Here is a 144,179-nt window from a genome sequence, read left to right as displayed (position 1 = left end):
TCCTGAAAGAGCTTTGTCTCACTGGGTGGTGGCTCAACGTCCTGGGCAACATCAGAGCCTCCTGGGGAAGGGCACTCGTCACGGTAATCAGCTTCCACATCTGAAACATAATTCAGCTCCAAATCAAAACTTAATTTTAACTGACTGCTACTGCTTGCCTCATAGGGAAATTTTGCATGTATAGTAACTAAGTACTGGTCTATGAAGGACTCAATGAAGTGGGAATGGCTGCCTAAGCTGCCAACTCCATAATCTAAATATCTGTTTGGCATACAAAAGCAGTTTCGTCAGAATAATAATTTAATGCAACCCAGTCTCATAAAACAAATCTCTCGTCATTCTTTCTAGCACTATTATTTAGCTCTTTACTTTAGCCTCCAAGAATTGCTAACATCGTCAGCAATTGATGTTTGCAATTTGTTAATGGAAAAGGTTACCAGCTAGCCATTCCTCATGACTATAGGTAGAATTTTGGAAACCTCGTTTAACCTGAATCAAGCAAACAGCTTTGGTGTTGGTGTAACATGAGTACAAGTCCCAATTTGATAACCGAAGATATGTTAGAGGTGCCTTTAAGGTAGCCATGTTATTAAAGAGCTTTCAATAAAATGTGTACGCTAGTTTAATATTAATTCTACAACTGAACCATAGAACCAACTTGCCACTGTCCAAATGGGCCCCAGCTGGTGGCAGGATGCTCACTGCCCGAGTCCCGGATGCTTGTTTCTTGCGGAGCGTTTGCTCTTCAAGTAGGTTATGCACTGAAACATAATAGTTAGCTTAAGCAAACAACACTCCTCGACAAATGGATTCTCAAAAAAAAAAAAAATTACTATCATTCCCACATGTGAAGACCATTTACAAACTATCCCAAACCATGAAACCACTTTAGACCAATCTAGCAAGATACTGTTAACATACTTGTGAACAGCTTCTCATCAATGCAGTCTTGCAGTGATTTAATTATTCCATGCAGCTGTTCGTTCTCTTCACACTTCTCCTTATATCGCTGGCGCCAGTGCCTTGCGTCTTGCTTATCGAACACAAGCTCGGCCTCTGCCACAACGCATTCGTCATTGTCGCTGCTAGATGTAGGCGCCTGGAAAACAAAAAAAAAAAACTTAACACAAGTTATGAAATATTTTTGCCGGGTGCACTTACACCAGGACAGCTGGATACTTCCTCATTTTTCCTTTTGGAATTTGAGGCTGCTGCTTCAAGATGCGGTCATATGCTTGGCTCTTTGCAGCCACCTGCTGATCTTTTTTATTCTTTTGTTCCTGAAATGCAGTGAATCCCTATTAAATCTCTTTGCTATCTAAATTGCGTTTTAGACATACCCGCTTTGCCTTGTGCAGCAGGGTCGCATGATCGCTGTCACTGGCGTCCACCTCATACTCTGATACCGAAATCTTTGTCTTCCGAACACGTTTTGACTGCTGTTTTTTTGCAGTCCTTCTTCAGTCTGCGAGAAATCGATACGGATCAGTTAATGTTCGACTTTAGGTGTGCGTAGATAGAGAAACGATTTTAAGAAAAGAAGTCTACTAACCTGCCAACATCAAAACTTGTGCCGGATAGTGGCCGGAGTTCTCGTTCTCCGGCCCACGCCAATAGGCCAAGTACAACGAACTTCGGGTCGAAGTCCGTGTCATCTACTGGTTTGAACTCTTTGATATCAACGGCGGGGACACGGTGAACTTTCCCGTCAAGATCGTTCAAAAAATGCACCAGGGCATACATTTTTAGAGCGGCAAGCACAATTAGGCCCGAGATGGATAACAACAAAAAGAAATACGTTCGTGACATCCGCTTGGCTTGGACTGGCTGCGCTTTCAAATATTCGGCCAGTTTAAACAGTTTAGATCAAAGTAGCCAATGCATGACATTGTTACGCAGAAATCTGGGCGAGTTGGTGAACGTTCATGATGTAAAAAATAGCGCGAAAAACACAAGGACAGAAATGGCGACGCAGGCAAGCGCTAACTCGCAACTAAAGTTTATTGCTGATTACACGCAATATATACATGGCACACGGGAAAACGCAAAACAAGACAGGTTCCCTCGGGAACTAGTCATGGGTAAAAAACCAACGCAGCCACATGTGTCACTCATCAAGGGAAAAACCCGGGAAAAAAACATTTGTCATCAATGCTGCATGGTGGAAGCTAAAAACTCATGCTCACAATCTGCCAAGTTTACCGACGGCTGGCTGATACACAGATCGGGACAGATACGTATGTGGTAGGCCTCGACCATTTTGCGGACCAGCTGGTCAGGGTGTTTGAAAAGTATGCATGCGCTTTCAAAGATAGGTTTGCAACTAATCGCTAGTGTTTTACCTTTACCCGGACAATCCTCACACACACGGCTATGCTCTGAGAGATCCTATCCTATCCTTAACATTGGTGCTAAGTTCACTAAGCCTGTTATTTAGACAACGGCCGGCCTAGCCAATATACGAACATGAGCAAAGCAGCGAGTTTGAATAAACATTATTAGTGCAGTCCAGATACTTGCTCTGATGATTTTTCTTGCAATTCATCACCATCAGCCGGACTATACCCCCTGTAGGGTGAAGGCCTCTCCCATGCTCCTCCACTTGACCCGATCCTCTGCTTGCTCCATTCTTGCAATTAGGAACAAGTTTTGCACTTCTTCCAGTTCATTTACACGTGAGCACAAGGTACTTGATCTGATAGGGGCCGAAAACAAACCAACACCAGCTCTTTTTGCTATTCTTTTCAAATTATGGGACAGAAAATAGACATAGGATATAACTGTCACATTCCTTTCGGCGTTGCTATGGTTGACTCTGTTGCCAACATTTAGTTCCTTTACCATCTCTTCTGCAATTGAAGAACCTTCAGTGGGTATCCTGCTTGAACTAGCCTATCCACTTGACCGGAAAAGCTACAGGTAACTCTCTGGGTGCAGGATTATTTTCATAGCTTTGCTTAAGCATGACGCCACTATGCCCCCTTTTACAATTTTCAAGTGGGCTGAGCTGTATGGATCAATGGTATTTTGCGTCTGGGCTAAAACGACCAGCAACAATGGGCAAAAGTAAAATGCAATGTCAGGTCCAGAAACTTCATGTGGTCGTTAACTGGCGCTTCGTGTGTTACTTCAAGTGGTGTTATAAAGTCAGAAAAAATACAGAACAAAGGTCATTCACATTAGTTAAACCTGCAGAGTCATATTCTACAAAAACAAGGTAATAATCAATAAACAATAGCATTCGTTAAACATATGTACCTATAAGGCGTTTCTCGAGTGTCCTGTAAATCACTGCAAGAAAGAAGTCGCTGAGGAATGTGTTTATATTTGTCTCATTCTCTCCTGTAGACCACGTGCCATTGCGCTGCACCACTGAAGATGTCTGATCAGCTAGCCCTCTAGTTCATGTTACGTAGGTACCCGCACGAGGTTCGGTAAATCATATCGATCATGTTCGTAATTTCATTCCTTTACAGCTTTAGCACATATGGTATTTTTACACAGTTTCGGTAAACAGTGCATCACGATACCAAATACTTCTACTGTAAATTTTCCAGCTGATGCCAGGAGTCGGCAGTCTTTGTTAAGCGCCAAGGTGAGACAATTGCATTATACGTGCAAGAGGTCCGGAGCAACCTTCCGCATCCCGGGAGTCAATAGGTTCGCTGAGCTTTCACTTTCGGCTAGTCATTTCACGTGACTTAATGTGCAGACAATGTGTTTCTATAATATTATAAGTGTTAACAGCTTGGAAAATGTGTTAATAAGCATTAAATAAATGTCTCAAATGTTTCCTGAGAGATATTATTGGCACTGCATATTTCCACATTCCAACAAATTGACCGTGTGATCACACTGCATGTTAAGCTTTGTTGGTTTATATTGGTTACCGTCCCAGAGACCCAGGTATAACGACGCGCATAAAAGAAGAACCATTTTGTACTGAAATTGCAGCGCATTGTGGCTATGAATTTAACGAGTGCTAGCTACATTTCTATTGCGAAATGAGCTTGGATGTTTCCCCGTTTATTTCAGGCTTACCGCATATTTGTGTCAAGACACTCCAACCTTTCTGAGAGAGAGAGAGAGAGAGAGAGAGAGAGAAAGAGAGAGAAGGCAGAGAGGTTAACCAGGAAAGCTTCCGGTTTGCTACCCTGCACTGGGGAAGGGGAATGAGGAGTTTAAAGGAGAAAGATAGAAGAGAATGATAGGAAAGGTAAGGCGGCGAGGAGCACAGTCACAGTTTCGCAATCAAGTTTGTGTCTCATAAAACACATAAGTGCTTTGAAGGCTTTGCCGTTAGACGCCTTCTGTGGCCATGGGCCGAGGATTTTCTCCTCTGTGAAAGGACGGCTGTCAAGATGGTCCAGAGCCGAACGCAGCGCATATCTGTCGCTTGAAAAAGCAGGGAACTCGCAAAGGAGATGCTGTGTGGTCTCTTCGCAGCCGCATCTTTCACAGTTAGGGCTATCCGCCATTCTCATCACATAAGCGTATTTTTTGGTGAATGCAACACCGAGCCACACACGGCACATCAGTGTTGTTTCGCGCCGCCCTTTGTTAGGGGAAACACGAGAGAGGAAATGCAGAGAATGAAAGACGTGACTGTCTGCTAGAATTTTGCTGCCAAGGTCGTAGACTAAATCACATGATGCCGTGGCGAAATGGTGCTCATTTATGCCCAATGCAATGCTGTCTGTGTGGAATAATACACATGACGACTTGCAATGTATTTGCTTGAAATCTGCGTTTAAAATAAATACAGGGTACTCTCTGAGGAAGCCGCGAGTGTATTGTGAGTATTTTAATATATGTCAATTTTTTTACGTATCATTCGTGATACTTTGTATATGTGCATGTCATTCTAATTTCTCTACCTATGGATTGTTTCTTTCCGTCTGTAATATTTTTGTCACTTTTTGTAATGTACACGTCCACTGATGTATCCTACGTTTTGTTTGTCTTGCAGGTTGCTTTTAGGCACCAAACGATGACAGAATTGTATCGTTTTTGTATGAAGCAAAATAAATGTTTCTTTCTCAAAACACCTGGCGTTTTTCTGCAATACTACAGTTTGGCCAAGGCTTTGACGCAACTACGTTGACGATCAATCAGCAGCAGTTGTACCCTAAATTTATATTTCATTGCTGAATATGAATACAAAAACAATTCCACACAATACAGGACACAAATAATGCGCCAACAGAAGATCGGCAGCGCTTGCTTTCATTCAAATTGCGCGCCATAGCGCAGCGCATCTCGGCATTGAAACCGCACGCCTTAAACCGCAAGCGGATGTGCGTCAACCACCGACCGCTTCGTGCACTACAGTAAATTAGGCCGCTGAGCCCAACGCAAGTGTCCGCTTTTTACCAAATCATTTCTCTATGAGAGAGGCGCGAACCAATTGGTGCCTTTGCGAACGGAACGTAGGGTGCATTTGCCTGAATACGAAGCATTTGTCAGAACTCAGTTTGGTAGAGTTTTCTTGCCGTTGCTCGCGAAATTCTTGCAAGGGCGCCGCTCACTGCGTCCAAAAGCAGACGAAAGCGTTTACAAACGTTTTTTGCAACAAAGGTCAGCTAGCTGCTCCAGCCGACATCGGTTCGCTTGCGACACTTTCATGCGTGCGCGCTAAAAAGATAGCAAAGCAAGTAAAGAACTTCTGGATAGCGCGAGTAAACAATCCTTTCTTTGTGTTCTGGACACGTCCGTGTGTATTGAAATTGAAGAATAAAAAGGACGAGATTCAAACGACTTACAGCTGTTTAGACATCAGCTACGGAGTCCGTGTTACAGTACAACGCGCGTTATTGTCTGCAGAAACACAAAAAGTACTCAGAATGCGTAAGGAGTCCAACTCAATCTGGTGCCGGCACGGAGCTACGTTTTGTGAGCTGTACTGGTAAGCGGAGGTTCTAGGCTGCATGGGAAAATATCGAGCATCGAACTTGTCATCAAGTAGTCTGGGACTGCCCGTGACGAACTCTAGCGTGCCCTTTGTGTCAACACGTCGTGGGATCAACCAGTCTTTGATAGCACTGGCATGGTGACATAATCTACCGAGGATAGAAAAGCGGTGTTCTCGGAGTGCATCTTCAGTGGACTTCAGAGCAGCAGAGCCTGAAAGATGTTTACCTGTCTGCTGTTCTTTGTGTAGGTATGTTACCGCAAAGGTTCTCGTAGTATTAGGTCAGACGACCGGTTTTTATTGCTGCTTTCATGCCCACATAATTCCGTTTCTTGCTCCGCACGTGTGATGTGTTGCTTTCGTCGGTTCCTGCTGAGCGGAGACGTGGAACCCAACCCATGTCCTCCTAAGGTTTAGCGTGCTCATGCATCTAGAGAAACTGCGAGCACGGGTAACGTATTGAAATGTGCTCAGGCAGGCGCTCACGTAGCTGATACTCCTGACAATGGTAGAATTGCTTGGAATGCTTTCCGAAATGCTACAGTGGCAGAAACAGTTGGCGCGCGACGTTGCAGATATAACAATCTCTAGAGTTCCGTTTACACGGTCGTTTCTGAAGTCCTGGATCTCGTGTTACACAGCTTAATTCCTCACCCCCGGACCAATGTGATGAACTACATTCTCAGATTGACTCTTTAAAGGTGAACTCCGGTGGTTTTTCCATCATTCTGTGTTTTTGGTTGAATTAAAATCCTCGGCACGTCCTGACTCGAACATAAAAAACCGTTTTTCGAAATTCCAATTAGAAGTATTTTTAAAAAGAAAGAACAGCAAATCGAAACCGAAACTGCTTTCACGGCCAGAAATGACGTCCCAGGTGACGAAATGGTGACGTCACACTCAGTATTAGAGAAACACTCGTACGTGCGTTGGATGGTGAAAATAAAGCATGGAAATCATGAAGCATTGCATAAAATGTCTGAGGTAGTTCAATATAATCCTCAAAATTTCATACTCATGCGGGAAGTGGACAGTAACGCCGGTATACTGTTTGTGACGTCAGGAACTCAGTGTTGCCGGCAGAAGTAGTCTCAATTTAAGCCATGAAAACGGCATATTTTAAAGTCATGCTGCGCTCGAACGGATTATCGTACGGCGCCCAAATTTTGTAGAGTGCGTCAGGACGGAAAGGAGAATCTACAGTAAAATTTTTATTAGAATATTCGAATGTCAAAAAAAAACCCGGAGTTGCCCTTTAAATAATGCCGTAGCACCGCTGATAGAAAAAAAATGATGACCTGGTAAACCAATGTTGGGCTAATAAAATCATCCTTCGTGGCCTCCCTGAAAAATCAAATGCATTTTTCTGTAGAATCAAACGACTCTAAAGATCTAGGATTATTCCGACGAAATCACGCTACTAAAAATGTTGATCAGGTAGATTGCTGTTAAAATTTTCTCGGTCCGTAAAAAGACCATCGGGGGCATCACAGCCATTTCGTGACAGTGGTTCTGCTGTAAAGCTGAGTTTCGACCGAGTTTGGAGCCCTTCTTCGAATTTAATTGAAAAAGACCGGAGCTTCTCACTTGACCCACTGGCTCGCCGCCTGCCACCTCGTCACCACTGTCATCGCCGTCTGCCGTCGCATGCCTGGCCAAGTGCGCACATGAAAAATTATCTGTTCTGAACATTAACTTTGGAATTATTACACATCAATATCTTCATTTCCCGTCTCGAACCGTTTCTTACTCCCTTGATGTAGTGGGCAGTGGAACTGCAAAGAGCAATTACAGAAATATAAAGCTCGAGCACTCAGCCCAGCGGAGTGGGAGGCAGAGCTGGCCCACACGGGTCTCTTTGAGTAGCACAGCCTGCTCACTAGGGCCCGGGAGACAGCCCAGGATAATGGTATCCTGGACTGAGCAAACCACCCACGCTATTCCATTAAACAATTAAAGTTTACTGTCTCTCTCTCTATCTCTCTGGGCATAATGCGAACGTTTTTTATTTACATGATACTGCAGACCTCTTTGTGGCTGGACGATGGCATTCATGATTTCCAATTTACCCCCCCCCCCCCCCTCGGCTAGGTGGTGTTGCTGGCGAACTGACAAAATGACAGAAGGGTAAGTGTTTCACTTCTGTTTTGACTTGCACTCACTCACATTTCTGCCTGCCTCTTCAGAACTTGAATCCATTTGTTGAAAACCGTTTCTAGACAATCCGTCCATTGTCACTGGTGCTATTTACCATCCTGCTGGTTCTTCTGTCAAATTATTGCAAACACTTAACGATAACTGTTAAGGGTGTGAAACAATTAAGCGTTAAACACACAAAATTTCAGCTTGTGCAAGCTAATTATGATGGGTATGTTGACACTGCAGGCATCCACTGTCTAACACTTTCCTTCTCTACTCGGGAAGCAAGTGTTTGCAATGGGTCGATAATCTTTTCCTTGTTCTTTGACCTTAAACAAATATCCGGCGAAGCTAAAAGAGGTAATTTGCTTTTAGACTTCATTTTTGTGGATCTAGTCTTTGTGAAAAGAATTACGAAAACAACTTTGTCCATGGCATAACTAATCGGAAGGCAATTGTACCACATTCGATATTTTTGTTTCTGCCCAGTCAGAAAAACCTACTGGGAATTTTCTGTTCTTACGATGAAAATTCTGAGCGGCTTTCGACAGGAAACCTGTTGTGACAGAAGAACGTTCTGTACCAACTTTAAAGTTCACCAAAGAAAAGTACTACGAAACTACCGACAACACAAAACTACTACAGAAAATTGAAGAAAAGCATTACAGAACTAAAAACGTTGATCTGACTTTTACGACAGGACTCCAGAATATTTTGCCGCTTTTTTGACACAGTTCTGCAGCTTTTTCCACTGGGTTTCATATTACGCTTTCATTACACTCCTTGCATTTAGTTACGTTGATGACGTTGCTACTACTAACAGTCTTTCTGATGCTTTCGAAGACTTTCTCACGCTTAGCCATTAAAGATACATCAACCTTTTAGTCTCCTATTTTGGACGTCGTTAGAAACTTCATACAGCAGTTTGTTGTATCTTACAAAAAAAAAAAGCGACTAATTCAAAGACACTTTGGATGCCTTGTGACATTTTTCGTACATCATGCCGTGTTCAACGCCTGATGCGCTAAAGACGTCACGATGATTCTTCAAGCATTGTGAAATTCAAGAGTGCAAAGTTATTGTGATGTGAACTAACTTAGAGAAAGATCGTTTTTTCAACTTCCCTTTCGATGATCTCAAACAAATCCCAGAAGATTTTCGCAGTTTCGCCAAAACAGTCAACATATTCATCTTTCATCGCAAGTGATCAAGACACTAATGACGCGGCAAGAAATAGCTAAAGCATTCAATGCTTATTTTAAATTTGTATTTCTGTCTGACATCGACGTAGTTCTGATCCAGCAATCTCTATTGCCGACATCGCAATTAGTGAAATATACTAATACTGAAGCTGTACACAGAAAACATCGACTGGACCTGATAGTATATTTTTTCTTCATTATTCATTATGGATTCCTCGATATCTCACTATCATCCTTTTAAGTGACTAACCTCTGGCGTTGTGCCACTGTCCTGGAAGCTAGAGAATGTGCTTCCATTGTTCACATCCGCTAACAAGCGGTTCTACCAAATAACAGACTTAATGACGTGTTCATATTAAATGTTGGAACACATAATCCACAAATATATAAAAGAATATCTGAAATTTCAGCAAAATAATTTCACTAATTGAACTTTCGCACGACCGGTCCTGCACCCTTCGTATTGCTGCCCAGGCGGATGCCATATTTGTGGATTTTTCTAAAGTTTTTGTACTAAAAAGCCATTTTAAAAACTCCTCACTTGGTTAGTTGAATTGCTACTGGTTTTCGCGCCGGTCACAGTTCTTCCTGTTGTCCTGTCAGCGTTTTATCTGACGTTCCTCAGGTTTCCGTGCTTGGCTCAACTCACCTGCCATATCACGTCCCAAATACGCCGACATGCGGACGACTTTGTTTCTTTCACATAATTAATACAGCTCAAAATCATTTCCAATTCAACGCCTTTTTATAGCTCTTGCGTGTGGTATATTGCATGACAAACGTAAACAAATTCTAGCAAAACTGTAGTGATGTCTCTTACTAACAGCACGTCCACTTCGCCTTTTAATTATGCTTTCGATGGTTGACCACTACCCAGTACTTTCGAATACAAGTATCTAGGCGTTATATTTACCACTACCCTGTCCTGGACAAAACATTATAATTTTATTTGCAATAAAGCACTAAACATGCTTGGTTATTTGATAAGAACATTACCTAACGCTCCGAAAGAAAGCTCTAAGAATGTACACGTTAATTCGTTAGGTACTTGAATACGCGTCTACAGTCTGGATCCCTCGTAAAAATTGTAATCTTTACATAATCGAGATCATTCAAAGAAAAGCAACTAGGCTTATATATTGTTACGTGGTGGCATGACAAGCGATGGAACGCGGCGACACAACAGAAACAGAATGACTCGATGACATGACGATGAAATATGCTTTAATGGCCAGCGGGCCTGGCGCGAGCGCTCCGCCCCGCGCCACTGCCCGCTTTGTCATCTTCGTAGCACTACCCGGGGCCACCGAGCGATCATCCCGATCGATTGCTAGAAATACAATGCATGACGTGACGATGAACACAGACACAGGATTAGGACATTAAACGCTGGACACCACACTGAATGCGAAGATGGGCAGAATGCTTGCACCGGAGCATCAAGTCCAATCTTCACCGTTTTCCGAAGGCCAAGGCTCATGGACACGCCGAACGGCTTGGGCGGGGGTTCTGTCTTCGCTCGAGTGGTCGTAAGGTCGCTTCTTCTTGGGGCCGGTAGGGTCGGTAGGGTCGGCTTTGGGCTCTTCCTGGTCGTCGTGTGTTGTGGTCAGGGCTGGGGACGAGGCTGGGGACAGCGGCTGGTCGGGTCTGAGCAAAAAAGGGCTGGGGCAGAGCTGGGCGGCGATCTCCACTGGCTTTCGGTAGATGGACCCGGCGTACGGTTGGCTTCGACGGTGCAAGGCGAGGGTGGGGATGAACCGCACCTCCAACCAAGTGTTACGTGGTGGCATGACAAGCGATGGAACACGTCAACACAACAGAAACAGAACGACTTGATGACACGACGATGAAATATGCTTTAATGGCCAGCGGGCCTGGCGCGAGCGCTCCGCCCCTCGCCACTGCCCGCTTCGGCATCTTCGTAGCAATATTGTCATTATGATCGCCACTTTTAACCTTGTAGCGCGTCCACTTTGAATCTAACCACACTATGCGTGCGCCGTCACGTGGATTAACTGAATTAATTTCATTGCATCGTTAATTTACTTTATCATGTCACACCTAACGCGTACGTTATCCCCGATATTCCCTAATGAACCTGGAGCCATCGTAGCCTTAATTTAAAGCCATAATTAGCTGGTATTGATAATTTCAAACAGAGATTTTTTTTCCCGGAAAAATGTGCAACTGGGACTTAATAGTTGCCATAACGCGGTATCATCTATTGAGCACAATTTTAAACGCTATCGGTGCCAGATTTTTTACATAAATTTTGTAGTATTCATTGTGCATTGCTTCATTTTCCTTTTCATTTCACAGGGGTTATACCTATGATATGCGCTATGTGTGTAAACATATTAGATTGTTTATTGTTGTTGCGCATCGTAGTTTTAATATACATTTATTAAACCCCACTGCTGCTGTCGCCCCAGCAGGGGCTGCAGTTTCTGTAAAAAAAGGAAGAAAATGTCCGCAAAAAATAGCACCCTATTTTGATATCAACTGTCACCAATTGCTGACAAATCGCTCCCTAATATCCAACCAGTCGTCAACTGAACACCAATTACTGATTAGTATTTATAACGATCAACGGTAGCGATTAACATTTTTCACTTATCGCTAAGCAGCACTCATTTGGCCAATCAGCATCATATCACCAAATGAAATGTTTTGCGTTTTCGGGACATGTCTTTTTGGTGCCCTCGTACATTTTTACATGATTTCATTTCAGGTCAAGACGGCTTCAAGCAGCCATCGGCGAGATCAGTGAGTGCTGATCTAGGTGATCGCGCTATAAAAACAGTCAGCACACAAGCTAAACCAATCAGTTCTCACGTTAGCCGTCGTGTCGGCGTGGCTAGCTTCATTTCCGCTCCTCTCCAATAAGAATACAAGTATCTTAGTCCTTCTTTATGAAATACAGAGCGCAGGTTGGAAGGTGGCTATAACATAGCAGCGAGCACCTGCTATATACCGTCACAGAAACTCCATGCACACAATGAACGCATTTGCTTAGTACAGATTTAGTTTTAGAAAATTAGCGGCTCCCAAGCTCAGAGAAGCATTGCACATAAGAGTGCAGCCGTTATGTGAGTGTATGCCATATAGCCCGAATCCAGCCGCTCGATGTAACATGACTGCAGCCTACAGTGCTGCTCTGACGCCTAGAATTTCTTGTAATGCACGCACTTTCGACCAAGACAAGGAATGACCGACAGACCCCAGAGGAAGAAGAGAAAGCTGGTGACGGTGGACGCTGTCAGGTTCAAGCAAGTACCAGCCAAGTCTCCGGCAGTTATGCGTCCACGAAGCATGGGACCGCCGCAAATGCACCCACCTGCTACGCGACCCCCGGCTATGCGTGGACCTGCTGCACATCCGCTTGTGGGCCCCCCGACCATGCGCCCACCCATCTTGAGCCCACCGATTGTGCGTTCACCGACTCAGTGTTCACCAATTATGCGACCACCGGCTATGCGTCCTCTTGGCGTGCGGTCTCCACCCATGCCTCGACCGTCTCTGCACCTGGTACAGCTTGCACCTGTGCAGACACAGAGCCGACCTCCGACGGTCCCTCCTCAAGAGAAGTCCACTCTTGCGCCCAAAAAGCCCAGCGGACCGTAAGCACGCAGATTGAGTAGAGCTCATTTTAACCCCTGATGCCTTATTCGAGTGCACTAGCGTCTATCGCCAACGCACTTGCAGCCATGGAAAGCATCGCAAATAGTGCGCATATTAGTTACGATTAGTCCGTGCACATCATCTTTGGTTCTATTGCAACTTTGGGGGTTCAATATAACAGACGACAAATGTATACTTATTTAATCGAGTTGTCCCTGGCTGCTGAATTACTGCTACCCCATCTCGTGATATCGAAAGACAACGGCGCGCAAGCCGAGTACAGAGGTCCGGGCACCGTGCATCTGCCAGGCGCCAACAACGTCGGTTATCGTGAGTTTCCACCGCGTTTTCAGATTTCTACTCACAAAGAGGTAACAAGCAGACGACTCGTTGCACGCAGCGGAGAATCGGCAGGCCTGCAACAGTTTACTGGGGCTTCGTGGATCTCCAGAACATTGTGTTTATTATATTTTACCACACTGTACACATAAAAAGTCGACAGCTATACTGCTTGAAGTGGTTAATAGCCGGAAAATGCATCCTTTAGAGAAGTGAACACGCCTTCAGCACGGGTCAAGCTTCAAATTTGTGAGGCAGCACGGTTTAAGAAATTGTTTTTCTTTATGCGACCATGCTCTTAGAGACTGCGATCATATTTTTTATCAAAGTATTTCCGTTTTGAGACTGCGACAACCGAGGAATTAGTGCTGCTACTGCTGCGAGTGCTGCTCTGGCGTACCAGGAAAGCTCAACCGCAGTGTGGTTAATGGTGTTTGCATTCAAGAATGAAGGTGAACTTAACGTTCAAGGGTGACAGAAGTAAATACGAATAAGGCGACGCCTCCGTGCAGCTGTGTTCGAATTTTGTGCAGGCATGCTTCTACAGTCTTTGTCAAAAATTAGATGTCAAGAGGTTTGCTTGAGAGCCACACCCTGTTGCTCGTAATACATTTCCAATGTTTTAGGTCGCATGAAAGTAAGACCAGGACGAGGATAAATTTTCATTTGCTTTGTAGAAAGTCTTCTGCACACCAGGCGGCTTCACCCACGCAGGCACCGACCGAAGACCCGTGAGTGGGTGAAGTAGGTGCACCGTACATTCACCGTGAGTAGGTGCATCGTGCATAGTAGCCGGCAGGCCTAACACTGGGGTGTAGTGTCTTACAAACCTAGACATACATAATCGCGACATTTCTCGAGTGGCGTGTTGCCTCTGCCGAGGGGCCTTTAAGGTCCGAACACTAGGCATCAGCTCAACCACCCGGCAGTCCGAAGTGAGCCTGCAAATTCCTAACATTGCTTGTTGTAGCTTTTTTGTATTGTTTTCTCTACAGGTCTGAAATCTGGATGGCTTGTCTCGTGTGGTCGACGGTCGCTTCACTGGCGTCGTTCCTTTTCATCTATCTTCACATCCTCCACAGTAAGTGCGCACATGCTTGGAAAAATGTTACCTTAAAATTACGTTGGATGCACTGTCGTCAAGAGCTGTTGCAAAGCTGACAGAACTGGTGGGAAAGTCCGCTTTCTGTTATCTTACATAGCTACCTTTGGCTGAAGGCTGACGGCATTAATACTGCAACGCATGAATCATTATAAGCTTCGTACTTTTTTATTCTTCACCACCTTAATGTATTCCAAATGTTAGCTCTCATCTCTTACCCATACCCGCATTTCTCCTCGAAATAACTTGCCTTAATGCTCATCCTATTTGCTCACGGAGTATCCGGGTTCGAACCCGACCTCGGCGGCTGCGTTTCGATGGAGGCGAAACGAAGTGGTGTCCGTGTGCTGTGCGATGTCAGTGCACGTTAAAGATCCCCAGGTGGTCGGAATTACTCCGTAGCCCTCCATTACGGCTCCTCTTTCCACTTTCACTCCCACCTTCCTCCCTTCCCTTACGGCGCGGTTGAGGTGTTCACAGAAAACAAGTGAGACAGTTACCGCGCCTTTCCCTTCCTATAAATCAATCAATCAATCAATCGTATTTACTCAAGCTATGGCGACTTTTCCTGGAACGTTGACAAGTGCATTCACCATCCCTTTTTGTCTCGTGTTGGTTTAATTTTCTTCTGTAAAGATCTCCGCTTCACAATTTTGTCTGCCTTCGGTACAAGCAGAAAAGTTAGTCAGCAATGCCTATCTTGGATTTCAGCTTATTGGTGTTTGGACAGTTTTTTCAGCACCGTATATTTATGTTCTTTGCATTATTATTCAATTACTTTCTTTTGGTTGCGGTTTAACATATCATGGAGTGTGTGTGAGTTGTAGGCTGCTACGGGTCCCACATCAAGTAGGCTGGACTAGTTTGTACCGTTCGGGTATGAAAACCCCGTGCACGAAATGAATGTAGTGCTGACAAATGTAAAAGAGGTTTATGGGCAAAACGTTTACAGTATAATTAGTATATACGGATTACACTGTTATTATTTATCACACAAATATATTTATTGTGCACAGAATGTGACGAACAGTACCGTGTACTTATAAGTAATGGTCATAGGATGTACTTTGGTTTCGAAGTAAATCTGCAAAGGACAATATATGTTAGCTTTTCAGCCCCGCAACCATGGTACAGTGGTTACGGATCTCGATTGCTGTGACCAAGTGTGCGGCCTGGAATCATGTGCACGACGGCCGTTTTTCAATGAAGGGGAGCAGTATGGCGCCCGTGTGCTGTGCGGTGTACGTTAAAAAAGCCCCTGGTGGTCGAAATTGCTGAAAGCCTCAACTACGGCGTCTCTCATAGCCTGAGTCGCATTGGGACGTTGAACCACACAGCAAAATCATATATTTTGATGTTCAAAACTGCTATCACAGCGCCAAATTCGTTAGCGCAATTGGTACAAACACTCCAGCTTCAGGAAAATTTTTGTTGCGTGTATAGAGTTTGTAATATAAAGCAAGGGATGCTGAGTTGATGTAGGTGATTATTCATTCTCGAAACCAATTTCCTTGAAAATCAGCAACATGACCATATTCATGACCGTGCCTGGGAGACTAAGGCAGTTTCTAATGTTATCCAAAATCCAGCGTCGGCGTTGTTAACGAAAAATCACGACCATGGAGCTGGCAGGCGGCAGCTGATATAGCGTACCCCAAACTGGACGTAGGTTTGCCTGACATTACGTTTGTCGTACCCGCACCCTATTCTTAAAAGCGGAGCCTAATTGTCCCCATAATTCTTTAAATGTAGGATATTAGAGGTTACCGACAGTTATGAACAGTTTTTCGCCGTTTTTAGGTACCAGAAATAAAGCCTCCGTCATAAATATACAGCCCACCGCAAAGGGATGCTGTGCAGTTCATTTCATTTCATTTATTTTACCCTCAAGGCCCGAGGGCATTTAAGAGGGGAGTGGTAGAATACAATAGATATATATACAGTGCAGTAGATACGCAGTTATGTACAGGGTGTTACAATTCTAATCATACAATATTAGCTAACGCGGAACAAAAACGCTGATGATCAATGATGGAAGCAGTAGTTCCGGTAAGGTTGCGGAATTCAGTGGTGGCGTGCCCGTCTCTCATGCGCGCTTGGTGCGAGAATATGGAGGGTGGAGGATAAAGGGTCTCTTGCTCTAGGGCGAAGAAGGAAGACGTAGTCGCGCTGGTTTTGCGGTAATGACTGCGGCGTTCGCATTATTCGTTTCTGGCGTCTTCGCGGGAGCGCTTCTATCAATCCAATGCGCCGAGTCACGAAGTGTACAGTCGTCAGCAAAAGTGGTATACTCTACGCGCTGCAATAAAACTGCCGGCAGATGTTTCCGGCAAGGAAGTAGTTATCTTTGAAATATCCATAAGATACCCTCCTTGATATACTTGACATTTTGTCCAAGCAATTTTGTATGACACATATGCAGACAAAACGCAATCGTTGCTGTCCGCGTGGATATGTGGAGTATACCACTTTTTCTCAGGGGTGTACATTCCAGTAGACTGTATACTTTCGCCACGCTCTCCGAAATGTGGGCGTGCGGTGCGAGCGGCAGCATTGTCACGGGCTCTGGAAGATAAAACGTGGCGGCTGCTTACCGCGCTATCGCCGGCTATGCGGGAGGAAAGTTCTCTGGCTCAGAACGTTTTATGCACGCTCCACCATGAAAAATCAAACAAGGTGCCAAGCCCGCTCTGTCCCTTTGAGCAAATCATGTTTTGCGGACAATTATTATCAGGCTACTTTTTTGTCACTGATGATTGCTGCAGGATTTTTCACAATCTTTTCGTCTTACGATGAAAGTCTGACTGCCCCTTTAGCAATCAATGCTAGCGCCGCTCGGCGACTATAAGACGCGACCCCCCACCAAGAAAAAACGGCTTGGCGTTAATGCAATAGTAATGGTCGCGTTAGTCCACTAAAGAAGTTAATATGTGTGCGGTAACAAAACACATCATGTTGGACTACGTTAATCCAAGAGCGTAATTGAGGGTGATTGCATTAAATTAAAGGTGTATTTCTTTGCAAACGTGAATTACCGGTTTCACGGTTGGCTGGGCCATTACGGTTTCTTAAGTTGCTTAAGAGCAGAATCTGGTTTATAGTTATAGTTATGTATTAAGTGTGGATTACGATGTATTGGGAAGGGGTAAATTTAATTTCGGTGTATTAAACTTAGACTGTGATAGATAAAGAATGGATTAAAATGGATTACGTTACATTAGTGTAGATTAGGCTAGATTGGGGTTTACGAATCAAAATCACACATTTCCTTCTGCGAAACACAAACCTGCTTGCTAGACGCCGGCTACAGCGCAGAGCGACAATGGAAGCCTGTCTATAATCAGACCTGCGTAAAACGAACGTTTGGCCAATTTTCTGGTTCCTTGATACTGGTTTGCGCAGATTTTGATTTCGTGAAAGAAACGGCATGACGTTTCTTACGATACTGTTCAATATGCGAATGCAACACGTTGAATACCTAAATTTGTTCTATCAAGTTAGCGCAGTAATTGTTGCGTTATTTTTATAGTCAAGCAAGGCAGTCAGCAGAAGAGGTTTTCAAGGATCGTGAATGAAGTTAGAAAAAGTAAATTTGGCATTCTTTAAACTATTCACTAAATGCGAAGTAGAATCATTGAGTAAATTTATTCCAACATAATCCACCCTCAGTCTACCTAAAAGCTCATAATTGACCCCATCACAACGCAATTCACTTCTATGCACCACTGTCCATTAGAATGCTCCGTAACCCAGCTCAATCCCCTCTATCGCAACCTAATCCAACGTAATACACAGTTCCTCTAGAATACCCTCAAATTCACCGTACACTAAAATAAGCCACCCTAATTCAACATATTTCACTCTCAATCTACTTAACCTACTCTTAATTTACTGTTATCTGCTATTACGAAGACAGTGTTATATCGGGACCTTTAGAGTTATTAGTTAGATATGCTGCCCCTAGACCATTCGGGCAGGTTTTTATGGCTTGGTTATGGTTAAAGAGCGGATTTATATATATGGCGATGATAGCAACTTAAGCAACAAGATGGACTATGGTAAATTATTTATTTCGCTCATTATACTAGATTTCTCCACGTTAACCCGCCTTTTTTTTTTTCGCCGCCTTAGCCTCCCATTCTTTGTGTTTATGACGTTACCGGCCTAAACAAGTAAATTTATTTTTTCCATTTCAGCTAATCTGCCGACCTTCCCACGTAAGGAATGCAGTTCGCACGAGGACGCTTACCATGTGCAATTCATAACGTCTGTTGAAAGAGCAGCTAAAATACAAACTTTGCCGGAGTTCCCGGGTTCGATCCCGACCGCGGCGGCTGCGTTTCGATGGAGGCGAAATGAAGTGGCGTCCGTGTGCTGTGCGATGTCAGCGCACGTTAAGGTGGTCGAAATTACTCCGTAGCCCTCCACTACGGCTCCCCTTTCTCTCTTTCCACTTTCACTCCCACCTTCCTTCCTTCTCTTAAGACGCGGTTCAGGTGTCCACAGTGCAAGTGTGACAGATACAGCGCCTTTCCCTTCCTGTGAACCAATTATTATTATTATTATTATTATTATTATTATTATTATTATTATTATTATTATTATTATTATTATTATTATTATATAAGAGGGAAATAAAGCAGGCAGGCAGAAGCACCTGGAGAGCTCCGGGCTCATGTGGCGAGGTGGCACGTACGCACAGCGTTGTTGCTTGACGCCCATTTCAAATGGACCGACGCCGCCATGATCAGCTCACGTCTCAGCGGGCTAAGCAGTCCAAGGCGGGAGAATGCGTGCTACTTTTGCACCAAAGAAAGAAAGGTCTGCTGGCCAAAAATGGGCACTCACACGGCGCCAAACTAACGCCGCTTTGTAAGTTTGTCTTCTTCAACGACACTTACAGTAAACATGTCGGGGCTGATAGTCTGTTATTTTTGTTCTTAGAGGGGGAAGGGTGGCTCCGTGTAATGAACAGCACTCGCTGGATTCCTTACTTTAGCGGGCACAGCTCTTGCACTGATGTTCACCATATGAAATTATTTGATATTACATTTCAGGTAGGTTAACAGTGTGTTCCTTTTCTGCTTGCGGCCGAGGGCACACTAGCCATGCAGGGGTGCCCGAAAACTTAACCTTCGTGTTGCTTCAGCGAGCAATGGTTTCAGGCACAGTAGTGGGCACGTGAAGGTAAAATGAGAGCTTCGTATTGCTTTGCCGTATCATTTGGGGATTTAATAACTGTTCATCAAGAGCACGTTCCAGAACCACGAAAAGCGAAAAAAAGAAAGCAGAATGGGAACTACAGCTTATTAGCTATATGCATACGTGGCGCTCATGTTTGTTCAATATGATATTCATTTAAAATCAAAGTGAATGAGAAACCTGGTCATGTAATTGCAGGGTCCAGGTCCATTTACTCGTTCTACGCTATATAATGTGTTACACTTAATAATAATACGCAAAATCAAAATATCGTGTTTAAGGTGCCGTGAACATTCTACTTCATCGCAGTGAATTACTTTTTGCCTCGGTAAATTACACTAAATTTTTCGAATGAACGATTAAATAAAATCTGATGGCAGCTGTTGCTCAACCGAAAAAAATGCTTACGTCATAGTTACCTGTGTCCCTCACGTCATTCTATCCCTGCAGAGGCCAACATAACGCCTGCTGCTCGACTCGCTCTGCATGCCGAACCATCTCACACGCAGATATGTAAGTGGAAATATATATTTTCTTCCTTTCAGTTCTACAGCCTTGAAACAGATTTGTTTGTCCAGTTTTACTACCAGTGAAAGAAAAAAACAGCAGTGACCTTGAGCCACTCACAAAGTTCATAAGAGGAGTTCTTTTTTCAAACCCAGCAAAGTGATGTAGCGCTCATTCTCAAAGTAATGTCCTTATACTTACCTGTTCCGATTGACCTGTAGCTTCGTGAAAATGACCCGTCAGTAGTCCTCAAACCTTCGCTGATATAGCTGACCGAGACCATGCGATCGCGTGAAACACGTCGCCGGTGTTGCCCACAGCGCTATATCCACCAATGCAGCGCTCTCGCATGCTGGCATAGTGATGTAATGCTATCTGACTTTATCATCTGCATCCGAAGAGTCTCATTACCATCTGTTACTGCGAAGCGAAAATATAACGCTGCGCAAGGACCATCTTTTCTGCGGTGGAATTTGCCTTTACAAATGACTCCCTCCTATTTGCAGCCAACTAATTGGTTGATCTATGCATGTGATAAGGGCCAGTCTACCTAGCAGCTGTTCAGTCAAGATCACCACTTGCACTTTCAGTGCGACGAGCTGAAACTAAGAGTTATCACCAAGCTGACGTTTCTACTTTAAACGCTGCAACATTTTCATCTCAGACTTGAAGCGGAAGAAACTTCTTATATTTGCCGCCTCAACGTGGAAACTTTATATGCAGAGTACAAGGAAGATAAGCTTTTTTCCAAACTTCCGCGAAACTCCCGCTATCCTCTTGATCGCTTCTCCCTTGCTATAGTTCACCACAGATTGGAATTCTTTTTTCTTCTTTCGTATTTATAATCAAGGCACCGAGGGTCAGTGTGAATGAAAGTACATGTTTCAGATATAATAACGAACAGTGGGGCTGGCGTGAAATGTCAGTATTTATTTTTAACATAAAGAACTTTTTACAGTCCAGTTTACAGATCTTTAAAACTCCCCATAACAAGAAAGCGTTCGAAAACTCCACAATTAGTTACTTAAGTGGTGGGCATATATTTTGACTTGGAGCCGGCATTATAACCTGTTTGTCTCTGAGCTTTTTTAAGAACTGAACTGTGTGTTCCACCAATTTAGTAACGCAACTCATATCCATGGACAAAAGTGCATCTAAAGAGGAGGGAAGCGAATAAAATCTGATTTAAGACCTTAATAACCACTCCATAATGATCGAGGCGCCAATTCAGCTCGCGGAGGTTGTACTCGCGGATGTGTATAGAGCAAATTTTATTTGCAACCAATCTTCGCACCCTAGTAGACTCCCTCGCTCCCTCCCTCCCTCACCTCCCCCCCCCCCCCTTCCATAAATAAATGAATAGGTTGCCGCTTCAAAAAGACACCTGTTCATCATAGCTCCCGATGTACAGTGACGAGTCTTCGTAGCGATAATACAGTGACGCCAGGCCATGTGTTCACACCAACACGGCAAATGAGTCCCCATTCTTGCTGGGGAAATCACTCCCTGCTGCACTGCAGTCCGATAAAGTGGCAACTGGATGGAGTGTGCGTATCACACAGTTCTCCGAAATAACATTGCCAAAGCTTCTTAACAGCTCGTGGCTTCCTGCGAGAAGCGACGCTACATTTAAGTTTTTTAGAAACAATCAAAAAGCTTCTTTTCGGCGACATTTGCAATACTTTATCAAGATTCTGGTTTTTCTCTCTGCCCTCCATCCTGCAAAATAAATATGTTTTGCAATGCACAGTCTTTCTCATCGTTGCAGTCCTTCATGAAGTGTGCGGAAGGCAAAAACATCGTTCTAGAATAGTAGTGCCAGCACCACCTTCACTCTTCAAGATGTCTCGTGCTTCCTTGCCTACGCTCACCTATCGGAAATAACGACAGAACTGTGTCAAAAATACGATAAAATATTCTATAATGTCGTAAAAGTCAGAATTTGCAGCAGTTCTGTAGTGCTTACCAGTGGTGCTGAACTTTTTCTGTAGTCTTCTGTAGTAATTATTTGTAATCTGTAGCACTTTCCTGTTGTACTTCGAGAACATTTTGATGATTCTACAGTAAAGTCTGATGTCACTACAGGTTACCCGTCAAAATCGCACAGAACTTGTGTTGTGGCAACGGAAAATTTGCTGCAGTTTTTTTTTTTCAGACAGGGACTTGTAACACTAAAATAGTGTTGGTTTCGCGCACTTCTGATCAAAATATTCTTGCACAAAAATCAGTTCTGCATGTAATCTCATCGTGCAGGATATGTCGGGGAATGTGGTAACACAATGACAGCAGTAAAATTTTTGAAAGAAAGGTATTTCAGCAGTATGTCGTGCATTCGTTGCAATGAAAAACGCAAGATTGATCGTAATTCTAATCGTTTACATCAACATGTTTAAATTCTCAGATGTGTAGCATGCCGAGAATACCAGACAAGTATCGCGCTTGGCATGCGGCCATGGCCGGTTGATTGATTTTTTTTTTAATTAACGCAATACAGCACTTGATATTATCGTGATCGCGATTCCTAGTTCAGAACAATAAATGCTAGTTTTTGGTTTTAATGACATTCCCAATTTTTTGTCGTATAGGCATCTAAAAAACTCTCGCCTCAAAGACAACTTCATCTTACGGATGACTAGCGTGCACGGATGGCGTGGGCTCTCGCCCTTCAGATACAGGAAACTACTCTAAGCAAATCGCGTTGCCTGCAGTTTCCAAGTAACCTGAAAGTCCATTCGCTTCCCGTATACAATACAAGCGAAAGAAGAATGTCTTCCCTTCCCTAGTGAAAAAACCCTACGGGTCACAATAACCTCATACCATCTCATACAAATCATTCAGTGAATGAGAAATATATGAGATTGTATGAGATTTGTATGAGTTTAGTATGAGAAATCTGTATGAGGTTATTGTGACTCATACGATTTTTTCACTAGGGGAATTCGCACTTAATTGATTTTCTTTTCTCTTAGTGGGCTATGTAGGCGACTCGTGTAGTTCCTCCTCTCCATGTCTGGGTGAGGCCACCTGCGTGGACGGCGCCTGCTTCTGCGACACGCTCGCCTTCCAAGTGGTCGCCGACGTGTGCGTCCCGCTCGAAAAAATGAGCACTTCTCGCACGGAGATGGCAGACGAGGTTGGAACTTCTCAGTCGAGAGAAAACAGCAACTCCAATAGGTGAGAGAATTATATGCCGATCAAAAACGAACCAACAAATCTGATGTATCTTAAGTGAGTGGAAAACATTTATGCTTTAAGACAACATAAACTGTCTAGAGGAAAACGGACATGCAAACAGACGCGGGGTTGCAGGACACCAAGTTTCAAAGTAAGGGCAATCTTTTATGTTAAGAAACAAAGCATCGCTACGGTGGGCAGTTATGTTTTCCCACCCATGTCCAAGGCGCGTTGTCGCTAGCGAGTTGCATGGGTCGCGCGAATAAATAGGCCAATTCGTCATGTAGTTTGGATGGGGGAGTTGCATGGGGGAGGGTAGTTTTGAAGTCGTCGCCAGCGACCCGTTCACAAATGTCATTTGGTGACCGATTTCCCTCGACCGGACTTCGAGCCGCGAAAGCTCTCGGCCAATCTGCAGCGCTTCAGAACGTGACGCTTATTTATTTCCGCCTCATTCCTTTGGCAGGAAAAATTCACGAACATGTGTTCGCTTATGTACTAGTTTGTGTGTACGCAAATGTCTGACACACCTGCAAAGGGGTGAATGTGAAGTTGTGGCGATATGAGGGGGACCGGTCTTCCGCCCCGCTCCTACTCCGCAGGTGCTGCGTCCTCGCTAGCGACCCGCGGAGGGAACAAAGGACGGGGACGACACATCGTTACTACTCGAATGCTATTTATTGCACTTGCAAATAATACAGAGCATGCCGGCTAGCTATACATCAACAAGGTTTTCCTTGGAAGGGCAAGGCTACGTAAGAAGGACTTTTGACTCACCGGCTGGGGAATGGGGGTGCGATTTCGGAGGCGGACATTTGCACGCGCCGTGAATATGGCGGTCGGGATCTCCCGTGCGCGCCGCATTCCTCGGACAAAGCCGTACCACGGCGTTTGCCGCGGGAGGCGGCGAGAGCGTGCGGTATTTACCGGTCGCTTCGCCGTTGGGAACCAGAAGATGGGCGGTCGTGCACGACGGGTCCTCCCGTGTGCGCAGCGTACTCCGTGCCCGCTATCCCCCGGCATTTGCCGGGAGAGGCGGCGGGAGACGACCGCTCTCCCTGCCGGCTGGATCCAGAATCCCCTCTTGTCTTCTCGCGGGAACCCGCGTAGACGTCTTGGTGGCGCTCCCATCGCTGGTTTCCTTCCCCCAAGGGGAGGTATTTACCTCCTCTCCCAGCCGGCGCTGCCATGAAGCTCGTTGGGGTGGTGGTGGTCGGTCTAGGCGAAGGGGGGGAACTGGTTTTCCACATCCCTCCCTCCTTAAATGTTCACCTATGGTTGTCGAGAGCTGCTCCTTGGACGCCATCCGCGGGGTAAACACCAGGCTTAGCAGGGCGATCCAAACATGGTGTCATCCGACGAGCAGCAAGGTGAAGGGGCCCCCGCTGTCCATCGGCAGGTCCCAGAAGCCAGCGTGACGGGAGGGTGTTGTTCCCGCTGGCGCGCCTTTGTTGGCAGGTAGGGGTTGGCCTCCTCTCCCGTCAAGCCGGACTGGTTCCGTGAGACTCCGAGCTTCGGTGATTCACGGCCGCAGGGCAGCAGGCAGGAACGTAAACAATGGCAGCAGGTCCAGGCGGCTTCACTTGATATCTGCACAACCCTCCGGATCTCCAAAAAGGTTGAATAAATTGAGCAAAATGACCATTTGGTAAAATGCGGGCTAATGCGAGTGCCAAACAATTTTATCCGGCACCGCCCTGCGTTCCGTTAATCCGAACGAAGCACGGGCATCCGCGGTTCGTTTGCCGGCATAATAATCTGGTTCCACAAAATTACCGATTCTCCTTCTCAGCCCAAAAATACCAAGTTCATTTGAACGGTTAGCTTTCTCTAATTCAGCGAGATGTTCGGCTACAGCGAGGTCAATATAAAACAAGCAAAACGCTTTTGCGCATGCTGTATGCCACGGTTAGCCTGTCCTCCGATGTGCGACAGGCAGCTCCCAAAAAGAGCCTTAAGCCTACTCGCTCTAGCTAAGGACAATAGCTATAACGCAGCGCCGCGAGGATGTGCATCTCCGCCAAGGAACCCAGGGTGGCCCTACTCGCTCGCTGCCATCCAAAGGCAACTTATGAGCGAACGGCGCCCACCGCGTCCAGCGGTGTCGGAGCGCCCCGGTGCTTTCCGGCAATCACGGCTGCAATACCAGTCAGCCGATTGCGGCACCTGGCTCCCAGAGCCAAAGAGACAGAAGAGGAAATATTTACAACTATATACAAGAAAAGTAGGGCCACCGTCCCGGCTGAGGCACTCACTCGCTTCCGGCGTGCTGTTCTCCGTGGACGGCTCGGTCTCGTGCTCCATGTACGGACCTCGTGGCTGTACCTCTCAAAGGCCTCGGAAGTCGGCACACACAAACACACACGCACACACACACTCACAAATAAAAATGCTCCACACACATAAACACACGCACACACACACACACACACAAATACACGCACGACCATTTGTTCTCGCTGCAACTCCTCCCACCTCGCCATCAAGAAAGCATATTAGCCTTGCTAGCATAGCGATGTCGGGTCAGGCCTAATGTTACAAGTCCGGGCAGGCACTCCACGCCGCGAACTGACTATCGTCCTTTGTCCCTAGGGAGGGGTAAGTAGCTCAAGTGCTTCTGCACGAGAGAACCACGTTGAGGCGCCATTGTGGCGATATGAGGGGGACCGGTCTTCCGCCCCGCTCCGACTCCGCAGGTGCTGCGTCCTCCCTAGCGACCCGCGGAGGGAACAAAGGGGACAAAGGACGGGGACGACAAATCGTTACTACTCGAATGCTATTTATTGCACTTGCAAATAATACAGAGCATGCCGGCTAGCTATACATCAACAAGGTTTTCCTTGGAAGGGCAAGGCTACGTAAGAAGGACTTTTGACTCACCGGCTGGGGAATGGGGGTGCGATTTCGGCGGCGGACATTTGCACGCGCCGTGAATATGGCGGTCGGGATCTCCCGTGCGCGCCGCATTCCTCGGACAAATCCGTACCACGGCGTTTGCCGCGGGAGGCGGCGAGAGCGTGCGGTATTTACCGGTCGCTTCGCCGTTGGGAACCAGAAGATGGGCGGTCGTGCACGACGGGTCCTCCCGTGTGCGCAGCGTACTCCGTGCCCGCTATCCCCCGGCATTTGCCGGGAGAGGCGGCGGGAGACGACCGCTCTCGCTGCCGGCTGGATCCAGAATCCCCTCTTGTCTTCTCGCGGGAACCCGCGTAGACATCTTGGTGGCGCTCCCATCGCTGGTCTCCTTCCCCCAAGGGGAGGTATTTACCTCCTCTCCCAGCCGGCGCTGCCATGAAGCTCGTTGGGGTGGTGGTGGTCGGTCTAGGCGAAAGGGGGGGGGGGGGAAACTGGTTTTCCACAAAGTCTACTCAAGCGGTGCTGTATTCTTTGCCATGCGTTCGACGCTCCCGCATCACACAATTTTGTGATCGGCTACTTCGTGAGAACACAAATAATGGCGCAGTCACTACAGCCGCTTTTGTCTTCGTCAAAATAGATGGTTCTAGTGTAGAACAGATTATGGTTACGCTCATATACAATACTGTTTTGGCGGTCGCACATGATGGTTTGGTTTGATTTATGGCGTTTAACGTCCCAAAGCGACTTAGGCTATGGAGACGCCTCACTGGAGGACTCCGGAAATTTAGACAATCTGGGGTTCTTTAATGTGCACTGACATCGCACAGCACACGGACGCCTTGATTTTCACCTATATCGAAAAGCGGCAGCCACGCTGGTATTCGATCCCGCATCCTTGGCACATCGATCGAGCTCCCTAACCACTGAGCCACCGCGGCGAGGTCGATGAAATAATTGTACACATCCATGCATGCAGAGTGTCCAAAATGATCCGCCTCAAGCCTGTACGAAACGTGCCGAAAAGGCGCGAAAGTAAGCTCTTCCGTCAAAAAACTGGATCTTGCGTAGGTTTTCTTTAGGCAACACTGAGAGTCCTGCTAATGATAGGGCTGTTATGAATGGCACCATGTGGTTCACCCGCTCCACTGTGTAAATGTATTAGCCATGCATTGCACGGATAAAGTAGAGCGCCGTCTTTTAAGAATACCCATTTGCCATTTACTTAAAATGCTTCTTCTGCCACCTCTGCTGCTATCCTCTCCGTTACCACCCTCATCGCCTCGGTAACTACTGTTAACGCACTATTGTCATTACTACTACTATGAATAATAAAAGTATTCATACTATTGCTACTGCTACCGACAGTACTAACTCCACTGGAATATTTTTTTATTGCTCTTTAGCTCTTGGTCGTTCAGATCAACCAGGTGACAAGAACCACCAAAACAGAGCGCAAAGTCTTAGCAATTCCACAGCACAGACCAGGAGTGAGGCCCTTTAACTGACCTATTATATGTTACACCGTATTCATCTAGTGGTGTTTGTGGTCAAATACTTGTTGCCACCTCCTTTGTGCACAAGGGGGCATCCAGCTAAGCAGGGCTGCCACGTACGAGCCTGTTAGTATAAAATAAAATCATTATATACATTTTTTATTAAATTGGAAATGAAAATGGAGCTTATTATCTACACCCGCAGGGGTAGCGCAGTGGTTACGGCGCTCGACTACTGTTTCCAAGGACGCGGGATCGAATTCCGGCCTCGGCGGCCACTTTTTGATGGAGGCCAAAAGCAAGACGCCCGAGTGCTGTGCGATGTCAGTGCACGTTAAAGATCCCCAGGTGATCGAAATTTCCGGCGTCCTCCATTACGGCATCTCTCATAGCCTGAGTTGCTTTGGGACATTAAACCCCACAACCAAACCAAACCAGCCTATTATCTACGTGTCTCAATGCTGGGTAATACTTAATTTTCATGAGCAAACAGAGAACACTGAGTTGTGTTCGGCCCAAGTGGTATGTGAGGCCACGTATCTATGCCATATTTAAAACGGTAGTTCGCTATAAGCAATAAATTTTATTCCGATCGAGTCCATCTGCAACTGAATGATGCAACACCGACATTCTCAACCGTCTCTCTTGAAGAAACAAACTTTCTGTCCTAGCCGTTAATCTTGCACACTCTGGTGTTTTATATTGCCTATTTTTCTTCCTGTCTGCTTTCAGCAGAAAACAGCAGGACCTTCCAGATGCTGGCGTCCAACATCTCAAGAGGAATGAGCAATAGAATCTTACGCTGGCGTCATGACAAGCGCTGGTGCCAATTTTCCTCTCACTGAGGAGCTCACTCCCACCGACATCAACGATTGCAAAAAATAATAATAATAACCAACAGCAGCTGAAGCTGCGATAATAGCTCCTGGCGTTAAGGGAGTATCGCAAAGGATGTGTTTTTAGTTCTTACAGCAGAGTCATTATTCATTACTTCAATCAGAGAGGTGCTCGGCCTCTACTAATGCTGTGGGTTACAACAGTTGCATGAAGTTAAGGGACGCTATCTGACTGCTGCATTCAAACTATAAATGGTTATTGTGTTACCAAAATGTTGATATCTCTTTTGTCATGCATATTTACCCATGAATAAAACTACATCGCCATGCTGAGCATCATTTTAGGTGCCATTTTTTTGACAAAATTCACATTTCGAATGCGGCTAATGTGCTACAACATAATTGCACTAAACATTTCGAAAGGTATTATACACGTAATAAGGCGAGGCTATATATACTGTAGTGTTTTTCATCACTTAAAGTATCCTTAGTAAGCTGCTCGAAAATAATTTTCCTTGTTTAATAAATGACGGGTGCAACCCATTTTTGTCGGAAATACTTTTACTACACAACGAAATAAAATAAAATTGCGCTTTCCGCCAATTGATTCCAAACCCAAGACCTTCGTATGTCGCGTGCAGTACTCTATAATAATCTGGACTAAGACGAAGACAAAATCGAAAACGTTTACCAGCACTGCCCTCGAAGGTAGCAAGCTTTTTTATAGGAAAAACGTAGAAAGTCCTGTGATGCCAAGCGTAGCCCCGGAGGCCCTTCTCGAATGTGAGGGATGCAACAGTTCTTGTCCAATCTTCCCACCCCTCCCTTGCTCCTACGTTCCTCTGCTGCTGACATCAAGAATGTGAAAACCGACGCACTCACTATGGTGGCTAGGACAGAAAGAGAGCTAATGCGTTTTTGTCCACACACAAAGGCAAAAAAACCACCTATTAATGAAATACAACAAAGCTCAAGTAAATGCGTCTACATTTTTAATTTGTGGTGTTTATTCAATAGAATCTAGTAATCTAGCATGTTTTACTCTGAAAGATAATGACCTACCCTGTCTCCTTCTGCTCCACAAATTGATCTATGACAGCTTTCGGGTCTTCTAGTGGGGCATTTGTGCCATGAGACCTAACCTTGTATGTATGTATGTATGTATGTATGTATGTATGTATGTATGTATGTATGTATGTATGTATGTATGTATGTATGTATGTATGTATGTATGTATGTATGTATGTATGTATGTATGTATGTATGTATGTATGTATGTATGTATGTATGTATGTATGTATGTATGTATGTATGTATGTATGTATGTATGTATGTATGTATGTATGTATGATTTTGTTTATGGTGTTTAACGTCCCAAAGCGACTTAGGCTATGGAGGGACGCATTAGTGGAGGGTTCCAGAAATTACGACCAGCTGGGGTTCTTTAACGTGCCCTGACATCGCACAGCACACGGCTGCCCTGCATTTCGCTTCCTTCAAAAAACGGTATGTAATATATGTATATATATATTTTTTGCGCACGTAGGTGCGTATGCTAAGAGCACATTTTGAAACTGGATGGCGGCAGGCGGCATCATGCAGTATATTTCCTTCTGTACATACATTGCCATTTTTCTAAACAGGCACTCAGACTAAACATTTTCTAATAAAAGTTTCTTGAAATGAAAAATCGATTGTATTTCACATCTGAATCGTTTCTATTCCTTAAATTGTATTCTCACGTAACTGTCCTGCATGCAGGCCATCGATATTCCAATACCTTTTATATCATCTACATCATATCAATTTACACTGTCCTTCCTCACAGTGATTCACACTTTTTCTGTGCCCCAGAGCCTCAGTGATAGTGACTGGGTATTAGGACTACAAGATATAATCCCGGAAAGAAATGCACAAGTAAAACTGCCGACTGAAGTAAGGAACGCACTATGACTGGATACTGAACTATAAGAAATATGATTTACTGTTTCCGCATAATTACGATTCGCACACGAGCACCTTCTTTGCTAAATAGGGGTGCTGTTGTGGAAGCAAAAAGAGGTGTCATGAAGGAGAGATCACGCTTTAGCGCGTCTCTGAAATCTGAGTAGGACCCAGCAGGTACACAGTGTGTATATGTGTGTATGAGGTAAACAGACAAGAGAGGAGTGGTGATAGGAGTACCAGTAGATGACATGTAGTAGTTAGGTGCACTAAACATTTCTTAGACAATAGTGGCTCGCAACATTACGACTGAAAATGAAAGATAAAGATAGGCAAGAATGACTTAGCAAATAAGTTGGATACTGCATATATACTGATGGTCACCGAAGCCGACCATTAGATAATTATATGATGACTAAACACGACTCTGCAAAAATTAAGGATGGCTAAGGTTGACTCTGCAGAATGAAGATAATGAAATATTATTAACAAAGGTTGAAGATGGCTAATAGCTCAGCAGAACTTAAGATGACTACGAATTAGTCGCCACATTAGTTGAAAATTGTGCAAAGAGCTTAGAGTCAATTTGCACCTGCAGACAGTCAAAGTGGCTAAACAACAAACAAATGCAGAGAATCGTTATGAGATACATATTGTTACCGGGAAACGCGTGACTGACGAAGTGGTGTGATCGCAGACGACGACCGCAGAACGCGTAAATGATGTCGTGCACGCATTATACGCAGGCGCCTCAAGGACTTCATCGTGTACCGTTTGCCAATTTTTGCACTTTTTCGATAGAAAGTTCGGGTTGGCAACAAATTTCGTTCATAAGGACAAGGGTAGGGATCAGGCCTGTTACGGCGTTTGCATTTTCGGTGCGAGATCTAGTACGCGAGGAGCTGCAGCGCCTTGAGCAAGATGATTTCATGCGAAAGGTTGATGCATCTGAACAGATATCGCCAATCGTAGCAGTGGTAATGAAAAACGGCAAAATAAGAATTTCTGTCCATCTGCACAAACCGAACAAAGCAATTGTCATGGCAAGTTTCCACAGTCGCACAAGGAAGAACTATTGCACAAACTTCAAGGTGCAAGGTATTTTCCAAAACTGATTTCGCAGCAGCATGCCACCAAGTCTTGCTGAGCCCTGAGAGCAGATAATTGTCTACCAATCATAATTGATAATGGACTGCACAGTTTCGCATCAGCACCGTCTGCTTTCTATAAAACGACGGTCGCTATTTTGCAGAACTGCAAAATACTTTACGCTACACATACGATGTTATTGCAAATGGAAGCACACTTCAGGAACACTTCAAGAAACACGTTTTGCACTTGATGTCAATGTCTGGAAGGAAGTTGAATGAAAAACGCATTTTCACTATACAAGAAATCGACTTCCTTGGTCACAGGATCACTAACAAGAGGATACTCCCTCTCCAAAGCAACGTTGTCGCCATCCTGGCCATAGAGTTTTTTACTCTTACCTAGAGGGAAAGCTGTGCTCCCATCTATGGGAGTTTACATGGAGTTTCCAGACGGCCAGTTCAGCCATCATGTGCGCTCAAAACATCATGGGCCGGAGAGCTACCGAGTGCAGAACTACAACTTTTGGCCAAAACTAATGCAAAGATAAACGTTCTACCGTAAATAATGTCCTAACGTTCAATACTGTGACTCTGAATTGCAAAAAGAGAAAAACAGCATAGTCAGCGTGAGAGATTTATCCAATATAAGCGATGTCCCTTTCTCCTATTGGTTTAGCTTTGAGCAGAACAAATGCCAATATTTGGCACTTAATAGGCATATTTTGAAAGGAAAAAAAAACGTTTTGGAAATATCTATGGCTGTGCAATCACTTAAGGAAACACTATAGCCAAACGGGCGAGTTGGTGGAACATATTGGATGGGAAAACAGCGCGACAGACGAACACCAAAGCAAAGGAACACAAGACAAGCGCTGATTCACAACTGAAAGTTTATTAAAGAGGGAACACAATATATTGATACAAACTATAGTCGACGACGAAGCGGAGACAATCAGTGGCTAGTTGACGTAGACGATGAAGTGGTTGCTAGTTGGCGTAGACGACGAAGTTGGTTGCCTGGAACCGCGCTCAGACCGCTGCTCGGACCGCTCTCGGACTTCGGCAGTCTTCTAGGCTCAGGGCGCTGCCTGAACGTTTGGCTCAATACCCGTTACAGTCTGGTGGAGTGCGCTGGGTACGCTTTCCCACGTTTACACACTTCACGACGGATCTGACTCCGGTCCACCAGCGACTCAGTCGCCGCCTCCGCGGACAGTCGCCTGAGGTTGGGCCTTCCACCCCTACGAGGATCACGCAGCCGCAACTCTCAAGCCACCTCGACATGGCCACTGATCCCAGGCTCTCAGATCCGATCCTTTGCCACCCGCCGCGAACACCACCATCTTTTCACGGCGACGTCTTCGAAGACGCTGAGGATTGGCTGGCGACCTTCGAGCGAGTGGCTCGGTACAACCATAGAGTTTCTTACTCTTACCTAGAGGGAAAGCTGTGCTGCCGTCTATGGGCGTTTACATGGAGCTTCCAGACGGCCAGTTCAGCCACCATGGGCGCTCAAAGCATCATGGGCCGGTGAGCTACCGAGTGCAGAACTACAACTTTTGGCCAAAACTAATGAAAAGATAAACGTTGTTCTACCGTAAATAATGCCCTAAGATTGAATATTGTGACTATAAATTGTAAAGAGAGAGAGAAACAGCATGTCAGTGTGATATTTATCCAATATAAGCGATGGCTCTTTCTCCTATTGGCTTAGTTTTGAGCAGCACAAATACCAATATTTCGCACTTAATAGGCAAACTTTGAAATAAAAAAATGGTATGAAAATATTTTTCGTTGTACCATCACTTAAGAAAGTTTTTAGTGGCATTTCGGGAAACAGAAACCATTTATTGGCGACGTGTGCGTTTGCGCCTTCGCTACTATGGCTTTCGCAGTCTATGTACGCGCCTTCAAATGATGATGATGACGAAAAAGAAACATCGCAGTAACGCCACTCCACGTACCCGAGAAAAACCGACTGTCCCGCAACAAGTAGCACACCGGCCCATGATTCTTAGCGCGCCCATGGTGGCTGAAGTGCAGCGCCCTCAGCTTTCCCTCTAGTTAGTGTAAGGAACTCTATGGGTACAACGGCTGGAGTGACGAGCGAAAGCTCAATAATGTTTACTTCACCCTAGAAGAGTCTGCGCGTACGTGGTTCGAAGACCACGAGGGCGCCCTTACCACCTGGCAAGCATTTTGCCGTGAACTTCTGACCACCTTCTAAAACGCCGACCGCCGCGAGAAAGCTAAAGCTGCACTTCAGTCCAGAAACCAGCGGCCAAATGAAAGTGTACGCATGTTCTGTGAAGGCATGACCCGTCTTTTCCAGCGCGCATATATGAAAGAGGAGACGAAGCTTCGCCACCTCATGCGTGGAGTTAAGCAGGAGCTGTTTGCGGGCCTCGTTCGCAGTCCACCCCGTACCGTTGCTGAATTCCTCGCGGAAGCAACGACCATGGAAACGACGCTCCAACAACGGGCCCGGCAGTACAACTGAGATGTCAGCAGCCTGGCCCCAGATGTTTTTTCGTCGTGCCATGGAGGAGGTGTGGACGCCTTACGTGACCTCATTCGGTCGGTTGTTCGAGAGGAACTCCAACGTTTCCGTCTACCTCAGAGTGCGCCAGTGACATCACTGACCGAAGTCGTCAGAGATGAAGTACGCCAGGCTGCTCGTGAATTCCCGGTCACCAACGTACTGCAGCGCGTCGATGAAATGCCCATGCACACATCCGTTGTTCGTCAGGCAGCTAGCTGCCTACGATCCTGTCGCTACCATGCCTCCACGGGGCGTGATTCCGTTCTCTCAACGGTAGGGTCCTCTGAGCAGCGTCACCTGGCGACAGATAGTGGAAATATTCTAAAAATGAATAAAAGCACATTTAAAGCTTGTCGTACTCGTTGCCTCAGTGGCGCAATCGATTAACGTTACTTACCTGAGCACTTGGCGAATGAAATGTATGTTCGAATCCTATGTTTGTAAATTTTTTCGAAATTTGTTTTTTAAATTGCAACATTAAAATAAGCTACTAATATCTTTCTGGAGGGTGTTCCCCTTTAGGTTGCATCATGTGATGTTTTTAATTCTTAATACCCACAAAACCTGCCGTGAACACAACCGCAAGACAACAGAATGACAACGCTTACACTATTTAATAATTTTCAATGTAATCATTTCCTTCCTTTAGTGAGTGTATGTTACCTTTAGGTTGCGTTCAGACACATCTCTCAGTAACAATCGCCGTTTAACCCGCTCAGAGGCAACCAGTGACGAGAAAGAAGTTGCGGGACCCTACCGTTGAGAAGACGGAATTACGCCTCCACGGGTCGACGACAAACGAACGTACGCGTTCGTTGCACGTCAAGCAGCTGCCTGTGGGCCTCTTGACCCGACACCGGTGGTTACCCACATCAGACTGTATGACGCATCGGCTCAAGCTGTGGTGCCTGTCACACGCCCTCGCAAGTCGGACGTGTGGCGTACGCGGGACCGCAGGCCAATCTGCTACCACTGCGGGGAGGCCGGCCACCTTTACCGTGCATGCCCGTATCGCCGAGTGGGACTTCGCGGCTTCGCACCCGATGCGCCCTGTCCACGGAACGGCGAACGGCCGCTCGTAATAGAAGCTCGTCTGTCGGCCAGTCAGAGGCCTGGGAGATACAGGCGCTATGACTCAGGATCGTCATCTCCGCTGCGGTACCGTTCCCCAAGCCCTCGCAGAGACGCCAGCAATACTGAGCGGCGTTCTCAAAGTCCACACCGGGAAAACTAATCCCAGCGGTCTCCGGAGGCAGGGCCGCTGCAGTCGGAAACATTGAAGATCCTCCGCCGCTGATACACCGATACGCTGACTTCTCACATGGGCAGGGTGGCGACAGCATCCGACGCGCTACTTCTGATTTGTGCGTGACACTTGACGGAACTGACACGATCGCTCTACTTGACACCGGTGCAGACTATTCAGTGATGAGCCACGCCCTCGCCCAGGAAATGAGCAAAGTTGTGACGCCATGGTTGGGCCCCAGCATTCGCACGGCTGGAGGTCACCTCATTAGCCCGGCCGGAAGGTGCACAGCCCGAATTGGCATCCGCGGTTTCGTCTACGTCGGGGAATTCGTTGTCTTGCGCGAATGTTCGAGAGATTTGATTCTGGGGCTCGACTTTCTGCAGGCAAACGGTGCTGTGATCGACCTACACGAGGCACGAGTCACATTCTCGACTAAACGGGCAGTGACACGCCTCGACACCCGCGATCCCTGTAGCTATGCTCTGCGTATTGTGGAGGATGATGTCACGGTGCCACCACGGTGCAGTGTCGTAATGCGCGTGCAGAATGACCTATTTCATGACTTTGAGGGCATGGCGGAGGGTCATATTCCGCTGCTGCTGGAGAAGGGTCTCATTGTTGCCCGAGGTCTCGTTCACCTACGGGATGGCTGCACTAGCGTTCTGCTCACCAACTTTTCGAACGAATTTCAGCACCTCGTCAAAGGCACGGTGATATCCTTCCTCTAAGACGTCGCGGAGTGTCCACATTTGTGCACCGTGGAAGAAGCCCTTCAAGATGACGCTGGACCTCGCCATGTTCTGCCACCCGTCAAAATAAACACCGAGTTATCACCGGCTCAGAAGGATCTGCTTTCGGCTGTATTGGCAGATTTTGCAGACTGCTTCGCAACGTCTTCCAAAGTGGGCCGAACTCCGGTCGCCAAGCACCGTATAATAACAGACGAGACCACGCGCCCCGTATGCCAACGCCCATACCGCGTTTCTCCAACGGAACGAGCAGCGATTCAGAGACAGGTCACCGAAATGCTTTCCGACGATGTCATTCAGCCGTCTACAAGCCCGTGGACTTCGCCGGTTGTTCTCGTCAGAAAGAAAGACAATACTCTGCGGTTCTGTGTCGATTACAGAAAACTTAATCTCGTCACTAAAAAGGACGTTTACCCACTTCCTCGCATAGACGACGCACTCGATCGACTGCGAGATGCACGATACTAAACCTAGACCTAAAAAGTGGGTACTGGCAAATAGAAGTGGATGAGAGAGACCGGGAGAAGACTGCTTTCGTGACACCCGATGGCTTGCATGAGTTTAAGGTGCTACCGTTCGGCCTATGTTCGGCACCGGCCACGTTCCAACGCATGATGGACACCGTTCTGTCCGGTTTGAAGTGGCAGTCGTGTTTGGTTTACCTGGACCAATGTTACTAGACTAGGTTAGTTTTCAAACTGCGGTGTGATGCGCGAGACTGCGCCCCACGCGTGCTAATCGGTGGCGCTGCAGTCGCAGCAGGCTCTTAGCTGCAAGAGGCTCCCAACTCCGGGCAAGGCAGTCAACCTAGTCACGTAGTCATCGAGGCCGCGGCATTCAGTCAAGTCGTGAAGATTTTGCGTGTGTTCTGTGAGAGTGTGATGATTTCGCGGTTTGTGCGGCATAATATACGCACATTGTAACTATGCCGACGTGCTGCGTGCCCGGCTACACGAGCGGTTATCGGAAGGACAAAAGCAGCTCAGACCGGCATTTCTTTTTCGCTCCGAGCGATGAAGGACTTCTCGCCGCATGGAATAGAGCTGTTCCACGTGCAGACAAGAACCTTTCTGCGAAGTCACGAGTGTGCGACCTTCATTTCCATCATCAAGATATCCAGAAAACCTACGTTCACATAATCGAGGGCAAAACGGTAGAAATTCCTCGTGGTAAGTGGAGCCTTACCAAGAATGCCGTCCCGAAGGTTTTTCCCAACCTGCCGTCGTACTTATTAAAGCCACCAGAAAGAAAGGCGCAAGGAAAGGCGAGGAGACGCTATGGTGGCGCATAAAGCTCATGAAGAACATCGAGGCGACTTCGAAAAATCTCAAGATGGGCTCTGCTTTTCGGGATCTCCCGGCGTTGATTTGCCAACTATTGACGACCTGAAATGTATTCAGTTGCCTCCCCACTGGCGAGTGATAACGCTTCACGACAGTAACGTTGAGTTTATTGCATTTTTCTCTTTGAAACTTGTACAGAACGCATTGCAAATTGAAAAATGTGTTGTCGTAACCAGTGACATGTTGGCTACGGCAAGCGCCTACGGTTGTGCAGCGACAGCTTTCTCAAGTGTGACCGTCCTCCCGCCGGATGACCTGGCGGCTTTCCTGAGAAAAGTTGACAAGCTTCATGTTTGTGAGGGATGTCGAGGCCCTTGCAGCCACTGCAGTTCATCTAAGTGCAAGGTGCTGTCACCACAGCCTGTGTGTGCGTCCTGCCGGGTTCGCAAAAAAAAAGGCTCCTGAGAGAAGGCACGCGAAAACGAAGTGGAATTGCCCGAAAACATAACAAAGTGAGGAACTTACAGAAAAAGCTTATGAGAGCTGCATCAAAAAAAGTTTCCTTCATGCAAAGCATCAAGGAATTGAAAAATCAACTCACAGTTGAAAAGACCAACTCGATTAACGAGGCATTGAGTTCACTCCCTCCTCTTCAGCAGCTGGCATTCCAAACATCACTTAAGCAGTTGCAGGCAAAGAGTCCTAGAGGGGTGAGATACTCTAGAACATGGTCATTGAACTGCCTGCTCCTCCGGATAGCAAGTCCAAAAGCCTACAACATGATCCGGAATATGAAACTGCTCCCCTTACCAACTTGCAGCCGATTAAGTCAGATTATTTCAGGAGTGCCAACCGACTATGGATACAACGAGGTTGCCCTGAAGACAATTCGAACTTTCTTCAAAGACAAATCGATTGTTGAGAGGCTTGGCACACTTATACTAGATGAAGTCAAGCTGAGACAATCAGTTGAATTCAATAAGTCAACATATAAATTTGATGGCTTCATTGACTTTGGAACTATCACAGCACAAGGCAATGCTGTGGCAGCAGACCATGCTCTGGTGATTATGTTTGTGCCACTCTTTCATAAGTGGGTGCAGCCAGTTGCAAGTTTTGCAACTAGAGGGGCTGCTCCTGGCTTTGTTCTGGCGAAGTTAATTTTGGAATCAGTGCTGCAGCTGGAGCGGCATGGTGCTTCAATTATTGCAGTAGTCAGTGACAGAGCTGGCAATAACAGGTCAATGTGGACACATGTAGGAGTCTCTGGAAAAATCGATAAAGTGGTAAACAAGATTCCTCAACCTTCACTCGAAGATGGACGTTTTCTGCATTTCCTGTGCGATGCGCCTCACATTGTGAAGTGCGTGCGAAATAACCTGTTGACTCACACTTTTGCAAAGGTATGATATATTTATTTTCTTAATAACTTATTCACATTACTGCATACTGTTTAGTATTGCTGTGCTGAACGGTTTCAATACTTTATTTTTCACAGGCTGGCTCAGATCTGATAATCTTTGGTCATTATCGGCTACTTCACAACACTGAAAAGGACAAGCAGTTGAAGATTGTACCAAAACTCACTGCATCTCATGTAAATCCGGGGAAGCTGGAGAAAATGAATGTCCGGCTGGCAACTCAGGTATGGTACCAGCACCTTTATATGCCTGTCACGTAGTCTCTTACCATATACAAAAGGCATTATTTACTCAACTCGTCATGCATCTGAAGACATCGTATTTTTATGTTCTAATTTCAGTTGTTTAGCAGGAGTGTGGCCATTGGCATGAAGTTTTATCGAGAACAACACCACCCAGAGTTCCATGATACAGTGGGCACAGAGAGCTTCACTCTCCGTATGAACAACTTGTTTGACGCGCTCAATGCAAGGTGTCCTGCTGAAGGCATCCGGAAAGGTTCTCCTAAAATCAAGGTGAGGCAAGCTTGAATTTCCCGCTTACATCTTGTAAAAGGGAATTAGTTTAACAAACATACTTTGCTTTATTGCAGGTAATTAAAGACTTCCTTGAAATGCTTGATGCCACTGAGCGGAGCAGCATTGCACAAAACACTAGAATTTTGCCTCCCAAATGACTACGGAGTCCCTCAGAGTGACACTGTCGTCAGTCTTGGATATAATTGCTCTTCTCCATAATGAGAATGTTACATATGTGCTCACTGCGAAACTAATTCAGGACCCCTTAGAGGTATGTGTAGAAATGCATTTTTCCTTTGTTTTAGATATCTTGTGTACAACCACTAAAAACTATGTGCCACTAATATCATGAAAAGCGCAATGATTTAGAAATTCTCGCATCCAAACCAATCTGGTGTTATTAAGCTAATAAGTTTGCACGTACTTTCTGTGTTTACTGTTCTAACTTTTGGTCATTGCTATGTAAGCTGCACAGTTGCGTGTACTTGTAATCTACATGTCTAAAATTTTTTTTTCTATTTCTAGCGCTTCTTTGGAGTTGTGAGATGCTTTGGAGGTCACGAAGATCACCCCACAATTACTCACTTTGGACAGATTTTTAGACTTCTTAGCCTCTACATACCTCTCAAGGTGGCCATAAAAGGCAACTGCACAGGTGAAGTGGACCCAGTCCTTGTTGCAGTTGACGAAAACTTAAACAGCATGAGGCTGGACGCACTTTCCAGGAAACAAGCCCGTGAGAAAGAGCTGAGGAAGATTATCAGTCAGATTGACTTGAAAGAAGCAATGACTGACGACAAGCTCCAGCACAGTTATAGCCGCCCCACTGCGAAAGAGAGTGCCCTGTATTATCTTGCAGGGTACATTGCTAAGAAAATTCGCAAGTTCAGTACATGTGATGATTGCCTGATGACCTGTGTGTCAACGCAGCATGTGCCTCCAGCCGCTGTACTGACCGAAATGAACGAAAGAAGCCAACAGTCGGCGAGGCCAAGGAAAGCGTTGGGGATGGTACTTCGTCTTTTTTTTTTTTTTTTAGTCTTTACGTAGATAATCACAGAGATTAGTAATGTAAACTCTTTAGGGGAAAGATAATTAAACACAAAGTAGAAGAAAAAACAACGTGCCGATGGTGGGAACCGAACCCACGACCTCCGAATAACGCGTCCGGTGCTCTTCCAACTGAGCTACATCGGCCGCTGTCCCCCCTGCTACTTTCTTGGGTATTTATGTTGTCTGTATACGAACCTTGAGAGTGTTCACCAGCGCCACCCTCAGCCAATGCGGCGGACGTGGAACGTCCTTTGTTACCGCCAGTGTCACGTAGAACGTGATCAAGAGCGAGGGCGAAAGCTGTGCTAGAACCCTCTTACGCTACCTATGGCTTCAAGACTGCCAGAACCGAGACCCCCGTAAGCTACAAGCAGATCAATTAAGGGGAAATGAGGGTGCTCGTTATAATACACGAACGAAAGAAGCCAACAGTCGGCGAGGCCAAGGAAAGCGTTGGGGATGGTACTTTGTCTTTTTTTTTTTAGTCTTTACCTAGATAATCACAGAGATTAGTAATGTAAACTGTTTAGGGGAACGATAATTAAACACAAAGTAGATTATCTAGGTAAAGACTAAAAAAAAAAAGACAAAGTACCATCCCCAACGCTTTCCTTGGCCTCGCCGACTGTTGGCTTCTTTCGTTCGTGTATTATAACGAGCACCCTCATTTCCCCTTAATTGATCTGCTTGTAGCTTACGGGGGTCTCGGTTCTGGCAGTCTTGAAGCCATAGGTAGCGTAAGAGGGTTCTAGCACAGCTTTCGCCCTCGCTCTTGATCACGTTCTACGTGACACTGGCGGTAACAAAGGACGTTCCACGTCCGCCGCATTGGCTGAGGGTGGCGCTGGTGAACACTCTCAAGGTTCGTATACAGACAACATAAATACCCAAGAAAAGTAGCAGGGGGGACAGCGGCCGATGTAGCTCAGTTGGAAGAGCACCGGACGCGTTATTCGGAGGTCGTGGGTTCGGTTCCCACCATCGGCACGTTGTTTTTTCTTCTACTTTGTGTTTAATTATCTTTCCCCTAAAGAGTTTACATTACTAATCTCTGTGATTATCTAGGTAAAGACTAAAAAAAAAAAAGACAAAGTACCATCCCCAACGCTTTCCTTGGCCTCGCCGACTGTTGGCTTCTTTCGTTCGTGTATTATAACGAGCACCCTCATTTCCCCTTAATTGATCTGACCGAAATGAGGTCATTCAAGCCTGGTGCTCTGCAGCATCCATCGGGTGCTTTGTCCAGCATGATCAATGCTATCGAATGTGTCATTGAAGAAAAGACGAAGACTAATGAGGTTTTCGGAGATCTGTTTTGGTCTATTTTAGAGCAACTTTCAAAAATGGCTTTGGTTAAAGTAGGATGCAGCCTTCATTACGAAGAGCTGAGTGCTCGCGTCATCAAATTCTATTTGACTACTCATATGTATTTTTATTCCATGTTTGTTCAACAGCATCAGAGCTCCAGCATACAAGTAAAGGCAGCCAGGAAGCGAGCCAAGCTTCTGTACTGTTTCTCTGAAACTGCTGCAAGGTTGTACGCACAGTACAAGGCCATGTACTATGTCTTTTATTATGACCTTGCGTAATAAAAGGACTGTGTGCCCAAGGCCAGTGTATATAGTATCTGGTCCGCATGTTGCATGTTATGCACGATTTCTGAGAAAGAATGTGTGCCAAGTGTAAATGCTGTGCTTGGCTGAATTAAGGAATGAAATATTGTGCAAAATTATATTTCATGTGGCGAGCGCCGGCTATTTCCCTGTATTCTAGCACGCTTGAATATGCAGAAAAAAAGACTACCAAGCCGGAGGTAAGAAGCGAGGTGAATGATGGCCCTCTCCTTGTCTCGCTACACTCGTTTGCAATAGGTAGCTGCAAACAATTCGAATGATGGTAAAGATGCTCTAAGAATTGCCTACTGCGGTAGCCCAGTAGATGTCGTCACGCTACTAATTCTGAGATCGCGATTGTAATTCTCGGCCGCATTTCGGCGAGGCGGAGGGCACGCGTGTGCTGCGTTTAAGTGAAAACTCGGGCCAAAACCACTAGTGTCGTCGCGCTACTAATCCCGAGATCGCGGTTTTTATTCTCGGCCGCATTTCCGGGAGGCGGAGGGCACGCGTGTGCTGCGATTAAGTGGAAACTTGGGCCAAAACGCCTAAATATTCGCACTATATTCGCAGTCGAGCAGCGAAACCACTCCTTAGCCATGCAGACGATGCGAAGTTCTTGGAGCCTGATTTGACGCCACTGCCATCTGACGGCGGAGCAGGAAAGTGTGCCATTCGCTATGCATGGCTGGAATGGGGAGTTTGAAAACTAACCTAGTCTAGTAACATTGACCTGTACGATGTCGTCATATTTTCGACCACCTTCGACCAACACCTAGAAAGGTTACGCCTTGTGTTAAAAGCTCTCCGAGATGCCAATCTGACAATCAAACCGGAGAAATGTCACTTCGGCTTTGAGGAACTTCGCTTCCTTGGTCACGTGGTAATCGCAAAAGGTGTTCGCCCGGACCCTGAAAAGACAGCTGCCGTTTCTGGTTTTCCGCACCCTACTGACAAGAAAGCGGTTCGACGGTTCTTAGGTTTGTGCTCCTATTACAGACGCTTTGTACGAGATTTTTCGCACATCGCAGAACCGCTAACCACACTGACTCGAGAAGACACGCCGTTCCTGTGGGGAAGTGAACAAGAGGCCGCTTTCCTTGAGCTTCAGCCGCCTACAGAATCCTCCGATACTAGGCCATTTTGACGAAAACGCTGCAACTGACGTTCACACTGATGCCAGCAACGTTGGGGTTGGCGCAGTACTAATTCAGTGGCAAGACAGTGCAGAACGGGTCATCGCTTACGCGAGGCGAACACTTACCCGCTCCGAAACCAACTATTCAACAACTGAGAAAGAATGTCTGGTGGTAATATGGGCCCTCACCAAGTTCCGACCATACCTCTACGGCCGACCTTTCCGCGTTATAAGCGACCACCATTCATTATGCTGGCTCGCGAGCCTCAGATACCCTTCAGGACGATTGGCTAGATGGAGCCTTAGATTACAAGAGTATGACGTAACAGTCGTATACAAATCAGGACGGAAGCATCAGGATGCTGACTGTCTGTCGCGCTCGCCCATCGCCATATGTCCAGAAGAAACGGCCGATGATTTTCCCTTTCTGGGGGCTATTAGTACAACCCAAATGGCGCAGCTGCAGAGAATGGACCCCAGAAGAAACGGCCGATGATTTTCCCTTTCTGGGGGCTATTAGTACAACCCAAATGGCGCAGCTGCAGAGAATGGACCCAGAGTTAGCATCACTCGTCGACTATCTGCAGGGCGTCGACGCCCGTATTCCCCGTGTTTTTCATCGTGGGCTTCAAACGTTCACTCTGCGTGGTAACGTGCTCTACAAGCGAAATTTCGCTAACAGTGAAGAGACGTTTCTCCTTGTTGTGCCCTCCGAGTTGCGCCGAGATATATTGAGTGCCTGTCATGATGAACCCACCGCCGGCCAGCTGGGGGTGAGCCGTACACTTGCACGAATTCGTCAAAAGTATTATTGGCCCAGGTTACTCCCATCGGTGCGGGTTTATGTACGCTCATGTCGTGACTGCCAATGTCGCAAGTCTCCGCCATTGAAACCCGCTGGATATCTTCAGCCTATTGCTCTGCCGAAGACCCCTTTCCATCAAGTGGGCATGGATCTTCTCGGTCCTTTTCCGAAGTCCTCGTATGGCAACCGTTGGGTAGTCGTCGCGACAGACTACCTAACACGGTACGCAGAGACCGCGTCCCTTGTTAAAGGTACTGCAGCCGCAGTTGCTCAATTTTTCGTTCATAACATTGTCCTACGTCATGGCGGCCCCGCCGTGGTAATCACTGACCGTGGAACAGCTTTTACGGCTCGCCTAATCCGGATGGCCATGACTCTGACTCACACTAGCCACCGACGTGCGACGGCGTATCACCCTCAGACCAACGGGCTGGTGGAGCGCCTCAATCGCACCCTCACCGACATGATTTCTATGTATGTGGACGCAGAACATCGCACCTGGGATGCGATTTTACCCTATATAACTTTCACGTACAATACCGCCACTCAAGAGACGACGCGACTGACCCCGTTCCAACTTGTCTTCGGTCGCCAAGTGAGCACGCCGTTGGATGCCATGATGACAGTTAGTCCTTCTTGCGGCTCTGACGCCGAACTTGACGCCGACATCTTTGTTCAGCGTGCTGAGGAAGCGCGGCAACTAGCACGCCTCAGAATCCACCGACAACAGGCGAATGACGCTGCTCGGTATAACCTCAGCCGAAGAATCGTCACTTACGAACCGGGCGACCTCGTCTGGGTTTGGACACCTGTTCGTCATCGCGGCCTATCTGAAAAATTACTGCGCCGATACTTCGGCCCTTACGAGATTGTTCGCCGTATCTGTGAAGTCACCTACGCCATTGTTCCCGTAGCTTCAGCTCCATCCCGAAGGCCACAGCGTCCTGAAGCCGTGCACGTGGTTCGGCTGAAGCCCTATCATGATCGTACATGACTGAACTTTTCGTGAACGCCGCTGGGTACTTGTGACACTTTAGTGCACCCTTTCGCTGACTTCTTTCTAGTAGCACCTCATCACATCGAGTCGATGCTACAGAGGAGGGGGGCAGTGATACAAACTATAGTCGATGACGAAGCGGAGACAATCAGTGGCTAGTTGACGTAGACGATGAAGTGGTTGCTCGTTGGCATAGACGACGAAGTTGGTTGCCTGGAACCGCGCTCAGACCGCTGCTCGGACCGCTCTCGGACTTCGGCAGTCTTCTAGGCTCAGGGCGCTGCCTGAACGTTTGGCTCAATACCCGTTACAATATGGAAAAAAAAGGACAAGTACAAACACGTGTTGCTACGTGGGATGCAGGCACGCAATCTCACTTTCATGTAGGTAAATGGATGGCTTACTAACACACAACCTAGTTTTTTTTCCTCATGTGGTACGCCTCCATTATCTCACGTGTTAAGCGGGCCGGTGTTTATAAAGGACATCAGAGTAGTGCAGTCAAGGATAACGATTCGCAGTCACGGATGTGGTCAACGAGATTAGTAGATTTGTTAGTGTCTAAGTTATTTTCATGCTCTTTCAAACGTGTATTAATGCACCGCCACGTCTGCTCAATAACGTGTATTAATGCACCGCCACGTCTGCTCAATGTAGACTTGTCCACATGATAGTGGGATTTTATAGACCCCTTCAGCACACGGCACAAACTTAGTTTCATGCTTAACCCCACATGTTAGTTCGAGTTGGTTCTGATGCTCTGCTTTTCTTTCCAAAATAGCACGAACACTTTTAAGTTTTTTAGGTGCAGAAAAAACAACCTCTATGCCATATCGTTTTGCCACATTTTTAAGATTGTGTGACAGACGGTGTACATAAGGGCGAACGGCAAACTTTTTCCTTTCCTTTCCTTTTTCCGCACAAGGTACCAAGGCTGGACTTTTAAGCTTTTTGGCTATCTTGTTACAACCCAACAATAAAACATCATCCAGGTAGCCAGATGCCTTGAGTCTTCCAATCTGATCATTGAAGCTGCGGATTACCCTATGCTCACAAGATTTTGATAAAGCAGACATCAAAGATGAGACCACAATTCCTGTTTTTACTATCTTAGAGTGATGCGATTTAAAATTTAACAATGGTTTCTCTACCCTAGGTAGGTATTCCCAGCAGATATGGAACGTCTCAACAGTCAAACGCAGATCCAAAAACTGTAGCTTGCTATCACTGGTGACCTCAGTGGTGAAAGTTAGACCAAGAGCATTTTCTTTAAACATTTTAAGTACATCAGTCATGCGCCTTGAAAAGTTAGTTTTTTCAACAAAAATTAGGAAGTCATCAACATAACGAAATATGCGCAGCGTCATGCCCGACATGTGATTTTTAATGCCACGATCAACAAAGGACAAAAAAATATCACTTAATACAGGCGCTACCCTAGATCCGATGCAAACACCCACTCTTTGGGTATAGAACTTTCCTTCCCATTCAATGAACATAGCCTTCAGGTACAAAGAGAGCAACTCGAGGAAGCTAGATACAGAAATGCCACACCGTCTAATAAACTGTTCTTCATCATTATACAGCGTTATACATTTTAAAACAGCATTCATCAATTCAATATGGGGAAGAGAATAAAACAAATCTACCACATCTACACTGAACACCGTGCACGACCTTGGATTATCATTTCGAAGAAAATTTACCACACCCTCAGAGTTCCGAACACTGAATGGGTCGTTAATCGTCAACGATGCCAATTGTGTCTGCAGATACCCTGAAATTTCATACTGCCAGCCATGTACTCCTCCCCCCGTACGCAGGCCTATGGGATGGAGCCCGGGGCCTCCGCGACTAAAGACACGCGAATGGACAGTGTTTATGTTGGCTATATGACGTCAGTTCACGATAAAGAGCGTCATCCTCTCAGTCACAATAGCTCGAAACGGCATGCCTTCTTTGTGCGCCTTTGCTGCAAAGAAAATTTTAAAATGCAGACCTTTCGCCTTATTGACACCTGCTTTAAGACGTTCCAGGTTCAAACGTTCCAACAAGCGCAGAGCTCTGCCTTTTTCCTTTCCTGGTTTTGCCGAAACAGGGACAAAATTCTTCTGCACCGCTTCCATCACCTTAGAAGAAAACATGGTTTTCGGTAGGACCACGAAACAACCTTTATCAGCTGTCATCAGCCTCAAATTGTTTGAATGCAGGAAATTAACCAGAGAACCATATCCCTGCCTATAATTCTCAACCTGAGTGGTTGACAAAACTGCTGTACACTCCTCAACACATCTCGGTTGGAACACATCCTGTGCAAGACGAGAAATTGACGGGCGAGCGTCACCTTCTCCTCTTTTCGCAGATGCGGCTGCACGCAAACTTCGGTCCCATTTCTAGAAGACCTTGGTGCCTTTTTGGAACTGGTGTTTCACCTAGAATGTTCATCTTTCCTGGCTGTGGCGCTGTTCTCGTCCTCGTTGGTAGTTGTCGTCTGACCGTGGCCCACAGGAACTCCGTATACTTCCCAGATGTTGCACACCAGTCCCGGAACATACGTGGGTGGCCGTGACATCCTCCGTATTGCTCACAAGCAACCCTAAGACGATCCTTGCAGAATCGACTTTGATGCCACCACTCAGATGACAAGATCTTGCACATGCAGCGGGTATGACCTTTGGACGGCTGCAGGAATCCACACATCACCTGAAGATCCGGTGGACACAGGCCTTGCCTTGCATACCATGACTCAACACGAGCTTTGCACACACATACAGCTATTAGTGAAGCCAAAACGGCCGAGGCACCATAATTCCTTTCCAAATACCCCTCAAAACCTCATACCTGTTGTATCCCCACAATGCCCTATGCTTCATTATCCCGGCATTCCTTCTCTCTTTGGCCTTAAGTGATTGCTCATGCTTTCCAATGTATGCCAATCCTTCGTTTACCCATACCGAGATATTTATATTCTGCTACTCTGGGTATTTAATGGCCTTGTATTTTAAGACCCTGATCAGTTGAGCCATTGAAAATCATCAGACCAGACTTTACTGCGCTAAAAATGAAGCCTAGAGCATCCCCTTCGTCTCCACGATACTTAACTAGAGTTTGCAATTCTTCCAGTCTCTCAGGACTCCAGACTCTGCTGCTCCTGACAGGGAGCGCGATCTCTGACAGAGAATTAGAAACTGGGGATAGAAGCAGCGGCACCACCTAGTCTCCCATGCACGTTTTCTTCTTTCGCTCTCTTGCTTCGCGCACGTGGAGACGTCTCGCGCTGCTTTGTCGCGTGCCGCAATGATCCGGCTGCAGTGCGGGTTCAAAAAAGATATGCCAGCTCAACAGCTATTTCAGGAAAGCGAACCTAATCAAACGAAGGTGAAAAGCTCCTTATTGTGTACTGTGTGGAGCAGGTATTTGAAAGCGACGAAGCCCGATTGAATGGGAAATGCGTGTCATAAGTCAGCGACAATGTTGCGTCCGACCTGTACCTTGAGGTAAGTCCATCAGTTTGTTACATGCTCAAATCACCGCGTTATTATAAGCACTAGCTATGACACAAGACGGTGCACTCGGTTGAAATTCTCCGCTGTCGAAATGCATGGGAAGGAGTTGTTAAATCGTGCGCTTTCGGGAACGACGTTTACATCGTGTGGAAAAAATTATTTGCGGTCATATCATACTACCTACTGTAAAGCTTGGGACGGTACGAGACACACGTACTCCGCCCCTTAGAACATCACCCGCTGACTTGGCCGGGAGGCAGCTGAACATCGCTCATAAGCCACACGCATTGCTCGCTTTTTTTTCGGTCTCTCGTTTTTATTTCAGTTGTCATGTCATGCCTGCACTATATTTAATTTTTGCGACCATCGGATTTACCGACGTAAATGCGTAAAATTTGCTTCGCAAATGCGGTGTTCAGCATGAGGGGTGGCGAGCTAGAGACGCGCTGTAGTAGCCGTGGTATCGTGCGCGTGAAGCGCTGGTGTAATTGCGCAGGCATCCCAGGTGAAAATTCAAAGTGGTATTACAAATGGTACCACTTGCAATTAAGTGGTACCATTTGAGAACCCCTTCAATGTAAGTGGTACCACTTGGCAAGCTAAGTGGTTCCACTCAAGAACACAAGTGGTCCCATATGGTCTTCAAAATGGTCCCACTTGGAAACCAGTTTGGAGTAAGTGGTAGGAGTTGGTGTGCCAAGTGGTTCCACTGGCCCCTTAAGTGGTCAGTAAGAAAAACCACTTAGGAGCAAGTGGTCAAGTTTTCCAACCCCTGCCATATTTCTGTTCTAATCTGGATGAGTATTGTGCCCGCAGATTGTGTAACCAGAGCCTCATATTTGTTTCTAGCTGTACATTAAGAACTTTATTCCAAACAAGCTGAATAATACAATTACATAAGCAATTAGGAACAAGTATATGGCACAACATGCTCATTCTTAATTACTCCTTTAAGCAAATATACACAAAAATAACTACATAAAATGTAAGGTGCACACTGATATTCATAAGCTTAACAATGGCACATAGAAAAGATAAATGCCGTACTGTAAGCACAAAAATGGATCAACAGACAAACTAATAAATCCTTGTACAAAATAAAAACCTTGCCTTAGGACCACTCGTACCTATTGCATAATTCAGCAAATATGACTTCGTTATTAACCTCCAAATACATACATGGGTGCACTGACTCACAAAGTTTATATAAAAGCTGTGTGGAGTGCTTACGGACATATTTTAAGTGACTTGAGTATGCAAAGTCGGTTACATCGTACCTATATGACATGACGTACACATTGCAGCTTCCGTCAACTGCAGTTACAGACAGAATTCTTTCTGCCCTAATGTAGGCATTTCCCAGTTTTAATGTCGTTGAATCACGCTTCGGTGGAACTGTGTACTGCAAGCTATGAATAATGTCATCAGCAATTCTGACATGGTCATGCTCAACAATTTGGTCAACTGCCCCAAGAAGTGAGCCCTCTGACCAAATTACAAACATACTCTGGTACTGCTTTTGGTTTACCAAGGGTTTGCAAAGAGATGTTGCAGCTCATTACCATGAAGAGTGCCCTTCCCCAGGAGGCTCTGATGTTGTCCAGGATGTTGAGCCACCACCCAGTGAGACAAAGCTCTTTCAGGAATGATTGTGCCAATTTAGTTCTACAGGTTTTGCATATCATATTTGTGTGTATTGCTATGCAGGCACCTGAAACAAAGAGAACAGAAATGGCACTTCACTGTTGCAACAGCAACAACCTGGTCATGGTAATGTTACTATGTTAACTTGCTGCATGATACTTGTTAGCTTTTTCTTAGATTTTCAGATTTTTGTTAACTTCACACAGTATGAGAGGTATTACAGGTTTTTTATTGCTTATGCAGGCACCTCAAACAAAGGAAACAGGGATGGCACATCAACAGCAACAGCACAGCAACAACCTGCTCATGGCAGTGATACTATTTTGTTAACTGGCTGCATGATACTTGCTAGCGTGTTTCTCAGATTTTCAGTAGCCTTTTGTTAACTTCACACAGTATGAGGGCTATGCCAGGTCAATTTAGGTGCATTGTGAAACATGTACAGAGAACAGAAAGACCTTACTAGAATTGCTTTTCCATGTTTGCAGCCTGCAGTCCTGAAAGGCCAATTTTTGCTGAATGTGGAAACGGCAGGGTAAGTATACTCTTTATATTGCTTTGCATTTTTAAGTGGCAGTGGTAGAGTTTTGCTACTTTTTCAGTTTCACCTGAAAAGGAGAGTCACTATAAGTGAGGTCCAAGGGAAGAACTTCCAGTCAAAAAATCTGAAGCCAAAGCTTGTCGCTAAAGACACCGCACAAGCACTCTGGGGATCTGAAGTGCTTGCTTGCCGAACATACAGTGGCAGGGTAGCCGCCAAGGACCGCAAGAACCTTGATGTTCAACCAAGAAAGGAGCTGACTCCAGAAAAAGTCAGCCTCGTGGTTGGTAAGTAGAGTTCTGGCCATGTTGGGCCACAATGTTGCAGCAGTTCTAATTCAGCAATTATTGCTTTGCAGAAAAGCTCGCCTACTGAGGAAATCTGAAACAAGTCGATGTGATGGGCACGATTGCAAACCTGTCAACAGTGCTTTCTGAGAAAATACAGAAAACGCAACGAAGCATAAAACGGAGGGCTCTGGAGTTTTAAGGCTCAGGCAATAAATCATGAATGTAGCCAGCATTCATTCTTTTTGCATTTATTCGTCGTGATGAATGAAACCCTTTGGAAGCGGTTTATGTAGCAAGTGGGATCATTTCAAAGTGGTTTATGGAGCAGGTACGATTTGCAAGTGGAACCACTTATAAGTGGTTCCACTTGCAAATGGTACATACATTACATAAACCAATTTGAAGTAGTCCCACTTTGAATTTTCACCTGGGATAAAAACGCACAAGACATTGTACTGGGTGTTTTAAATAATGAAACCTTTAACCAAATATTTCGCCTTAATTTTAGCTTTCTATGCACCCGGAATAGTGTGGTAGAGGGGCAGATGAAGTTAACTGAAAAAATGTACACCGTGCCAGATGACGTCACTGAAATTTGTAGAGGGAAGTTTGGGAAGGAAGTCATGCTTAAAATTGTGGCAGGTGTCTATGCTGTCTAACTTCTATTTCTGCGTCTTATAGCTGGTGCTGTCATGCTAGGAAAAGAAGGAGCTGCTTGTCCGAGAGGGGCGGTGCACCTGCAAAGCTGGAATTAAAGCTAACTGCAAGCATGCAGCTGCGGTGTGTCTCCATGTGAATGACCAAGAAGTAAACTAGTCACCAGCGAGCCCCAGAAATCGAGCAAACCGATTGGGAGCCCCAAGAGGCACTTAGAACCGGATGTTTTGGACCTCTTCCCCCGTAAGTATTTTTGGGCATCCGATGTGCCACACCCTTAAGCAGCAGTGTGCATTTTATGAGTGAATCATTATCTTCCTTACCCCTTGTCTCATTCTCCATAACAGGACAGGGCAGTAGCATTCCTGATAACAAACCTGCTGACCCAAATATTGTTCTCAGCTATCCGGACAGTGTGTCCATTGAGAGAAATATTGGAGCTGCAAAATCGAAGTGCCAAAGATGTCATTTGTGTGAACGTGATAATTGACATTGTTCGGAACTGTGGAAAAGGAATTCTTAGATTTACTGCAGTCAATGTCAAATCGGCCTGTTTACAGGTATCTTAATGTCGTTGGTGACAAAGCAACTGAAGTAAAGGATTTTGTTGGCGAAATGGACCATGAAAGGGTGCATATCTATAAAACAAATGTAGCGCTGAAAGAAGCACCTTGTGACATGTGCTTCCACACCTTAGGCCAGGCAAACTGCTTACGGTATGAAACTAAACTTCAGTAAAAGGCAGCAGACACATCTCATATACATTGTGTTGACTCATTTTTTTTCAAATTTGTCAATTTGCAGATGGCATGAAGAACATTGACTTCACATAAGCAGCACGAAAGCATATGCTATACGCACAAAAAAGAATGATGAAGGATTGGAGAGAGCTACTATTAGCCTTTGTAAGACATCATCATACACAAGTGCTGCAATGCACTATGCTATGTTTCCAACAGCACAGAAATTTGTTTAAAAGAAACATTTTCAGTGCTTAGTAACGGGTTGCAACACTGCATTCACTTGTTCTACAGCAAGCTTGAATGCAAAGCATGATGTTCATAGTTTCTTTGCTCTGAAGTTTGGCGTGTAAATATCTTTACTAGGCATCAGTACAGAAGCCATAGCATGAGAAGAGCTCGAACGAAAGCTTGGCATCCGTATTGTGCAGGCGAGTTCACTTACCAGTTTACATCACGAGTTATTCCTGGCATGCTCAGTTTCCTCTTTGTTCATTTCAACTCAAGCACTAATCTCCATTATTCATGTTCTAGGCTAAGACCCGTGCTTCCACAGCAGCCATGGCTGTGCTGCAGCCCAGACGGACTCACAAAAATTGGCCGTGAAACTGTGTTGGTTGAGAAAAAGTGTACACTCAAGTACAGGAAAGGACCTTTCATCAACTATGATGAAAGACAAAGCTTGCTCCCCTATTAATGTTTAATAAAGATTTCATTGTGCTGAGAACCACACATGCTTATTATACACAAATGCAAGTCCAGATGTATATTCTGAACCTGCAGTGGGCCATTTTCTGTCTACAGCCCCAAACATTCAGTAATAGTGGAAGTAATTCGGGACAAGGATTTTCTATGGGAACTTATCCCCAAGATGGAGTATATTTATTTCAAGCTTTTGATTCAGCATTTGCAGTAAGCTTCCACACTTTGTTTTGATGGACTAATGCATGACTTCTCTCACATCAAACTTTTTGCTCTACATATCCAGCATATTTCAAGTTACTTATATATCTGCCATTAGATTTCGGCCTTGTTAAAGGTAAACTCTTATGTATATTTTGTTTTTATAACTATGCTGTAGTTATAAATTATAAGAGTAATTTTTGTTGCAATTATAGGTTTAACTAGTCTGGCCTTCAAAGCATTGCATAGCTGTTGCACGTCTGTGTGATCACAATGCTTTGATTTGGTGTAATAAGGTTATTTTACAAAGTGAAATGCCAGTCAATTACTCCATTACTCCATTATAGCAATAAATTATCTTCTCAAACATTTACTTGCTTTTAAAGGCAGCTTTTTGTACAAAGAAGGGAAACAATCACAAGCCTTTATTATGTTCCATTATTATAATTGACAATCATATAATTGAGCATCACATTGGCCTACAACCTAAAGTTTACTGCATACTTGATGCCAGTCTGTGTTATCTAAGTGATCTCGTTTGCTGTAGCAGGTTACAGTTCACATTCAATAAAGAAAAGATAAATACTGTGATATTAATTAGAGCCATGCACTGGCTTGTGTCCAATTCATTCATTTCTGCATTCTTCACATTTTTACAATTGAATAAAAAAACACTCCTTTGCAGTGCAAGAACACATTACAGAACTATCACCAGGACTTCTCACTACAAAATAAAATTCAGACGAAAAATAGTGCTGCAATTGAGAACGCATTTATTGGTTAAAGTGCACATAATTGCAGATAAGTCAGTGTGCTAATACGAAACTGCAAAACTAGTTTTTCTTTCAAATGTCATCTATTTACAAATGCAATCCATGCCTTACAAACCAATTTATGGATGCCACAGCAAACCAAGCAGGCCTGCTTCTTAATGATTGGTGCTTGCATGTTTACAAGGGCAGCACACACTGAAACCACTTTGTTCATGTGTGGGACCAGGCTTAGCGGTACTCTGATGCTTAGAATATGTTATATTATATGGGGTTTTATGGCGCTAAAGCAACTGCGGCTATCGTGCCAAAAGCAGGTTGGATATTCAGGTGGCTATAGTAATTTTGCTCATATTTTGTTTAAATGATTGGTTTCCTTCAAAAATCTGTAAACAAAAGCAATGCAGATTGAAATGAAGTGTGTTCTCTGTAAAGTACAGTAAAATATTTTTCTATGTTCCTCAAGTTGTGAGCATGATTAAAATATGATTTACTGTTAGCTCATGTCCACACATTTCACATACAGGTTTGTCTTTTTTCATTATCAGGAAGTTATGGGTGATGTATGACCGATGCGTAGACGACATAAAATTACCTCAATAAATCGTTTGTGATGACAGGACTGCAATTCTAATATGGGCTTTATGGAGTGAAGCTTGTTCCCTGCTTCACTTTCCATGCAGCCTGACATTTAGCTCGTAATTTCTTGGGCACTAACTTCATGCAATCTCTGTGTGGAAAATGCTTTGTTTTATTTGCAAATTTTCTGCACTTGCCACACATATATCTGGTCGTTCATTACCACTGATCCCAACGTGACTGGATGCCCAGCAGAATTTGTTTTCATGTCGTGATCTTTAGTATGTTGTATATGATGTTCCCTATCAGTGGCTGAATAGCATTTTTGTAGTTTATTGCAGAGATGACGCTAAATGAATCTGTGTAAATGATGCTGTTTTTGATGTTCGCATCTAATATTTTCTGCACGGCAACATAAATAGCATAGCACTCGGCTGTAAAAATTGATGCACATTGAGGCAGTCATATTATTTTCTGTTTTATGTTGCACTGCTGCACTACCAACATAGTCTTTAGTTTTCGAGCCATCTGTATAAAATGCAATGTAATGTTTATATTTTTGCTCCCGTGGTGTGCGTGTTTTCTGAAACTATGTTAGTGTGAGGTCGGAAACTGTTGGGAGGGTGTACCACGCACGGTAGGAGTGGTTTATTTCTTGGGGCAATACTTGGCATTTCGCTAATGTGTAAACCTTGGCACATTTGTTCGAAGTTCATGAGAAGCGGATTAATCAATCGGGGCTTGTTGTTGAAGACTGTCCTAGATGGGCGTTTCGTGGCTATTGAATGAGAGATGCTTTGGTTGAGAATGAATTTTAAGAATGTATGCACATGTTAGTGCAGATCGTTATCTTTTAAGGCAGGTTCGTTTGTTTCCACATATAGAAGCTGGCTATTGGGGACGTTCTGTATGCACCAGATGCTAGCCATAAACTAAGATTGTGTATGGGGTTTAGTCATTTTAATTAGGATGGCCTAGCTGAACAATATACTATGCATCCATATTTTTACTTGGAGTGCACCACAGAGCGGTAGATCTGCAAGAGGCATGCTCGGTCAGACCCCCAATGTTTCCGTGAGAGTACCTTTAGGTCATTAAGTGATTGGGCAGCTTTCTTTTTCATGCTGTTTATGTGGAGAAGAAATGCAAATTTTTTGTCGAATGTGATACCCAAAAATTTATGTTCATGTTTCACTGGTGGCATTGTCTGGTTGAGGTATAGCGTGGGATCGGTCTGTAAGCCTTGTCTCAATGAGAACACAATGGCTACTGTTTTTTGCGGAGAAAACTTAAATTTATTGCTGTCTGCCCAGGTAGCTAGTTTATTTAGTGTCAGTTGTAATTATTTCTCACAGGTGGATATGCTGGAGGAAGTGGAGGCTATTTGCAGGTCATCTACGTAGACGGAGTACATTATGGACTTTGGGATTACTGTAGCTAACAAGTTCATTTTCACTATAAAATTGTGCTTAGAATGCCCCCCTGCGGCACGCCGTTTTCCTATGTGAAAGTCATGGAAAATGATGCACCTAAACGGACTTGGAATGTGCGGTTATTCAGGAAGTCGTTCAGGCAGCTCAGCATCCTGTAATCGATACCTAAATCTGCTAGGTTGTGGAGGATACCAAACCTCCGCGTAGTGTCGTAGGCCTTCTCCAGGTCGAAGACCCCGATGCAGTACTGCCTGTGGCTGAACGCCTCCCGAATTGTATTTTTGAGACGGACAAGGTGGTCGGTTGTTGATGATACCTTTTTGAAGCCACATTGATGTATGCCCAGGAGTTGCCGGGATTCAAGAAAAAAGGTTAGTCTTATGTTTACGATGCTTTCAAAGGATTTTGCAATGCACCTGGTTAGGGCTATTCGCCTGTAACTGCTAGGATATGTGGGGGGTTTACCTGATTTCAAAAAGGGTACTATTATGGCTTTTTTCCAAGCTTCTGGTATCTTGCCATTCATCCATATTTTATTTTAAAAATTCAGCAATGCTTCTATGGCAGCTTGTGAGAGATGGGCGAGCATTTGATAGTGTACATTGTCAGGTCCCGGTGCTGTTTTTTTGCGAGAAGATAAAGCTCTAATTGATGTATTGTTATAAGTCCATTGTAGTCATTTATACCTGTCTAAAGGAGAAGTTTTCGTTTTTCTGCTATTGTTCTATGATTTTGAAATGTGCAATTATAGTTAGATAAGCTTGAGACATTGACAAAGTGCTCGGCTAAAATACTGGCTTGTTCTTCTAACATTGTTTGTGTTCCGGGTGGTGTCAGCATAGGATATGTATAAGGGGTAAAATCTCCAGTGAATTTTCGTACATGTTCCCCCACTTTTTTGGAGGGCAACAAGCTGTTTATCGAGGACACATATTTTTGCCACAAAGTTTTCTCCGCGTTTCTCCGAACATACCGCGCTCTGGCTTTCTTGAAGTTAACCAGGTTTTCAGGTGTCGGATATCTGCAGAGGATGCCCCATGCTTTGTTTTGTTTCTTTTTTGCTAATTTGCATGCCTCCGTCCACCATACATTGTTTTTTCTTGCGTGTTGTGATGTTTGCGGGATGGCTACTAGAGCTGCTGAAATTATGCACGTGGTGAACCTTTCATTTACTTTTTCTACGGTCAAATTTTCAGTATATACATTTTACAATGTGTTCTAAAAACCGACCAATCGGCGAGGTGGAACTTCCAGCGCTGTAGCCTCGATGGAATAATGGGTGTGGAGGATGACAGCTTTAAAACGGTGGATAAGAGATTGCTCCCCCTCGGGTCTTCTAAAACATCCCACTTCAAATCATTAAAAATGGATGGTGATGCTAAAGCAAGATCGATGCAGCTCATGTTGCTCGAGCTGGACTAGCAATATGTCGGCTTTCCAGTATTAGACATATGTTTGATATAATAAAATCTTCTATGATTTGCCCTTCCACATCCGTTCGTTTACCACCCCAAACAGAAGAGTGCCCGTTAAAATCCCCAACTACCACATATGGCTCTGGCAATAGTTGGATAAGGTCTTCTAAGCCACAGACTAATTTTTAAATGTTGCAGTAAGTATAATGAACAAACTGCGATTCTTTTGTGGCTGACTATGTTGACTGCAACCACCTCTAGGTGTGTGTTCAATGGTATCTCCCTCAAAGGGACGTCGCTTAGTGTTATGATTGCGACACCTCCTGAGTGTCGGCTGGCCTGTTGTCGGTTTCGCAAAACGTTTTGTATTTTTTCAGCATATTTGTGTTTTGGGGACAAAGTTTGTTTCTTGAATGCATAAAGCAATAGGTGCCACTGATTTAAGTATATCAGTGATGTCTGTATAGTTTCTAAGCAAGCCTCTACAGTTCCAGTGTATTATGGGAGCCATAGTGGTATGTTGGGGAATGATTACTTATATTCTGGTGGGGTTACCCTTGGTTGTCCTCTTTTTCTTGTGAGTTTCGTTGCCCCTGCACCACAATCGTGGTGAGGGTGAAGTTCATCACCTCGCTGGAGGCGCTGGACGTCCGTGGTGAGCCCACGGATGGTCCTTTGGCATCCCCCTGCTGGGGGAACCTTGCGGGCTGCCCACTCATCAGCTGGCAGTCCCTCATTTGTAGATGGCAGGGCAGTCTTCACTGCCTCTGCGTGGGAAGCGTTTGATGGCACTACCATTGGCTTAGATGCGGCCTTGGTAGGTGCCTGGCTGCACTGTAAAAGATCGCCTCTCTGCGCTACATTTGCATAGTCTGCTTTAGCTGTGAACACAAAAAGGTTATTTTGTGCTAACCATTTCCTTGCTTCAGCGAATTATATATTTTCTTTCTTTATTGTTACGACTTTTTTGTCTTTTTTGCAGGTTGGGCAAGATCTAGAATATCTCCATCGCAGTTCGCACAGTAAGGTACTAGAGTGTTGCTGTTCTCAGCATCGTGTTCTTTGGAGGCACATTTTGCGCATTTTTTGTGCCCTCGGCAGCTTTGTGATCCATGATCATATCGCTGGCAGTTAAAGCATCTTCGTGGGTTTGGTATGTAAGCAAGTACTTCGACTTTGAGGTACCCTACTTCGATTTTTTCTGGAAGTGAACTTGAACTGAAAGTTAGTACCAGGTGTTTAGTAGGGATCTCCTTGTCCTTTCTGATGGTGATTCGTCGGACATTTATGACGTTTTGATCAGCAAGTCCATCCGGCATCTCCTCGGTGATGTGGAGAGTCAGTCTGAAATGATGCCACAAGTGGTGTTTAGGGATCTATGGGCTGTTATGGTCACTGGGACATCCCCAATGGACTGAACGTTTGTAAGTTTTCTATATTGAGCTTCATCCGTGAGTTTGAAGAACAGGTCTCCACTGGTTAATTTTCTGTTTGTGCTTTGGGCCTAAAACGTTGGTCAAACATTTTGAAACCAAAAATGGGGACAAGGTGCGGGCTGGTTTTTGGTCAACTTCAGAGTGGATAAGGTGGCACTTTGCAAAGCATTTCTTTGTTTTGTACAAGCATTCAACAATTCCTTCAGTCCGCCTTTTCTTTCCAAGGCAATCATGATGTTTAGCAGAGGAAGCCATGAAAGTTTGTTGTTCAGCCAGGGTGGCAGCCACCCACCACGGAGCCCAACGAGGGGACGTGGCTGGAACTTGCAAGGCTGTCCTGCCGATGCCAGCCATACACCCAGACTATAACCGAATATGGCATAACGCAGGGTGGTTAGCCACACAGGGTTAACCCTCGCTGCCTGGAAGTAGGAAGGGACTAAGAAGATAGAAGACAGGGCAGTTGTAAGGAAGAGGATAGGAAAGTGAAAGATTAAGAGAAGGATAGGAAAAGGCGACTGCTGATTCCCTCCGGGTGGGCCAGCCCGGAGGTGCTGTCTACGTGAAGCTGGGGCCAAATTGTTGCCTCCACCGAGAGGCCTTAAAGGTCCAAAACCTCGGTATCAGCTCAACCACCAGTTGCTTAGAATGATGTATCTTTAAGCTTTGAATTACTGTTGCTACATGGATGCGCACAGATGCAATCTTGTGTGTCTTCTCCATGTCTTGCTGAGACAGCTGTACACCCCTTGAATTAAAAGGAGCATAAGTAGCACTGCACCTTTACCCTCTACAGTTGTCCGTAAGCTTGAGAATCCTTTATCACTTAAAATTAAGTCCCTGGTTTGATAAGCTGCAGGAAGCCAGAGTCCTGTGTTATGAAATTGTATGCCGTCCTCCTATGGAATAAATATCTGTAAGGGAACATTGGAACTCCGTAAGTGTATCCCCTCTTCATCATAACTGTTCGGGAAAACAATCCCATATAGCGTTAATTGTAGTTTATTCACAGCACATGTAAGCTCCATTCCCCTCCGCAATAGCATAAGCTGCACATATTTCTCCAAACACATTTCCTCCTTATCGCTTGCTACTTGAGTTTGCCCTCGAACCTTTTTTTTGCATGTCAGCTGTGGTTCACTGTGTAGTTATTATTCTGTTGCTTTGTTCATCTCAACCGCCCTCCTTTGCAAAAAATTTTAAGAATTGTTCCCCTTAGATATATTCCTTATCAAGGCCCTTTCCGAAGCCTGTCCCTTTGTAAGAGGATGTATCTGCACTAAACCTGCTTAGGTGACTAATCATCCACCCGTTATTGTAGTTTTGCCTGGTACTGCCACTTTTATTTATTTTGCAGGCCATAGAATCCATAGTTCCAGGCTGAGAAATACATTCAGAAGAATCTTTTTTTCACTCCATGACCTACTTTCTTCTCACCCATCCTCCCGCGTACCCCCTTGTTCAGTGCTCCTTCATACCGTGTACACCATCTTCTTCCTCTCGTTCTACCTGGATCGTAAACAGAACACACTTGAAAACATGAGGCTGTACCTTCTACTGGCAGCGTCACATTTTTGGTTTCATACCTTTGCGTCCTTTCCCGATCAGGTGCCTTTTTTCTGTAGACAGGTGGGAAAATGGTTGGGATGTAGGAGCGATGTTGGCTGATGTCACTTTTGCTGTTGCTCACAAAATGTGCGCTACAAATTCGCGTATATTATTTTGGCAGCCACTGAGTTCCATCAGCACTGCACAAAAAAGAAAAACATTTTCTCTTATTCACTATCAAGACACACAAATACACGCCCACATGTACTCACACACATGCAGGAACACAGACACACGAAAAACATAAACAAACGCATACACATTAACAAATGAAAGAAAATCGCACACGTTCCGAATGTGGCAAATGGCAGAGCCACCGAGCTTCTAAACATTCGACAATATTAAGGGTAGTAACGTTCACAACTTAAAATGCTGCCATAATAAAGAGGCACAACAAAGTGAACGAGTAAAACAATGTCGATGTTTGTTGAAATTGAGAGCAGTCTGTTCTGATGGGAGAAAGATGCTTGCCTGACACGTAAATTGCAGGCGTCAAACCTTTGACAATGTACGCACTTCAACTGAATTCAACTAGCAGCGCAACGATCACATACGAGTGTGAATTTCAATAATGAGGGCTACGTTTAAAAAAGAAAAACAAGCTGAATAAAACTGCCTCACCATGTCACCGTAACTTGCCTTTCACACACACATATGCTGTGAGAAGGCAGCGATCTCGATACATGGTTCTGTAGTCGCGATGCGTTGCGTTAGCAAACAAAGACAAGTAGCTGAAACAGTCAAGGCAGAAAACAAGACAGGGCTGTCATGACTTACTTGACTCTTCGTACAGCGGTGATCCAGGCTTGTCATCGTTCTTTCTCGTACCATCTGCCTGGGAACATGTATAGTTTCACAGGCAGATCATACTCTTTGGTGTTGTCTGCAGTGCTGTGGCAGCCCACGATGCAGCAAATTCCAGACCCTGCTTCTTCTTTCTTTGGGCTGTTTCTGCCATTGCGAACATTCTGCTTCAACACCTTGTCAAAGCAGCACACCAAACTAGCTGCACGGAGACTTCGCTGTCGGACTAACAGCACGTGTACACATGCGCCGCCACCGCCGCTGTCAAATAGGCAGCGCCTGTTGCGCTCCTCCCCAGTAGCCTTTCCGGCTGGCCACCAGGGGAGGCGTGGTGCTGTTGTCGCGCAACCAAACTTGACAGGAAGCAACACAAGATAGCAGAATACAAAGCAGCTTAGAACTGACCAATCTAAACTGGAGAATTTTGCTCTTGGGAGGTAAGCAAACATTTTCTCACTTGCAGTAATTATGTAGATGATGATGATGAATCAAAATTATTGGGACCGAAATAAATCAGTGGTGCACGCAGGTAGCAGACGGGCTCTAATTATGTTGAAAGCCACTGAACACACTCCTGCTCCGCCACGGTGGCGCAGATTAGGGCGCTCGACTGCTGTAGCCAAGGCTGCGGGATCGAATCCCGGTCGCGACGGCCGCTTTTTGATGGAGGCGAAAAGCAACGCGCTTGTGTACTGTGTGATGTCAGTGCACGGTAAGGTCGAAATTTCCAGAGCCCTCCACTATGGCGTCTCTTGTAGCTTGAGTCACTTTTGGCCGTTAAACGCTATAATCTAAAACAAACCTGCCTGTTTTTTTGTTTTTTTCGCAAAATCCTGTTGCTGCGGCATTTCTTTGATTCTTGTTTGCGGACTGCAACTACGTCTTTGTTTTTATAGTATCTCGGGCTGGCATCTTTATTACATCGTGTATTATGTTACCGAGGAATGGCATGATTGCATATCTGGAGTTTAGAGCTGTGAGCACACTCAGTGAATCTGTATAGATAACACTGTTCTCAGTGCCCTCGTACAAAATTTTTGCTACAGCTACCCGGACAGCATAACACTCGGCTGCAAATACTGATGCACATTGAGGAAGTCGAATAATTTTTTCGGAGTTCGGATCCACTACAGCACTGCCAACATAGGAGGCAGTTTTTGATCCATCCGTGTAAAACTCTGTGCATTTTCTGTATTTCTCTTTTAGTGCGCGATATTCTTGTAATATATATTCTGTAGGAGTTTCGCTCTTTTTGAACTGTGTAAGAGTGAGGTCACAGACTGTTGGAAAGTTGTACCATGGGGCCAGGGGCCTATTTTCTTGAGCGACATCAGGCAAGGTGTCCAGAATATGGAGCTCACGGCAAATGTCTTCAAATCGCATTATCAATGGTCTTGTTGCCTGAGGCTTATTTGAGAGTATTGTTCGGGAGGGGCAAGTTGTGACAATCGGGTAACAGATGTGTTTTTTCCGTGTCCTTATTTTGAGGACATATGCACATGTAAGTAAAGCTCGTCTATCTTTCAGTGAAGGCTCGTTAGTTTCAACATAGAGGCTATGCACAGGAGACGTTCTGTATGCACCACAAGCAAGGCGGAGGCCTAAGTTATGCACTGGGTCTAATTTCTTTAAATATGATTGCCTAGCTGATCCATAAACTGCTTCCATAGTCCAAGGAGGAGCGCACAACAGAGCGATATATATGCAAAAGGCATGCCCTATCAGATCCCCAATGTTTGCGTGAAAGGACTTTTAGGATGTTTAGGGATTTGGAGGCTTTCTTCTTTAGTGCTTGTATGTGAGGGAGAAAAGTAACTTTTTTGTCAAAAGTAATGCCCAAGAATTTATGGCTATTGTTTATGGGCAATTTGATTTCATTTAGGTGTAAGGTAGGATTGGGCTGTATGCCTCGTTTGAGCGAGAACATAACTGCCACTGTCTTCTGCGGAGAAAATTTAAACCCATTTTCACTGGCCCATTTTGTTAGCTTATTTATTGTTAATTGGATCTGTCTCTCACATGTGGACATGTTGCATGATGTGTAGGCTATTTGAAGGTCGTCCACATAGAGTGAATACATTATGGAATTTGGTATTACTTTACTAATCGAATTCATTTTTACAACGAAAAGTGTGGTGCTTAAATGCACCTTGGGGCACACCATTCTCCTGCAGAAAGGTTCTTGATAAAGTGGTCCCAAGACGTACTTGAAACGACCGATGTGACAAAAAGTCACTTAAAACCTTTAGCATTCTGCCACATATGCCTAAAACTGCTAGGTCGCGCAATATCCCATACCTCCAAGTTGTATCGTATGCTTTCTCAAGGTCAAGGAAAACGGCAAGGCAATGCTGTCGGTGTATAAAAGCCTCTCTGATAGAGTTTTCAAGACGCACGAGATGGTCAGTTGTTGAGCATCCTTTTTTAAAACCACACTGATGAATGTTTAAAAGTTGATGAGATTCTAAAACAAAAGTTAGTCTGATGTTTAAAACACTTTCAAATGATTTTGCTAAACAGCTGGTGAGAGCAACTGGTGAGAGCAATGGGCCTATAACTACCAGGAGATGTCGGCTCCTTTCCGGGTTTTAAAAATGGTACGACAACAGCTTTTTTCCACGCCTCTGGCAATCTTCCTGGGACCCATATTTTGTTAAAAAAATTTTATAGTGCCTCTATGGCAGGTTCGGATAAGTGGGCGAGCATTTTGTAGTGAATTTGGTCAGGACCAGGTGCAGTTTGTTTACCGGCAGCTAGGACATTTTTTATTTCTTGTAGTGTAATTAAGCTATTATAGGGTTCTTTTGTACCACTACTTGTAGGGAGTTTTTGTTTCTCTGCTGTGTTTTTGTGTTTTAGGAATGTTTGAGTGTAGTGTGATGAACTGGAAACTTCAGAAAAGTATTCACCTAAAATGTCGGCCTGTTCTTGTATAGTCTGTACTCCGGGGGCTGTTAGAAGGGGAATGGTAAATGGAGAGTAGCTGCCATTTAGCTTTCTAATCTGTTCCCACATTTGTTTTGATGTTGTTGAGCTGTTTATAGAAGTTATATAGTTCTGCCAGGAGGCTTTTTCGGCGCAGCGGCGGATGTAGCGGGCTTTTGCTCTTGCTTTTTTAAACTTGACGAAATTGTCCTGTGTTGGGTATCTGCGAAAAATTCCCCATGCTTTGTTTTGTTCTTTTTTTGCTTGTTTACATTCTTTTGAAAACCAGGTTTTGCGATTTTGTTTCACCACTCCTGAGGACTGAGGAATTGCTATATGTGCTGCAGTAAGGATACAATTTGTGTAAGCATCGTTTAGTTCATCTATATTATATTTATCAGGAGTAATTTTTTCTAGGCTGGCCTTCTCTCGGAACAGTGCCCAATCGGCTAAATGCAGCTTCCAGCGTCGCGGCTTGGATGGGATGATTTGTGGTGAAGATGTTAAGCTGATTAGTATAGGTAAGTGATCACTTCCGTATTGATTATCAAAAACATCCCATTTAAAATCTGTAAAAATTGATGGTGAGCTGAGGGAAAAATCAATACAGCTCATTTTGCCTGAACTAGATGAACAGTAGGTTGGTTTCCCGGTGTTAAGGAGACAGATATTATTACATAGTATACAATCCTCGATGATTTCGTCTCTCGTATCTGTTTTTCTACTGCCCCAAAGGATGGAATGTGCATTAAAATCTCCTACTATTAAAAATGGCTCTGGAAGCTGCTTTAAAAGATCTTCTAATTCATAACTACTAAATTTAAGGTGCGGCTCTAAGTATATGCAGCACACAGTTATAGTTTTAAAAGCCTGTAAGTTATCGCTATAGCTTCAAACTTAGTTTTTAGTTTGTGTTCTCGAACTGCTACTCCATTTTTTACTACTATGGCAACGCTACCTGAGAGCTTGCTCTCGGTTGCGACCGAAGACTATAGTTTTTGAGTATGTTCTTATGTTTGGGACCTAAATTTGTCTCTTGCAAACACAAGGCTAGTGGTGAGTGAGTGGCCAATAAGTGTTTTATGTCATTTATATTAGTTAAAAGTCCTCTGCAGTTCCATTGTAGAAAAGCCATTTTGTATTAAATGAGTAGAGCAAGTTAAGTTTTGTTTTCAGGCCCTCTGATTTGGGGCTTTTCTCGTTTTTGTCGATCCAAGGAGCTGCGCCGTCCGTCTGACGTCGACGGCACAGGACTGCCTTGGCTTGTGTCCATCGCGTCTTCTGACACGCTGGACGCCCGTGCGGACCGCACAGGTGCGTTTGTATTTCCCCTCACCGCATGTTGAGAGGCCTTGAGGCCGGCTGACCTGGGGGTCTGCGCAGCCTATTTTTCTGGTGGTGGCGCAGCGCTGGCCGCAGCCACCAAGGGCACGGATGGCCCTGCTCCCGGTTCGCTGTGTGAAACCTGGGCAGGTGCCAGAGTCTGTTGTGGCTCAGTGCCCTGTTGTGCCACAACAGAATAGGCCGTTTTTTATTTACAGAACACGATTTCGTGCTTCCCGGAAAGTTATGTTTTCTTTGACCTTGATGCTAATGATTTCCTTTACCTGTTTCCATATTGGGCATGTGCGTGAATAGGCCGGATGACTACCCTCACAGTTGGCACACAAATGTGTCTGAACCTCACATTTTTGGGAATCGTGTTTATGGGAAGCACATTTTGCACATCTCGGCTGGCCGAGGCAGGTCTGGGAGCCATGACCATAGCGTTGGCACTTGAAACAGCGGCGAGGATTTGGAATATATTTCCTGAGTTGAAGTTTCACATAACCTATTTCGACTGATTCGGGGAGGATACTTTGTGCAAATGTCAGGACAAGGTGCTTGGTCGGAATCTCTTTGTCATCACGCCTCATTTTTATTCTGTAAACATCTGTTACGTTTTGGTCTTTGAGGCCTTCTAGAAGTTCTTCTTCGGTTAGGGATCTGAGGTCATCGTCAGAGATAACTCCGCGGACAGTGTTCAGAGAACGGTGTGGACTGATGGTCACTGGGATTTCTCCAAGACTTTAATGTGGACAGTTTTTCATGTTGATGATTATAGAAGATTTCCAAAAGAAGGTCTCCGGAAGTTTCTTTACATTGTAACCCTGACCTATTACTTCTGTCAGTGTCTTGGTCACTATGAAAGGTGAGATTTGTCTAGCCGTTTTCTCAGCGTTGTCACTGTACTACATGAAATCGTGGGAACCTGTTTGGGTTTTTCAGGAAGAATTTAGAGGTTTCGTCGGTGCGACCCCTTTTTCGGGATCGATCATGTGAGAGTAAAGAAGCCATAAAATAATGTTGATGTTCGGCCAGGGTGGCGGCCGCCCACCACCGAGCCCAACAAGGGGACGGGACGGGAGCTTCCGAGAAAGTCCAGCCCACGCCAGCCTTACACCCCGACTATAACCAAATATGGCGTAACACAGGGTGGTTAGCCACACAAGGTTCACCCTTGCTGCCTGGAAAATGAAAAATCCAAGAAAAGAGAAGGAGACAGGAAAGTTGTAAGCAAGAGGACAGGAAAGCAAAAGATGGAGGGGAGGACAGGAAAAGGCGACTGCCGATTTCCCATGGTCGGGTCAGGCCGGAGGTGCCGTCTATGGGAAGCATGGGCCAAAGTGGTGTGTTGCCTCCGCCGAGGGGCCTTAAAGGTCCAAACACTCGGCATCGGCTCAACCACCAGGATCGCCTTTTCCCCAGACACGACGATGCCACGCACGGCTAAACGTGGGTGCTCAGGGTCCATGGTGTCGCACAAAACACACAAACACCTGCTTTAACAGGTGCCCCCTGCGAGGGTTTTGGAATCATCTGAGGATGAACTTTTCCCTGAAGGGGACGTACGAAAGCAAGAAAAAGTAAAACAGATGTCAAATATTTATAGCTAACAAGTCCGAAGTTGCTTGCATAGATTTAAAGTACTTATACCAAGTTTTTCATTTGTTTATTCGTCTTTATGGATGATTGAAAAAAAACAGCACACCTTCACCAAGTCCGATTTGCTGAAGTTGCGGAAGTAAAGAAAAACGGCTGAGACAGACTTCGCCGGAATCCACAACTTTCAAAATAAATGCCGCCACCTATCGGAGAAAACGCAACCCCGCCTACTGGTTGGAAAACAGACCCGCTTAGACCATATCAGCATGGCGGAAACCCATTTGCGATACCTTGTGCACTTTTTTAATCGCATTCTTTGATGTCTAATCCCATCAAGCAAAAGTAATGATTGAAGAAGACAGCATTCCGTTCCCTCATTTGGAAGACTGATGGATTGCCGACGTCTCAAAGTGCAGTGTAACAAATGATAATGCATGGCGTTATCTGCATGCAAACACTTCGACCGTCCGTCAAGTGCAACGTGGATGGGCCTTCAAGGAAGAAGGCTACCTCAAGAATATGATGCTTAACACAAGTACCAGTGATCCAGAGCTCGGTCTCTTGAGAGCAGCCTGCCTACCTTCGATGAAAGCCGGCGCATACGTCGTCTCAGTGTGGTACAACAAAGCTATGGCCGACATCGCTGGAGGAAGATGTGAATGTGTTGCAGGGTGAGTTGTTTTTTGTTTTGAATGCGAAGGGCGTTGTTTTGTTGTCGCAACTAAAGGAAAAATTAAAATGCATGGGCCTGTGACTGGCTCCGGCTGAACCACGACCAGAGGTGATTACGACGACAGCTTTAGTAACAGATTATCCTGTGACACGAAGGCTATGCACGAAGCCACCAGCACATTGCAAACGGCTAAAGCCCATAGACTCCAGCCCCAAACTGTACAGCATATAAAGTAGGCTGTTAAAGCTTAGATGAAGATGAAGCACTAGTACGCCACTGCCTTTTGCCGTTACACTGTGCATGCGTAAGCTCTGAAAACGCGCATATTAACGTCGTGCTTGTTTGGCAGACGTTTCGCTGCTTTTCACGTAGTTCACCATTGTTGATATAGTCTGCTGTCGTTAAGTGACCCGTCTGAATATTAAGCGATATCTTATACAGATCGTCCGGTTGAAAAGCCGTCGGCACAGTCGCGTGTCGTAAACATTCGGGGGCTGCGTAAAATATCGTACCATGAATATCGGTGGTTCTAGTGACTGATGATTGATTGGTGTGTGATAAGCGATGACGATAGAGTTAATGAAATCATTATAATTAATAAAGTAAGGAAGTGAAAAAAATGGAAAATGGGGGTTCAAAGGTGTCAATACTCAAAATAAAAAGCCAATGCTAGATTATACCAATTAGAAATTTAGAGTGCAATTGACCAATCAATTGAAATAATTGAGAAATGAAAAACACATTCAAAAGGGTCAAACCACCCAGAATGAAAAGCCAATGTTTTATGATGCTATGTAACGGTGTATCAAAACAAAATTAGTGTGAAAAACATTGTCCATGTGAAACGCTATAGAACTTTAAGTGTCCCTCTATTTTTCTATTCACTGCTGTGCAGATTAAGTGAAATGTGTCAGCATGTTGCTGCACTGCTGCTCACGGTTGTGGAAGCAACAGACAGCGGAGACATGGACGAGCCATCCTGCACGGACCTGCCATGCAGATGAATTGTCCCTCCCAAAGGTACATAGGGATGAATTTGCAAGCATTTAGATTTCTAGCATTAGCACAGTACTGTATGCGTAACTCAGTTTCAACTGTGGTCAGGCTAAAAAGTGCGCAGTGTATGGGCTTTTTTCACATAGGATTGCGATGCAATATCACACGCATGCTGTGTCATTCAGGTCTATTGGAAGAGAGCTTGATTTGTAACTATTCTTACACATTGTTCAGAACTTATTGCTATTGTGTGTAAATCTGGCTGTATGTAACAGCCGTGTGTACACAGTAGTTGCTAAGTGCACTAGCAAAGACTGATTCTATGTGGTAGACACTGCTAACATCCTCTTTTTTTGATAGAATTTCAGCAACGAAGCCAGCAAAAATGGTGTCTTTGCAGGAGATTTCGTTCAGCAAACACACAATCAGTAAGCCGGCTCGAATAAAAAAGAAGCGAGACTTTATCCCGTGTGAGAAGGTTGCACCTTATCATGAGGAGGATATTATTGAACTGAGAAAAAGACTCAGCTAGCAGCCCAACGTTAAAGGTGCTGCGGCACTTGTACCCACAAAGCCAAGAGAAGTTTGAGACAAATAACAAAGAACCAAAAACATTGATCAAAGATGACGCTGATCTTTGGAGCAATGAAGTACGAAGTATTGCGCAAAACAAGACTAGCTGAAGCTTCTGGAAGAGAGCGAGCACAGATGCTCAGAGACACTGGGCCAAGCAGAGAACAAAAATTCGTATTCTGCAAGAACTGGTCGCCTGACAGCATCCCTCTTTAAGAGGACCTGCCGTTGTTAAGCCGGAAGGCCTGCTGAAGCCACTTCTCTATCCTAAAACTAGAGCAGTGTGTGAAGCAATAGCCTATGGCAGGGCTCATGAGAGGGGTGCTGTTGAGGCATATCAAGCTCTAATGATCTGCAAAGATTTCACTGTTGTCTTCAAGAAACTGGCTTGCACATCGATAAAGACTATCCTCTCCTTGCTGCCTCACCAGACCGGATTGTGCTCATCGACGACGGAGAAGGACTGCTTGAGGTTAAGTACCCTATATCAAAAAAAAAGGGCTGACTGTCAAGGAAGCATGCCAAGACCCTCAGTTCTGTTGCAAACTAGAAAATGGTGAAGCTACCTTGAAAACCGAGCATGCCTATTACTATCAGGTGCAAGGCCAGATGGCTGTAACTGGCCACAATCGGTGCGACTTTGCGACATGGACCGAAGGGGGTCAGCCTATCGAGTCGCATCATATACAAGTGCAGCGTATTTGTTTCGACAGGATGTTCTGGGAGGGAGAAATGCTTCCAGCCCTGCTGCATTTCATGAAGCATGCATTTGTGCCAGAGGTGCTGACAAAACCTGTAAGGTGCCTGCAGAAGCTTTATACTTGTGGGCAATATGTGTCACACAAGATGCTACAGAGAGGATTTTATGTCTGTCAACCTGGAGACTAATCTTAAGCTAAAGGTAACAAAGCTGAAGTGAGCATTGGGAATAATCTTTGGATTCACTCCAACGTTCTAAATGTCATTTGGTTATTTTGCCTCTGTTCACCTAAGATCACGAGCATTTCAAATAAAGGATCCTAAAATAATTCCAAGTGAAACAGCCCTGGTTCACATTTCTAATAATGTGTTGGTAAATTATTGCACGCACAATGAGGTGAATGTACAGTGAAGGTGCAGCTGGGGCAAGACAGAGAGGAACCAAACAAGGCTTTGAATATATGTTCAGTATGCACGTAGAAAGGGCACAATGAACAATACAGCTGCATTACTACATACAGCGTAGTGTTAGACAGCAGAATTACGAACACACAAAAGCAGGAGGTTACAAATCAGCATTCTTTACTAAAAGGCAAATAATTCCAAATGCAAACACAATGCTGATTGATGCAAACAAAAAGTATGCAAAAAGTACTAAGACAACCCAGGCTAAAAGGAAAGCAACTTGAACCCTTCACCTAGACATTTAGTTGGTATCTTTTATAAGTGGTTCTCTGAAGTTGCTTAAAGAACAGCATACCTGAAAGGCCTGTTCTGCTATGTCAATCAGAGATTAGCAATGGCCTGTCAAGTATGTGGAAGCTTTTGACATGTGCAATCGCTTGTTCCACATGAACTCTAGCACAAGCAATGCGTCGAGTTTGCTCCACAGCCTCAGCAGACATTTGTGGCTCATGTCGTTCACGAAATGGTGAACTGTACACAGTAAGACCAGGAGGTAGATATGGGAATGTGAAACCTTTATCCACCATAATGGCATCTCCTGGATTCAGAATGTCAAAAAGCCCACTGCTCTCTAACATAATCTTATCAGACACAGAGCTCCCCAAGAGGCATGAAACATAGGCAGTGTAACTATCTAGGGTGCATTCAAGAAGAACCTTGTATGTATTATAATGTTTATACAGTGAAAACGTCTGGCACTGGGCACTAAGTGATGATGGTCATTGTATCCTAACCTCTGTTCCATCCAGTACCAAGTGCGTGTTTTCAAAACCAAGAAATGATTTGATAGATGCAGCTGAATAGCTTCAAGTGAAGGAATGGCGGTTATACAAGCTAGCTCTTTCTGGATAAAGTTGACCCACGTGGCAAAGATGCGGCTCAAATGGCTTTCTGATACACCAAAGTTTCGCGCTACTTCTCCAAACATGGCAGTTCTCAGTCGTACAATGAACATGAAAAATTCAGATGCAATATCTTTCTCTCTGGGCCGGTCACGGTTTTCATGCTCTTTCCTATCCCAGCCCCAGTATGACATGTAACTAGCTCGATGTTTAAAATACTCTAACAAGCTTTCTAAAACACCAAAGTTAGGAAGGCCAGTGTAAAGCATGCACTTCTTGGGGTAATTCTTAATAATAAGCAATGTAAGCAGTTGTGATTCTGCTTTCCTAAGCTTTTTCTGAAGCTAGGCATTCTTCTTTTGCAACCTAAGAAGTGCCTGCTGAAGGAGAAATTATTTTGCTTTGGCGGTGTGATGAGTTGCATCCATGCATTTGCAGCTGTTCCGGCTGGGGTCCTGCTCAGTATCTGCAAAAATGATGTGTAACAAGCAAAAAGGACAACTCCTCGAATGCAAACATTGGAAATATTAAAGAGCCCTTAGTGGACATGCAGCGCAATCTGAATATAAACAAATGTGCAACTGACACTTGGCTTAACGACCTTCATCACTGCAAGTTGGCACAAGCAAATTACAACTTTCATTAGGTAAGCATTACTGCAAGTGTAATGTAATATTGCAGAAGTCTAACGACCATTCCAGGGTTATAACGAGATAGTAAATGATGATATAAAAAAGGAAATTAGTCGGCTACAGAGGTAGCATATAAGATGAAATATAAATCTCGATGTGATACAAGGTTCAACCAGTATTGGTAAAATAATCCTTTAAATCTAGTGACTTATTGCCTTTTCACAGTCGTAGCATTGGAAGCAAGAGCCATAGTTGTCGTAAAGCTCCAAATTACGTGTATGACATTTATTATTGAACATACAAAAGATGGTCTTCTAGTTGGCTGAATGTGAGCTCAGCTTAGTGGAAGCTTAGGGCCAGTAAGCCTAAAGTCTGGGATATCATGTTTACCACTTGCAGAAGCCTTCAATGCAGGAGCATCATGGGTGAAGATACATACTGATGTGCTTGGTTCCTCTGCAAACATAACAAAGGGCCCCTAAACTGTCAATGAAGTAGTCTCCTGAAGTATGTTCTTGCAAGGTAGAAACTTTATGCACTCGAGTGTTAGCTGGAAATTTTAGCCGAGCTCAAATGATGTGCCGCAAACTTGGTGCAATTTACATTCTGGTTGAATGTGTTGCGTGCTCACCACTCGATGCTTTTAATGCTTGTTCATCCTGAGTAGCTGCAGTGCCAGGGGATGGGGCTGATGCATCACATTCATCTGCAAGGATAACAGAAGCACAGCAAAGTTGAAATCTGTTTTGATTTTATGAATGAAATTACTATAATATCAACTTGACTCTCAATAGAGCAGTGCCAGCAATGTTTGATGCTCAGTTCTGCAAATGTGCATACTTGCTAAACTGCTTCTCTGTTGCTAGAGCCAAAATAATTATTTTCAAGGCAAATACAACCAATTTAAAGTCTTAAAATCTGGGGTGTGTTCATGGCAACATTTTGTGCCAAAACTTGCCATTTTGAGAACTCTCCATATGTGATGAGTCTTGACCATGTGGTGCAGCACTGACATCTCTTGCTGATGCATCATGTTGCCCTGAAAACATTAAATCAGCTAAGATGTATCTAATACTTCATTCTGGTATCAAACAGGCCGTACTCATAGCTAGATATTCAAAAGTAGGCATGACTGGAATAGCTTTTGCAAAGTTCTAACTTTGTACCCAACACAATGTCAACCAAGCATCAGTTCAGTTCAGTCGTGTCCAACTCTTCGTGACCCTATGGACCATGTCACGCCATGCTTTCCGGTCTCTCACTATCTTCCTAACATAACTTCATCTGCAGCGCCTCGAGGATGCCATCTAATCATCGCGTTCGCTGCCTACCCCTTCTCCGGCGACCCTCAACCTTTCCCAACATCAAATCTTTCTCCAGCGACTCCTCTCTTATCATCAGATGACCAAAGTAGCTGAGCTTTAACTTTAGAATTTGACCCTCCAATGAGCAGTCAGGGTTCATGGTCTACAACCAAGCATACATCAGCTACTTTTGTTAGTGGAGATGGCTTGCATGTATGAGTGAGATACCTAAAATAAGCTTTCAGATTTAGCATCTAGTCAGATGCCGTGCGCCTTATGCTGTGTCATAAGGCAGCGTGCTGGGGTTGTATGAAATCGAGCGAGTGTTCTGACTCTCACAGTGAATTTTATGAACCAGTAGGGTTGGTACATAAATCTATGGTGTCCTCTTTCATTCCTGAGGGGGCTTAACTAAGCAGGAAAGCTATAAAGCATAATGCAGCCCAGCTGCCGGCCTCACAGACGAGACTGGGTGTACATGTAATAAAATGGTCGCTACAGATCCTGGAGTGCTCATTTGGCTGCCACAAAGAGCCATCTTCGTTTTTGCGCTTCACCGCTGCTGCCCACGCAGCTCTTCTTGCCGGATTCCTTTTCTCCGATGGAAACCTTAAGAAACTCACAGCGCCTTTTCAATAACAATAATTTGAGCAGCCAAACACGACGCAGTTAGCTGGCATGATCATAAAATGCAAGCACCGGCCAACTGCCACCGACGATGCAGCCTGGCCCAAGGGAGACTTGTTTTCCAGCTACACAGGTGGTGCCAGCGGTGCGCTCCTTTCTTGCGCATGCGCCATCGTTATTTTAAAGCGGTGGATTCATAGCTTCAGACAAGCCCAAGGAAAGACCCTCCAGGGACGATGAGCTTGTAAGCTTACAGAGGCAGTTAGCTGCAAAGGATGAGGAGCTTACTAACCTTAGGAACCTGAACATGCAGCTTCACAAAGAATTGTTGAAAACAATGGAAGGTGAGAACAATTACAATAATCACTGTTTTGCTTTTGGAGATTTAGAACGTGGAATGCCTATCTTGATTCATTTATTGAAGGGTGGAGTGCATTGATGGAGTGCATATCACAGCTAGTGGTAACAGTTGGGCTGACATATACCTTACCTTTAGTGTTCTTCAGCACATACGTCTCATCATATTTCTGCTATTGTTTGGTAGCCAAGGAAGCACTGTGGTCATTTTGGAGGTCACTGATGTCTTGCAATATTTGTAATGTGTATTTCTGATTGTTTTAGTCAAGAATGAAACGTTGAACCATGAATTAGACGTGTCATTTGCCTCAAAGCAGCCCATGGCTGATGGTAAGGAGCATAGGAAACAAATATTTTTGAGCTTATATACAACATGTTCTTGGTGCACTTATTTTACTGTTGCACCTTTATGTCCAAAATTACAAGGAAGCACTGTTACATTTTGGGGATTACTAATTTTGTCTATATTTGAAATGTAAATTTGAGTGTTTCAGACACAGCAACCACACATGATGCAGTGGACGTACCATTTGCTTCAGGGCAGGTCATGACAATGGTAAGGAGTACAGAAAATATTTTAGGGCTTGCACACAGCATATCGTTTCTGCTACACCTTTAAATTCAGTATTTTTTCCAGTCATCACTTTGGATATCACAATCATTATATCATACCTACAAAGGGGGCTGGCTATCAGTCGCAGGCATCATCCTATGTAAACCAAATTATTTGGTTTCACTGCAGAGCAGTGTAGCAGATCATGAAATAACTGTCAGCCACAGAAGCATTAACACCCACATTGCAGTCAGAAAGTGATAAATCAAACTAATGCCTTTATAGAAAATGGAGGATACACGTGTCGAAAACGCTGCACATAGGGGGGCACCAGAAGAGCGTAGGAAGAAGAAACGAGAACACAAACGGCTTCCAGGAATTGGTCTGCACTTCAAACGCGCAAGCGAAACCCGAGCCGAAGCTGCAGATGGCCCACTCCTGCCCCGCGAAGACCAGCATGCCGAAGCCACAGCAGAAAGCTCTCTCCCTTTCCTCCTTTCATGTTTCTCTCCTCTCCAGTGCTGTCCGACTCTTGTAAAATAAACCTAGTCTCGTAACCATTACCGAACGTGTATGTGTCGTTCCTTTGAGGCTCCTGCGTGCGCGGCCCTGCCGCCCGAACGAGCAATGCGCAGTAAAGGAGAATCGTGGCGCGACCTTGCTAACATCGCTCCGTGGTGCATCGCTGTACAGTGAGACTAACCCAACAAAGAAAACTAGGAACTCTACATTTTGGTGCCGAAACCCGGGAAGTGTTGGTCAACTGTCCGCAACGGCGACATGGAGCGACTTCAAAAGAAGCAAGCAGCACTACGACAGGCCATCGACAAGATTGTCGCAGCAGTCGCCAACCTTCTACAACAGCCTGCAGTCGAAAGCGGTGAGCTGGAAGAACAATTTGACCTTCTTGTCGAGCAGTCAGAAGTGTTAAAAACAGTCAACGACAGCATTGAAAAGAAAATAGATCTTCAGGAACTTGACGCAGAGTTGTCGGCAAGCTCTGTCTACAATGAGAAGATAAGTGCTGCTGACAACAATGCTGCAGATAACCAGCGCATGCGTAGATAGTCCCTCTTTCCTTCTTCCCCTCCTTTCTTTCCTTCTCTATATATTTCCGAGCCGGAAATAAAGCGTCGTCTTTTTGCTCTGTGAATCTGCCTGGTTTTCATCGCGAAGCTGCCGGCCTTTGGCCGGTAGAACGCAACAATAAGCGTCACTAAAACGCGTATTAAAAGAGCTCTACGCGATCAAGCCTCAAGCGAAGATCGATCGACAACTCCATCAGTAACGGGGGCCTCTTGCGAGCCTAATTCTCAGCAGTTAGTCCACGCCAACGTTATCACAAGCCAGCTTCCCTCGACAACAACAAAATTGCCGAAGCTCGAAATCGTCAAATTCAATGGGGACTTGCGATCATGGCAGAGATTTTGGAACCAATTCGAGGCAACTATTCACGAGAATAGAGCTCTTTCACCAATCGATAAATTTCAGTACCTAACAAGCTATCTTACAGGGAAGGCTGCCGCAGCTATTGAGGGTTTGTCGTTAAGCAATGAGAACTATGTCGTTGCCATCAAGACCCTGACAGAAAGATTGGCAAGGAGGACGTCATCATCGAGGAACACATGTCTCACTTGCTCTATGTTCGTCCGGTGAACAGCCTCCATGACACAGAACAGCTCAGGACCCTCTATGATGAGGTACAGTCTGGGGTCCGAAGCCCCGAGGCACTGGGCGTGACATCGAGCACGTACGGCGTGTTGTTGCTGACTGTACTTCGGAAAAGTATTCCAGATCAGCTTTGCCTTGATTATTACCGAAGGAAGGCCAGTACTAAAACCGTTCCCCAAGACGAGCTCCAAGATTTCCTCGAGTTCTTAAGAATGGAAGCAAAAAGCAGAGAACGAGGACAGTGCAGCAGCCGACAGACCCTGAACAAGGACCTTAAACCGAGAGAGTCAAGCCTAAAGGGAAGACTGCCAACTGCATCAATCTTAGTTGTAAAAAACCACGAGTCACAATGTTCATTTTGTGGAGCAGAAGATCACGTTACAGCAGACTGCGTGGCCTCCGTTTCACCAGACGTCAAGAGAGAAATAATGGCCAAGGAGAGATGGTGCTTCAAATGCACGAAAAAGAACCATCATGCCGCCGAGTGCAGAACAGTCAAGTGGCTCAAGTGCGCAAAATGCTCCGCCCGGCACGCGACAGGCGTCTGCGAAGTTAGCAAGCCGACAGCACCCCTCAAAGGAAACAGGGTGCACAGACTGGCTGTACGCCTCGCGTGCTTTCACAGACAGCACAAGCCTGGGCAGAATCGGGAGAGAAGCGCGCCTTGGTGAGGATTCTACTCGACGGTGGCAGCCAGACAATGTTCATAAAACAAGGCGTTTCTCAGCGTCTCAAGCTTCGAGTTGTTGCAGAACAATGTCTCGCTATTAGAGACTTTTAGTATAGCGTACACAGACACACGCAGAGGAATAGCGCACGCCAAAAATAACGTGACGCGCACTGCGCATGCGCTATACGATGTCAGAGGCCGAGCTCTTTCGTACGATCGGCCAGCGTACGCCGAAACTCGAGTTTATCGTGCCCGGCCCTCACGTACGATAGGAGATTAGCGTTGACAAGATGGCGGCGTCAAGGCCGCCCGCTTCAGAGTGAATTTGTCTTCGTTACCGCGTTTTTGGGCGCGCTGCCGCCTATAAATGGCACACGGGGTCTTCGCTTTGCCTCGTGTAGCATTGAGCACAAATATTTAGCGAATATTTACCTGTTGTTTTATTTTGCACGGCGACAGCGCAGTCCCTAAGCCTCACGAGTAGCGTTTTGTTGGCATGGCAACGTCATGAAGTGGATCGCCTTGGCTTGACTGCTTACACGCACGTATCCGTAAACAGTGGTTGATTTTTTCAGTCGTCGCCCTTGCAGCCCTTGTCGTCACGTCGTCGCGTGTGTGAGATGGCAGCTTCAGCGAGTGCAGCGCAGCGAAAACCTGCTGCTCGTCTGCGGTTTGTACCCGCAGACGATTTAGCACTACTTCGTGAGGTCAACGCTGAAAACCCTTCAGAGACCCTTCTCGATGGCCGCTGATTGAGAGGAATGTTCATTTTGCCGTAGGCAAATTGTTTAGTGTTCGGGCGTTGCAGGAACGACTTGATCTGCTCCTAGCCCAGTTCATAGCAAATGACAGGATGTGCCTTCGGAAGTGAGTACTCAATTTTGTTGATGGTGCTTGCGTTTGAAATTGGTGCTTGTTTTGCAATTGTTTTATATAGCTGCTGTTCCTCCTAGATCTGGTACAGAAGAAGAGTATGAGGAAAAAGAAAAACTCCTGCAAGAGATCTCTGACCTTGCGGGGAGTTTGGACACAAAATCAAGCCCTGCAAAATGCAGCTTAGTGCTGCCCAGAAAACTTTTGCAAACGAGGTACGGGACTCCGCCTGCGCTGCAAGTGCTGCAGCATCACCTGTGCACGATTATAATGGTATGTAAACGAGAACATCACTTTTTTTTAATTCACCTGCTAATTACTGTCATCAAAATGTTGTTCATGGTGTATGCACAGGCTATTTCTGTTGTATTGACTCCGCCACAGTGGCTTAGTGGTTGGGGCGCTCGATTTCGGAGCCAGGGAGCCCAGGCTCGATACCAGCCCGAGGCGGCCGCATTTCGAAGAAGGCGAAACACAAAGCACCTGTGTGCTGTACGATCTCAGAGCACGTAACTTTTTTTTTTAAAAGCCTCAGTTGGTCGAAGTTAACCGGAACGTTTCAACAGGCATCCTAAGCGCTTTGAGGTGTTAGACCCTACAAATCAAACCATATATATTATATTGTGCTTTAGACATTAGATCCAAACATAGTCATTTGTATAAGGCCAAGCAAGTTTCCAAACAGCACTCTATGCGTGGCAGGTGAACATTTGCACTAGTAACTGTGGATTAAGTGAAAAAAGAAAATTACATCTGCAGAGTAGAAATGACTCGTTACGTATGCTGCACTTTTCAATAAGCATTACTGCTGTGTTTCTTACAATCACCCAGTACTTGGCGGTATTGCAGAACTTCATGACAAAAAATAATGGTCAGGGTGCATTCGAGATGAAATGTGTTTTATTGAGAACAAAGCCTGTATGCTAAAACAGATGATGTGCATATGCTGCTTTGTGCAGGCTCACCATCAGCTCATGACGCCAGCTGTAGTGCACTGGCATCTGCATCCTCCATTCTTGAACAGATGTATTGCAGCACAGAAGCGGCGGAGGAAGGAATGGTGCATCAAAGCCCAACACCACCACAGGAAATACCAAGTAAAAGTGCAGCGTGCATCAGCACACCTACACAACAGCAGATGCAGGCAGATGCACAAGATGAGCCTGCAGCCACAATTGAAAGCAGGCGGAATAAGTGTAGTACTCAATACAGCTGCGTAATTCTAGGTTTGAGTAGTCGATATACTGTACTCACTGCTACCTATGCTGCTCTGCAAACATGAAAATCTAGCTTGCTCGTCCATACCTGCTCTATTTTCATTCTGCACTAAAACAATGCTGCACATTAATTGCATTGCTTTAATTGTGCATTTGCAGGAAAAAGAAAGCCAAGGTCTGGGAATGAAGACCAAGAATTTTTAGAAAAGAGATGGAGCCATGAACGGGCATTAAAGACAAGGAGATAGAAGTTGAAAATGAGCGTATCATGCTCGAAAAAATGTGCCTCGAGCAAAAGCAGAAACGCTGGGAGAAGCGAAAAGAAATGAAGACAAAAAAATTGGAGCAAAAGTATAAGCTGCGTGAACTTGAACTAGAAGCTCGTGCCAACGAGCTCAGAGAAAGGCAGCAACAAAACGAGCTCAACAATGCAACGCAGCAGGCACTGGTGAATGTGTTAAGTGCCACTGCACAAAGACTAAGCAAGTAATGACAATGAAGGGCCATTAAAATCGTACATTGTGAAAACAGACTGGTTTAATTTGCCTCTGTCATGACTCGCCGATTCCAGCAGAATGAAAGTGTGCTGTTTACAGCTTGGCATTGGTGAAAAAAGACAAGGCAGCAGTAGCCGAAAGACAGTTTAGTACAAAACCAAACATTCAGCCCAGTTTTTTTTATACACAACATACCCCTAAGGGCCCTCAGTTCGAGGGTATTACATGGAGGGGGGAGGGATACAGGCATGCAATCAAAAGTAAACAAACCACAATTACAAAAAACTACAACAAAACATATAAAAAGATATGAATATTAGCAAAAATACAAAACACAAAATTAAACATTGAAGCTTAAAGGGGAAGAACATGAACAGAGCAGCAGACAGTAACGTTGATATAAGTTATACAATGCCTCGCAAACAGAGGCATAGAAAGAGGCGTGGAAATAAAACTAGAAACATCAATAACAGAAATACAAGACCGAAACCTAATGCACTGTTAACAATGAATTCAATTGCACAGTATACAACTGCGTGGGGTGCAGATAATCAAACAGGCAAGGTGGCTCCAGGCAGAAGTACTTTGAAACCTGATTACCATACATGCAAGCATGGCAGTTAGAAGAACTGCTACCGTGTACATTCTTGGTACAGCCTGCAATAGAGGCTTTTGATTTTTTTTTTAAATCTAGAAACGCAAACTGCACAATGATTTTTCCAAAACCCCATTCTACAGCCTGCCTGACTGTGCTCATAGCAGCATTGAAATTCTGCTGAGCACTTGTGAGGTGTGCACCACCATATGGCTTCATGAGCAGGGGCCGGAGGGGATAAGCAGGGTCCCCGTATATTACAGCATCATTACCTGGGACCAGCTGCTCCAGTTTTTGGTACAGGTTGCTCTGTCGCAAAATTCCTGAAACAAAAATGTAAAAAATTAAAACACTATGTCCTTTCTCGCAAGACAACATGGCCAGCACAAAATGCTCTACGCAATACATCAGGTACAATTCTCACTGAACACAACATTTGTCTGCAAGAAAGGTACCATGCTGCACAAGAGAAGCGAATATTTGAAATTTCAAATAGCTAATAAATTTTGACAATTCAAGAGAATGGAATGATTTACATTCAAAAGTGTTTCTGGTGAATCAAATATGCTCTGAGATTCTGAACTTTCCATTAATTGGCACAGAATACAAATAAACCAGGTGTAATTTTCTTTGACGACAGTTCTGAAAACAGCTTACGTTCGCACTAGTAGCAAAAATTCTATCATTTAGACGCATATTCTATTGTCTGAATCACTATTTGAATTGGCTTTGAAAAGGTACTATTTCCACATCCTTTCTGCTGCCATATCCACTCGAATATTTTTGCTCGTTGAATGGAAGAAAAATCAATTGAGCATACAAGAACATCAATGACCTCATCAAACCCTGTGATATGAGTTTTGATATTCCCCTTAATGCTTTCCTCATACTTACAGTGCAGTGAAATGCAAAAATAGGAAACATGAATACCCTTAACATGGTACTCACCAGCATCATGCCTACTGCCTGGATATGGCCCATCAAGTTCACAGATGAGCCCGTTAGGGCACATCAGTGCCTGGTACTTCAGCGCATGTACCCTCTTGTGGCCGGAAAAGTAGAGCCGCTGGTTCTCGGGTGGCCGGCAAATAGGTCGTGCCGTCCCATCTATGAAGGCCCAGCAGTTCTGCAGTGGGGCTCCTTTAAGATGAACTGCCTGAGAGCAAGTAAATACAGAGTGTTTAAAAGTTTCTGCATACGTTCAGGTTCATGTCAGCATTTAGATAACATCAACCAACAGCGTGCCGGGGTTCTATCTCAAACATTGGATGCTGCATCATTTCATTTTATTGAATTATTTATATACTTACGTTGCCCATGTCCCTCAAATCAGCCGGGGTCAGCCACTGGTGGCAAAGCAGATCATCGAGCAGGAACCCGAACCTCTGCTCAATATGAAGCATAGTCCTGTTGGTGACGCTTGATATTACAGAATAGTGCCGTCCGAAGAAATCTTGCAGGTCGCAAAGCCGGTTCGGATACGCCAGCCGTCGCAAGCACATGCACAAAGCTTCGTGCCCTGGCACTCGCACTCCCTGTGCGCTGATCACGTATTCAGGCAGTTCTAACCCCTTCACAAGCACAAGAAAGTCTGCCTTTTCGAAGCGAAAATGACTCCGAAATGTGTGATCTGTGAGGGTGTCGACGTTCAGCAGTCCATACCGCGAAGCATATATTCGACGCCGTGGCTCTCGTTCGCGCATCATCAGCGCTTCGATGTCGTTCCAGCACAAATATGCTTGGCAGTACGGGGATGAAAGAAGGCCGGTATGCACCATGATGGCTGTACAAGATAAAACATTCAACGCGCAGTACAACGGTACAACTACAGTGCGTAAACCAAACTGCCGCAGCAAAGAAACTGGCTAAAGTGCGACTTGGCTAGTTTTGGCTTCCGTGTAAAAAAAAAAGCCTGAATGTGTTTTTTAATTTTAAATCTAGATGTCACCACCATAGTTAGCGTTCGCGCTTTCGTACGGCTAACTAAAAGCGCCGATGCAACACACGGAATAACGTCCCGTAATTTGCTGGCGTTTATCGTACGAAAGCGTCCGTACGCTATACTAAAAGTCTTTTCACACCTTCGGGACCACCAAGCCAAATGTGACAATATGCAACAGTCAAAATGTGGCTACGGAGCCAGCATAACGACCATGTAATTCGAGTCGAGGCACTCGAGGTTCCAGAAATTTCTGGGGACTTCCTGCCACCCCCTGACGCTGCCGCTACTCGCCTGGTTGCAGACCAAGCGCTCCAACTCGCTGACCTGGTCCCGGACGACTATCGACAGGACATCGGAGTCTGTCTCCTGATTGGCGCTGACCACTACTGGGACGTCACTACAGATGTCAAGCGGGTCGCTAGCAGGCCCGTCGCCGTGGAGACCATCTTAGGGTGGACACTGCAAGGCACATTGACCAAAAATGTAGCGACGACCTGTCTGACAACGACCGGAGTCATGCGCGTGTTGGTGACCGCCAAGCAAGATGATGATCTCTCCAGTCAGCTGAAATCATTTTGGGAACTGGAGCATCTCGGAATAGTGGACACAGAAGTCACAGGAAAGGAAGACGGTGTTCTGCGAAACTTTCAAGAAAGCACTACTTATAAAGACGGCCGTTATCAAGTCGCCCTGCCCTGGAAAGAGAATGCTCAGATTTAGCAGACAACAAGGTCATCGCTACTCAGAGGCTTCGGTCATTAACAACAAAGCTGATGAAAAACAAAGACAACAGCAAGCTTACGATCAAGCGCTGAGAGAGTACCTGATTGCTGGGCATGCGGAGGAAGTCAACGAAAATGGTGAGTCCCTAAAGGGACCTATTTATTACCTCCCGCATCGAGAGAGAGAGAGAAAACTTTATTTCAAAAAGAAAAAGGAAAAAAAAAAAGGGGGGGGGGGGGGCAGTGAGTGGAGTCTTCATTTCAAGACCCCAATGGCCTGGGCTGCCGCTCTTGCCTGAGTTACCAGCCTACGCTGGGTCTCTAGATCATAGCATTGCAGAGTGGCCTCCCACTGCGCCTCCGAATGGTGCATGTTTATGCGTGGAGGCTTGGGGCCTGCGCACCCCCATGTGACGTGGTAGGCGGTGGGCTGGTCGTTGCACCAAGGGCATGTCTGTGTAGTGTTCTGGGAACATTATGTTGTATTGATGTAGGTTGGGGTAAGTGTTGGTTTGGAGCTGTCTCCATTCCCGCATTTCTTGTGCATTTAGACCCTTGTGTGGAGGGGGATAAATCCTACGTTGTTCCCGTAGGTACTTAAGTTGCGCCCCGTAAGTCACTGGGACAGGAATGCTGGTTGTGAGATCAGGATTGGTGGCCGCTCGGTTTGTGTGACCTCAAGCTAGCCTATCCGCGACCTCATTACCTTCCAATCCAGAATGCCCCGGAACCCAAGTGATCTGATGTTTGAGCTGTGAGGATGTAGCCAATGGGTTAGTTGCGAAGCGAGCTAATTTGTTAGGTATTCTGCCTGCAAGAAGCAGCCGACATGCGAGACTACTAAGCTGAGGATTGCTTTCGATGCCTCTTCGAGCGCAAGAGGTGAGCTCTCGTTAAATGATGTGCTCTCTGCTGGACCAAATTTGAATCCAAGCCTCGCAGACATTCTAATCAGGTTCCAAACCCACAGCATCGCTATCATGTCCGATATCGAAAAGGCATTCCTCCAGGTGCAGCTCATGGAGAGCGACCGTGACGCTTTGCGCTTTCTTGATACGAGTGAGCCCCCAAACAGTCAGAAGCTCTGCCTCCTATTAAGGCGTACCGAATGACTAGAGTGCCATTCGGGGCAACATCAAGCCCCTTTTTGCTAGCAGCAACTCTGGGGTACCATATAGACCTCCTTCATGTTTACAAACAAACAAGGTGATCGAGGTGGCGCTGCAGTCGTCTGCGATCCCATGGTAGGCAAAAAGCCCGGGCGCGGCAGTATTTTGGAGCCTTCTGACCAAGTTTGTCATCTCTTATTGTGGTGTGCAGGCGTGCAGGCTCCTTTATGGCTGCCGCAATAACGATGTACTCAGGGAGTGAGTATTTTGTGAGCCTCAGCAGTGAGGAGCAAAAACACTATGTGGAAAAACTAAAAGTACACGGCGTGCAGCGTCCGGACCCGTACGCCGTCCCGGACGGAGAATGGCTTCAAGGCGCACAAGTGAAGCGTTGCTGCTCTCCGGTGAAAATGAGCAACGTTCTCGTCTATTTGCTGTTTTCACCCACCAAATTCACCCCTGAAAGCGTGGAGAATTATAAAGCTCTGGATGCTTATAACTACTTTCAGTCAGGTAAGTGGGCGACAATTTTTCTTGCTCGTCAGCAGCGTGCGGAGACCGCGTATGAAGTATTCCGCTCAAAATTTCACTATCAGGCGATCTTTCACGCTGATCGGCAAATGAGGCTTGGTAAGCATGAAGCCCTAGGCTAGCGTCGAGGGGCTGTATGCTTAGGTTAAGGGGCTTTAGCTAAGCATGGAAACATGATCAAGGGCATTGCTCCTTGGCCCCGTACGGATTTACTTATCCTTGCGTTATTCGTTGAAACCACCATGCTGCACACTATTGTATCTATTCCATTCGTGTGTCGCTATCGGCATTAACTTCCGCATTTCAGGGAGCAATGCAACACACACGCACACAGTAGTAGTAGTACCTTTCGACTGTTTTGTCTAAGTTATTTACTTGCTGAGGTGGCTTGGCAGCGGCGCACGCACTTAACTGCTAACCAGCGGCGACAATTTCGGTAGTAACAAAATGCAAACGCACACACACTGCGCACTGACCGGTGCAAGATTAAATATAAAAATGCACTTTAATTTTAATCTTGATCCTTCAAAGACCGGTTTCATAGCATAGGTACACCTCCCAGACACCAATTTCCCTGTGCCAAGTTGTTCGCTGATAAATCCATGTCTTACGTGGATGCAACGACTTAGATTAAAAAACAAAAACGTGGGACCCACATGCTTCTCCGGAGAGTATCACATAATAACGCTTCACGCACACATACATTTTCTCACTGTTTTGATTTTTGAGCCGCCACGGTGAGGGAGTGGGTAGGTGCTTGACTACAGTGCCTAAAGATCCGTGACAGAATCCCGGCCGCCATTCTTTCGTTGCAGTTAAAAGCTAGGCGCCCATGTGCTGTGCGATATCACTGCATGTTAAAGAACCCCAGGTGGTCGAAATTTCCGAAGTCCCCTCCTACCACGTCTCACATAGCCTGAGTAGCTTTGAGACATTAAACCCCATACACCAAACCTGCTTTATTTTTTCTTTTGTACACAATACTTAGCATCAACAAACGTTAGCTTAGCAGTTTGACACCTTTGAACGCATTTTTATTTGACAATTAATCAATTACACTGAAAATTTTGCTGTTAGCTTCACAAAAGCATTGGCTTCTCATTCTGAGGATTTTGACACTTTTCAACTTCCTTTGCATTTTTTGTAGTAAAGCAATCAATTACACACACTAAATTTTCTTACTAAGCTCCATCTTTTTAAATCTAAGTCATTGCATCCACGTAAGATGTGGACTCTGAGCATTTTGACATCTTTCAACCCTTTTTTTCATTTTTCAGTTGTTTCTATTAAATTATTCATCAGTTGCACACTCCAAGTTTTCTTAAATGACATCATCAAGTGTTCCATTCTGAACATTTTGATTCCTTCAAGTAAATTCCAATGATTTCATTAACTCTTCATAGCCTATTGTAACCAATCAATCATCAATGATTAAATCTTCAAATTACCAGGATACAATTTCATATGCCGCCCCTGATTACTTCCAACACATGGTGCTGACAACTGTTACTACTACAATGTCAATGGCATTTTGTCCAAACGAGATGTATAAGCTATTGTTTACTCTCACTCGCCATAAATGCTGGATGCTTTAAGCATTATATGTTCCTTTACTGCAGTGGCTTTTGGAGGAAAATTAGTTTGAGCACAACCATATTTATTAATCTCCTGGTATTCATCCATGCTCATTGTTTACAGGACTGGTCCGAAAATGTCGGCTATGGAGGCCAGGTGGTGGAAAAATTAGCTTCCTGAGCGCTGAAGTGATGCCATCACAAACTACTACAGCAAAAGGCCACGACACATGGCTCTGTGTCGATGATCAATCAGGGCATATATTGGCTGGCCATTGCCAGTGCAAAGCTGGGCGTGTGGACTCCTTCCTATGAATCCTTTTTATATGTAACTGATCATTAAGCAAAAGTTCTTGTGCAGGCTTGGAGAAGTATGCAGCCATGTCGCTGCAGTACTGTTCGTGCTGGAGTGAGCAGCTCGTGAGCGGGCAGATGTATCGTGCACCTCACAGCCATGTGCCTGGAGAGCTGCTGTGTCCAAAAAGGTAAATATTGGCATGCGAGGGTTGTCTTGAAATACATAACTGGAGAGTAAGAGACACACTAAATGATTATTGTGCATAATTCGTGTGCTATATTTTAGGCTACCATGGTCCCTGTTGACCACCTTGATCTAGCCAAGCCTGGCAAAAAGCCACGAAAGCTTACACCACAACCCAAACATACGTACCAAGCTTATGACGCGAGGGACAGAGAAATATTTCAGTCTCAGAAAGGCCAGTGCAAGTGCTGTTGTTTTAAGGAGCATCCCAAAGGTAGATGAAGAGGACACAGACTCTGCATCGGAAGATGAATGAACACATTTTTAAGGCAAGAGAACAGTCATATGCATGCTTTTCAAGTTACGTTTGAGTAAGTGCCATCAGCTTTTTCATTGTTCTGTGAAAGAAAATTTCCACAAAACAGAAATTGGCTCGCACTACTACAATTTTTGTTACATGTTTACAGAACAAAAAATTTTTCTTTCCACTATCGTGCATAATTCAGTAACTATTTGGAAACAACCGAGAATGCTCATGACCTGCTTTTGCCTTCTCTCAGTCATAACAGATATCCCAGCTTACAGGCTGTTGACTGTTCCTTCTTGACACAGGTTACTATGTTGCATCAGGTAGCTACAAGTAACAGAAAAAAAAATGAAATCGCATACAATGTTGCACAAGGTATGGCGTTGAGGTATGGCGTTGAGGTATGCGAATTATCTCAAGAATGACTTATATGTCGACGATTTGGTAACAGGCGCCGACACCTTGGAGGAGGCGGCACGCATCTGCGAAGAATCGCAGCGCATTATGCACAAGGCTGGCATGCACCTACGCAAGTGGCGCTCGAATTCGGCGCAACTTTCGACGATGTTCGAGCGAGAAAGCACGAGGCAAATTGCCGGAGCTCAGCATGACCAAAATTCTCGGTGTCGAATGGCGGCCTCACACAGACGACTTCGTGTTTGAAATGAACACCCTAATAGATTTTTTGAGTTCACGGCAAGACACGAAGAGATTTTTGCTGCAAGCATCAGCGCGTATTTTCGACCCCTTTGGGTTCCTCGCACCAGTTTCCACCACAGCGAAGGTTTTGTTTCAAACCCTTTGGGAGCGAGGTACGCACTGGGATGAGAAACTGCCTTCAGACGTACTTGAGAAATGGGAAATTTGGTGCCAACAGCTTCCTGAGCTTCGCCACATCTCCGTACCTCGAAAACTAGCCGTGAAAGGTGAGCATGACGAGCCTGAGCTTCACATTTTCTGCGATGCCAGTCCGAGAGCCTATGGTGCCATCGCTTACGTCCGGACAAAAACGAAGATGGGAGCTTCACTGTATCCCTTTTAATGGCGAAGTCAAGGGTGGCTCCACTAAAGCGTCTGTCACTGCCGCGGTTGGAACTAATGGGGGCCCTGATAGGAGCTCGGTTGGCAAAAATGCTTCTTCAACCGCTGAACGCGAGAGCCATTTCGATTTACTGCTGGAGTGATTCAACCGTGGCCCTGAGCTGGATAAAAAGCAGTGCCTTAAGGTGGAAACCTTTCGTTGCCAACAGAGTGCAAGAGATTCAGTCTCCGACTGATCCAGCAGTTTGGAGGCATTGCCCTGGAAAGACAAACCCTGCAGATCTATTAACAAGGGGCATTATGCCTTCCGCTTTGGTTGAAAGTGAAACATGGTGGAATAGGCCGGCATGGCTGAGGACGACCAACGAGCACCCCGCGTTTCTACCGAACACTGATTGCAGCTCTTGCGCAGAGGAAGAAAGGGTTGTGCAGTTGCTCAATGCAGTAACCTGCAGTGCACCGGAGGCACTGTTGGATATGTGTATATCAGCTCCTTAACCAGAGTTATTCGGGTAACCGCATGGGTACAGCGCTTCCTGAATAACTCTCGAAACCTTTCCCAGAAACAAGGAGGAGAGTTAACTGCGACAGAGCTGGCACAGGCTGAGAAGTACTGGCTTCGAGTGTCACAAAGGACAAGCTTCTCTGAAGAAATAAGTGCCATTCAATCGTCAGCTACCCTGAACAAGAAATCACCCATTCTAGCTCTCAACCCTTTTCTCGACGCTGACGGCATGCTTAGTAAGTAGGTGGCAGACTTCAACATAGCGCGGAAGAGGAGAGCACAACACACCCCACTATAGTCTCCTCAGCACACCGGTTCACACTGTTGCTCATAACGCGAGAGCACAAACGGTTGCTTCATGCGGGAGTGCGAGACATGCTATGCCACCTTCGTGAGCGCTACTGGGTACATAGAGCGAGACAGACTGTAAAATCCATAATCCAGCACTGCCTTCAGTGTCAGAAACAACGCTGCCGACCTGCTGCAGAGCCTGTGGCCCCCCTTCATTCAGACCGTGTCACAAGGGCTGACCCATTTCAGATCACAGGTGTCGATTTTGCGGGCCCTTTATTTTTCAATGACAGAGGTACGACACGCAAGGGCTATGTGGCTCTCTTTACGTGCGCAGTAACCAGAGCAATCCATCTCGAACTCGTCGGCGACCTCACTTCAAACTCATTTCTTATGGCATTCAGACGATTTGTCTCCCGCCGAGGAATGATCAAAGTCATGTATTCAGATAACGCTCCAACATTCAAGAGAGCATCAAAAGACCTCGAAAAGATGTTCCAAGCGGTGCGGGGAGCTGAAGTCCTCACCTACATCGGACAAAATGGAATATCATTGAAATTCATTGTAGAGAGAGCGGCATGGTGGGGCGGCTTTTGGGAAAGGATCGTGCATACTGTGAAAGCCTGTCTTCGCAAAACCCTTGGAAGAAGCTGTCTCGATCTTGACGGCCTGCGCACAGTCCTAACAGAGGTCGAGGCGGTCGTAAATTCCCGTCCCCTAACGTACGTCCACTCTGATGCGGGGGAGCCAGCGCCCCTAACACCAGCCCATTTCCTCAAGAGAGCGTCAAAAGACCTCGAAAAGATGTTTCAAGCGGTGCGGGGAGCTGAAGTCCTCACCCACATCGGACAAAATGGAATATCATGGAAATTCATTGTAGAGAGAGCGGCATGGTGGGGCGGCTTTTGGGAAAGGATCGTGCATGCTGTGAAAGCCAGTCTTCGCAAAACCCTTGGAAGAAGCTGTCTCGATTTTGACGGCCTGCGCACAGTCCTAACAGAGGTCGAGGCAGTCGTAAATTCCCGCCCCCTAACGCACGTCCACTCGGATGCGGGGGAGCCAGCGCCCCTAACACCAGCCCATTTCCTTGTCGGGCATCGGCTTACAGCTTTGCCATCCACAGCTGCAGCCACTTCTCCGGAGTCAACGCGTTAAATACTGCGGGAGATGGAAGTACCGCGTCACGCTCGTTGATTCATTCTGGAGACGATGGAGGCGCGAATACCTCCTAGAGCTGAGGTCTGCGCACTGGACCAAACCCACGCGGCAGCAAAGTGTTACGGAAGACGATATTGTGCTTTTAGGCGACTAACGGATCCCCCCCCCAGATGTGGCCGATGGCTCGAGTCAAGGAGACCTTCCCAGGGAGGGACGGCAATGTAGGCGCCTGCACAATTGCGCTCCCAAACAGGAGGGAGCTTCGACGACCAGTGCAGGCCCTTTTTCCTCTCGAACTCCAAGGCGAGGATGTCCCACGCTGAGAACAGAAATGAGCTGAAGCTCATTTGGGGGGGAGGATGTAGAAAATGGAGGATACACGTGTAGAAAACGCTGCACATAGGGGGGCACCAGAAGAGCGCAGGAAGTAGAAACGAGAACACAAACGGCTTCCAGGAATTGGTCCGCACTTCGAACGTGCAAGCGAAACCCAAGCCGAAGCTGCAGATGGCCCTCTCCTGCCCCGCGAAGACCAGCATGCCGAAGCCACAGCAGAAAGGTCTCTCCCTTTCCTCCTTTCATGTTTCTCTCCTCTCCAGTGCTGTCCGACTCTTGTAAAATAAACCTAGTCTCGTAACCGTTACCGAACGTGTGTGTGTCGTTCCTTTGAGGCTCCTGCGTGCGCAGCCCTGCTGCCCGAACGAGTAATGCGCAGTAAAGGAGAATCGTGGCGCGACCTTGCTAACATCGCTCCGTGGTGCATCGCTGTACAGTGAGACTAACCCAACAAAGAAAACTAGGAACTCTACAGCCTTAGACCGCTTGGTCAAGCTCCCAAAAGTATATGGCATACTTACATGTGTACTATATAGCACAGATAGCATTACTGCCCACATGGGTGAGTTTTTTTACCGTAATGCAGAGTTAACAAAACTATACTCCCATAAGCCCAGTTTTACATGAGTGCTAGGTGCTGAACTTTCAGTAAAACTGTCCATAACCCACCCTCTGTATCTGAACAAAACTGGAAATTCTGGGTCTTACTCCTGAATCAAGAGTTGAGCTCATCCGAGATAAGAGAAAGAAATGTTTCATGCTACCTCTATTTTTTTCAGCACCCAAAGAACAGCCTCTTTATGACAGGCCACTGCAAAAAGACAAGAGTGGCTCTCGAGAAAGGCAACTAGGGGAGTCTTAAGAAGGCATGGTAACAACAATTTGTGTTTTGAACAGTATGATACAGTTGTCTTCATTTAAAAAATAACATGTTCACAGGCTCTCTGTGACTCCCGACTTAATAGATGTTTGTTGATACAGTGTATAGTAATTTATTCTGTTGCTTCAAACATAACAAATGTATGGGCATTCCTTGAAGGCTGTTGTATATCCACTTGTCTTTGTTGAGTTTTTTTTTCTTTGGAATGTTTCGTAAACTCCATATGCACAACGCCTCATCTCTAAAGCTGCCTGGCAGGCCATTTCAATGGCTGCCAAAAACAATCTTCATTAAGGAGCTGGCCGTTGCGCTCTGTGGTCCGAAGGAGCTAATGAAGAGATCGGCCAGGGTAAGCATTAGGAGCTGATAAATGAGGGTTTTGTGGCTTTCTGAACTCTTGACCGATATAAGCTCAAATCATTAAAAGACAACCTGGCGTATTTGGGTGTCCAAAGCAAGAATGCTAACCTGAGAAGCTATGCTTGGCTTCCATTTTATTGTCTTTCAAAGCAATGAAATGATTTCGCTTTCCCCCTGATTAGCTAGATATTGTCATGTAGTGGTGACACGCCCGGTAGCCACAAATGAAGACACTGGCTCTGCACTCGAATGAAACTTTATTAGGCTGACTTAAGCCCACAAAAGAACTAAGTTATTCGCCAGTGGTAATAGCAACAAATCATGCTCGGCAGTCGGCGAAGAAAGAATTCTCATCGCAAGCACCAAAACTCAACTGAAAGGCGGCAGGAAAACATCGAGATAAAGCCGCAGACCATGCCTAGCGTAATCTGAAACATTGCAGAAACACGCGAGTGGCAAGGATCTTCAAGATTTCTCTCGATGCATCTTGTGCGACAAAGAAAATGGTAAAGCAGCATCTTGCTGCAACGAGCATGAACAAAAACAAAGGACAGAATCTATGCTCACGCTAGAATCACAATGATAAGGCCGCATGCCGGCGGCTGTCAAAAAAAGAACAAATAAAGGCGAATCATTCGTGGCAATATACTGGTGACACCTCGCAAGTACTGTATGTGAGAACAGCTAAAGATTGTTTGCTGCCACCAGATATGAAGTTTGGTTTGTTTTCTCTTTTCACAAAAACATACCTGCCAACACAGCAAGATCAAAAATCAGGAGATTTTATTTAGAACATGAAAGGGGGGGGGGAGGCAGCGTCAACTTTTCATGTAGTGCCAGAAGAGTCCTTTCGCAGGGCTTTTGCGGTGGCAGATTTAGCGAGCTTCAAAAATTCATCAGAATAGTTTTGTTCAAAGCATGGCTCAGACTGCTTGTGGCCCTTCACCAGCAGCAATTGTTCGAGCGTTGTGTTGCACATCGACGAACGGAATTCAGTTCTTGTTTTCCTCACTGTGCTAAAAATCCTCTCGCACTATGCATTGCTGTGCGGTATTACAAGAAAATCAAGTACCACCTTTGCAACTCGGCCAAACAGGAGTTTTCCATCAGTGTTTTGCATTTTACCGACTTTTGCCCACTGGACATCACACCTTTCTTCCTTCAGAATGTGCTCCGGAAGATTGTACGCCTGCAGCACAGCAAACTCAGCTTCCAGGGAATCCAACGCATCTTCAGCAGTCTCACTGCAGTCGTGAGGCAGCAGCTGAGGGAAGCTTTGAACAAAAAAACGAAGATTTGAGAAAGATGCTTCAGAAATAAGATTCAGGTTGGCAACTTCAGCGTACTTTGCAGCTTGGTTCTCAAAAGGAAATTTGTGCCTGATGTAGTTGCACGCAGTTCTGCAATAACTGCGCAAAGAAGCAAAAAATTCTGTCTTATCATTTAAGTTTCTAGACCATCGCTGTGGTGCGACTTCCGATGACCAGGTCATTGTCTCCTTTCTGGCAGCTAATATCTTGATGTAGAACATCAAGCGGAGAAGCAGCAGCCTTTACAGCTGTCGGCAGCACAAACCTTGCCAAAAGCTCTGTGAGGAGCTGCAGTAAAACAGGCCGCAGAATATGTATTTGTGGTGCCTGCGACTGCAACTGGCAGTTAGCTTTCTCCAAAAGCGGGACCACACTTTTCAAAAAATATCCAAAAGCCAAGTTGATGTCACATGTCAAAAAATGGAGCAGTCTTTCTTCGCGAGATAAAGCAGCTTCTCTTGCAGTTTCAGATATAACATTGGCTTTTTTTTGCAGGTAGAACATCGTTCTTCTCTGTTATTGCTTTACGCTTGTGACTCGCACTATCGGGATTTTCCCCTCCTGTTGATGTGGGCCTTCGAGGAATATGATAAGAATCTAAGAAGGATAGGCATCGCTTTTTTGTTTTTACCTCATTCAAGAAAAAACTGACCAGAGGTTTCCATTGGTCAAGCATTCTAGTGAGGCACTTGCCTAAAGACAACCAACGAGTTGGCACATGTTTCAAAATTTTTCGCACCTCCATATTGTGCATGTCCTGAAATTCTGAAAGTTTGTCTTTGGGTTTGGCAATTTTCTCCAAGTAATAAAATACATCAACGAGGACCTCGTCGAACTTCATTGGCAAACACGCTGCTCCTTTCTCAGCAGCCAGAATAATCAGATGACAAGGGTAGCCAACAACAACTAAGTTTTCTTGAGCTTCCTTTAAGACTGTAGCGATGCCATTTTTTTTCCCTAACATAACGTTTGCATTGTCGGCGCAAAACGCAATGCAGTTTGATACAGGCACGTCAACATTTTTCAATGCCTCCAACACGAGGTTACCTATTTTTCGTCCAGTTGCCTCCCCATGAAGTTCTTGAAGGCTCATTAGCCTACTGTCGATCTTCGAGCATTCTTCTTTGTAGTAGGTCACTACAATCGGGCATATCTGTGCAGCACTGTCATTGCTACCGTCCACAGCAACAGCAAAAGCACGGTGTTTCAGGGCGTTTAACATTGTGCTTTGCACCTCTGAGGCCATTTCGCCCACGATTGCAGTCGCCTTGGTGCGTCTGCATCCATACCGCGGAAACATTTTTCGTAAAAGAGGCCCAACATGGTCGCTGACACTTAGCGGCAGGTTATGTTCGATTAGGAAACCTGTAAAAAGGCCCTCCGCACGTATCACACTTTTGTCGCAGTCCTTTTGCAGAAAGTTTGCTATGTTCCCTAGCTGGTCAGTGGTGCGAACGTTGCTCACATGCTTCGTTGTGGAAACGTGATGTTTCAAGTCACCTTTGCCGCCGTGACAAACACTGACGTCGCATCCACACGTGCAAAATGTGAAATGTTCGCCTTTTCTTGATGTCACAAAACAAGGAAAGTCAGAAGTATACGATCTCAAAAACTTCAGAAAATATTTCTTTTTCGGCTTTGAGAGCGCCAATGATGTTGCGAACAACACAAGGATGTCGACCGTCACACAATGGACCGCAGACACGCTAAGCCTACACACAGCAAGCGACAGCAACGGTGCACACAAGGGAAGGCCTGAGAAAATGTGCAGCCAAAAGGCACCACTGGCTTTTGCTTTGATTTAGCTTCGGCTCGCTGCTAGCCAATGATGCTGATGGTGTTGCTGCTGCCGTTGACTTTGATGGGGGCGTTACGACGCGGCTGCAGATTCTGCGGCGAGATTTTTGCAAAAATGATTTCTGTGCGGGCTAAGGCAACTTTTCAGGAGATTTAGGCTAGTGATCGTACAATCGGAAGGTGCAGTGAAAAATCGGGAGTCTCCCAACTGAATCAGGAGAGTTGGCAGGTATGCAAAAAGGTGATTGAACTCGAACTTCAGTGCAGTGACCATGAAGAAGTTTGTTCTACCACGGAAAAACCACGAAATAAAATGTGCCACAAATTGTGGTGGTGCAGCTTTTAGCTTAGCTGGAGACATCACTAGTATATCTATACAATGAGGAATGCTTTCGAAAATATTGACATAGAAAGCGTGACATTATTGTTATATCCCTGTCAAACGCACAAAATAAAGTGCACTTATGGACAATGTCACTTATGAAAAGCACTGCTAAACGTCGTAACGAAAGTGCACTTGCCAAAGTGCGTTTTCAAAACAGACTTTGAGGACCAAGTGCGTAGCCTCGCCAGCAGCAATTTCTTCGTCACAAAATGTATCATGTAATAAGATATGCATCCAAGTTGATATTACGTATTTTGTACATTTCTATTTGAGTAATTTCTTATAATAGAGACGGGCAAAACATCACATAAAAAAACATGATATACCCGTGTACGCAACTTCCAAATTAAGTGCGGTGCGCCACTTCGGCGACGCCAATTTCAGCAAGGTAATGGTGGTTGCTGGTTGCTGGCCTGTGTTTGCGTGTGAAGCCTCTGCAGTCATCCTCTTCTCTGCTCTTGTTTTATCTCCTTTATACTCCCATCTGAGACTTTTAGAGCGCAGAGCACTGCAATCCTCCTGCGCCCAGTTCCTCTCTTCCGTCACCATAAGATTGTTACCGTCATCGTGCTTCCTCACCGGTGTGTGTTTTTGCACATGTCCTCTTTGTATTATTGCTCGCAGAAAGCTTTCCGGGAGATCTTTTATGCCGCGAGTTCCATGCAGTCTGTTTAGTGTGGAGTGAACGCGCCGGGAAAATATGGCAGCTAGGGAGAACGGCCAATGCAAAGTAAGGACCACCTGGACGGATCAAGAATCTCGGGCCTTAATTAGACTTTGGGAGGGCCTCTTACCAGACGTCCACCGAACCAAAAGGAACCTACAAGTCTATATGAACATGGCTGAACGGCTTCGTGCCATCAGCATATAGAGGTCGACAAGGGAGATAAAAAAAATCCAAAATTTGTGAAACAAATAAAGGTTGAAGTTTTGTAAAAGGCATCTTTATTATTAGCCGTCAGATACTTTCGCTGCCGTAGCAGTCACACATGCACGACTTTGAGATAGGTTCATGGCTATTTTTACGCACTGGCTAGGTAATTTCCGGATTTATGTTATCTCAATTGTATTGTTACAAATGCTGCCTCACCCCCCACTCCCCCTTTGAATTATTTTATTTCAGGCAGCTGACAAGGACTAGCACTCTGACGGAGTCCGGAGGCATGCCATGGAAGTTTTACTGGGAGATACACAGATTTCTCGGATGGCTACCAGCAAATGATCGCAGTCTCATGGAGAAAACTCTCCCTCCTTCGGATGTCAACACCTCCCCTGAGGTACTTAATAGAGCAATTCATTATAGCTGATGCTAGTCTTTTACCTGATTCGCATTGGTATCCAGTTGATATAAACGAGGTGAAAGAAAAAGTAGCCTAGATAAGAAAATGAGTGCAGATTTTTCATAGTTACAATAGTGTTCTTTTAAAAGCTTTCTCTCTCTGGCATATCTGCTCATGTGACAACTGCACATTTTTCTGTTCAGATTTTCAACAACATATGGTTCACGGGGGTGGGACTTGCTGAGGAGTCATATGGCGACCTCTGAGAGGTAGGCGACTCACACCATAAACAAGAACCCACCACTGCTGCTGTAGAACCTAGTGTGTATGACTTGGCCTGGAGCCTGGTGTGGAACCTGCAGCTTCGGGCAAGTCATGATGAGCTGCTGCAGCAAAGAAGCGGCTGGTTGCACCATCTAAGCTATTAGTTCATTTTGAAGGTAGCGCGAAAAACGAGGACCAAGAGTAGAAGGACACAACGCCGCGCTACTTCAAAATGAACCAGATTCAACTCGCCCAACTTTCAACCTTACTACTATTAGTTCAGTTTCTAGATGAACAGCGGCAGCTCCGCTGCTCATTAGAGCAGCAGAGGAAAGACTCGCTAAAATTACAGAGGGAGCATTTAGGCATCATGAAATGCAATGATTCCTTTCATTGACATTGTAATGCTTGTAATGCACTTCGTAAGTTTATATTAATGACATCGTTTGGTTGCAGGCCTCAATTATTTCTGGCTGCTTGATCATGTAAGTGTACCAGACCAATTTACTTTTTAGTACACAAGCGTCCCGTACACATCTCCTGTTCATGGTACAGTTATTCCAGGCTGCTCATGCTCGTTAGTTTTTTGTCTATGTTCCAACCCAGAACTGAAACTGCCTGGCATTGTCTTCATTACAGCTTCAGTGTGAAACAAAATGCATAACAAATAAAAATATGCAGTTTAATTTTTAATAACATTACACGCAACAGCAATTATTAAGTTTTAATAGACAGTACACGTTCAATTTTAAATGCGTTATTTTGGCTACGGCTGTCTTGCGGTTTTTGCTTTTTGCGTGCGTGTTCGTGGTGCGTGAGGGTTCGATGGCTTCAACCATGATGCTAGGAGCCCTGATCGGGGACAGCCAGCTGAAGTTTGTGAATAAAATACGAGTACTTGTGCCGCAAAAAGTAAAAAAGTGCACTTTCAGCTTCAGCGGCACAAACGCCCGCCGGCTGCTGTCGCAGATGGAGTGCATGAAGTTGCAGCACCTGAATTTTATGGCCGTCTATGTCAGTGGGAACGACTTGTGCACCGACAGCTCACCCACTGACATTGCAGAGGACATAAAGGTACGTAATAATGATGGGCTCAGAATATCTTATCGCAGTTGCTTTGTTGGGGGCACTCTGATAGTGCTTTTATCATTGATGTAGCTATGCAGCAGCATTTGATTTGAGCGCAATGATTGCCTTTGAAAACCTCTACCTGTGATAAATTTTACCTTATCTTGCTTCATTGGCCACAGCTCGAGTGTTTCAGGCATGAGTGTTCACTTCTGTACATTGCACAGAAGAATGCTTGACACCCTAGCTGGCAGGTTTAAGTGTAGCTTGTTTACCAGTCTCCGTATCATTTAAGTTTGCTTGGTGCATCCTCACAGCTTTTACGAGGTGTGCCCAAAAACTACATGCCAGCATGGCGACCTTGACTTTCATATATCAATACCCAAAAAAGGTGGAATACGGTCTTCTGGTTAGCACATCATTATCAGGTGTTTGTATGTTGGATGACTTTTCCATTTTGCTCCTGCATATAGTAATGGTGATTGTTTCTTAGTACCCAGAAATGTGGCGCAACAAACACAATTGTGTTTCTGGGTGCTATGCAGCACCAACTTGCCCCTCAAGCTGTTATTTTCTGAAAGTTTTTTTACTTAGACTGCCGCCGCATATGTACGAAACAGAGGTCAAAAAAAAAAAAAGGCCTTAGACAGAATTGTGGTGAGGACCCTTAAGGACATGCAAGATGTGCTGATTGGCGCAGAGGTAAGAATCTCCTCAGAAGCAAGTTTCGACATTATACTTTGCAATAAAATTGATTCATGCTTTTTCAGTGCATTGCACGAGGTCATACAAAATGCATGTGGTTAATTTTATATTTCATGGGGAGGTAAAGTTGGCACTGCTACGAATAGTTGCCCACTGTTATACTCAACTGTCTTTTCTGCTCTCACACAGAAGGCAGATGCATCTCGGCCACAATGTGCACTTCGTCTGCCTTCAGTCATCCTGTGAATGCAACTGATATATGTAGGACTTGTTGATTGGATGTAATGAGGATTTTCGCTTCATTCAGTGTTGGCAAAATATAATTTTATTGATGCAATTTCAGGCCAGCCCAGTGTCCAGGGGGTGCAGCATCAAAGCCTTGGCCAAGGTTCTGAGCATGGCACTAAGAGGCCACTATGGACCACAGTGGGCACAGGTGGCAAAGCACCACCAGGTGTGGCCAGTCTGGGAATGCTGCACCTGCAGAGCCAAGGGCCATTTTGGATAGACAGTGTCGCCCATTCCTGACTTAAAGGTACCAAAGAGGCACTGAAAGTGCAATTTCTTGGTCACAAGACTTTTCCGACCACCTTTCCTATGTTGTCACGAATATGAAGCAAACATGTTCACTTTTTATAAAACTGCAGATCTGGAGGAAAAAAAAGGAGCTTTATTACCACTAAGGCATAATTACTCTACTCATGTTGCCTCCTTATGCACAGCAGACAATGCCAGGCATCATGATTTCAGTACAACAGCCATGCTTGCCGGTAACCAAGAATTTTCTTTAGCCTGCATTATTGTATTCCCACAGAATCAGCTATGCTCCTAGATGTACAAGGCCCCAGCAAAGAAGGCACGTCTGTCACAGTAGTAAGCAAAGCAGCACAACATGTAAAGGAGACAAAGGGATGAACAGAGCACTGTAGTAACAGCAAAGGTTTATTCAGGATGCTATCGCAATATATACTCCAGCAGCGCAGAAGACACTGAAAACAATTCACACCATGTAACTCTGAGCATGCAGGTGTTCCATGAGTACATCAGTTATGGAAAAGCAAGGAATTGTTCAGGATGACAGCAGGCGGTGTTTTAAGATATTTGGGGCCCCGCTGCATGATTTCAGATACCTGTTATTTCTGTAATAACCTGGTTTGTGATTACTGACATGACTGTTTTTGGAGAACAGGTGAGAACAATGTTATTTGTGAGTGCCAATGTTGTGGACAGCATTCTAAGCCCCTTACTACATTCATTTTCTTTTTCTGGCCCAAAAATTAGTGCGCTCAGTTAATGACGGAAATGCCTATATCAACCTTTGTTTTGAGAAAAAATCATGCAGTTGCAATAATTTTTCACAATATTGTCGTGTATCACATATGATTCACCATGCTGTTAGGGGTATATTTGCGAAAACATAAAATTGCTCATAAGTGACTCTAAAGGAATGCAATTTATATAATTGAATAACAAACAACAGTTTCATAACAAAAACGTATTTTGGACTTTCACACAGACAGGATCTAAAAAAATTATGACAGTAGCAAATGGCGCCCATCTACAACTGCAGTATTTTCTGCAAAGCTTTCTCACCAGAAGACCTTCATGATGTTTTTCTTCCTCTTACTAACTAAACAGTGTTGTCTTTTTCCTTCGCAGTCAGTATCCTGTATAGTTACCTGTAGTACACTTTCACTATGGCTACCACAGGATGCTGAATGAGCACGGAAGCCAACTTTTGGTTCCGCTATACAAGGTAGTACCACTACTCTGACAACAATCCGTAGCTAGTAAGGAAAGGGAAGTAATATGAACCCGAAAAAGTATGTAAAATTATTTGAGTGCAGTGAATTTATTTCCTGTTTATGACATTAGGAAACATCAAGTGACAAAAATTACCCCTAACTGCATGGTGTGTCATATCTGATGCATACATATATCCTTTATTTCACTCATGAAGTGAGGGAGTGCGGGAAAAAAAAACTAAAAAATTCAGCTTGACTAGTTCCAGCTCCCCATCGTACAGAATTCTAGAAACAAACAAGAAAATAGCAACAGCATAAACCCACGAGTGACAAAATAGAAATGGCTTGCTTACAACCGATTCTAGAAATAAGACAAAAAGAAAGCTATTTGATCTACATGAGACATCGGTCATAACTGAAAATACGCTCCTGAGATAGCGTAAAGATACAAAAAGGGTATATAGTCGACGACCGATTTTTCGGACTCTCAACGAACCACAAAAATGTCTAAAAATGAACACATGTGCACCGAAAAAGCTCAGTTTATTGCATATTATCGACATTGAGGCCGAAAAAAGTCAAATGCTTTTTGTATCATGCTCCCCTTCTGTGCTAACATAACCGCCTGAATTTCGATGAGTTGTATAACCGTAAGCCGACGAAAGGGTAGCGACTGCTTGCATCAATCAGCTCAGCTTGCGTCGGCTGCGCTGCTGCAGGGGAGTCATCGTCGTTGTCGCTCTCAAACTCCACAAGCACTTGGCGAATAATTTCTGCATCTCTGAGCCCAGCGAACAGTTCCAACTCATGGTCTACATCTGTGAACTCTGAAAATGAGACAATCGATGGAATTTCGACACCTGCAGTGCAAAGGTTGACACTTCGCGCGCCTTTTTTTGAACTGTTGCCGAGATTTCCGTGTATTTCCCACTTTCTAAGAAATGATGGCCACCGTTCAAGGCTTTAGAGAGTGCCTTATTGATGCCGTCGAGTGCAAGCAGGTCCTTTGGGACCTGCAGCACAGGCGCTATAAGCATTGCAATTATTCTGATACGGCTTGGCGCCGAATTGCAGAAGTCGTCTGTGCACCAGGTCACCAGTTTTGTAAACAATTTCACTGAGTTTGTTTTACTGACTGCTAACCACTTCCGTACGCAAACTGGAGGTTCACGAAGTTAAAGCCCTCATTTGTTTCATGCATGTGTTCTTAGCTGTCGTCGAGCGATCGTTATTGTTCTTTAGAGAATGCACACTACTGCATAGCAGATTTGCCTGACAAGGAAAGCATGCATGCAGAACTAGAATTCTACTATTTCATAGAAATACGGTATAGGCTTTTATCTTGTAGCAGGTTTACCGGGATGTGCTTTGCAGTTCCAGAAGTAAGGGGGGGGGGGGGGGTGGAAAAACTTGCTGGACACGTTCCGGCGTGTATTTAAAGCACGCATCCGGGCAAGAAAGAGTGGAGCTGGGGTGGAACGACATCCAAGATGAAGATACTACCTGATGCTACCGTTCAAGGCTTTAATGAGTGCCTTACTGATGTCGTCGAGTGCAAGCAGGTCCTTTGGGACCTGCTTGCTGATCCCGCGCTGGCCGCCATATTTTGTTCGCTCCATCCGTTTGCTTCGTGTCCATCCGTCAGCGCTCGCCGTTCTGTTCGCACTTTTCACGTTTTAACCTAGTGTGCTGTGCTTGGACCTCTCTTTTGTCCCTGGCGGTTTCTGTTAGCTAAGCCTAGAAGCGTATTTTGACAGCCGAGACGTGGCGGGGCCCACCGGCCACGCTTCCGAGCGCAGTTACAAATTGCTCTAAGAATCGTGCATGGGCTTCTGGGCAATCTGTGTAGCGTCATCCCTATCCAGATACAGTATCCAGAGTTCTGTAATGGTGATTTTTTTTTTGTCTGTGCTTCTTTGCTGTTTGCTTAAACGCCTATCAGAGATCATCGCGAGTTCGCTTGGTTTGCGCAATCACCATCACTCATCCCACTGAAAGATACTTGGTTGGTGAAATGAGCGAGGATGCATTTTGTTTTATAATAAACGAATCGTGCGTAATTTGACGTAAGTTGGACTGGCGCTTAGCACTTTCCTTCCCATGCCGTCGACACAGTAGTTGGCATTAGTCTCAGAAATAATCGGGGGCTGCGTAAAAAAAAAGGTGCTATGGTAATTTGTGCTTCCAGTGATTGAATATTGATTGGTGTGCGATAGGCGATGACGAGTTAATAAAATGTTTGTAATTAATTGATCAATTGATGAAATAAAGAAACGAAAAAAAATGAAAAATTGGAAAGTAAGGGTTTAAAGGTGTCAGAATGAAAAACCACTGCTTGGTGAAGGAAGAAAATTTAGAATGTGTAATTTATTAATTGAAATAATTGAAGAATGTGTTCAAAAGTGTCAAATTGCTCAGAATGGGAAGCCGATTGTTGCTGACGCATGCGTATTGGTGTATAAAAATATAAAACGTCAAATAAAATAAAAATAAAGACATTATAGAAATACAACATAACATACATAACAGAAATATAACATACATCACATATAACATACTACACTTGTGTGTAGTATGTTACTTTTGATGAATTCATATTTCACTGCATTGTATTCTTTCGCCCCTCCTGCTAGGGCCCAGTTAGAGCCTGCAGTATTTGGTAAATAAAATAAATAAATAAATAAAAGAGCTAAAATATAACACGTGAAGAAAGAAAACATTGTGCGTGTGTATGTATGAGTGACACACTATCGCATTGTACCTTTAATGGCGGAGCCTAAGTGACCCCCTAATTTTTCTATAACGATATGATATAATATAAATCTGATTTTATGAACACAGTCAGTTGCACAAAGCACAAACACTTCGCAGTAATGTGAGTTGACTTTTCAAATTTATTTTCGTTTCAGCAGAGTTCCTCGAAGCTCCCAATGTCAGCGCTTTCATATGAGATTACGGCTTCAAATGTTTACTTTCTGACAGAGGGAATAAACAAGAAATCGACATATTTAAATATTCCAGTGAATTTCCGGTAGCTGTGAATTAGCAAACCATCGGGTGACTTGAAAAAAACACAAAAGTGAAGCGCACGCTTCGTTATTTCATCGGCCGCGCTGGCAGGTATAAAACCTGAGCTGCGCGCTCTGGACGTGGACCGGTCGAAACGGGCTGCACGTGAGCATGTTACAACACATTAGTGGGATGTCATCTTTTCCTGCTTTTCTAGACCCCGCAGGTTGGCAGCCGCTTGCTTTTGCAGCGTGAAACACGCACCTCGGGCACACTAGACAACCGTATTGCTCTCTGCACCAAGCACCACCATTTCGTACTGTGAAAAGTAGTTTCGATAATCATGCCCATGTCTTAAATCCAATACACAATGGTAAATGCAACCTACGTACAAAATATTTCAAAGAACGTATTTGAACTATAGCGTTCGTTATACATCTATTGCTCCTTCTCCCGTATCCTCCATCGCAGCATAAGCTGATCCTTCAAGTTCACAAGGCTCCATAGCGCACAAAACAACCTTGCTATTTTAGGTGATAGCACGTTCTGTGAGCTAGCTCCCAGTCAGAGGGACGTGCAGTAATGATTGACATGATGGAAGTGACCCTTGTAAAGCCGATTAGGACTGCAAACGAACGGTCGCATACACGCATATACCTTGATTCCGTGCGCGTCTATGACGGTGCGCTGGCTGCAGAAGGGCACGCAACAACATGCTGGCATCATACCGAATAGAGATTGGAGCTAACAGCGACTACTGTGATGTTAAAAAATGAAACAATCACTTGTGAGCATTCCAATGCACCTTTCAGTGCATGCAAGGCTCCACGAAGGCGCACGCTGACAGCGTACTCGATGGGAGGCGCGGGCGGACTGAACAAAACATGGCCGCCGCGCACAGTTTCTGCTTCTTTCACTAGATGCATACCTGCCAACTCTTACGAATTTTCCGTAAAATGTACGAATTTTGACCAGTCTTACGATTTTACGAATCTTGTGGGAAATTTTACGGAAAATGTTTTATTTTCGGAAAAAAAAATGCGGACATTTATTATCATGGCCTCCGAGATAACAGCACACGCGCGGTAGGGTAATCTCGGAGGCCATCTATTATGGTACCTTTGGAGGCCACGAGAGGGCAACACATATTTGTGATATCATCATCAGCAGCTGCAAACGTTGTAGTGACTTCTATCGTCTACTCGGGGGAACACGAATCCATATCCAAAACCTAGTGGCTGTTTTTTTGTTCACGTGTTTGGACAACTTTGGTGTAGGCCTCTGTTTTTGCGTGATCTGCGGCCGCGTCCGACTCAGTGTGACTCTGAAGTTTTAGTAGCAGCGGTTTCGCAGTGCAATGGCGGGCTCAAAGCCGCGACAGTACTTCCAAGTATTTTTGAAGTCGTACACGGCAGAATTTCCGTGCTTCGTGCCGTCTAAGAAAGGAGAGAAGTTCGGATTTTGCACCACGTGTGCCTGTGATGTTAACATTTCACATGGTGGCAAGTCCGACATAAAGATCCACATCGCTTCGAAAAAGCACCAAGGATACGTGCGAGCCGCGGACAGCCAGCCGAGCCTGACAAGTTTTGTTCGCAGTGACAGCAACCTCGGTGTGATTCGTGCAGAATGCCATTTCACGGCGTTTTTAGTTGAACACAACATACCGCTCAGTGTCAGTGATCACGCTGGACCACTTTTCCGGAAAATGTTCCCCAAGTGCGAGGAAGCCAAACGCTACGCCTGTGGACGGACGAAGACAACGGCAATTGTTCGTGAAATGGCCGCGAACGCAGAGACTCCTTTGCTGGATGCCCTAAAAAAACAGGTATTTTCGATTGCTGTGGACGGAAGTAACAATAGGGATACGCAGCTTTACCCTATTGTTGCGACATACTTCGTTAAAGAGACCAGTAGAGTTGAAAGCCGCCTCCTTTGCCTCGGTACAATCCAAGGGGAAGCGACGGGTCAGAAAATTGGAAATCTGATTCTCGACGAAATGAAGTCCCGAAGTTTGCCTCTTGAAAACCTGTTGGCATTGTCTTCGGACAATGCCCATGTCATGACTGGCAAAAAAAACAGCGTTTCGACTGTATTGAGGGAGGCCCAACCAGCTTTGATCGGGGTTGGTTGCCCATGCCACCTCATCAACTTGGCCGCCCAAAAAGGAGCTGCATGTCTTCCTGTAAAGGTTGATGAGGCCTTGGTTGACATTTTTTTTTGCTTAGAGAAAAGCTCAAAGCGGAAAGATCGACTAAAAGACTTTCAAAGATTGCATGACGTCGACGTCAGGAAGATGCTGAAGCATTCGCCGACACGTTGGCTGTCTTTGGGGAAGTGTTTGAAGAGGCTGCTGGACCAGTGGAAACCACTACTTAGCTTTTTCTTGAATGAAACAAAACAGTGTAATAAGCAGAGCTTGTTTTTGGAGTCTTACCAGATTCCCAAGACTTCTCTACAAATCGCCAAGAGTCCTGCGCCGGCCTCAAAGACTGCTGCACACCTTCCCAAGGCTGCTGCAGGTGTTGAAAAAAAAAGCACCGACTGTGATGGACCTTCACTAAAAAGAAAAGGAGTTCATTCTGCACCACAAGTAAAGAAACTGAAACTTCAATGCGAGGCATCTGCAGAAGCTAGCCACGTGACCTGTGAAGAGCGCCTGTTTTTTTTTTTGTCATCGGAGCTAAGCAGGGCATGCTGTCTTTTTCTCCAAAATGTTATCCCTCTTTTTGAGAAGACAAACTGCCTACTTCAGTCGCAGGCTCCTCAGATTCATGTGCTCAGGGGCCTCTTGAACCGCCTTCTCGAGGATCTGTTGACTCGATTTGTGCGGCCAGGTGTTCTCAAGGGTGCCATTCATTGCCTGAAGTTGCCTACGGAGCGGTCGAGAATCAAAAAGATGATAAAGACATCGTCATTGGCATGACAACCTCCTCTGTAGTTGAGACGCTAACCTCAAATGAGAAAGAGCAGTTCTTCTCGGCTGTACGTCTCTACTTCACTGCAGCATGCGATTATATTCGCCACAAGTTCCCGCTGGAAGACATCAGCCTGAAGATGGCTGAAGTTGCCCAAGTGCAGGCTGTAGAAACTGCTTCATTCAGCAGTGTACTCCATTTCATTATGGCATTTCCTGCTATTCTGCCCCAGCAGAGTGGTGAAACAAGAGAAGAAACAGTTGATGCACTCAAAGTGGAGTTTGCCAACATACAAGCTTACCAGATTCCAGCAGACATACTGAATGAGCCAAGGTGCGACATACAGTGGTCGCAATTGGGAAGCATTCGAGATGTCGACGGATCGCCCAGATTCCGCAGAATCTCAATGGTTATGCTGGGCATACTCTCCATTCCCCACAGTAACGCTGAATGTGAGAGAATATTCAGCTCTGTCAACAAAACTCGAAATGAGTTTCGCTCATCAGTTTCCAAGAAAACTCTAGAAAGTCTGCTGATGGTGAAAGGACACCAGAGTGGCACCTGCTTTGAGCAAGCCTACACAGAGAAGTTTTTGAAGCAGGCGAAGTCAGCAACTGCAAAAGCATTGCAAAAATAAATCGTGACAGACACAATGGAGTTTTCGCTCATTACTCTACGGGACACGGATTTTGCTTGTGGGTGAGTGAGCAAGGAGCAAGGGTGTCGCTAAAGATAAATTCTCGGGAAGTAAAAAAAAAAAACAGCCCCCCCACCCCCCCCCTCCCCCCCCCCGTCGCGGAGGTTTTACGAATTTTGAAATCTTCAGGTTGGCAGGTATGCTAGATGGCACTAACTTTTGTAAAGCCTCTATTTCACTGAGTTGGTTTCACTGACTGCTAACCACTTCCGTACGCAGACTGGAGGCTGGAGGTTTACGAATTAAAGCCCTCGTTTGTTTCATGCATGTGGTCTTAGCTGTTGTCGAGTGATCGTTATTGTTCGCTAGGGAATGCGCGCTGCTGCGTAGTAAATTTGCCTGACAAGGAAAGCATGCATGCAGAACTAGAATTATACTATTTCACAGAAATACGGTACAGGCTTTTATCTTGTAGCGGGTTTACCGGCATGTGCTCTTTATGCCTTCGCAGTTCCAGAAGTAAAGGAGGGGTGGAAAAACCTGCGGGACACGTTCCGGCGTGTATTTAAAGCACGCATCCGGGCAAGAAAGAGTGGAGCTGGGGTACTACGTGATGCCACCGTTCAAGGCTTTAATGAGTGCCTTATTGATGCCGTCGACTGCAAGCAGGTCCATTGGGATCTGCAGCACAGGCACTATAAGTATCGCAATTATTCTGATACAGCTTGGTGCCAAATTGCAGAAGCCGTCTGTGCACCAGGTCACCAGTTTTGTAAACAATTTCACTGAGTTGGTTTCACTGACTGCTAATCACTTCCGTACGCAGACTGGAGGTTTACGAAGTTAAAGCCCTCATTTATTTCATGCATGTGTTCTTAGCTGTCGTCGAGCAATCGTTACTGTTCGCTAGAGAATGCGCGCTGCTGCGTAGCAGATTTGCCTGACAAGGAAAGCATGCATGCAGAACTAGAATTATACTATTTCACAGAAATAGTTTATAGGCATTTAGACAGTTTTAGTGTCACATATGTGGGAAGCTTCACGTACGTGAAGCGCCTACATGTGACCAGTGCACATGTGCAGAACGTGAAGAGCCTGCGGGAGTTTCACGGACGTACGTGAGATTCGGATTTTCACGCTGGCGTCTTCACGTTGCTGGCGCACGTAGAGTTTACAACATGGCGACGCCCTGCCCGCCCGCTTCATAGCAATAACAGCTTCGCCGCTAATTCCTCGGCGCGATATCGTGTTCTAAACTGTTGTATTCGCTTTCAGCTTACCTAATCTTACCCTCGCGTAAAGTTTCAAGGGACAAATTGCCTTTTTTTTTAGATAGAAGGACGATTTTTCAGCTGTTAAGTCTGACGTAGAAGCGTTTGTCGTCGCCATAGCAACGATCTCGCGAGATCATGCCAGACCAGAGTTGAGCGAGAAGTGGCTAGAGTGCCAGATGCAAGCTGGCAGCCAACCAGAGCCAATCCGGTATAGGGGGAAGGCTGTGAAGTTGTAAGCATGAGTTCTGTTGGTTCTGTTGACCAGCGAATTCGCTTTTCCAAAAGCGACGATCTGGATATGCTTCGTGACATGAGAGAATGCAATCCATTCGAAGACTGCATACGACACGCAGTGCGGTGGACGCATATAGGTATGCGCCTGTCGGAGGCAAAAAACAAAGCCTTCACTGCCCGCACTGTGCTGGAGCGGACGGATCTACTGCGCTCGCAGCATGCCGAGAAAGATAGAAGCCTTCGCAGGTGAGTCATTTTGTCATTTCACTTCAATGCACAGCACGATATGTGAAAAAGAAACGCCAGTACAACAGTTTGTTTTCATTGGCACCTCTTAGGTCCGGAACCGAGGAGGAGTACTCGGAGTAGGACCAGCTGCTTGAAGAAATTTTGACGATTGCCAAAGAGAACGGCTACAAAATTAAACAGTTCAAAAAGGTTCAAGCAAGAACTGGCGGCCGAAGCGCATCCGCTGGCATAAAATGTTCAGCGCCGGCAGCGAGGGATTCCGCAGCCGAGGCGTACGCTCGGGCATGGCTTGACAGTTCTGCCGGCTTAGACATAGAATGTTAGTATATGTCATCGCACTTTTGTGGTATTGGATTTTATTTCGAAGCCTTGGATTTCAACACACCTTAATTGGGTTTCATGTTTTCAATGGTACAACTTGAGGAGCTAGCGGCCCCACAGCAAGCCAGTTGTTTGAAGAAATTGCGAACAGCACCGAACACGACTACGTCCCGGAGGAACTTCCGCCACTGCCTGAGCTCAATGCAGACAGTGGTGGTTCCTTTGAGCCCAGCCCGGCACCTTCGCTGGCAAGCACTAGCCACCCATCAATGCCTGCGTCACGGCAGGCAGTGGAGGACGACGTGGACATGCTGCCTCCAGCTAGGAGCGAGCCCATACGCGGCACCGGTAAGTCACTTTCCCAATTAGCGAGCTGCAATATTTCAGTCAGTCCTATTTCACGGCTGTTTTCTGTTTTAAGGACCTTCTAAATTGGTCTAGCAACAGATTACCATTTTTGGCAATCGACAATCAAGAGCAGGAGGTCTGAGTTATGAGTGCAATTCCATCGCTCTGTTGGCACGTAAGAGTGCATTATTTTTGTCCACATTCATAACCCCAATTCTGCTGAATATTGTGCTTAAGCATAGAATGTTCCTGATGACATGCAAAATCATAACTCAGCATTATTCCGCATTATGCTTACCTCTATATAAGCAAAAGTGGATGCAAAAAGTGGTTTATTACGATTTTGTGTGGCACTGGAAGCAGTGTGTTTTTTTTTTCAATGCACCAATGGGAACTAGGCAAGAGCACCTGACACGTTTAGCTGGAAGAAATTAAGATTACCTTAATGGCATTGGAAGCAGTGTGGTCATTTTTTTTTCAATGCATCAATGGGAACTAGGCAAGAGTACTTGACGTGTTTAGCTGAACGAAATTAAAATTACCTGAATTTAAGTCAAGTGCTCTTGCCAGTTCCCACTGATGCATTGAAAAAAAAAAAGACCACAATGCTTCCAGTGTCACGCACAATCATAATAAACCGCTTTTTGCATCCACTTTTGCTAATAGAGAGGTGTGGTTGCTTTTATGCTTTGTTACTGAGGCTGCATTTTTGGACACATTGTTGTACCCTACAGGAAAAAGAACTCAAGCTCCAAGGCAGGAGCAGGCGGACTACGAGTTCCTGCAAAAAAGAATGAAGCATGATGAATATATCAAAGAAAAGGACTTCCTTATTGAATCAAGGCGCATTGCCATTGAAGAACAGCGCATTACCTGGGAGAAGGAGAGAACCTTGAAGGAACTGCACTTTAGGGAAGAACTCAAGCATAAGGCTGAAGACAAAACAGAAGAGAGGCGGTTCCGTGCTCAAGATCGTGCTGAGGAAAGGTGTGAGAAGGCAGAAGAGCGCCGTATGTATGCAAACCAACAGCAAACTTTTCTCATAGTCATGGAAAACCTCCTGAACAAAATGACTATCATGGAAATGACTATCATAAACTGAACGAGATGCGAGTCAAGCAAAAATTGGAATACCACAAACAAAGAGATGCGTTTGTTGGGGATGTAGATATGAGCTCGGACCTAAAGCACCTCGTTCCCGAGTCTGAGAAGAATATGTTGGCTAATTCTCTTCTGTGTTTTCTACTGTGTGGCCGACACGGGCGCTACAAGATACCTGCTGGATACTTCTTCACAAAGGGGTGCACTGGAGTACAGCTTGTTTCTACAATACGATATGTAATCAATAAGGCACAGGAAATTGGCTTTGATGTTGTTCGCGTTGTCACTGATAACCATAAAATCAATGTTGCAGCTATGGACGTTTTGTGCGATGGTACTGCACAGATAAAGGCCCAACATTCATCAGATCCTTCAAAAACACTTTTTCTTTCATTTGATCAAAGCCATATAATTAAAAATATTAGGTCACAGTTTTTGGCTAAGGAGATGGGTGGGAAGAAGGAAGTATCCTCCAAGCACCTGAAGACCCTCTACAAGATGCAACAGCATTCTACTGTAAGGCCAGTTCGATTCCTTACACGGAAGCACTTGTACCCTTCAAATATTGAAAAGATGAATGTGAAGTTGGCCGTGCAGTTGTTTTCTGCTCCAGTTACTGCTGCACTCAGCTATCTGAAGGACCAGGCAGGTCACACCTGTGACATGGAATTTGCCTCAGTGGAGCCTACAATCACATTCATGGTGGCCATACAAAAATGGTTCACACTTATGGATGTGAGCAATTGCCAACAGCACATCCACCTCAACAATCCTGATGCTCGACATTACACTAATGTTGATGACGAACGGCTGGAATGGCTTGAGACCGACTTCCTCAGCTACATGGAAAACATCAAAAATGCAAGTCTCCCTGAGAACTTCCTCAGCAGAGACTTACCACGCCCTGGTATTCACGACACAGTCAAATGTTCAATGCATTAGATACATGTTGGCTGCGAAACAGTTTAAGTTTGTTTTGACAAGAAAACTGTCTAGTGACCCGATCGAATCAATGTTTGGGTTTTTGCACTGAAGTGCGGGATGCAATGATGCACTGGACGTGAAAAGTGCATTGGGTGGACTTGAGAAGATGCTGAAAACTGGGATTGTTGCTTCATCTAAAGGAAGTAATGTTCAAAGTTCTTCTTCTTTCTCTTCAAAGCAACTCATCACAACACAGCAGAATGTCCGCAAAGACTTGGGAACTGCAGAGAAGTTTTTGCAAATTGCAGGGGAGCGGCTTAAAGAAGACTGTCTTTCGACAAGACCAAATTTCCCAACACCCGATGTGGCCAGCGTCACTCTGGTGGGAGGTTATCTTGTTAGAGCAGCATCAGAGAATCTCTCCTGTGCAAATTGCATTGCACTTATGCAAGGGGCAAAGGCACACACGCCACTTCAAGGGCTTATTGCTCACCAAGATCGGGGAGGCCTGTGCTATAAGCGGGTCAGCGAAACGTGGCGGAAGGCATATTACCCGTTCAAGCATCCATTGGCTCTGAATACACGCATACAGCGTAGTGGCGCGCGAACTATTCCTCCCTCCTCGCATACCGATGGCTGGACTTACTAGTAACTGTATGGTCGAAAGAAGCTGGTGAAGCTACTAATAGCGTTGAAAAGGTTCACAGACACGGTGCTTTTCCACAAAAAGTCCATCCCAAAGCCTTTAGAAGTCTCTGCGGAAAGAAGCATCAGCATCCTAATCCACGTGCCCATCCTCACCTGTGGCAGTGAGGATAAAAGCCACCGGCAGCAGCAGCTGCTTGAACTGATAGTAAAAAAGTTCATGAAGCCCAATTTTCAAATTATGCTCTGGGGATTACAGACAGGAACTCTGTTTCGAGGAATTTCGAGCACAAACCCCTGTCTCGGAAGGTGCTCAAACTGTGATGCATTTGGAAGTACGAACTCCTGTCCCAGAAGGTGTTCAAACCGTGATGGATTTGGGAGCATATGTGTCAATAAACTTGTACCATGACATGAAAATAATTTGTTTCTTTTGCATAATTTATCCTTCTTGTTTATGGCCCAAACGGAAAATGGCGAAATTGAAAAAAGTCGCTAAAATTGGAGCTGCAAATGTTTTCCAGTTGTGTTTAATGCAAGGTGCGTGCGCAGGGTTCTGCATTAGGGGAACTGGAAGCAACGTATTGCCACAGCACCGCTGCCTCCCCCCACCTTCCACCAAAATCTCTACGGCCAAAACGCAGCGCGAAGCTGAGCATTGTAATCAAACGTTTATTTTGACGTGATGTAATAGACATAAAAGGAATAGAGTGCGCTTAAAACGACGCATTCTCACAACGGTTCCTTGAGTACTCGATCGAATTTCCACAAGTAAACATGACAAGTGAGTAGTTCTTGTATATATAAAAAAAAAAATGTATGGAAACAAACATTTACAACTGACGGTCCGATGGGGCAGACTAGCCCCCCCCCCCCCCCCCCCCCCCACGTGCGCACACCTATGTTAACAGCGTTAATTTTTGAGAACACACATATTCACTACGGGGAAAGCGAGCAGCCGTACCCAGAGCAGAGCGGGATAGCGTCAGACGGGGGCGCCACCGCACGGCCAAATCTCGCAGCCGCACGGCCGGCTGACGACAATGGGCGAGAGCGGCACCTGCCTGGCATCTTCCTAGAGGAGGCGTTGGTTATAGCAGAGTCCTTCAATGCTTTTCTGGTCACGAAACTCCGCCGTAACGCTATGGGAGAGCTTCCTATGTTGACCGCGCCTTCCGCGAGGCGGCGCCAGGTGTACGATGGGGGCTAGCGATGGGAACATCGACACGGGCAGAGCCCTTTTTGAGCGCGACGTCGCCTGTGCGGCTGCTGTTATTTTCGCTCCTAAGTTTGTTTTCATTCTTACAGCAGTGAATGTGACACGTTAGCCTGCAATGCCGAAGACCTGCTGTGTGACGGGTTGCCGTTCTGGATACCAAGGCAGGCAACAGAAGGCCTCGCTGTTCTGTTTACCGAGCGATGCCGAGCAGCGTGATAAATGGAAGCGGGCAATACCAAGACGGGAAAGAGGCGGATTCACTTTCGCCTCAAAGCATGTCCGTGCCTGCGAAAGGCATTTTGACCCCACTGATATTATTCGGACTGAAGATTTTGTAGTGAAAGGAGAATCTGTGTCTCTGAAGCGCGAGAAAGTGAAACTCAGACCCGGCGCCGTCCCACGCATATTCGAAGGCCTACCATCGTATCTGAGCAAACCGAAGCCACGAACTCGCAAGTCCAGAGTCAAGCCGGTCTGCATGCCCAGCAAGTGGTGGCAGGAAGCCTTCCTAATAGGAGCCCTTCTGACAGCCTATATAATGTGAGCATCGCTGCCACCTTAAGTTTTTTTTTTTTTTTCCTGAACACCTGGTTGGTTGGTGTCTCTGAGGAGCAGGTGTGCTCTATATTTGCTAACGTAAAAACTTGCTCATCTTCGTATTATTTGTAAATAGCTCCATTCACATTTTCTATCCCGTGTCTTTGTACACATAATAAATGATGTGTGTTTTTCAATGGCTTCTTATTTTGCCTTTTTTAGTTGAACTTTAAGCATTTGTCATTAAATGTTCTTTTGTATCAAATTATTTTATTTTTACTACGAACACGTTGCCGTATATTGAATAGAGTTTCTCAATATATTTTATGTTTCCCTTATTATCACTTAGATTTTAAAGAATCATCTACATCTGTATCTCAATGTTGTTTTATAGACACGGGAACTCTTCTTGGTGCCTATAGCCAGCATAGTCTTCGCCAGCGTCTTCATCATCGTCACAGCGTGAAAAAGTAAAACTATAATGGCTTCAGCATCTGAATTGGCCACCTTCGCAAGTGTCAGCAAAAAAAAAAAAAAAAAAAAAATCTCCAAAATAGCATTCTCAAAAGTGCGGCTGCTGACGTCATGTGCCGTGGCGTTTTATTTCGGCGGCATTGAGCTTGCAGTGTTTCGCAATGCCAGTCATAAGCATACCTCTTTATGCACTCTGAAGCAAGGTCTGCCCAGATCGTCGCAGCGCAGGGACAAAGATATATTACTGACCTTACGCTAAATCTTCCAGAGGTGGCATTGCACACAAGTTGCAGTAAAAAAGTGCGTAAAAGTCACGTACCACTCATGTACGAGAATCAGTTTCATAACAAGCAAAAAGCAAGGGCGTGTTTCATCAGAAAACAGCAGCCAGCAGGGTTTGCTAGCGGCCACTGTCGATGACAGGGTTTTTAGTATTTTCTTGCTGCACCCTTGCTTTTAGGTTATGAGTGAAGTAGCGTTCACGAAAAGCCCAGCTAACAACCCCCAAAAAGCAAAAATACCAAGAGAATGCGAGCTTGCCGGCCGGGAAACCGCTGCGTACAAGGCTCGCGCGACCGTTTCATGCCCCCACTAGACCAGCTGCGCCCCCAGCTGCACGCGCTGTCCCTATATGAAACTTTAGCCGGAGTTTCGTGACCATAAAAGCATTGAAGGACTATGGTTATAGTTATACGAGATATTATGGTGCATAAGCAACCACAGCTATTATGCGCCCTGCTGGGAGTGAGTTTGTGAAAAAATGTATAGTTGGCCCTAGCACCTTTGAAATTTTATATTTATTTCTCTTTATTAGAATGCAATAAATGTTTTTGAGCGACATCGTGCAACTTCTTGGCAATTTCCTAGATGGCATTGCATAATTCTCGCTGCTGTGCGCCTTCCTCCACCTTCTCTTTCTCCCTCTCTTGTTCTTCCTGCTTTACCATCCCCTGGCTTCTCCTGCCCCTCCTACTCCCTTTTTTCTGCACTTTCCTGTGGTTGTAATGTAGACGTCAAATGCACCTCAAGAAACTGGCCGCAAATTTTCTGGCAATATTCCAGAAAAAACTCACATGCATTCAACCGCAATCCCTCAAAAGACTGCACCACAGCCTCACATTCAGCCATCACACTCATATTAAGAAATCGGTAGCAAACATTCTGCGACTATTCCACAAAAAATTATCATGTGTATCCAACAACAATTCCTTACGACTTCATCATAGCCTCATCAGACATCAAGCTCACACCAGAAAATCAGTGGCAAAATTTTATAGGGAAACTCCACAATGACTCCATACGGAGCGCTCTCAGAAAGTTTGATTTCGGTAATGCAACTGAGCAAATAAAAACCTGCAAAAATTTCATGAAGTTTTTCATAAGGGTTCTTTTCTTTCCCGCCGGGCGCAGCTTGGGTGCTTCAGATTTTAAATAGCAGTTGCCGTGGTCCGTAACAATCTTTTCCTTCCTTTTTAATTATTCAATAAACCATGACCACCACCACCTGACGGCTAGCATTTGCCGACTTCAGAAAATTGAATACAGATTAAGTATGCTTGTTGCATTGGGTTGGATATTATGTTGCATAAAAGATTCAGGCTATCACGCACCAAACACAAGGTGCATTGTATTTCATTATGGAGGATTAAAAAGTTAGATTATCACAGCTAGTTTGGATGCATTGTTCCTCCCCAGAAACTTAAAAACACCGGACATATCAACAAGTGCATTCTTTCCTAGGAGCATTGTGGAATGAAACAGTCTGTGTGAAATATTTTTTCCTTCTTTTAGTTTTTTACATGATAATGAAATGTGATTTATCATCAGTTCATCTCTAGAACTTTCATATTATTGATTTATCTTTTTCAGAATGAAACTAGGTGTCAAATGTGTGTGTCCAATGTAAAGGCGATAATACTTTGATTAAGTGCTTTTGATGACTGCATAATTTCCATTCTGCAATGATTGGTTTCATGAGGTATAGTTTGTTGTATATTTCGCGGTCCCAAGAAGCCTGCTACTTTGGATAGGAAACCAAAAGATGGAGGGAACGATAAGAAAATGCGAATGTGGATTTCCCCGTCGTGTCAGCCTGGCGTGCCGCCTATGGGAAACTGTGGCTAAAGTTGTGTGTTGCCTCTGTAGAGGGACCTAAAAGGTCCAAAGCCTCTGCATCGGCTCAACCACTAGCATCCCCTTTCCCCTGGACATGGTAATGCCACGCATGGACAACTAAGCTTCTTGCTTCTATTTCTATTTCTGCTCTGCAGTTCTTTTTTACACTAACCAGTGTGCGGATGTCAGAGGGGCGGGTACAAAAAGCACCCACCACACATGGTCTGGGGGCCCTTATGACATACACACAGTGGCTTCCGATTTATGCTTCAAGCTGTACTCATGCTTGGAGTAGAATTGAAAGTCTACATGATTCAATAGGACAGCCATAGCTACCTCCATAATTCTGTTCTGACAGTGAAGACTGTCTTGTTATTAGTTGTGTATTTTCTTAATTTTTCAGATTCTCCTTCAATATCTTTAATTATCATCTCAGTTTGTGTCTGTGCTACTTTGTCAGGCCATTTTTTTATGTAATGATCAAAAGTGTGTGTGTGTGTGCGTCTGTCAAATTTGCATTTTGTTTTCAATATTGAACCTTGGCAAGTAACAGGGCAAATCCTGTTGATGCATGTGAAGTATAGTGGCTTTTTGGAAATAACTATACTCAGTTTCATAAATCAGGTGCAACGCAGTGAAAGCTGCGCAAGTAGTGCGCAAGACAAAAAAAAAAGGAGGCGTATCACTACGCGCTGGTTTCGTGGCCGAGTGGTTTCTGCAGAAACGGGCTCTATTCCAAACATATACATTTGCAATAACTTGCTTCGCGTGCCTGGATATCTTCGAAGTGCAGATCTTTGCGGATGCTGGGAATGCAAACAAGAGCTCTAGCTTTGGCAGTGTTGCACTTGATGTATGAAACGGAGTATACAGTATACCTGGTTTTAAGGCGAAGTCTTTAATGGCTCATCGTTGTTGTCATCAGCAAAAGCGTCACGCTTTTGCAGCTGCTCTGATTGGCCGAGGTGGAGATGATGTCACAGAAGTCTCGACCGATCACAGGGAACTATCACGGCATATGCGGGTTATGGGCAAATATGAATTGTGATCAATGCTTGGAATGCTTGGAGACAATGCTTAGAACATTCTCGAAACTCGTCACCACTTTACAGCTCAGTGACAGCACATGATGGATGATCAGAGAACAATGCAAAGGCCACTTATAGGGTTGAAGTAGCAATGCGCCATCTGTCTCGGTTGCCTGCGGGTCACCGGCCGTGAAGGATGGCTAGTGCTGCGCTGTCTCCCAACACGAAACACGCTAGAGTGGCTGAGCGGCAGCAGCGATCGAGGGAGGCTACACGTATACGTCAAGAATTGAAGCCTCGCCCTTCACCACAGAGTCCTGGAACAAGGCGCCAAAAGAATCATGAAACGCAGCGTTTGAAGCGCCTCAGCACATCTTCTGGCACCAAGGCAAAGCAAGCTGAGAAATGCCGACAACGACAAAGTCAACCAAGTACGAGTACCGTAATGGATGTTGATGAACCACAGGATGCCCAGACAGTCTTGAAACAGTTTCAGTCGGCTACCAATTACTTTGAGAAACACTTCGTCCAGAACGAATTCGGAGCAATGCGTTCAGTGTGCGATCGACTATGGTTCACCAAGAATCTCAGCAAGGTACCTTCAAACAGCCGCGACTTACTTTGAGATGCCTTCCCAGGGCGCCCTATGGAAACCTTCATATGCTGCCGCACCTGCCGTGAGTCACTTCGCAGTGGCAAGATTCCTAACTTCTCTACCAGTAATGACTACGTCTACCCACCAAAACCATCGCATTTGCCACCACTCAACACAGCCAGTGACTCTGAGAAACTCATCTCGCCATGCATCCCCTTCATGCAGATTCAACAGCTGCTGTATCACACATAAGACCAGCAGCAGATCACTCGTCCAATTGTCAACATGCCCAGTAATGTCGGAAGCACAGTCGCCATGCTGCCTAACCACCATGCCAACGACGTTGCACTACATGTCAACATCAAGCGTAGCATGATCTACAAGACACCATATGTGGAAGGCATGGTGAAGAAAGAAGACCTCATACTGTGGTTGGATTACCTCATGAAGAGCGAATTGTATCACTTGTACAACGTCAAGGTTGGCATGCATCAGATCGACGAAATCTGTGCACAAGCAGTGCCAATATCGGAAGACACAACAAAGCTAACCATTGACTAGCAAGATCGCAACGACCCCATGGCTGTGGCAGCAGCAATGACACTAGGCCAAGAGACAATGGTCATTGACGACGACGCCTCGCTAGTCATGGCACTGGGTGAGGGCCAGAAGCCACTCAACATTGTCTTTGACGAACATGTAGAGGAGTTGGTGTTCCCCCTAATCTACTTGGGTCAGGCACAAAATGACCATGGCAATGAGTGAGTGTCACCGAGAAACTGCTCCACCGCTATTTCGAACCCTATAAAGTCCTACACCGCTTAAACGGCGTTAATTATGAAGTCATTCCAGATGGAACTGTGACCGTCAGTGTTCGGCGTCAGCGGCCTGAAATTGTGCATGTGGTGCGCTTAAAGCCGCACTTTTCGCGTGACTGAGCACTTCCTGCAAGTGAGACCTTGCGTTATTGTACAGTTCACCTCACACCTAACTGTTTTTTCTCCTCTCACCTTGTCATCGGGACGATGTTTTTCTTTCACGGGGGGAATAATGCCACGTGCCTATGCCGCGCAACAACCGTGCTTGGTGCCAACGACGACGAAGCGGTTGTTGGCACGAGCGGCGCGCTAGTGCTGGACACTGTCATCGGAGCTAGACGCAAACCTGACTCTCGTACCGTGTACCTTGACGGCTCCCTGTGGCTTGAGTCGTGACAATATGTTATTTTATGAGACATAAGTGACTTCGGCTACCCTGGCTGCTTTGTTGCCTATAGATAACCAGAGGGCTCTCTATGGAGTAGGGCTGATTGTCAGCTTTATGCGCCTTATGCTGACCACAGTGTCTGCCGTGAGCATCAATCACCCCATGAACCTCTCTCATGATCTCGATAAGCATGGGCTGGCAGCAATGCCTAACATGTCGCTCAGAGGCTGTCGGTGGTGTGAGCAGAGCGAGCACGCGAGTTTTCTCAGCTTATGCAGGCAGCGAAGTTGCATTTTCTTGGAGATACTTTTCCTAACTACAAGAAAAAGGGCCATCTACCGAGCTTCTACCGCACGCGATGGACTTTGATGGAGCGAATCACTGACCCATCAATGCAATTTTGATTGCGACGATGTACAAAAGTGTACAATAACCACATGGGAGGTGTTAATCTTTTGGATTGCTTCATCTTGCTCTACCATCCCTATTTGAGGTCTAAAAGGTATAATTTCTGCATTCTCTTTCATATTCTCGATTTGAATGCTGTCAATGCTTGAATGCTGTACAGGAGAAATTCCATAAATACCCCTACTGAGCCTGCAACAAAGATTCTTTCCTTAGCAGAACTTAAGATGGATCTGGCAACTTAACTCAGCATGGCAGGAAAAGAACAGCTGAAGAAAAGAGGAAGATCCCGTAACAAATCCATTGAGCAAGCCATTGAGGGGAAGGGCCTAATGGCATCCACTCCTACACAGGACGTTCGGCTAGATGAGGTATAATTTCTGAGCCATCATGCAATGTTTCAATGCTAATAATTGCATGTCTTCTTTCAGGTTAGTCACTGGGTTCTTTGGAGCCAGAAGAGGCAGTGCTGCATGTTTTCGAAGTGCACCGGACTCTATGAGCTACTGTTCCAAGTGTGCCACTCACCTCTGCTCTACAAACAAGAGCAATTGCTTCCTTTTGTATCACACGACGAAATGACAGTTTTATTTGATTTGATTCACTGGTCATTATTTGTATTTGATTCTAACAAAGAATGGTGTTGCGCCTAGTAAGATGTTCTTGTTGTGCACGTTGTTGCAAATACTGCCGCAAACCATTCAAATCTTTATTTCTTCTTTTTTCGACAGCTGCCAGCATGCAGCCTTATCACTAATCCTGGCACACGGATCCATTCTGTATTTTTGTTTATTCATGTTCTTTGTCGAGCAAGATATACCAAGATGTGTCTTGAAGATTCTGGCCACTCGCATGTGTTTGCAATGTTCCAGGTTCTGCTAGTCACCGTCTACGGCTCTATATATATATATGTTTCTTCACCGCCTTTAAATTGAGCATTGGGAGCAACGGTCATTCATAGACCGACAACAGCTGGGCACGACTGTTGCTATCACCACCGCCGATTGCTAAGGTATTTTGCGGGTGCAAGTCAGCCCAATAAAGAGTTTATTCCAGTGAAGATCAAGTCTCCATGTTTGTTGACTTTACATCTGAAATACACCGGTTAGCAATGCAAGATTACATAAGCGGTAGGCCCAAAAGAAGCATACCCATTGCAGTAATCGAAACCATGGTGCTCCCTGCGATGAGCCAGTGCCTGCTGGCCTGTAGATCTGTGTCGCCCGTATAAAGCAGACAGATGAAGGTGATAGAGGTATCCAGACTAGAGGTTAACAGATTTGTAGGAGTACCTGCACTCATTACAGTTATCAAGAATGAGGCTATCCCCGTCAGGGTAGGCATCCTAATGCTTCAGGACATATGTCTTGGGAAAAACAAACTTCTGGGTAAATTGGTGAATGTTGATTTTGATGAACCTACACTAAAGATGGACACTAAAGAAGCAGAATATATATGGAAGAATTTGCTGAAGATGTTTGAGCTGTTGCACATTGAGGAACTACAGAGGATCGAAACTTCGGCATCGACTAGTTCAAAAAGTGGCGCTAGTGGCGCCACCTTAAGCGAGGCACCCATAAAGCCCCTGAATAAATTTCTTGGAGGGGTTTTAGGCACCGTCCTTGGTCATTACACAACCACTGCATTTCGCACTGCATGGCCTCATTTTTTTCCGTAATTCATGCTAAAAATAAAAGGCCATTACAACATTAATTAAATGCTCGCATGGCGGGAAACCAATGAGCACCGTTTTATCCGTTGTTTTATCATCGTAATCGTTTTTTGAAAGGCTAACAATCCAATCGTATTGCACACACATTTTTCCTCTTACAAGCGTTGAGGTGCCGGCTAGTTGGTTACACATTTTGGAATGTGTTTGTGTCCTTCTGATCTTCGTCCTCGTCCTTCGCGCCATTATTCCAAAATTTTTCCTTTGTCTGTGGAAGGTGCATTTTGTGGCATTGGTGTCAGCGTCAGTTTACGCATTCATCAAGTTTTGTGGAGTATGAGGGATTTGTCAGGCCATGCATAGGCATGGACCATTCAAGCGTGCAACGAGAGCTGACCACGGAAAGCATGGCGGATAATGAGCAGAATGAACTGTCCTGCAAGCACAGCAGATAAAGAGAACAATGGCAGTGAACTGTCGTGCAAAGACTCATTTTGGAGAATAGCTTAATCTTTTCAACCAGCAGAACAGACCTTGGGCATTGCAAGGCCATCAAATGGCGGTTACCTACTGGATACGCTCCCACAGTCTACCACTGAGCCTATAGAATCCCCTTTGCCAAAAGGGAGGAGGTGGAAACACAGATTGGAGAGTGTGCAGGGGCTGGCACTCCATGAGGAGTGCCAGCCTTACTTCCATGGAGTGCTAGCCTTACTGGTAGAGAAGCCCAATGGAAGCTACCATTTCGTAATTGAATATAGGGATCTTAATAAGGTCACTAGAGTGAACCCCTACCCTTTGCCAACATTCCCGAGATCCTGTTGCAGCTTGGGAAGGCGAAATATTTCACTGTTGTGGACATGGCAAGTGGATACTGGCAGATAGAGATGGATGCCTAGGACAAAGAAAAGACGGCCTTCAGCACTCCTTTCGGGCATGCCGAGTGGAACCATATGTAGATGGGGGCTCGTAAACAGCGCAGCCGTGTGGCAAAGAACGACTGACGTTATACTCGCAGGACTGCTGGGCAAGCTTTGTCATGTACACCTCGATGACATCATTTACAGAGAGTCCTTTTAGAACCACTTGCACGATGTGAAGAGGGTATTCAGCCATATAGACCTTATGCAAAATTGCTGCTATCAGACCTTCAGCGAACCGCGCTACGCAACGCCACGTTGAAGGATTGAGTGAGTCGGCTGCGCTTATGGCTACTGTCGTCGTGCTCGTTGCATCTGCTTTGTGCTGTCATTTCCCTGTTATTTGTTCGCATTCAGAGCAAAAAATGATGGAATAATAGACGATTGACTTGTGAAGCCATACTTCACTGCCAAAACTTCTTGCAAACGGTGGCATCAGCATAGCTAAAAACGGCAAAAGCTTCGTTGCTGCTCCGGTGTATTCCTTGATACACTGCTTAAATACGCGTCCATGAAAGCGCAAAACATACTGATATTGATTCTGGGTATAAAAGATGTCTGCGATGTCATTACGCTGCGTCAGCCGCTGCAGGATATTTTCGAGTCCAGCACAGGCAAGTTTCAACTCATTACTGCATCCGTTGCTTAGCCGTGATAATAGCTGTTCCGTATAGTATGTTGTACGAATACGCGTACAAGAAGGAACTTAATGTTGTTGCATCATTTCTTTTTCATTTAGGACTGATGCCTAATAAACACTGCGCTCCGATGGACCTTCACAATTCTCAGTACAGCGCGCGCACTACTGTTCCCATCCTCTGTCTGAACGTTTGGCTGCTGATGTATCTCGTTAGCGTGTAAACAACCATATAACAGATCCCATATTCTATATGTTACTGGCTGAGACCCCCAACCACATGAATGTGCTGGTGAAAAGCGACAGGTCAACGACATGACCCCGTGGCGCTGATCCTCCTCAGACATGTAGCTCCTGTTGCCGTCATATTGTGGGTCTAGTTCATGAAAATCAATATATATATGATACTGCTGTCTGCGAAGTCACATCTACCCAGACACAATGTCAAGCTCCTTCGTGGATGTGTATTCGAGCAGTGCTTTATGAAATGCACAGATTTTGCAGCAAAGTCATTCTCCTCTCCAATGCCACATATTTTTCTTTTTCTTTTCGGAATTCTTGACGGAACTGAAGTATTACAAAAGTTTTTTTCGCTGTCCATGTCATGGATGAGCTCAGTAGTGAGACAGGTACCAACTATTGGAGACTATTCAGACTCTATACCAGTTTCTAGCATTTCAGAAAAGCTTTCTATTTCTTTTTTCAGTTTTGAGAGAGGGGGGGGAGGGTAGAGGTTTAATGGCTTTCTTTGCTTGTGGTGAAGATTTTGAATGAAAAAACCTAAAGCACTGCATTCTATTGCAATATTCGACACTAGCGACATTCTTCACGAAATCGTTTTGTGCAAACATAGCGAACACAAGCGGGCTGTGTAATGTTGAATGGCGGTTTTATTTTTATTGCTGCCGAACACCACACCAGCGCTTCGTCATCTAGATATTGTGCACCGTAACAATATTTTGCGAAGTCCGAATTTATGGGAAGTGCAGTCAGTTGACACCTGAAAAAACACAAATGTCATCAGTTTCAAGCTGTGATGCATGTTTTTTCTTTCTTTTTTTTTCTTGGGGGGGGGGGGGGGGGCATATTGCAAAACAACAAACATTATTTGCCAGCAGCAATTGAGGGAAGTAGCAGAATGTATCGAGCAATGGGCATATAGAAAATGCGATGCATACATTTATAGGGATGGGTATCTTTAGGCAAAATAAAATTGGAAGACGTGTGCGTTCATTCTTGCTTTTACTGTGATAGTCGCAGTAGCAAGCCTCACTGCTAAGTGCGGTAAGGCTCGCTACAAACGATATTGCTCTGCGGATAGTGTCAAATGGTTGACGGTTTCAATCCCTGCCTCATTACACTGTTTTGATGGCGCGCCATGAAGGTTAAACGAAAAAACGGCGTTATTCGGTAATATTGAGGGGAGAAAAGAAAATTGGTGTGTTCCAAATTAAGGCGTAACTCCTTTTCGATGCACCTCAAATAGCTCGCAGAGAAAAAATCTCGCACTAGTAAAAAAAAAATAAATAAACAGCGGGGTGACCGCCATCACTATAGCAGTAACAATCATGCGAACTGGCGGTAGACGAGAGCAGCTAAATGGTAGAGGCAGTTGCTGCCACGTATACTTTGAGTCATTCCTTTTGCAAGTCATGTTCTGGAGACGCATCTGAACAACTGAAGCCAGGACGTAGTCGACTCTATTCAATTCATCGATTAATCGAATGCATAAAGACGTTAGAATATCGCGATAGAATTTAAGAGGACAGTCTGGCGCCTTTGAAGTGCCAAAACGTGTTCTATCTGGAAACCTGCATGTATATATATGGGCAAAATCTGTTGGCAGCTTGTATGCATGAAACCGTAAAAGATGGGATGAGTTGGTGCAACATCGAAATCAGGAACAACACACTTGCAGATCTTTTAAGCTAAAAGGTGATGCGCAGTCCTTCTACAGGCAAATTTAACACACCGTGGGCAATATATTTCGTCTGCCTTAGTACCGAGTACAATTCAGGTGCGCCGTTGATCGAAAGTGCGTCTAGTGTGACAACCATGCGAAAGCAGATTAACACAACCCTCAAGAAAAACAAAAAGCTCAAGGGATATAACTTGCTGCTTCTTTTCTTCTACACCCTTATTTAGTTTTGCGTACATCAAGGGACACAACAGTATATCGATATTATCAGCGACGAGCATTAACCCAGCCGGCTACGCAACCCCCTACTATGCCACTTGCCCCACCTCAGTTCAGCTACCCTTAAACATGGCGGAAACGCGCGCGGCGGCCGATAGACGGCCGCAATTTCGCATAAGGTCTATTGGAGAGGCAATCCTTATGCTGAAACCAGCAAAATGCCAATTAATGAAACTGCAAGTACTTAGGGCACGTTTTAGCCATGAGTGTCTGCCCTGACCCAGAGAAGTTAGAGTGCGTGAGGTATTTTCCTAGACAGGGTGTCTAGTAAACCACTATTTTCAAGATCCCCGATTATTTCAGTGTTAATGGTCGTTAAAAATGCCAGTTTACTGAGAATTAAAAGCGCACTGATCTCAGAGTATGCAGGCCGTCCGCCCCGCAAAAAGCCAAGCCAATCCAATCCAATCCAATACGACTGTGCACGCGCGATTAGCAGCCACAATAGCAGCACAGCTCACCGATCGCTATTACGCTGGCCGCTGCCGGCGCTGTTATTCCTGCTTTTTGTCGCATACTATTCTCACGCAGCACTTCCACATATTTTATTGAGTACCCACTTCATGTGCATCTTAGTTCTATTGTGGCAGCTCAGCCATGTGTTGGCGTCACAGTAATATAGCGCGCCTTGCCTTGCAGCGCAGCCACCATGGCGGCCACGCGCTGGCGAGACGGCAAAAAAAAACCAACTCATGGATGCCATGCTGTGCGCCAGCTTAAAACGAAAATGCACTGCATAATATATCGTGCCATTTTCCCTGTCTTGGCGAAATTCTTGTCTCGTCTTTGCTTTTTCACCATTTGGGGAGAGCTACTTGCAGCCGGTAGCTGTTTTTGCTTCCAAAGGACCAAAAGGCGCTCTTCTTGCCCAACTACTTCGAACGAATTTATGCTGAAAATGAGAGTGAAACTAGCCATTCAACTTTTCAGCAATTCTGTCGCAAAAGGCATAAAGTTCTATGCCGAAGAGGTGCATCTTGATTCTATAGTGCAAAGCCAACTATAGAGTTTACGCTTTTTCTTACCAACCTATTTCATGCCCTCAACTGCCGCTTGCCAGAAGGCCTCACTCTTGGATGCAAGGACTTTAAAGTAATTGAGAGTGCATCCAAGTGGCTCGACAACTGGGAACAAGAAGTTGTTGATGGCAACATTTCCTGACCCAGTCAACTGCAGAGAGATTGCGAGTGACATTGAAGTCAGTTTGAGAGCTGTCCGCTTACCTCTTGACTAAATGCATGTTCAAATATGTTCTCACAGCTAAGATGAATCAAAACTATTTGGTATGCTTTTTTTTAAGAAGGTAAGCAAGAGACCAGAATGAACGCCCTACATTTCCAACATTTTTGCAGCTATGTTGAATGCCTTCACTGTATTCTTCGCTGAAGCGATCATAGTTGGGGAACTGCACAGCTCCTGAAAGGAGCCAGTCTGCTGTTGTGACTGGCCGACCTAAAAAAGCTGGAACAGCTGAGACATAAGATGGATGGTCAGCAAAGGAAACTTACGAGTGTGAAGAAGTATTCGAACACCATTACTGCAATGCAACTGTTGTTGACTGCATTATCTATTACGTCACCGGATTCATAACAAAGAAGTTAGTCAATCAAACATGGTGCGCTATTTGCAAAAAAGCACTTAAAAGGACACAAAAGGCTCTCAAAAGTAGCTGAAGACGAGAGGGAGGCTAAGGCATCCGAATACACACCTGAAGAGTTAGAAAACTCTTCAGCACACTGAGCAAGAGTTGCTAAGTATGAAGACCAGAGGGATGATATGATAAGACTACAGATGCTGTGCTGGTGCATTTTGAATTTACTTTCCCCTGCAATCTTCACAAAGAATGTATTTTTGCACAGTTGCTGCACTGTTACATTTGTATGCGCATGCATCGATAATGCCGGCAATTAAAGGCTAAGAATGAAAGAAAAGCCAGGATTTGTGCAAAATGTGGCGACGCCTGCATTATCCGACTTAACACTGAGGAGGCGGTGTGGCTGCATAGATGCACCCAGTGAGAGAGTAAGAAGTGAGAGAGAGACGTGTCAGTTGTGGACGTGGCGGCCATCACTGGGCAGTATTGCACAAGCGTGTGTTACTCCTGAGTGAGCAGTCGTGTGTCGCTCGCGCGTCCTCAACTCGGCGTCTTTCCCCTCACATCAGTCACTCCTCAGCCTTCATGGACAGCAGACGTGCACGCGTGGTGCTCCCTGGACCTCGGCTCCGAGCTGCTCGCCGCGTCGTGAAGCGACTTGTGCTTACCTCCGCGCTTAAGCAACGGGGGAGCCGGGTCTTGAAGACGAAAAAATTGCGAAAAAAACTATTTTTCAGTTTTATTATTTTTGGATTCCTTATGCTTTCCTGCATCTATTACCGAAAATTCAGCCCCCAAAGATGTGTTATAACTGAAATATTGACTATAATATAGCTCCAATGACGAGGATCGCGCTCATGCAATGCACCAGATTCGCCCGTTTTGTAGCGTCCGCAGTTTCAAAACCTCGCGGCGGATCGCGGCCATCTTGGTCTCATTCGAAGGAGCATCCTTTCGGCTTGCTTTCCCGCCAAGCAAAGGCATCCCAGACTACCCAGCAAACAAAATACAAAGCAAAAAAGAAAAGCAGCATAGAGCTACTCCATTGGTCCCTGCATGGCGCGAATTCAAACGGCCGCATCTCATTGGTCGGCGGCTGTTTCTGGCTGCTCCATGCCGGAACACGGGCGACGCCATTTTGTCAAGGCTTGGGTAGTCACGATGCCTCGAAAGTTTCACACCGTGCACAAATTTGGCAAAAAATGTAAGAAACGTGCCGAAAAGCGTCGAAAAGTGCCTCTGTCTTCAGCGGCAACCGCCGCGGACCCTTGGCGAACGTCGGAGTGCACAGCAACAGCGGAACACGGCTCGGCAAGTACGGCGACCTCGGACCCGCCGCGAATGCCCCCGAACGCGGTCCAGCGAGTGCGGTGGCCACCTCGGCAGTTCCCGAAATGGATGTTTCGGCTAGCTTCAGCTTGCAACCGGAACGCACAAGAGTGAACACGCACTTCTTGTCAAGCGAAGAGTGAGAAGTTCTGACGCAGCGAGCGGCGGAGAGAACGGCTGAGTTGGCATCAGTTTCAGCAACGAAGCGAAAAACGGAACTTCTGGCAACGGCACCTAGTGCGCCAGGCATTTTGTCGACGGCGTTCACAATTCTTGACCTCGATGCAGTGAACTGTTTACTGCGTTCTACTGGGTGCCTTACGTGTCACGGGACCATGAAAATCACAAAGGACAATGCTGAGTATGGACTAGCTGCAAAGCTAAGAAAGCTAAGAATGAAATGCATCAACTGTGGTGAAATTGGTGCTGAATGGAGCTCGCCTCGGGTCGCAGGGCAGTCGGAGGCAAATTGCAGGCCTTTCGAAATAAATTTGCTCGCGGCGCGTGCTGTTCAAAGCACCGGACTGGCACAAGCAGCTCTGAACGATCTTTTCGCAAATCTGGGAGTGTCGCATAGAGGCCTTCATAAAAAGACCTATCAGGACTACCTGAAACAGAAACTGAACCCGGCAGCAACACTAGCGTGCAGCAAGAGCCTGGATGAGTGTGCCAAAAGAGTGAAGGACCTCTACTAAGAACTGAACTTTGGAAATCCAGGGAACATTGCTGTAAGCTTTGATGGAACCTGGCACACACAAGGGCACTCATCTCACATTGGAGTTGCTGCAGTCATCGAACTTTTTTCGGGATATGTGCTGGGTTATGTTATTTTGTCGAATTTCTACCTGGGATGTTCATGTGCACCAGGAACTGACAGCCAGGAGTATCCTCAATAGAAGGCAAAACATGAGTGCCAGAAAAACACTAGCAGCAAGGCAGGCCAAATGGAGGCTGAGGCAGCCCTAATTCTGTTTCAAAGGTCACTTTCTCGCCATGGCCTGAGGTACACCACAATGCTGTTCGATGGTGACAGCAGGTCGTACCTCGCTGTACAAGAGGCCCAAGTGTATGGATTTATTTCAGTTGACAAAGAGGACTGTGTAAATCACGTCCAAAAACGAATGGGCACAGCACTTAGAAACCTCGTTTCAAAAAAGTCCGACGAGCGCATCAGTGGCAAGGGTCGGCTCACTGGAGACCTCATTTCAAAGCTGACCAACTACTATGGATGGGCACTGAAGTCAAATATAGGAGATATTGACAGGATGCAGAGGGCAGTCATGGCAACGTATCATAATGTAACATCAAATGATGAGAAGCATAACCACACCCTCTGCCCAAGTGGTGCTGAATCTTGGTGCAAGCACAATGCAGCCATAGCCAGAAATGAGCTCCCACCCAAACACAGGTACAGTCCGCCTCAAAATGTGTGCCAGGCATTGCTTCCAGTGTATGAGCGCCTTGCTGACAAAAGCCTTTTACAGCGATGCCAACGTGGCAAAACGCAGAACTCTAACGAGGCCCTTCACTCTCTCATCTGGAACCTCGCACCTAAAGACAAAAATGTCTCCCTTTTTGCAGTGCAGAACGCTGTAGCAGAAGCTGTCATGCGTTTGAACTTTGCCACATAGTATGCCAGCTCTAGCATACTAAGGGAGCTGCAGTTGGAACCAAGTGACAACAGTAGTTCTAGAGCTGCCGAGAAAGATAGGGTTCGTGCTGTGAAGTCCGAGAAAAAGCGTGCTGCGTCGGCAGCTTTCCAGACTTCCGTAAAGAAAAGGCAGCGTGGAAAACCTGATGAAGACTATTGCCCTGGGGCTTTCTAAGCCTTCACATTATATAACTGAATGCTTTCCTCCTCAATAAATCCTCTCATCTCATCGTAATGAGGTTTTTGCGTTTTTCTCAAGAACAAAATTTTGGTACACTCAAATTTTGTGAGAGGTGGGGCTTCACAACTGCTCAATATATTTTCATCATTCGTGTTTTATTTGAATCCTCTATGTGTGAGGTTTGCAATAAAAGCACAGTGCAACTAATATTTGACTTAGAACATTTCAAAATTTTATAGCTATTGCAAAAAGGCAGTTTCAGTTATTGACTTGAAAATTTGAACTTCCATAACTTTGTACAGATTGAACACAAAATAATGAAACAAGTCTTATTGCAAACCTTAGGCTTCCAGGGACACGCTTATATTAGTTTTAGCTATTGCTATGAAGCAATTCTTTTTCTATTGTTTTCATAACAATCAGACATAGTAATTAGCATAAAATTTGATCTATACACCACAGAGTAAATCTGACTGCATATTTGAAATCAGCATGCAAAACTACATAATTCTGGAAAGTTTCAGGTTGGTAGCTCTAAAAGTAAAAATTTTTTACTCAAGACCAGGCTCCCCCCTACTTGGCATTTGATTATGCAAATTGGCCGAATTTTTTATTTTTTTTTGCTCTCTGGGTGGTTAGCCTTGACCGCCTAGTAAAGAGCAGAGACATTAGTCTGCCAACCAAGATCCGTATAACCCGTGCTATGGTCTTTCCAGTTGTGATGTATGGATGCGAGAGTTGGACTGTGAAAAAGGCTGACCGCCGAAGAATTGACGCGTTTGAATTGTGGTGCTGGCGAAGACTCTTAAGAGTTCCTTGGACTGCCAGAAGATCAAATCAGTCGATACTGTCGACCATAAACCCTGACTGCTCATTGGAGGGTCAAATTCTAAAGTTAAAGCTCAGCTACTTTGGTCATCTGATGAGAAGAGAGGAGTCGCTGGAGAAAGATTTGATGTTGGGAAAGGTTGAGGGTCGCCGGAGAAGGGGTAGGCAGCGAACGCGATGGTTAGACGGCATTCTCGAGGCATTGCAGATGAAGCTATGTGATGTTAAGAAGATAGTGAGAGACCGGAAAGCGTGGCGTGACATGGTCCATAGGGTCACGAAGAGTCGGACACGACTGAACGCCTGAACTGAACTGAAAAGCACAATGCTTAAAATATTGATTCAATTTGTTCTAAAAAAAATTGGGGATGCATACATTAACATAATTTTTTTCCCTCTCTACATATGTTGAATGAAGCCATTGGCAAACTCAGAGGCAGAAGTCTAATCCAGCAATGAGTATAACTCTCAACAACAAAAAAAGATGTATAAATCAGAAAAATAGTGGTTCCATTCAGATATGTCGGTTGGTGAAGGCAATAAGGAAATGTTTTAGCCTTCGAGGTCATCAAGGAGTTCTTATTGTACAGTCGTGAGCAAAAGTGGTACACAACACGCAGCCGGTGGCGAAGCTCGGGAAAACTGCATCTAATGCCAACTAGTAACAGCGACAGGGGCAGCGACAGCGACGCATGCATGCCGAAGAAATGGAGCACCATCCCAAATGTCTTCATTCCGTTGCTAGATGGCGTTGAAATGCAGTTTTCCCGGGCTCTACCACAAGCTGCGTGCTGAAAGCCACTTTTGCTCATGACTGTTCATATATTATACTCAGTACTATTTTGTGCTGCTAGTGCATGACTTGGTTAAACGTATTTCTATTGTGTACTCAGTACTCTCAACCATATATGACATATTTCGAGGTTAAATTCTTATCCAAAAGCAGAATCTGTGCCAGTTTTTTGTAGTCAATGGTTTGCTTTATTAAACATCACAATCACTAAAGCATTTGAACACATTGTAGATTGCCACCACCTCCACAGCTGCCAGCACCTGTCCTTTTCCTGTCTGTGCTACAAACACAACTGAGTGACGAGGGTCACGTGACTGACATCCCACCAAGCAGTCGTGGATACTGACTGAATGCAAGTATACTTTGACTGTGCCAAAAACTTGCGGAGTTACCAACAGTGGGACTTTTTCCTTCTGTTTGAGAGCTCATATATTAAATTATGATTTTATTCCTGGCAGGTGTGACATGCAAAGCTTTCAACACCAATAGAACTTAGTTTTGCCAACATCACAAAAGAGTGGTTGGTGTTTGCCTTGTGACCAAGACCATGTCCAGACCTAAAGGCGCTGCGCAGCCACCATGAACAATGCCACAGTAGCAAGCAGCTCGGATCAGGACGCCTTCCTGCTCAGTTACAACTCAAGATTCTCAAAGGTGGGCCTCCAACCATTGACAGAGAGGAGCCTCCCAATCAAGCGAGCCACAAAAGAATACCCCCTTTCACGGCAGCACGTGACAAAAAAGAGGCATGGCAGCTGGTGTTCAGTATTGACAAAGATAAAAGCTGCCCAGCCTAGTGAGCTATGGACAAAGGCTGGAGTGGGACCAGTGTTGAGAACGATCTGGTTGACAGAAAAGCCTCCTTTGAAGGATATTTGCCCGTCATTCTTAGCTTGTAACTGACTGCAGTGGACGTGATAGAATGGTAGCACTGGCAGTTTCTTTTCTTTTTTTTTTTTTCAGTTTTCTTTCTGCCCTCTAGTGGTTGTACAGAATAACAGATGCACAACTTTTGCCAGCTCCCTCTTTTTAGAACGTTTTCATGCAAGAATGTTTGGCAGCGGTATTCAGCCCTTGTTTTTTTTTTTCCATGCCTTTTATCCATGCATATTAACAGGCTATTTTACATAACACAGTCGCACACAAGACAGAGGACACTTTGAGCGCTTACAACTGTACAGCAGAAAGTAGCCGATATACATAGCTTACTCAGATGATGCACACTAGCACAAGGCAACATGGAAACAGCACCAATTTTATCAAAGTAGGTGTGGGAGAAATTTTTGTTCAGCCTCATAAGAAAAACCAACTTGTTGCTGACACAGATGAAACCTGCCTTTTCATATTGTTGTGAAGATCGGCAGCGGCGCGAGAGGAGCCTGTCGCTAGGCCAGACATTACATCATCGTTCATCCTGTCGCCACGTTGTGCTGTCTCCTTGCTTGTCACCACGTAACATTTTGGTGGAGGTGCGGGGGAAGTCATCCCCATCCTCGCATTGGAGCATCGGCGCCATCTGTAAGCCAGGACCATCGACCGAGAGCCCTGGGACATCGCCGAGCAGCTTCACCTCAGCCTTTCCTGCTCAGACCCGACCAACTACCACCGCCAACTACTCAGTACTCTCAACCATATGTAACATATTTTGTGGTTAAATTCTTATCCAAAAAGCAGAATCTGTGCCAGTTTTTTGTAGTCAGTGGTTTGCTTTATTAAACTTCACAATCCCTAAAGCATTTGAACACATTGTAGGTTGCCACCACCTCCACAGCTGCCAGCACCTGTCCTTTTCCGGTCTGTGCTGCAAACACACCTGAGTGACGAGGGTCACGTGACCGACATCCCACCAAGCAGTCGTGGATTGCTTGGTGGGAAAGATTACTACAAGATGTCTCGCAAGACGTCTTGTAGCTTAAAAAAGTGGTTGCATTAGCTGTCTTGAAGACAGCTACAAAATGTACCAAGACAAGCATGAAAAAGTATCTTGTCAAGTCATCTTGTAAACGTCTAGCAGCTGTTCTGGGTGCCACTTCAGACGTCTATAAGATAACATGTTTATCTTCAGCAAGATGCCTTATAGCTATCTGGTAGACTGACATATGTTCAGTATATTATTTGTCTTTGTAGCCTAAAAAAGTGGGTGCATTAGCTGAGCTACAAGACCGCTGCAAGACATATCAGGACATCTGGCAATGTCTTGCATATCTTGTCAAGACATGTTCATCTAGTAGCCATCTCAGAGGTCAGTTGAGATGTCTGTCGGGCATCTTGTCTTGGCAAGACGGTTTATAGCAGTCTCATAGATGGGTTGGGTGTTTACTGGGCTGGTTGACGATAGCCAGCTGAAGCGTTTGTGTAGGGCTCGTCTGCGGTTGATTCCATCTGTAGAGATCTGCACATTCAGCTTCGAAAGCTATGACGCTTTGGGTCTCGCAAACGCCGTGCGGCGACTAGATCTGCAGCGCCCAGACTTTGTGATTTTATACATTGGTGGTAATGACCTCCGCAACCCAGATTTCGGTCTACAAGAGATTTGCGAGAACATTAAGGTACGTGATTTTACAAATCGTCGACACCTTTTAATTTGAGTACTGAAGTCTCATTTTTCATTTCACATCCTAGGCCCTTGTCCTGCAGCTGCTGGATAACGTGGGCATTGTTTTTGTAACAAAAATTTTGCCACGCTGCATAGGCCCAATAGAAAATGAAGTAAGCCGCCGCTGGCTCAACGGCCGCCGATTACTTAACAAAAAGCTGAAGAGGACTTTTATGACGATGAACCATATTGTGATACTGAACCTGGAAGTATGCATGCCATCTCGTGCAACGTGCGTCTTGACCTACACCTTAAAAGCGAACAGAGCACAGAAGAAGCAAGCAGAATTGAGACCATACTATGATCTAAAGGCCGACTTGCAGCAATGTTTATTCGTTAAAAAAACTGTCAAGGAGAAATTTAGTGCCTGCATTTGGCCGTGAACTAGTGAGCTCTTTTGGTAAAAAAATGCACAGAGTGTATACTAGCATAACCTTCGCCCTTCCTGCCCATTTCGGTCATCTCAAGCTTTACTGCATCAATTTACTTAATGTTTTTTATTCACATGCCTAACATGCAAAGTACAACAGGCAGAAAAAGCAGGGATGGCTGGGGAAATCCCTGACTGAGCCAAACCTAGATACCCATCAGCCGTCAAGAGGAAAGTGGGTGGAGCCTCACGGGTTCAGCTCGCTATTTACTATGCTCAGCCACCTCAGCCTATACCTCACTGGTACAAAAAAAAAACGATGCAAGCATGCATACTTCTCCAGCTGTGCTTTGCCGAGGGCAGTTCCAAACAGTCACTTGTTTGAAACAGCGACATCTGCGTTGGCCAGCTGCACGCACAAACTAAGCGAGTGCCCAGGGCAGCTCGAAGCCGTCACATGTTTGAACATGCTTCGACCCTTTCGACGGCCAACCTGCCAGCCCCTCCTTTCACCCTTCCCGCACATTGGACTTAAAAGATATCTTGCCGCCCCATCTCACTCTCTCCCAGTAGGTAAAAGAAATAAAAGCAAACACCGGCAGGAAACGCAGAAGGGACGTAGACAAACGTCAATTTTGTGCCCCGTGATTGTCCACACAAAAATATTCTTCCGCCTTGACAGTGTTGCCAGCAGATATCAGTTTTGGTTTCGCGACAGATCGGTTTCGCTGTTGGCAGAATTATTCTGCAACTTTTGGCGCAGGCGTGGCGCAGAAGTAGGCAAAAAATTGATTTCGCAGCAGCATGTAGCAGGATTTCTGATTTGGCACAGTTGGTGTAGCAGTTCCACCACTGTGGTCCTCTAGACATTGAAAAGGAGGACTGCACAAACCATGTTGCCAAACACCTCAGAAGCAGATTCAGCCAGCTAAAAACCCCACTACCGGGATGAGAGAAATTAAGAGTCCATCTTTCGAGCTATCTTTGAATGTTCCTTTGCAAAAATTAATACAGTCGAACCTCACTATAACAAAGTATTATGGGGCACAAAACTTTGTTCGTTATATCCGATATTCATTGTAAAAGTGTGCACCCAAATTCCTCTAAGTAAATATGTTAATAAAATGAAAAAATGCGCACTAATATGGACAACACAAAGGTGCAAAAAAAGCCCAATTCTTTAATTCAAAGCTTGGTGTAAACATGAAATCTTGCTTTTCAAAAAATTCCGTGTTGGAGAGCAAGCATGAATACTATGAAGAGATGTTGCCTTCGCGCACAATTTGTGCGCCGGAGCCAATGGACATGGGGAGTGCAGTGCACGCACATGGGTTGGTCACAGTAGCAGAGGCATGGCAGGGGCTCACGCCATGATAAGGAAATGGCGATGGCATGCCAGTCACATGCCAGTCAGCTGTTGCATGGTTGGACTCGATCAGCGGTGGCGGCGATGCTCAAGTCCGGCTATGGCCGTTTATGACCTCCGAGATCACCGTGCGTGGAGGTGCGATCTCTGACGCCATAAGCTGCTGGCGATAGTTTTTGTTGCCGCCACTAAATGACGCGGCACGCAAATGCGCAGGCGATTTAAACACACTTCTGCATCAGCAGATTCGATTTATTGAAAACTTTCGTTTCTTGATGTTTTTCCAGCTCCATTACGCATTTTTTTACAGTTTTGATGCAAAAGAACTGCTTCGTTAAACCGATCTAGCGTCAAATTTTGAGTTTCGTTATACAGAGAGATCTCCCACAGAAATAAACCATAGATCAACCAAACTTTGATTTTAATTCGTTTTATCCTATAATTCACTCTATCCGTGTTCGTTATAGCCAGGTTCGACTATGTAAAAACATGTGCACAAAAATCCCATTGTTCAGGGATACAGAATATGCACTATTGAGGCTACAGAAAAACTAATTAGTGTTTTGAAAAGAGCAGAAAAAAACTCTACAGCCACAGAAAACTTCATTGCTCTAAAGCCCTTATTAAAAAAAGTGTCTTCCATCTCCCTTAAAAAATTCTAATGTTCAACGCTGATGCTGAGGTCAGCTTCTAGCGTAAATCCCTTTCGCTTGACAGCCACTGGTTGAGAAGTTCGTGACAGATGTTTTTAGTGTGAATTCATTTTTTTTTTTGTACTGCCTGGGTTTCCACACTGTGGAAGCGTAATGCGGTGGCTGACCAATGCGCAACGCTCTTAGGTCGGGTGGAAATCAGAAATAAAGAGAGCATTCTTGATGGCATCAAGGAGGTTTGAACACATCTCCAGGGCTATCGAGGCATGCAAAGGACACCACAAGAGTACTGAGGAGTGCTAAGGCAAGTTGGCAAAGGCATGCATGAGCACTTCAATGGCAAACTCAAAGGTATGGAATGGTCTCTCAATGTATAGATGAAGTGTTCCAATGTCTGAACAGGCTACGAAGATGCATGGATGTCATGAGGCAAGCTAGAGCCAATATGCTGCACCAACCAGTGAATAATGAACGTCCAAACCTCACCAGCGATGACTATCAAGAGCCCCATTAGAAAAATGTATTAAAAAAGGTGAGACCATTATTACTCAAAGCCCAAGTGAAGGAAGATACCCAAATTATGAATGCGAAAGGTTCAAATCATTGCTTCATTTTAAACTTTGATGACCAGTGTAGCAGATAAGCTTTTCTTCTGACATAATTCATTGCTTATTTGCCAAGAATGGGAACATGAACCACAACATAAAGCCTCAGTTCATGCTCCCCTAATCAGCGAGTACCGAAATAAAGTGGGCAAACAATCTGTGCAGGCTGAAGTATGGCTCGATTAAGGGTGCCTGGAGAACTAGTTCTCTAACAAACCGGCGGCTCCCATAAAACTTAAATTGAGAGCTCTTGTTCTAGTGCACAGTTAAATTTCGTTAATTTGAACATGGTTGGCAAAAAATTCAGCATGATACAACAAATTCACAAAATTGCACGGCTGGAGTGCATTGTGCAAATTTCTGCAGAATTTAGAATTTCCAAACACTCCCTCCGGACAGTAGTCGGGCATCTTACCACTGCACCACCCCGGCAGGCACACGGCGGACGCCAGTGTGCTGTGCGATGTCAGCGCACGTTAAAGATCCCCAGGTGGTCGAACTTACTCCGTAGCCCTCCATTACGGCTCCCCTTTCTCTTTCCCCTTTCACTCCCACCTTCATCCCTTCCCTTGCGGCGCGGTTCAGGTGTCCACAGAGCAAGTCTGACAGATACTGCGCCTTTCCCTTCCTGTGAACCAACCAGCCAACCAAACACTCCCTCGTACCACGATGGAAGATAATGCATGAGCTATGACCACGCCCTCTTAATAGGCAACACCAGTCAATAGTCATGCTTACGCACCGCATGCAGTTATCAGCGGCATGCAAACAGCACATCACCAATGTCATGATCGCCATTCACTCTGACACGCTGTGTGTAGTGAACTGTGGCTGCACAACTGTATATTAATCGCGTCACCCATAAACAAGCCTAAGTGAAAGCATTTCCATGCTTCTGCATATGGATCTTCTTTTTTTGTTTGCATTACATGAAATTTTTAATAATACAAATGTTTTTGCAATCCCATAAGATTTGCATCATCAAGATTCTATAGGGGGTGTTCACTAAAGCACCGTGCGCTGTCCATTGTGGAGAACTGTGGTGCAGTCGGCCATTTTCGTGTTCGACGAACGAAAGAACAGGCGAACGTATCATACCAAGTGCTGTCATGTGGTTCCACGAGCAGTGGCATCCGCACCTATGGTTTATTGAGCTGTCGTAGACTGTAATAGCCGTACACAGGTCAAGCAACGGAAGCTGCAGAGCTGCACGAACGACGTCGGCTTTTTTAAGGTTCCGAACATACACACGAGCAACTCCACCCGAACGAAGCAACTCACCGAGATGCCATGTCACGTATGACTGGCACGGCTCAACAGCACAAGCATTACAGAAGATGTGAAAGCTATGTCAAAAATGGGCGGCCTGGAATCTTCTGGATTTTCCCTGGCAGCCAGCTGTTGTCATGATCTGAGCACGACTGCTCTTCCCGCACTTGCAAGCCATATTCCAGGTAAAAGAGAAGCGCGGCGACGCTACAACATGCATCATTGTTACCAGCCACACCCATACAGTGCGCCACCACACCTATTTGTTATGCTTTGCAGCAATACAAGCCTTCAAAGGAGGGCTCAACAAACTCTGGCATACCTGCCTCATTCAATCAGAAGTCGGATGTTCGCATCGTCTGCGAAGCAATATTCGGCGAAGGAACATAGGTGGGCGGAGTTGTTTTTTGGAAGGTTTAATGAGCTTTCTAAACTTATTTATAGGTAATAACAAACGAAATGAGTTTTGTTGCACAAAATCATTTCGAGCCCGCAGCGCAACGAGGTGGCACCACCAGGGCCATCACTGTGGCAACGGCTTCTTTTGCTTCGTTGCCGTCGCACTTCTCCAGACTTCTGATCAAATGAGGCAAGTGTGCCAAACAAGTGTGGTATAAAAAATACTGACTACAAAATTCCATTTCTGTGCTAAATTTGAGCTACAAGGACTGAGCGAAAGCTGGAATAAGCATTGTACACAACTCATGCAAAGAGAAAGTTCGTCTGCTTCAACCGCAGCTCAGCCGCTCGTAACGTAGTTGCGTCCTTCGAGTGGCCTGTAGGCTTTCAGTTGGCTTCTTACGACGACGCTCGTCCGTAGCACAAGGAACTCATGAATGCCAAACATATTTATGTGCAGCCACAGGTCGACACTTACCGTGCAGTTACGTATTGACTGTAAACTGGTCGGTGCCCCAGTTTTTGTTTTTTTTTATCTACCGGTTTCTGTCCCCATCGTGTAGACTCTGCAGATTATTCGAACTGTCACTCATGTTGCCGATTTAGTTTTCATTACATCAGTGCTGGCATAAGCTAGAGTGACGAATAAGACGGACGCAAATGAGCAGCTAAGCCGCCGCCCGTCCTAGTCAGAACAGGACGCAAAGATGGCGTCGGCTGCGTATTGACGCAGCCGACGCTCCATAACCACAGTTTACCTAGATAGATTATTATAGATTATAGATTAGATTATAGATTCGTGGTCTTTGCACTTAGGCTAGGTGTCACTGCGTGCAATTCGAAAAAGCAACTGCTTCTTCAGAATGTACTGCAGCGCAAAGCTAGTGGTTTCTGATGTGTTTCTCTTCACTGAAATGTCTCACAACGCGGAGGAGACAGCTGGCTGAAATCATCATGAGACACCCACCTGAAACATCCCAGGCTTCGGATGCACCATGGCTTACCTAACCAGCAAATGATCCTTGTGAAAAGGGTAACACTTGAATGCTTGCAAGGACATGAACGTGCGGCCACGCTTGGATGCCCACTCGGTTGCTCGACAGCGAGGAAGGCCACCACTGAACCCAATACCTGCATCCATCGAGGCATAACTGAGTAATTTACTCAAGACAAACCTGCAACAACTTACACTCCATCTCTAAAAGCCCGCTACATTTACATGGATAGTAATATGAAATACTCGCAATGGTCCTCGAAAGTTCTTTCACCTCATCCAAGCGGTCTAGCGTCCCGTGAACAAATGCATTCAACCTTGCACTCCCTTCATCACCAGTTTCATGTTCCTTGCGTGACTACCAGCGCGAGTCAATTTTAATTGCATTCTATGCCATTGAAACACCCTGCTAAGCAGTTTTTTTTTTTTTTTTTTTTTTTACAATATCTAAAGAATATACATCTTGTACAGAAGATCTTTTTTTTTTTTTTTTTTTTTTTCAGTTAGCGACGATTTCTACGAGTCAGTATTATGTAGCTTCTGTGTCGGTGCCAATCAGTAGACTCACAGAGATAGAACAAGCAAACTCGAAAATTTTTAAGCACAATGGGCAAGGAAAGAGCCCCTCAAATCTGCTCTTAACCCAAAAGCAACCAAAAGGAATTATCTCCTGACCTAGAATATGAAGCAGAACAAATTGCTTAGCACATTGCCTAAGTATGGCTTGCTGTTACTGCGCCCACTGGCACAAAATAGGCTCAAAGGGTTCCAAAGCACTCGGGCCAATCCCACGCAGTGACCTCAAACTCAGCAGACAATCTACATGATTGAAAAAAATGCACTGCGGGAAAAAAAGACGACGACTATACACGAAAAGAACAGCACACGGAAAGAGGACAATCTACAGATGCAGAAAATTCCAGAAATTGCCTATAATACCAAACTTTTTTAGCCTGGTTGGAGGATACTGTCACTGCAAAGCGGCTACGTGCTGAAGAAACGCCGCGACTTCACAGATCATCAAGCATGGTGCATGCTGCTGCTGCCATTCACTTTGTTTAATGAACAAGACGCCATTTACTCGATTTGCATAAAACAAATTGTTTACATGAAACATACTGCTACGCATTTTTCTCACAAGTAGCTCCTAAATTGCACAGAAGTGCGAGCTCAAATGACAGAGAAAGACAAGCTGACGCACACCTCAAAATGCCACCAAAGGCAACTACCGGTCCGCGTGCATTCTCCAGTGATAGGTCAGGGTGGTTGCTTGGACAAGTAACTTCACAAATGATCTTTTTCTTTTTATCCAAACCAAAGAGAAGCAGGAAAAGGCGACCCGACACCTGAATGGAACTGTGCTCTCCACAAGAAAATAGCCCAGCTTGGCTCTCCAAGCAATTGCACTCATAGAGAAAAACGTATGCAACCCACCTGGCACGTTGTTCTCCAAAGGCACTGCACTTCGGCTGACTTCAAATTGCTACAAGTACCACTGAACCAGTGTTCCGGCCATGGTTAAGACCAACTTGTCACAACTCGCACATGTAGGCGCGCAAGTTCTGCTGATTAGCTAGTTCATTGCCCGACATCACCTTTCATTGTAAGCATGGGACTGCCACTAGGATTAAAACAAACTTTCGACAACAGATGAAGCATATGGAGGCGTTCAGCGCCTAAGTAGCTCAAGCTCGTACACTGGACGTGCGACGCGCCACACACATGCCGCACGTCTTGCCACCCCCAACACACACCGGAAACAAAATTACAACAAAAGCTACAAGGGCGACACAAATTTCACAACATCCTGCACCGGGGCGGTCCCTTGATTTTCTCACGTGATTTACGTCATCACTTGAACCAGCGCGCGGTCTGTTGCGATGAGGATAGACTGCTCCCGGCCCCGATGGAATAACAAATAAAATGCTACGAAACCTAGACGACGCTTCCATAACGGCTCTCACCAACTACATGCAAGAAGTATGGAATAGCGGTCGTCTTCCCCAGCAGTGGAAAACTGCAAACGTTGTGCTAATTCCAAAACTTGGCAAGCCACCGAAATTGGAAAACCTCAGACCTAATTCTCTAACCTTATGCATTGGAAAGCTTATGGAACGCGTAATCCAAACTAGACTAACTAATTTCATGGAGAAAAACGACTTGTGGCCGCACGAGATGGTCGGATTCCGACCTGCACACAGGACGTAATGCTCCGATTACAACATGACATTATTGACTCGAAATCCAGAGACGCGAAGGTAAATTCTAGCACTACATCTAACAAAAGCATTTGACAACGTAAAACATCAGGCAATTCTCGCGGGACTGCAGGAATTAGGAGTCGGCGAGAGGATCGACATATAATTACGTAAAGGATTTCCTGACAAACAGGACGTTGAAAGTAAAGTTTCAGGACCTAGAATACCCCACTGTCCACCTTGAAGTAAAGGAACGCCGCAAGGCTCGGTGCTCTCCCCCTTCCTCTTTAACGTGGTGATGAGAGGCCTTCCCGCCGCTCTTAAAGTCATGAAAGATCTAAAGTTGACATTTACGCGGACGACGTTAATCTCTGGATGGACAATGGCAGCGACGGCAGCATAGAGGAACGCCTACAGGCGGCGGCCGACACCATTGTGTCCTACGCGGCCGAATGGGGTCTTTCGTGCTCTCAGCAAAAATCCAAACTTTTCACATATAACCCAAAATCAATGAGGTGCAAGGGAGGCTTTAACGTAGAAATTAAAGTCGATGGCAAAACCGTACCAAAAGTCCAGCAAATCAGAATCCTCGGACTTTTTATTCAAGAGGACGGGTATAACGACGGAACGATAAAAAAAAAAACAAAAAAAAAAAAACACTACCTACGCGACGCAATTGTAACAGGGATATTTAGGAGGATTGCATTCAAAGGCAGAGTCCTCAAAGAGAGAAGCCTCTTGAGACTGATGCAGGCGTACATAATAAGCCGAATATGCTATACCACACCGTTCCTCAACATCAAGACCAATGAAAAAGATAAGATATAGACGCACTCATCAGGCGTTGCGTCAAGAGGGCGCTGGGTCTACCCATCTCCTCTTTTACGGAACGCTTGATAGAAATGGGAGTGCATAATAGCTGGACAGAACTTACTGAAGCGGTGAGAATCGCCCAACATGAGACATTAATTAGGTCGAGCACGGGTCGAACCCGGGCATCTTAGAATGGGTGGCTCGAAAAATAGATAGGGGCGCAGCCGGCAGGGTTGCCCTACCGCCACAATGTCGCGAGAACATCATTGTCCGTCCTCTCCCCCGCAACATGCATCCAGAATACCACAAGGAGAGACGAGAGAAGAGAGCAGAAACACTGGTTAAAAGAGCAAAAGAATTCAGAGTAAAAGAAATTGCCTACGTAGACGCCGCAAGCGGCCGATCAGGGACGGCAGTCGCCGCGGTAGTCGATGGTAGCGGCGCACCAGTCGTCTCCGCCACACCATCCGAAGCAGAAACATAGACACGGCTGAAGAGGTCGCAATATAGCGCTCGCTTGCGTCGGAACGAAGGCTAGATTGATATTTATCGACAGTAAAACTGCTCCCTGGAATATCGGAAAAGGCAGGGTCTCGCAAGAAGCCGCCCGAATTCTAACAGCTGCAGCTAAAATCGATGGCCAAATCACCCTAATTTGGGTCCCAGCACACACGTCCGTCCCCGGCAACGAGGCGGCCCATGATTTAGCCCGAGATCTCTACTTCCGGGCAAACGCGGAGCCGCCCGACTGCCCGGCGATGGACGAACGTTTGCAAACCTATAAAGAAATAATCGAAAATTATAGATTAGGAAGACGCCTGATGCCGCCACCGGATCCTAGCTTAAATAATAAAGAGGCCATAGCCTGGCGGCGATTTACGAACCCTGTCTGGTTGTTTCACACTCAGATAGATGAGAGAAAAAATGATAAATGTAAAGCCTGCGAAGCGAGGGGGACCCTCGACCATATACTTTGGGAATGCCCTAAGTCTCCGGGCGCTGGGGACAACATTAAAAGTAGAGAAGTCTGGGTAACCCTGCTGCGAAGCAACGTCCTCGCTGACCAGCAAAAAGCCGTCCGCCTGGCGGCTGAGGCCGCGAATAACCAATGTATATTCGCCAGTCCTTAGTCGCGGAGGTTCCAACCCCCGTTCCTCAGGCCGGCGTGCCAGGAGCGGGGAGTAGGGGGCCTCCTAAATCGGTGGAAAAGAAATTTTAATCATTATCATCATCATCATCAGCGCGCGGTCGGCAGTTGCGCCAACAGAGCAAGTGTCGTGCGCTTCTACACTGAAATGCAGCGTATGAAGAAGTTCGACCTCAGATTATTAATGCTAATGCATTATTTCGCTATGCTCACAGATTTCTGTCCGCAGACCGCAGGTCCGTGCCATTCACCTACACTATAGTTCTTTTCGTGCAGCACTTTGCCATTTAATTGTTTCTCGAGTGTAGCCTAACACTCATGTATGCATGACGCCGTTCTTTTCAACGTTACGTTCTTTTCACACAAGTGTAGATGTCGTGCAGTCCTAGTTGAGAAAAATTCTACACTCACTCGACTGACAGCCAGTGCTGCAGCAGACAACAGGGAGAGGCGCGCGCGACTTCGCCATTCAGCATGCCAGTTTCAAACGACGGCAGCGTGTTTGGCGTTGCCAAGGGCGTAGACACATTATTAGCGCCTATCCAGGCATCCCGTAATGCACGATGAGGTACTTCAATCCTTTGCCCAGTGAAGTACGAAAAGAATTCGTTTTGGCACTCGCAGAAATCAACTACCAAATCTCGGCCGAGATGCCGCGCTGCCTTCAGCCCAAGGACCTCTAAGTGAAGAATAAGATCAGAAAGGAGCTTTGGTTCCACCTTCAGCGAGAAG

At 45.3% G+C, this 144,179-nt stretch overlaps 5 pseudogenes across 1 annotated transcript; 2 read left to right on the top strand and 3 right to left on the bottom strand.

The window, feature by feature from the left end:
- LOC146178810 (uncharacterized) overlaps positions 1-1,743 on the bottom strand; it is a 2,957-nt pseudogene extending 1,214 nt beyond the window's left edge.
- Positions 1,744-57,366: 55,623 nt separating this feature from the next.
- On the bottom strand, positions 57,367-61,967 carry LOC146178809 (uncharacterized; annotated as a pseudogene).
- A 6,514-nt stretch (positions 61,968-68,481) lies between these two features.
- Positions 68,482-141,036, bottom strand: LOC146178806 (uncharacterized; annotated as a pseudogene). Its single transcript, XR_014700657.1, has 3 exons — positions 140,724-141,036; positions 139,263-139,426; positions 68,482-72,550 (listed from the first exon to the last, which is right to left on the bottom strand). The product of XR_014700657.1 is annotated as an uncharacterized LOC146178806 (transcript).
- LOC146178808 (uncharacterized) lies at positions 68,553-70,125 on the top strand (annotated as a pseudogene).
- Positions 119,271-119,820, top strand: LOC146178807 (uncharacterized; annotated as a pseudogene).
- Positions 141,037-144,179: the final 3,143 nt, after the last annotated feature.

This window comes from Amblyomma maculatum, chromosome 9, assembly GCF_055883805.1.
Source record: "Amblyomma maculatum isolate TAMU_Amacu chromosome 9, ASM5588380v1, whole genome shotgun sequence".
Lineage (NCBI taxonomy): Eukaryota > Metazoa > Arthropoda > Arachnida > Ixodida > Ixodidae > Amblyomma > Amblyomma maculatum.
This window is presented reverse-complemented; position numbering and strand designations above follow the sequence as displayed.